At 37.5% G+C, this 144,179-nt stretch overlaps 1 protein-coding gene and 1 pseudogene across 1 annotated transcript; one reads left to right on the top strand and one right to left on the bottom strand.

Annotated features, from left to right (window-relative positions):
* The first annotated feature begins 7,244 nt into the window (after positions 1 to 7,244).
* LOC114369410 (nuclear pore complex protein NUP1-like) lies at positions 7,245 to 15,276 on the top strand. The gene is made up of 9 exons (XM_028326641.1): positions 7,245 to 7,636; positions 8,893 to 8,939; positions 9,542 to 9,660; positions 10,046 to 10,253; positions 10,371 to 10,670; positions 10,746 to 10,832; positions 10,940 to 11,641; positions 11,986 to 12,620; positions 13,221 to 15,276. Exons 1-9 carry the CDS (start codon positions 7,390 to 7,392, stop codon positions 14,761 to 14,763), a joined length of 3,888 nt encoding a protein of 1,295 aa, XP_028182442.1. The 5' UTR covers positions 7,245 to 7,389; the 3' UTR covers positions 14,764 to 15,276.
* A 19,017-nt stretch (positions 15,277 to 34,293) lies between these two features.
* LOC114369842 lies at positions 34,294 to 118,104 on the bottom strand (annotated as a pseudogene).
* Between the last annotated feature and the right edge of the window lie 26,075 nt (positions 118,105 to 144,179).

The following is a 144,179-nucleotide window of genomic DNA, read 5'->3' as shown; positions in this document are numbered from 1 at the left end:
CCTCCGACAAAATAGGAAGAACAACGACTAACAAAACTTCAAATACGGAATACGGGGACCACCAAATCTTCAAATACTTCACGGGACCACCAATGGAAAGCGCAAAAGGGACCACCACCGAAAGCAACAGCAACCAAAACGAAGGAAAGAAAGCAGAGAAGGAAGAAGGCACAGTAAAAAAAGTGAGTAAAAGAAGCGTGAAATCGAAGCGTGCAACGCGTAAATTTAAAGAAAACTACACAGGGACAAAATCGTCATTACATATGCATTAAATATTATTTTATTTTTACGTATTATTATAAAATGAAAATTATTTTTTCTTCACTTTGTTATAAAATAATAATAATTTTTTATTATATATTAACTTTTGTAATAGAAATTAAATGTTATCATAATAAAAATTTTATATTTTTAATAAAATTTACAAATTAATTAATTTTTATGGTTTAAATTATACTAAATTGTCACACAAATTAATATTTTACATGCGCGTAAAAAACAAATTATAAATATTAGTCATAATTACGTTCACTAATTATTTAATTATTTATGTATAATAATATTAATTATTTTATAATTTAGTTTATTCATTAAAAGTAAATTATTACAAAATAAATCATTTTTTTAAAAAAAACTAACTTTCCGGAAGACCCTTCTTCCGGAAGTAAAAAGATATCTTCCAGAAGAAGCTTCTTTCGGAAAAATTCCAGATGACGTTCTTCCGGAAATGATTTTTGAGTACTTCTGGAATCACTGATTCTTCTTTCGGAAAGTTTTCGGAAAAATAGTCTTCCGGAATGTTTCCAGAAAAAGCTTCTTCCGGAAATGGATTTCTGTGAAGGGCATTTTCGCCACTTCACTGTTTGCCGGGTGCCCCAACAATAATGTTGGGTGCACGTAGCAACTCCCATCAATGGATATTCAAGATTAAACACCTTGTTTTTCTTGACTTTCTCCTTGAAGGACACCTTAGGGGGTATATATTTTATTAGTTTTATAATTATATGATCATAAATTACATATTGCACATTTTTATACATATGACACTATTACAAAAAATAGAGTAGTAATAATACAAAGACAATTCGTTAGGTACCATGTTCAAATGATTTTCAATCATTTTTTAAGAGAAATAAGTGTATAATCTCAACATGGTTTGTTTATAGCTATCATCATGGTACCCAACACATGTAACTAAGAATGTGGTGTAAACTTCATTCTTCATTGTGACTTTCTTTATGTTCTTTCTTTTGTTTTTGTTTTTTTCTTAAGGAAAATAAAAGGTATGAGCAACTATGTGTCAGGATCATGCATGAGTGAACATAACATGCGAACGATGAAAATAGAATGTATGCAATTGGCAGAACAAAAACATGTTAAATGAAGATGTATGATAATGCAATGACTTATGTGAATGCAATGCATGAATATGATAAATGATAAATGCATGAATGATCTGTCCATTATGATGCCATGAAAAGATGCATGATGCAATCAAGGAACAAGCCAGAGTGAGTTTGCTATGTGCCCCTTATTCAGGAATCTAATGGAAAGGATCCAAAAGTCCCTTTCTAGTGACAACTCCCAAGGGTGGTTTCATGTAACTTTACTGGCTTCTAGAGATATCATCCTCTTAGGTAATACATTGTGGCGATAAGGACTATCAGTGACAATGCATCACTAAAAGAGGAAAACTCTAGATGAGGCTTCACTGTTATCAAGTGAGTCGGAGACCCAGCATGACCACAGATTGACTTTCACAGTTCCACTCCTTATGGCTCACATAGACCCGGGTATAGGGTCTAATATCTCAACGTGTGTGCAAAGGTGTAGGTGCCATGTGTGCATGGAACAACAAACATTTCTAACTACGAATGTAAATGATAGACAGACACACACCAAACACAATAACATAGCAAAGGTTTATACACAAATATGGACAAAACAAAGATAAAAAAGAAAAGGGAACATGAATGAAGAAGTCACAATAAACATTGCACATTGATCGAACGACTTAACTCTCTAACATCCCTAGTGGAGTCGCCATCTATCGCAACCTACCTCACGATGGGACGATGAAAGCAAAATAAGTAAGCCAAAGCGTTCATCTCCAAGGGAGAAAACGAGTGGAGTCGCCACCAACATTTATTTGAGGAAACATTAGAAAAACCAAACAGAGGTATGTGAATATTGAAAAGAAGGGTTCAGGAGTTGTTTACGCATGAGGAAAGTATTAGCATCCCACGCGCCCATCACAAGGAATAACAATCTTCAATCGAGTGTGCAAAAAACGTGACTTCAATATTATTTATTTTCCCCTTTTTTTATTTTAATTTTTTTGGGGTCGACAAGGGTGTTGCCCTTGCTCTTGCGTATCCTCAGGTGCGATGAGAAATGTAGACCTACATAGTTCTTTAAGTCTGAATGTTTGTGTGTTAAATTGATTTTATATTTTTGAAAGATTTATTTTAATTGCGAACAAAAAGTCGTTTAAGGCGTTGGACCTTGAAACGATCTCAAGTGACATTTGATAAGAAGAAATTAATTATGAGTTGGTTTTATCTTGGTTTTGTTTATTAACTTTCAATCTCTTTTAAGACAACTTTACAACAGTAGTGATCAGTTAAGATTGAACTTTATAAAGAAAAACGAGATCGCCGATGATAGATGGAGAAGATGAATGTGCACATAATAACAAGGGGGACCCCTAATGGTGCATAGATCACATTCAATCCTCAAAAATAAAACTAACCGATGGTCGCATGAAGAACACGAAACAAGAAACGAAGTAAGGAATGATCGCGGTCGCGATTCGGTAGCGCCTCGGCCTCATTTCCTCTTCTTTCTCTCTTCTCTCAATTCCCTCACCTATTGAACCTTGTAACCCATTCTCAACCTCCTAGCACGCCTATTCATAGGCAAAAGACCATTTTGGGGGACTTGTAACTCGCTCAGGCGAGCTAGAGCTTGCCGAGGCAAGCTAAGGCTTAGTCCTGAAGTAACTGATTTGCCCAGGTGCGCTGGTTCCTTCACCCCAAAGTCATTTGGTTTAAAAGACCCTTTTACCCCTTTTTTTTGGTATTCTTTGCATTCTTGATCAAAACACTGAATGATCATCTATTTCGCACTGTAACTGACGTTTAACACTGTAAGTCGACTAGCAAGGATAAAAAAAATCAATGAACGATAGTCTCCGAACAAAATTAAGATATGACAATAATGAGTTATGATTGAATGTCAAGTATTTTATATTATTAGTTAGCACATAATTTTTTTCATAAAATATATTAGGTGTAGAAATTAATTTATGTTCAACAAAAAAATTCTTTTAATATGAAGTAATAAATGTACTTGAGAGTTAAAGAATTAGAGAATCTTAACACCTATTAAACATTTTATCTAAAACTTTAAAATAATATTTACTCATCTTACCATGGTGTTCCTTTTCATATGATTAATTTTTCTTTATTCCACACTTGAGGTAACCTTGTTTTATACATACTTAAATAGCGAATCTTCATTCATATTCAAGAGAACTTCAAATTCCGAACATGTTTTGTTGGAAACAATGAAGTGACTTCACTTGAAGTTGCTTTGAGCATAACTTTTAATTGAATAACAATAGATAATGTACTCTTGACAAAAGTTTTCCTAGCTACTTTTTACTAGTTAGTAATGAAGTTTAACAAATTACTCAATACCTTGGACAAAAACATACCAATCATAATTAACCCCAAATAATAAACCTTTCTCATAAATTTGATTTTTTGTTAAATAAGGAAAAAACATTGGCAAATATCTTCCAATTTCTTGTATTTGATTGTAACATTTCTCACTCTCTCTTCGTGTGTAATAGATTCTAACATTCTCTATATCTCAACAAGAGTGACTCTTTACTTCATTATTAGTTAAAATAAAGGTTTAATTGTATTTAAAACTCCTAATTTTTTTAATTTTTAGCAAATTTTTCTTTCAGTAACTTAATTTGGCGCATTTTACTTTCAACTTTTAAGAAACTTGTGAAAATTTTATCCTCCATCGTTTATCTATTAATAAACACAAAAGTTGGAGGTAAAATTTTTCAAAAACTAAAAAAGATGGATGCAAAATTTACCAAAAAAAGTACAATTATGTTAGGAATAAAATGACAAAGAGTAAAATTGTAAGTTTGTAAAAAATTGAGAATAAAATACATTAAATTAATTGATTAAAGGTAAAAATTTTCAAAAATTAAAAAGTTGGGATAAAAAAATACCATTAAACCTAAAATAAATAGTATTTGTTAAAATCAACCAAAAATTAAAGAATTGTTATTAAATAATATTGACATAAAATAATAACAACCTTGACAAACAATTTTCTTTGTCAATAAATTATATAATAAAAAATTTGTTTCGGATAATTTTCCTAAATAAATTCAGGTCTGGACATGCTATTATAACAAACTAAACAAGTATAATTTACAAATTAAAATATATATTTTTAATAATGTAACATATATGTTGAAGCTCATGAACCTACTTTTTAATTGCGTAGATTCTTTATCTTTTTGTAGCCAGCAAGCATAACTTGCAACATTATCTCGTCAAAATGAAAAAAAATAAAAACACAATAAAGTTGCAACTTTATGAATCACAAATATAAAGCTGACTATTCTTATATTCTTTGAAGTCTTTTATTATTCTTTATTTTTATAAATGATTCTTTGAAGTCTATGAACCTTTTTTTTTATTGTTTGATAGAAAACTCATGTAATACTATTTTTTTTTTAACTCCAAGAGGAGCATGAAATAAATAACAACAAATCTTTGATATCCTGGTATTCATTTGGAGCATATTCGTTACATACAAATATTTTAAGAATTTCATTACCGTTGGGTTTCTTGCATTTTGAAATGCTCTGTTTGCTTTCATTTAGTTTGAAATATTTTTAATCTGTACTACAATGTGAACTTGTTGAATAGTTTCACTATTTTTATATACCACTATATAAATTTTGACACATGAAATGGTAATATAATTTAAATAGACTTTTAAAATTTAATATCAAACACAATAACACCATGTTTGGCTTAATTTTTTTTACTTAAAAATCACTTTAAAATTAAAAATAAAATATTTTAAAAAAGTAAAATTTGTTTGATAATTTTAGCTTAAATTTTTTTTAAATGATTTTTTTGTTTTATTGTTTTGCATCAATTAGCTGAGTTATTTTTAAAAGTTACTTCAATTAATTTTTTAAGTTACTTTTCTTTCTTTTCTTTTATAAAGTTAATCCACTTAATTTTTTAAGAATTTTTCTTTAAGCCTATCCTTTTCTTTTAAAGAAAAGAAAACCAAGAAAAAAAATCTGAACTAAATACTATGTAAGAATCTCTAAGATGTTTTATGTGTAGAAATTTATATTATTTTTTCATACAACATCAATAATTAATTAAATCATATTTACACGAATAAGACATTAAAATAATTAAAATAAATTTATGATACATACTTCTTGATGTCATTATTCTTTCATCAATGTGTTTTCATTTTAATGAAGATAGAATTGTAGTATAACATTTTCCTTTTATTTTTCTTTCTCAAATGGGCGTGTAATAAGGATTAAAGCCTTTTCATATTTATCAAGACATATCTCTATCGAGTAAGTGGAGTAGGAACTTACTTTTTATTTTTTTATTTTTTATGTATAGCTATAATGGCTTATTCATGTCTTTTCATGAAGAGTCGTGTTTTTTCAAACCATATTCTTCCATTGAAAAATAAAAATACAATAATTCAACTTATTATTAATTCATTTAACTATAGATTGCATCATTCAAACCAGACTCATAGTGTTGATGTAAAAAAATAAAAACTAGACTCATAGTGTGATGTCCAATGTTCATTAATCACAATATGAATATTAAAAAAAATCGTTAAAATATTTTTCAAATAATATAATATTTTAATTTTAATAAATCAATGGAAACAAAATTTAGAAAATAAAAATTCTAACAATTTATTTATAATTATAATCATTTTGAATTCAATCAAAAGTATCCCCGTGACACTAAACATTTATAATTCTCATGGTTTTTTTTACAGTATTATTTTCTCTTGCTATTTCTTTGTACACATGTTTAAATATAGGAGAACAATCATATCGATATAGAAGTTTTGAATTACAAAGAGATAACCAAGTGTTTTCTAAAATACATTTCTACTTTTTGATAGTTATATAAAAAGTAAGACAAATAAAAAGGCCTTAATAAAAAAGCCTTAAATTCAGAAAAGAAAGTACACTTAGTAGAACTTTAAAGTTTTAAGGAATCTTGAATTTAATGTTATTAACAAAATATTATTTAACGGCAATTTATGATATTTTAATTGAATAACTAATTAAAGAAAAACAATATTATTTTGATTTGATGCAAAACCTATAAGATACGTACCAAAATAAAAATATATGACAACGAACAAGAATTTGAATTTTTGTTTGATACAGTGAACACCCCTAATTTGAATCTATATTATAAAGCCTTTTATTTTTAAAATTGCAAAGTAGCTCAAATGTGAAATTACCACTACTACTATTGTGTTTTTTTTTTTTATGATCTATATTGTGTTTTCTTTTTAGACAAAAAAAGCTAAAAATCACGACAATTTCAATAAAAAACGTGAAAATAGTTTCCCACTAATCATGAAAAACCACGTTTAAAATGTAAAAATAAACACACTAAAATTAACTAAAAGAATAAGAAATGGAGAGAGAGAAAAAGTAAAAATACTAAAGTAGTCAGTGAGATTCTCTTTCCCTCTCATGGGATATCCGTTACTACCTTGTTTCAATATTATTCCGGAACAACAGTTGTTTATTTATGAGTAAATACCATTTTCATTATTAAAAGAAATGAGATCCTTAAAAATTAATTCTAAAAGATCACAAATTTAAATAATATCTATAAAATCTGCGATAAATTAATTTTACTTATGACATCATTTAATTATTAAATTATAATATTTAAAAATTAATTTAATGATAAATTATATTTTTAAACATTAATTTGATATTAAATTATAACATTTATATCAAATAATTATTAAATTATCCGCAATATTATTAAATTTAAGTACAAAATTTGAGAAAACTAAGTTTCCAACCAATTTGTCACTTCACACTTTTTCAGGGAGAAGAATGAGTTATCCTTTATTTATTTATTTACCCCTTCTATTTCTCTTTATTTTATTTTATTATTTATTTTCATTTTCTATCTCTTCCGCTTTCTCTCTGCGATTAAAACCCTAATTTCGCTCGCTCTCAACTTCCTCTTTCTCTCGAATTCGAAGTTCTTTCTCTGTGTTTCTCTCTCTCTCTCTCTCTGTCCCTCTGTTTCTTTTCTCTCTCTCATGGCACCGGCACGTGAAGAGAACCCTTACGAAGGCGGCGGCGGCGGCGGTTTCGGCAAGTTCCGAAAACGACCGTTCCGCAGAAGCCAAACGACGCCGTACGATCGCCCACCGACAGCGCTGCGAAACCCTAACCAAAGCAACGGTTGGTTCTCGAAGCTCGTCGATCCCGCGCAGAGGCTCATCGCTTCCAGCGCTAACAAACTCTTCGCCTCCGTTTTCCGCAAGCGCCTTCCTCCACCACAAGGTTTCTCTCTCTCTCTCTCTCTCTATTTTTTTTTCGATTCATTTTAATTGGAAGAGGCTACTTTGTAATTTTAGGTTTTAGTTTTTAAATTTTGTGAATATAATTTCTTACGGTGTTGTTGCTGATAATTAATAATGTCAATGTGTTTAATTTTGAAAGCAATTAAGGCGGCATTTGGATAATTATTGTTATTGTGTGTGCGTTTCGGAACTAATTGAATTTTAATTGCTGTGCTGCGGGGTGTGTTATGTTATGCATGTTTCTGAAAGGTTGAGAGTTTTGCTGAGGTATGATACTATTATGTATGTATGTTCTGATAGTAAATAAAGAGACTCGTGTTATGTCTTGTACGTGTTTCGGCTTCGTAATTAGAGGGTACTGTAATTAAATTTAACGTAAATGCAATATTAAATTGAGCTTGGCGTTTTTGATGATGTGGGTGAAAGGATAGATCGGATCTCAGTGAGGATAACATATGGAACAGGGAGATGAATGGGCAAGGGAAAGTGGGAAACACATAAATTTACTTTGGATGTTAGGATGGAGCACTAGGTGAGTTCATTTTTCTGGTTTGTTGGAAATGATTGTTTTCTTGAGAAGAGTGTGTGTACGGTTTTTTAGACTGTTCTACATCAAAGGAAAGTGGGAAACACATAAATTTACTTTGGATGTTAGAATGGAGCACGAGGTGAGTTCATTTTTCTGGTTTGTTGGAAATGATTGTTTTCTTGAGAAGAGTGTGTGCGGTTTTTTAGACTGTTCTACATCAATGAACAGACTTGGCTTGGCTTGACTTCAGGTTGGTGCACAATGAGAAGTAAAAAATGTGGATTGGATGTAAAGTTGTTGATTCAGTCGGTGCCTCAGTGGTTTCCTACCTATTCCTAGGTCTTATGTGACGATATTAGTTTGTAAACAAAATCTATGAGAGCACGATTAGCATGGTATAATTTGTGAACTTAAACGGTATTGTTTATCAGCAATTAAGTTTTTGGCTTGCATATCTATTTTGAAGCTGAGAGTAGGACAGTGTAAATGGGAACCAATAATGGCTGTGGAAATTTTATCTCAACTTGCTGTTTTCCTTATTTTTCTGTGTACAATACAAAATGTGGTAATAGTCTGTGACTGTTGTTAGTTGTAATGTGAATTTTCTGTTTTTTTTTTTTTAATTTCCTTTATATTTGTTTGTTGTTCTGTGATATTTTAAGGCACAATATTCCATGTTTTTACTTTATGGTGTTTTTTTGGCACAGAAGCAGTACAGGAAGTGAGGGACCATCACCAGGAAACAGCTCTGATTGTAAGTATGCATGCTTAACATATCTTATTTGTGTTTGCATCTCCTCAAGAATAGTATTTTTTTATCAGTTCCTTAGGAATAGTATTATGGGTGTGATGACCATGCATATGTTTTATTTTAAAATTAAATTGTGTATCATTTATGCTTTCGTTGCGCTACTTATAATACTTTGGTTCCATTATTAAATTACAACTTAAAATTATGCAGTTATGAAGGTTGAGTATTAATGAAGCTTTACTTTTCTCTCTTGATAGTTGATAACTTGATATACTAAATAAAAAATAGTTTTTATTGACAAATCATCATTGAAAGCTCTGAAACAGTTCAATGATTTTTTTTTTCAAAGGACTAATTTTAAATGTGCCTTTCAAGACAATGGTATTCATTGTAAAGTTCTGACAAAATGGATATTTCCACTGGAGATTCTTAAACTTTATCTGTTGGTTTGGTTGGATAACTTCACTCCTTGTTGATTAAGGTTGTTACTAGTATTTTGATTCTCCTCTGTTATGCCAAGTTTATTGATATTGATTTCTGTTATTATTATTATTATATTGTGATTGTGATTGTCATTTTTTTGTTTGCTATTTGAGGAGGAACAGATTGCAAATGAATCCTCTGGCAAGCAAGTAGTAGGTGAAACTAGTGTCCAAATTAACTGTTCTGGTGGAGATGGATTAACTGAACTTGAGAAACTATTAAAGCAGAAGACTTTCACCAGGTATCCTTTGAATGATGTGCATGACTTTATGTGGCATCACTGATTTTGGTATTGGGTTGGTTGGTCTGTGTTTGGTAGTTTGCCGGCAGCATATAACTTAGTTGTATCTTTATGATGGGGATTGGTGAAAGATGGTAAAATCTTCTGGTTCCTAATAGAGCCAAAGTTGTTGCTTGATCCATATAGCCGGGCCTACTTCATTCATAGTGCTTGATGGTCGTTGTTGTGTAATTTGAACTTCCTGTATAATTTATTTTTGAAACTTGCAATTTGCTTCTTCCATTGTCCATTTTAAATTCATGTCATTCTGTATTCTTAGACAGCATTCCTTTTGGGACAAGTGTTTTGTTGATTCTGCATGTGACAAGTCTTTATTATTCCACAGATCAGAGATAGAGCATTTGACAGAACTTATGCGTTCAAGAACTGTGGGTTCATCTGTTGCAGAAGAAGGGATGAGCACAGAAGTGGTTCCATCAGATCCAGTTTTTCCTTGTGAACAAAAGGGAGAATATCCCAAAACTCCAGGACCAGAAAATGGGATTGAAAACCAGCTTGTTTCAACCCCATATGTTACTAAGACTACCTCCACTGTATGACCATTTTCTTGATACTTATCTTTCATATATATGTTTGCATGTTTGGTTGTATTTGTGAAATTATTAATTACCTTCCATAATCCATTTGACATGTATGCATAATGTCTATAGGTTTCTGTTGACGATGTTGCTTCCCCTGCGGAGCTTGCCAAGGCTTACATGGGTAGCAGGCCTTCAAAGTTATCGCCATCAATGTTAGGCTTGCGAAGTTCTCCCAGGGAGGATCCATTTCTACTAAAAAATCAACACGTTGCTCAGAAATCTCCTATTAAGTCAATTGTGCCAAAGGCTACTACCCTTACTAGGGTTCATGAAAATGGTTTAGTGACCCCAAGGTCTCATGGCAGATCAGCGATATATAGTATGGCTCGAACACCATATGCAAGAGTTTATCCAGGCTCTATGCTCAAGGTTTGCCATTTACTGAATGATATTTTTTATCATGATGTTTCTAGTGTTGAAATTTACATATGGTCTCTCTTACAGGGTGCTGGGGTGGCTGTTGAAGGTGAGCCGTCATCTTCAGCTCGCCATGCGATTGATCATGATATGCTTTCTGGATCCAAGCAAGGGGTACAAATACTTGTGATTACAAGTCCCATAATTTTTAGTTTATATTTTATAGTTCTCTTTGAGAGATATTTTAGTGGGTTTTCCTTTTTCCCTCCCCTTTTTTTCAGGTATTAAAACGTGGAAGTTCTCTATTAGGTAATGATATAGGATCCTTTGGTCCAATACGCCGAATCCGTCACAAGTCTAATCTTCTATCTGCTAAAAGCCTTACCTTACCTCATTTGGGAAATGCTCTAGCTATAGATAGGAGTAGAGTTGGCATTGATGCTGCTCAGCAACCTTCATCTTCCATGCAGAAGCCTAATCTGTTGGGTGAAGCTAAGCATAGGCATACAAATCTGTCTGCAGAAAATGTAGATGATACCATGCCTAGTTCCAACATTCCTCCTTTACCCTCAAAATCCAGTGAGATGGCCTCAAAAATACTTCTGCATCTTGATAAGTTGGTTTCCCCTAAAGAAAAATCTCCAACAAAGATGTCGTCATCCATGTTACGAGGACAGGCTCTTCGAAGTATGGAGACAGTAGATTCATCAAAATTCCTGGATAACATACGGGATAATGGATTGGATGGCTCACATGGAAATTTGTCTGCTGGTGCTCAAAAGTTAAAATCGAAGATAGATGAAACTGAGAGTGGTCCGTCGAAATTTGTTGCTCCTACTGATGTATTAGTTTCTGTCGATGCAAATACTACAGCCCCAAAGAAGCAAGATATATCTATTTTTAAATCTGGAGATTCCTCTGGAACAAAACCTGTTTCTCATCCTCCACAAAAGAAGAGGGCATTCCATATGAGTGCACCCGAGGTTTGTAATTTTACTTTAATTGTTTTCTGTGTGATGGTTTTATTTAGTTATCCTGATTTTAAGTATTTGTAAATTTAATGTGATTTCATATTAATTATTTTCTTATATCTTAGCTGACAGCCTGACAGAGCTGGTACTATTAATCTTGTTGTTCATAGTGACCTGTTTCTTTCATTTAGCTCCCAAATATTGATGATTGAGGCAGTTGTCAGGAATTTTTTACTTAGATACTTTTGATTTTGATTTGACAGACAAAAGTGATTAACTTTTCAAATGAAAAAAAATGATTCATTCTGTGATCATGATTATTCACTGCTGTTTTTGTTACTCTATCTCTTGTAAAGGATTATTTGGAGCTGGATGATGATGCCCATCCTAATGGAGCTGTGTCTCCTTTCTCTACTTCTGGGAAAGAAACAACCGTCTCCACTGCTGTGGCTGATAAAACTACCTCTGCTATTGGAACAGCTGTACTGGAGAAGCCCCCATGTTCATCTGTGCTAATGCCATCCAAAAGTTTTACAATAGATGGTAAACCTCAAGTTAGGACAGCTGATGGGTCCAAAGTTGAAAAGAAGGTTGATGTACCAACCTCTATAACTTCATCTGTCTCTGATCCTATTTTTAAGCCAATTTCAGAAGCTTCTAACACAAGTTTAGGCTTTAACAAATCTACTACACCTAATGGATCAGTTGCTAATCCTCCCCTATTTAACTTTGGGAATAAAGTTGTTCCATCAATGGAGCTGACGGCTGCTGATGCTCCGTCAAAATACTCTACCAAGTCAGGTCCACTATTTGGTTTGGAGAAGGTTCCATTATCAAAAGAGCCAGGTGCTGATGCTCCTTTGGTTAATTCTGGGTTCAACAAAAATGGTGGCAATGTTTTACAAGTACCTGTTACTTTCTCTTCATCTGTTGGTGAATCTGCTGTTTTTAAATTTGGCTCTTCTGACTCAAAGCCGATAAGCTCAATCAGGTTAGTTATGTAATTTTTGCTTTCTTTGAAACTCTCTCAAAAGTAAGTCTTTACTATAGGTTGATTAGGTTCTTTTATCGTTTAGTTAGAATGTGTCTGTTCTCAGTTCTGCCTCTGTTTACTTTTTGTCAGTAATAAAAATAATCTGTCTCAATTTGTAAATCTCATTTGGAGTATATCTTTTTTTTTTTTTTTTTTTTTTTATCACAGATAACTTCTACCATTCACTGTGTTTGCTGTAATAGCTTATATGTTCATTTAATACATTTCATTCTTCCCTTGTTATTGTTCTGGTATCAATTGATTTAAAAGAGGCATTTTTGCATTAGGTCTGAGGGTCGAAGATTCACCAAATTTATCATGCCATGTTTTTCTGATATCTTGAACTTTGGTGGTATACTGTATAGTCTCATTTTTAAAGTGAATTTTGAATTGTTTTTTCCGTGTCTACTTCTTGCAAATTGATTTTGATTTCTGTGCTTTATGTTCTTACTTGATTCAATGTTGAAGCGAAATTGGAAAGAGATATGGGGGCATGTTACATCATGTATGGTGAAGTGCTACAATGATCAATTTACTAAATGCCCTCTTCCTTTGCAGCTCAACTACTGTTCCTGGTGCTGTTGATTCAATGCCAAAAGCTCTTGATTCAGACAATGCTGGTGCTAAGACTAATATAATAGCTGGTTTCTCTGCTCGGTTATCTGAACCAGCTGTTTCTTCTGTGGCATCGATGCCATCGTTGACATCGCCTGCAAATTTATTTACCTTTGGCAACAATTCAAATCAAAATAATGGACCTGCTGCTTCAAGCCCTACATTTTCCTCTCCATTTCCCCCTCTGACAAACAATTTTACAGGTCAGAATATATTCAGTAGCTCATCTCTTGCAGCAAGCAACAGCAGTGTTAGTGCATATGTAGCCTCCACTAGCATGGGCATGACAACTAGCACCCCTGCTGTAGTTGCCGCCAGCAATAGCAGTTCCTCCACCCAAGTCTCATCTTCATCTCCCACAACTTCATTTTTCAAATTTGGATCTACCCCTTCAGCACCAACAAGTTTACCTGTGTCATCTTCTGGCTCAGAACCACTGGAAAACAAGAGTGGCACAGGGATTGGCATGTTTGGAAGCTCTTCTGCTGCAATTGGAAGCACAGGGAGTGGCATTTTTGGGTTTAGTACCCCAGCAATGACAACTGGAAATAGCCAGTCTCTGGGTTCTGTCTTTGGCACTACAAGTGGATCTGGTACTAGTGGTTTTGCCACTTCATCTGAGAGTCAGTCAGTGGCATTTGGTTCATCTGCATCAGCCCCATTGTCTGGGTTGACTGGGAGTGCAGCTTTTTCTTCAGGGAGTTCATTGTTTTCTTCTTCAAGTTCTGCCACAAACATTTTCAATGCGGGTACAACTTCTGGGAAAAGTACCCCTGCTGCTTCCTCAGAAGCCAACCCTGTTAGCTCCAGTGGTGGCACAAGTTCTTCTGTGTTTGGGCTTTCAAGTTGGCAGCCCAGCAAGTCTCCATTGGGTTCTTCCTTTAGTTCATCATCTTCACCTTCCTCTGGGTTTTCTTTTGGTTCTTCTTTTAGTTCATTGTCTTCATCTACTCCTGGGTTTTCCTTTGGAGGAACATCCACATCTTCTGTTACTTCTTCCAGTTCCCCCATGATGTTTGGATCATCTGCTGTTGCATCAACTCCTCAGTTTTCATTCACTTCTGCTACAGCTACTACCAACACACAGCCTGCTTTTGGAAGTTCTAGTCCTAGTCCTGGCTTCACGTTTGGTGGTTCAGCTCCAGCTCCTGTTAATAATGATCAGATGAGCATGGAGGACAGTATGGCCGAGGACACAGTTCAAGCAACTCCACCCGCAACTCCACCCGCAACTCCCATATTTGGTCAACAACCTGCCCCACTTCAATCAAATTTTGCATTTGGAGCATCAGCTTCAACAGGAGCGAGTCCTTTCCAGTTCGCAGGACAACAGAACATTGCTCCTCCACAGAATCCATCTCCATTTCAGGCTTCTGGCAGTCTTGAGTTTAATGCTGGAGGGAGTTTCTCATTGGGCACTGGTGGGGATGACAAGTCTGGTCGAAAATATATTAAAGTTAGGCATAATAGATCGCGGAAGAAGTAAGCCTATTTTGTTTATGAAAATGGTTATTTCTGTTGCTGCTGCAGGCTGCACTTCATTATTGCTACAAATTAATAAACTCTAAAGGTGAGTGATTCCTGAGTTTGTGTCCAGTTAGGAGGGATCTGGACGACGCTATTGAAAGCACACATAATCAGATGCAAGGTTGTCAGTCTCATTTGTCTTGCTTCTTATAGAGTGCAAGGCATAATTTTTCACAATTTTGTAATAATAGTATGATATGGTTGAACATAATCTGCTGTACTTGTAATGGTTTTAGGTCATATAGTAATAGATCAAAGGATTTGGTCAGTTATGTTCACAAAATCCCTGTATTCTCGTTACTTGTATCATAGCCAGAAATAGGCATGAATGGCTTAGCTGGTTGTCAAATAACTTACAATTCTAGTGAGCAATCTGTGATTATTAGCTGGTAGGCCTTTTTCTTCCCCGCTTATTTTAGCGTCAAGTTTTGTTTGGTCACTTACAAAATGAGGTGGATTTTTTGGGCTATTCGATAGATGGTGGCATTCATTTGTCAAATTTTGGTGCCTTGTTTGTTTAAAATTAACTCTAGGTTGCAAACAGCGATAAGTTTAAGGAGTTGCTATGTACACCCAGCAATTATACGATTTTCTTATTTTGTCTTTTTGTAAAACTGATACGGATTGGAATTTTTGTAAAACTGATACAGATTGGAATTATAGGACTGGAATTATAGGACGTTGTTACGTGTATCTAGCAAAATGGTTGGTGCATCCAATATATTATTATATTAAAATTAATTGTCATAAACTTTATTATTTAAATTTATATGCTTATTAAATATATATTATAAATTTTAGTATTATATATAACAACATTAATTATTTTATAACATAATTGACTAATTAACTGAGTTGGTTAAAGTGTCTCCCTATGAGACTTATGGATTATCCAATGCACAATTATTGGGTGTATTAGTAATTTTGCTAGGTGTACGTAGTAATGTCCTAAGTTTACTTAAGAGTCCAACACCCACCTATTATTAGAGTCATACAGGGAGTCTAAAAAATTTAGTTATTGAATTTATTTATTTTTTTATATTAAGTTTACAACATTTTGTTTATTTTGTATTTTATCATCTTTTCTGAGCATTTCTTTTCACATTTTTTTCGCATTTTACCATTTTGTTAGTGACAACATCCTTCCGCAAAAATTGCTCAACTACATCGATTTGTTTTTTCTTCAACTTTTTATAGTAACACGTTAGCATCGATAAAATGTACAAAAATTAAAAATTTGGTAATAATATTCATAAAAAGATATAGCCGGGTAGTAAAATTTACCATTAATTCATAACATTATTGTGTGTCATGTGATCAATGATTAATTTTGTCTCAAATAAATAATACTATTTTAAGATCATTGACATGTAGTAATTAAATTTGTCTCATAATTAATAGTTTTATATTAATCAAACGAAAATTACGTTTATTTAATTTATTTTTAATAAAAATAAAATCAAAAACCACTTTGTGATGAGAGCAACACTGTGTGTGGGTTTCTCACTCCGTGCGCATGTACTAATACTATATATTATCAGAGAGTGCAGTAGTGGATGTGCATGGAGCAGTTAGGTTGACACTTGACAACTATAACTAACGAGAAGAAAATCAGTTATAACAGTTAGAGTGAGATAGTCCTAATATATATACACTTGCATAGAGTTAAACTTGTTAAAGATTTATTGAAGAACAAAGCAAAGTGATATTCGAGAGAGAAAATTAAGAGCGAGCGTGATGAGTGAAGGGAAGAAGAGAATGGAGGAGGAGGCGGGGAAGAGAAGATAAAGTGGACTTGGGCAAACAGCATGGCCTTTCTGGAAGCCCTAGCCACCATTAAGGAAGAAGATGAGAAGCGGTTGGAGAAACTCGCTGCTTTTTAATTTGTTTTTTTTTTTTTTGTTAGTATGTTTAGCTTTGTTTCTAAAAGATAGTTACGTGACAAGAAAGAAAATTTTAATTTGGAATGCACTTAATTTTTTAGGTTAGTTTGTTGTTTAGTTTTGTTTCTAAATGATTGTAAGTGAAAAAAAGAAAAAGGTATAGAATTTTGGCATGCACTTAATTTGTTTTTTTTTTTGTTAGTATGTTGTTTAGTTTTGTTTCTAAATGATTGTAAGTGAAAAGAAAGAAAAGGGTATAGAATTTGGCATGGACTTAGTTTTCTTTTGTTTGTATGTTTACATTGACATGTCCTTAATTTGTTTTTATTGTATTTGATAGGAAAGGGGTCACTCGCGACCAGGACAATTAGCAGAATGCAACGCAAAAGTCACAAGAAATGGTGCAAGATGGCACAAGAAATGCAGAATCAAGTACCAATTAATTGAATAAATAAGTCCCTGTTTGTTTAGCTAGCTACTATTCTTTCGCCGGCGATAATCATAGGGACTAGCTAGTTAATTATTGTAGTTATACTCAGTCGCATGTACACTATGATCAGCTAAAGCTAGCCAATTACATAAGGATCTGTTTATATACACACAATTGGCCCCCAAAAATTTCATTTTTTTTTTATATTTTTAATATTTTTTTATCAATTTAAATTATTAAGTGGTAAATTTTGTTAAGATATGATTTATTATTTGTAATCATTTTTTCATTAATAAGACTACATAATATTAAATTATGAATGTAATGGTCATCGTAAATCATTTATTTAAAATTTTAATTTTATTTTAAATGTTAAAGAAAATTATTTTATATTTATTTTATATTTAATCTCTCCTTTACCTGAAAAAAATCTATTAAAATTAGTACAAAATTTAAATTTAATGTCTATGGTTGATATATAAAAAAAGATATTTTGGCGAAAAATATTGATTATAAGATCACACATTTAGTTAAAATTTTATTTCATATTGATATTTTGTATACATAAATTAATTTAAATATTTAATTGAGTCAATTTGAAATTTGAATAATATTTAAAATAACAACTCACAATTTTTTTTATAAAAATTAACAAAGTGTATTAAATTAAAATTTGAAGTAAATTTTATTTTAGGTCTTATAATATCTATATATGACTCTGACTAGAACATATATAGGCCAATGATCCTTCTGAACTATTTTGAGAATGAATTGAACAATTTTTACAATATGAGACTATTTTTAATTTTTTTACAATATGAGACTATTTTTGATTTTTTATTTGAAAATGAATTGAACATATATACGACTCTGACTAGAGCATATATGGGGGCCAACTGTTACACGATTTGAACAATTTTTACAATATGAGACTATTTTTGATTTTTTATTTGATTCCAAAAAAAATTAAAGTTTTAGATGAGGATGAATTGAAAAAATATTGTATTAATCTTGAAAAGTTTTTAAGGTTTAATGAATACTCTCATATTGATGGTCTTGATTTATTTTTTGAATTAAAAGTACTAAGAGAAGTGTTAAGAGAAGAAATTAACACACCAATAGAAGTATTGAGTTATATTAAAACTTTAGATTCTTTTCCAAATGTTTACATTGCATATAGAATTTTATTGACAAGTAACAATTGCTACTACTGAAAGAAGTTTTTCAAAATTAAAATTGCTTAAATCATATCTAAAATCAACAATGTTACAAGATAGATTGAATCTGTTAGCTATTTTATCTATTGAAAGTGAAGTGTTAGAATTGTTTGATTATAAAACTTTGATAAATGATTTTGCAGCTAAAAAAACTAAAAGATTAATATAAAAATTGATATTTTATATAATATACTAAGTCTCTTTAAAATTCTTGTAAAAAAAAAACCCTTTTAACATTTTTATTTTAAGCCCCAAAATATCTGTACAACGTCCTGAGTATTGGCGACATAATTAACTAGCTAGTCCCTGTTATTAACTTGCTACTGTACATGCGACTTTGTAATTGGCGACTGTGTACCTGATACATAGAGTAAAACAAGTCTGTTTGATAAGTGACAACTGATATTATCATTATAATTATGTTTAATAAAATTAATTGAAAAATTAGTTAAATTTTTTAAATTAATTTTTTAAATTATAAGTATTTAATAAAATTAATTATTAAAATGATTAAAAATATAAAATGACATGAATAACATATTTAAAAAGAATGGATGACATTTTAATTATTTTTTGTACTACTGCCTTTTGTATTTAGAAATAGTACTCCAATTGCCCTCAATATGAACTTCTTTTGTTGCACGAATCAGTTTTGAAGGAGAAAATTTGCATGGGTTAGTGGCATTTTTGTCTTCGTGCTTTTTTTATTCTTGTTTGAGATATATGCGGTCCAAAATAATGGAAAGAATCTCATTTTAAACTACAATACAGTCCAAAATGATTAGCCGCTGACTGTGTATTACATATCCAAGCCTCATTCTGACCGAGCATTGTGCAAAAGAGCTACATAAGAAAATATTTGTATTAGGGCATGTGAATTCTGCATCTCCTTTATTACATCCTGCATCTTCCATTTTTTAAAACATCTCAATCTATCCCTTCTATTTTCTTCATCTGTTTCCCTTCTTTCTCCCATAGCCGAGCAAGTCCAGATTCTCCCCTTTCTCATTCTTCTCTTCTACTTCAACTCAACTTTTCTCGATTCAACTCAACTCTTCTTTCTAGAATAGATGTTCCTATTTTGAGTTCTGGATCAGTTTGTGAAATAGACATTTCGTAAGCTTATTATAAATACTCTCATGTACTAACCTTTCCAGAAGGAAAAGTCTTGTATAACACTTTTTCCGTAAGCAAAAATAATACTTTCAAAATGATCATTCTGAAATATACAAAATGCACTTATGAAAAAGATTATTCTGGATTGTAATTTTTGCTTACTAATGATCCTTTCATAAATAACCTTTCTTGAAGATACAAAATACTTCTAGAAATATTACTCTGAATTGTAGTTGTTGCTTTTAGAATGGTCTTTCCGGAAACGCAATAATGATTTTTGGAATCCCTTTTCAGAATATACAAAATACACTTCTGCAAAGGTTGCTCCAAATTAAAAAAAAACTATTTCTAGAATCTCCTTTTCGTAAGCAAAAATACTTCGAAAATAATCTTTTTTTTGTGGCTTCAAATTGTTTGATATGAGAACATGTTCATACGCAAATTGCCAAATGAGGTCATAAAAATGCTCTTAGGCCACAAATTCATTTGTAAGTATCTATAGCTTATCTTAAACATACTTCATTTTAGCCACGAGAATTTTTATGTACCATTTAATATACATATTTTAAATTTTTTAATAATCAAATAAACTAAAGAGTTCAAATTCATAGCATAATATATAATAGTATTATATTTTTTTATAATAATGATTATATATTTTTACACACATTGAAACATTTAGACTTAATATATTTTGATTTTTTAAGTTTGGATCTATTTTTCTTTTGGTCCCAAAAATTTAAAAGTGCTTATTTTTGTCTCAGTAATTTAAAATAGTCCACTTTTGGTCCTTAAGGTAATTTTTTGGGTACTCATTTTTTAGTCCCTAATAAAGACAAAAGTGGGTTATTTTCAAATTAGAGGGAAAGGCAAAAATATTAACCTTTAAATTTAGGGAACCTAAAGAAAACTTGACTCAAACTTCAGGCACAAAAAATATTAGTCAAACATTTACTATTAAAATAATGACCAATATCAATTATTTTTTATCTAATACTAGTAAAAAAAAATACTTCGTGTTTTGACATGGAAGTTACTTATTTATGCAATTGGATGTAACTTATTTTAAAAGATATAATATAACAATTGTTGGAAGTTAAAATAAAATGTTATAGTAGTTTATTTCCCTTATAATAGTTATTGATAAAGAATATCTAACCAGAATAATGACTAATATAAATTATCTTTGTATTATGGGTTCATGTTGCCTTCGAATGATAACCACACGTTTTCTATTAAAAATTGTGCTTAATTAAGTTTTTCATACCTGTAATATAGACTGCTTGTATATTATTATTTAATATTCATTTTTTTAATTAAGTACCTGAAATTTTTTTGTTTTATTTTATTACGTGCCGTTAGTCGCATTCCGTTAAGTGATGACATGACAAACGGAGTGTCCCGTCATCAAACCTTGTCATGGACACCTCATTGTCACATCATCACCCTCAATGATATCACCCTCAATGATGTGACACTGACATGTCAGTGATTAGGCATGATGACGTGACACTCTGTCTACCACATCATCACTTAACGAAAGACGACTAATGACATGTAGTAAAATGAAATTGAAATTTTTTTCAGATAGATATTTGACAAAAAAAGAATTTTTAGGTAATATTTGAAAACAACTTATTTTTCAGGTATGAAAAACTTATTTAATATATGACATGAAAAACTTATTTCTACCATATATAATTGGTGTTTTGCGGTCTATGATCAATGTATACATGTAACATGTTATGCTTTCCTTCATTATTTTCAAGACCCAAAATATATATTTCACCATTTGATCTTTTTGGGTGTTAACTCCTTGGCAAGTGTACCAATTCGTCCAAGTAGTACTTTAAAATGGTAAGATCGAATATCGAATTCCCATGGACTTTGACTGTACTCAAAGTTTATGTATATATCCAATTTTTAAGCAATTAATGAACTGATCCAAATATTTGCAACATGTGGCATTAAATGTAAGTTTGACTTAAAATTAAACTATAAAGCTAGCATGCGCAAGGGCAAGAAAAACAAACACTTAAAGCAGTAAAGTGATGATCGATGCAGAATTTCAGACATGTTGGGGGCTTAGCCTACCAAAACTACTCTTGATGCAACATTAATGTTTTTTCTCTATTCAATATTATTTCAATTATCACCCACATGTACTTGCATACTCTAGCCATGATTTTTCACATGAAAGAACCTAACTTACTTAATGTCTCCCCTAATCCCTTAAGAGATAAATTAGAAAAATTGCATTATGAACAAAGATGCATAAAATAGGCTAAACAACACCATTCTATCGCTAGAGACAAATTATTTAAATGTTCTTTTCCAGTTCTTAAGAGATAAAAATTTCTCAATGCCTAAACCCTATAACATCACATGAACATGGGTGATCAAACCACAAACAAGATAATAAGCACAAAAAATGGACAATGATATTGAAATAACATTAAATAGATAGTTATAATCATTACATCAAGAGTGTTTGGTCGCTAAGCTCCCAACAATGGGTGGTTTAGCGTCTCATTGTCATGAGAGGCTTATAAATACAAAAAGGGGTGAAGGTAGTGGAAGAGAATGGAGAAGAAAGGGAATAAAAGCTCCAAATGGATGGGTTTCTTGCCAATGGACGTGCCCTAACTTCTTGTGCCTTGTGGAATGCTGAATGAATGTGTTGCCTCATTTTTTCTCTCTCTTAAAACACAACACAGTCATGTTTTTCGACATTGACCGTGCCCTGATCGAGGTTGTGCGTTAAGCAAGGAATAAGTGGCCATGTGCTAAGTGTGCACCATGCACTAAGCGAGGGATAAGTGGCCATGCACTAAGCATGCACCACGCGCTAAACACGCATGCACGTGACGTTTGGCTTCCTATGTGTCTTCTCATGCTAAGTGAGGGTGGCACACTGAGTGAGGGCGACGCGCTGAGCGGGACTCTCCACTTCTTCAACTCCCTTCCATGCCTTCTGCTGTGTCTCTATAAAAAATATACCACCAAAACACTATAAATTTACTAGTTTGAGCACCTATTGGATAAAAACTCAGAGGATGCTACAATCCTAATGTTTAGCACAAAAAAAAGCAATAAAAGAAGGGAAAATCAAATAATATCTGTGTGATTTAATTACACAATTTACATATACATAACAATTATCAAACTCCCCCAAATTTAAAGCTTTGCTTGTCCTCAAGCAAAAGTAAGCTAAACTACACTAATTTAGGTCAATGACGATGTTTAGAATGTAACCAACCATAATAACCGAGATAACTGCATATCTTTCAAGCAACTTCAATTTCCAACTCTCAAGTTCACATTTGTCATAGTTTTCATGATAGAAGCATGCAAGAATGCACTTGGAGATAAAATAGGTTAGCAAGTATGGCATGCATCAAAGAAGATTAACCATGCTTCACTTTCACAAGGATAGTGTTCTCTTAAGCACACAAGTGTTTCAGTTACGTGTATTTCAATCAAAACTACTGAAATTAACATTTCCAACATTGCACATCATCTCATTCAATGCAATCACGCATACACAATATGATCACTAAGGACTTTATTAAGCTTGTAACGTGGCCGGGTTAACAAAGAAATCATGGTTTTTCTCGAATTTAACCACTTAGGTTCTAGGAGAGCATTCACCCATTCCCAATTTACTTGACAACCATAAACCATTTTTTTCACAACCCCAACCTTATTGTATTGCCACACTTAATAGCACACAGTAATTTCTTGGTACATAGTTGCTTCCAACTCTTATTTCTCAAAATTGATTTTATTTTATTTTATTTTTAAGCACAATACCACATAATACAATTCTCATTAGCTGTGTGCTATTATTTATATCCCTGCAACAAAATTACCCAAGACACTCCCCCAAATTTAGGACAAATTTGTCTTGATCCATAAGAGTGCTCTCTTATCACCTAAGATAGGGTAGATAACAGAGGCATTTGCATTCAACTCAAGGTTCAATGACAAATTCATTCACATTTAGGCTCAATAGGGTGCAAGAGATTCATTCATTCACTAACAACAGGGTAACTTTTGGGCTAAGTGGCTGAAATTAAAAATAAACAACAAGGCCTTGATCATCTCCACATCATGTATGCATTCAAGTAGTCCAAGAATCATGCAAAATTGGGAAATTAAAATCAACAGTTCTCTTACAATCATGGTTCACACAACTCACCTAGTAATATGAAGCATTTTGTTTATCATCCATAATTTCCTATCATACAAGCTAACAACTTCACTCACGCACATTTATTTCGCACTTCATTACTCAAAACAATGCATGCTCACTCGAAAATCAGAAATTTCAAAACAATATTCATTAGCACACAATTCATCTCAAACATTCAGTCGATTCAACCAAACATGTCTCCAAAAAGAGTAATTCAAGCAAATCCAAATCGAGTAATTCAACCAAATCATAATGGGTAATCCAAAATGTCTATCATGCACAAAAATAAATTAAAAATACTGAATAAATGAAAATTTAAACTGTCATAAATGCGAAAAAATAAAGGTAAGTCCTAATCAAAAGTGGTCTCAATCCCAAGTGGGCCTAGGGTCCCAAGCTCCCTGGGTAGCTGTGACATCTGCAACTTAGTCATCATCATCACCAACCTCTGCAGAATCAGAATCACCAGCTGGTCCTGCATCAGATCTAGCTCCAAAGGTGTCACCCCCCAATAGAGGAAGGCTGGACTCCAGGCTAAGCTACATGCTCTAGGAAATCCTCTGGCGACATGACTGGTTGATAGAGGGAGAGCTGATGGAGACTTTGCATAAGAAAATACTGGCCATGGTGAAGACTTAACATCATAGGGATGAGCTGCTAGGGAGGAGTAGAAAGAAGGGAAGGCGAGGCGAAGATCAAAGGAGGAACCACTGACGGAGGGATGACAGGGGGAGCATCTGGAGCAGCATGAGCCCTGGCCCTCCGTGGACCTGAAATGACAGTGGAAGGATCTATTGGATTCCAGTAGTTCTTCCTGATATATGGCAGGTTAATCATCGGGCTCAACGACTCAAAGGTCAGGGTATCTAAACTGACCCCCTTGATGTCATAGAAGGCAGTGATCAAAGTAGGGACGCCCAACTTCAAAGAGTTGGAATAGGTGATTTGAGAAGAAATCATGCTACCTAGGTCCATGTCCATCTTCATCATAAGCCCATAAATCAGTTGGGCATGGTCCATGTTCAAATTAGAGGTGTGGGAGGTAGGAGCCAAGTTTAAGTAGGACAAGACACTTCATGTCTATGCGAGGGTGGTCATGTCCTTCAGAAGAATCTTCTACAGAGCCCCTTCAACATTTAGAATAAACTGACCACTCAGCATGCACAACTTCACCGTAATGGTCTGGTGGTCAGGGTAGGTGTGAAGAAACTGGGACAAGGTGGTCAGGCACTCCTCCTCCGGAATGATGACCGGTGTCTCTAGGAAAGCGTTCAACATCTGGGTGTCGAACATGATGAGCTTCCCTAGGACTTTGCACTGCTTCGGGGAGCCGTGCTCTGGATCATAAATATTAGAATAAAACTCCTTCACTAGTCCCACATCAATATGCTTCTTGGGCAATTTGGTGAGGCGTCAGTGCCACTGCCTCTGCTCCAGTTCCTCAAGGAACTCGTCATACTAGGTGTAGGCTAGCTCCATGTTCTTCTCCGGGAGAATTTTCTTGAGGTGACAGAGGGAAGTGATCCTTCCTTGTGGCTCCAGTTCCTCAAGGAACTCGTCATACTAGGTGTAGCCATCCAATAAATAATACAAAGCTTGTCCAGCTAGCCGCTTTAACATCTAATCCATGAATGACAGAGGGAAGTGATCCTTCCTTGTGGCATCATTAAGCTTGCGGTAATCTATACACATTCCTTGTGGCTAGCTCCATTTTTCTCATTGCGGACCATAGTCATACCGCATTTCTTGGGTACCAATTGGATTGGGCTCACCTAAGCACTGCCAGAGATAGGATAGATAAGCCCTGCTTTAAGCTGTTGGATCAAGTGGCCTCAGAATAATTAAGAAGGGGGGTTGAATTAATTATTAATGAACCTTTACTAATTAAAAATCTATCCTTCTTAATGTTACTAGATTCAATTAGGCTTTTACTATAATGTTAAAGTAAAGAACATAAATAGAAATTTAACCAAAAGTAAAAGCGATAATTAAAGTGCATAGCGGAAATTAAAGAGTGTAGGGAAGAAAAAGACAAACACAAGAATTTATACTGGTTCGGCAACAACCCGTGCCTACATCCAGTCCCCAAGAAACCTGCGGTCCTTGAGATTTCTTTTCAACCTTGTAAAAACCTTTACAAGCAAAGATCCACAAGGGATGTACCCTCTCTTGTTCTCAGTTACAACAACCCAAGTAGATGTACCCTCTATTTGTACCGTAAGGGATGTATCCTCCAATGTGTTAAGACAAAGTTCTCAGGCGGTTAGTCCTTTGAATCTTTGTGAAGGGGAAACAAAAGATATCTCAGGCATTTAGTCCTTTGAAATCTTTTGTTTAAGGGAAAGGGAAGAATCAAAAGAATTCTCAGACTGTGTCTTTTTTGAATTCTTTGAAAAGGGAGAAGAGAGACACAAAAGAATTTAGGCGGTTAGTCCTTCGTTCTTTTGGAAAAGGGAGAAGAGAGACACAAAAAGAATTCAAACAATTAGTCCTTGTCGAATTATTTTTGGCAAAGGGAGAAGAGAATGAAAAGATATAGCACACTTTTGTTTTCTGTAGAAGAACAAGGTTTGGAAAAACAGAAAACTCAGAAAACTTTTGGAAAAGGAAGAAGAAGAAAGATGAGAAGCAAAGGTTTCAAGATTTCTCAAAAGTAGTTCAAGAAATTCTAAAAGTTGTAAGAGTTATTGAAATGCAAGTCAAGATCTTGCTTTTATAGACTCTTCACGTCTGGTCAAGAAAACCATTAGAAGAGTTATAACCTTGAGAAAATCTTTGAGAAAACCATTTGAAGAGTTACATCTCTTGACTTTTTATTCAGAACTTGTCACTGGTAATCAATTTCCATAACCATGTAATCGATTACACAAAGCATTTTATGAAAAGATGTGACTCTTCACAATTGAATTTGAATTTCAACGTTTAGATACACTGGTAATCGATTACCAATATATTGTAATCGATTACACCATTTAAAAATCAATTGGAACGTTGCAAATTCAGTTAAAAGCTTTTGAAATCAAACTTTGCCATTGGTAATCGATTACAGGTAATTGGTAATTGATTACCAGAGAGTAAAAACTCTGGTAACTTAGAAAATTTTGAGAAAAACTCTTTTGAAAAACAAAACTGTGCTATGTTTGTTTTTTGAAAAATCTTTTCAATACTTCCCTTGTGAAGTCTTCTTGATTTCTTCTCTTGAATCTTGAATTCATCTTCTCTTGAATCTTGAAATCAAACTTTTCTTGAATCTTGAATCTTCTTGATTTCTTCTCATGAAACTTGAAATTAATCTTGATCTTGAACTTGTTGACTCAATCTTGAAATCATTCTTTTGGACTTTTTGTAATCATCAAAACTATTTGAATCATACTTGATTCATCATCATGAAGCTTGTTTCTACATAAGCAACTTGAGGACTTCCTTTCGCACCTCTTGCTTGATGGATGGATTGATTTTTTATTCGAAACCAATTAAAATTAAAAAAGAAGGGAAAATGTATGAGAAAATTATGTCTCTTTATATATAGATAGATAAATGATAAAAGCCTTGAGGGTCCATCCCATCCCTGAAAATGCTATGAGGTGTTGGGAAATGGTTAAGTAGTTGTCTCCTCTGCGGTTGTCTCACTGTTCTATAGTCAACCTCCATCATGATTTTGTGTATGTAGTAGGAAGGGCTAATCCCCTTGAGATCGAAGATATGCCATCCAATGGCTGCCTTATACTTTTTGAGTACCTATACTAATTGTGCCTCTTCATCTAAAGATAAGTCATTACTAATCATTACTGGCTTGACATCATTTTCCTCTAGAAAAGCATACTTCACGTGAGAAGGCAAGACCTTCAATTCCACTTTAGGCTTTTCTGTTGCATAATCTTTCTTCAATTCTTCAAAGGCATATTTCTCTAGGGGAACTCCTTCAATCTATCTAAGTCCTCCAGACAAGCCCTAAGATCTTTGTCCTCCTCATTGGTAAGGAAATCAATAGCATTCATCAAGGCCTTTTCCAATGGTGAATGAATGGTAAAGCGTTGCACAACAAGGTCGGCTTCTTGCTCAACCGCCTCCACCTTGAAGCAAGTTTTGCTATCACTGGGGTGCTTTATCGCTTCAAACAAGTTGAAGGTCACCTTTTGGTCCTCCACACTCATTTCTAGATTGCCATTCCCCATGTCCACGACACATTTGGTAGTAAGCATAAATGGTCGGCCCAAGATCAAGGGAATGTCTGAGTCCTCCTTTATGTTCATGATCAAAAAGTCCATAGAAAAAGTGAACCTACAGACCTTAACCAGGACGTCTTCAACCACACCATATGACCTTGTAATAGAGCGGTCTGCTAGTTGAAGAGTCATTCAGGTTGGGGTAATCTTTAGGTTCCCAATTCTCTGACACATAGAGAAAGGCATCAAACTGATACTTGCCCCTAGATCAATGAGAGCTTTGCCTACTGACACAATCCCAATAGAGCATAGGATGGTCATGCTTCTGGGATCTTTGAATTTTTGTGGCAGGACTCTCTTAATAATAGCACTACAATTTCACAATGCTCTCATTGTTAATGTATTTCCCTTTCTTCGTGAGGAGGTCCTTAAAAAATTTAGTGTACATTGGCATCTATTGTAGGGCCTCTCCAAAGGGAATGGTGATCTCCAGCTTCTTGAATATGTCAAGAAAATGAGCAAAATATCGCTCATTCTCTTTCTTTGAAGGCACTAAGGGATATGGGACTTACTTCACCGAGACTAGTGGTGCTTCCTTCCTTACCTCCCTAGCTAACTGACTCTTGATCTTAGAGATTAAGACCTCATCACCACTCTCTTTATACTCATTTTTGTTTCTTTTTCATTTTTCTCAATTTTTTCATCTCTCATTTTTTTCTCTTTATTTTCAGCCTCTTCTTTTCTCTTCTTATCCTCTCCTCAACACTCACATCCTCCACTTCCCCTTCAGCTCTCTTTTCTTTTTCAATGCTCTCTTTCTTGCTCCTTGTGAGGATCGCCTTGCACTCCTCTTTGGGGTTCTTCTTGGTATTTGCTACAAAGTTTCTCGTGGATTTTTTAGCCGATTGCTTGGCTAGTTGGCCTACTTTTACCTCTAGATTGTTGATGGCCGACTCGGTGCTCTTATGATTGGACATTGAGACTTGCATAAACTGAGTCATGGTGTCTTCCAACTTGTGGTTCTCTCATACAAATTAGGTCCTTGATTGGGAGGCTGATTAGATGGACCTCCTTGGTCCTTGTTGAAGTTATTCCCAGGATGGGATCTCCAACCTTGACCTTGGTTTTGAGAGAAATTTCCTCCCTGATGGTACCCAAAATTTCCCCCATGGTGAAACCCTTGTCGATTTGGATTGGCCTTGTAGTTGACCTCTTTGGATGCATCTTCTTGAGCCATGCACATACCTGACTCATGGGCTCCACCACACATGTTGCATCCCCCAACTTGCATTATAGAAGATGAAGGAGGCTGCACACATGCAACTATTGAGGAATATTGTTCAAAGTTTTCGCGAGGGTTTCGATTTGCTTGGCTAGGAGCTTGTTCTGAGCTAACAATGCATCTTGAAAAGTGAGCTTAAGAAAACTCTTCTTTGTAGGTGTATAAGCTTTATCACGGAGAATGACATGGTCACTAGCTGCCATATTCTTTATTAGCTCCATAGCTTCTCAGGGGTGTTCAATTTAATCTTCCCACTGGCGGAGGCATCAATAAGCTGCTTGGAATGGGGTCGTAAGCCATCAATGAATATATTTAATTGGATAGGCTCATTGAACCCATGAGTAGGAGTTCTTCTAAGTAGACCCCAGAAACGATGTAGAGCTCCACTCAGTGATTCATTAGGGAATTGGTGAAATGATGAAATTTCTAGCTTCCCATCGACGATTTTGGACTCCAAGAAATACTTCTTCAAGAACTTCTCAACCACCTCTTCCCAAGTCCTCAAACTATTTCCCTTGAACGAATGAAACCATTTCTTTGCTTCACTGACCAAGGAAAAAGAAAACAAATTGAGGCGGATGGCATTTTTCGGAACCCCTACTATCTTCATCGTATTGTATATCTCTATGTATGTGGCTAGATAAGCATATGGGTCTTCATTTGGTAGACCATGGAAGAGATTGCCTTGAATAAACTAAATGAGGGAGTGTGGATATGAAATATTGGCTACTTGAACTTCTAGCCGTGCTATATTGGTGAAATATTATGGTGTTGAGGAGCTAGAGTAGTCCCCTAGAGTCACTCTCGATAGCCGATCGTTTGCCATTATGGGCTCTTCAAAGATGTGTTGCGGATTGGACGTCGTTGGTTCCTTAAAGACCATAGGACGTCGTTGGCTCCTTGATTTGCCTGCCCCTCTTGTTGCTTTCTTTTTCTTCTTGCAGCGTTGTTTCTCCTACAAGTTGCTTCCATCTCCAGATTCAATGGAACAAGGTCATCCTATGAAGTTTTGACTCGCATACAAGAAGGAAACCAACTACAGAACAGGTTAACAAGGTTAAAGAATTAATTATAAACCAAAATTAAAATAAAGAATTAAAGAATAAAGAATATTTGCTTTAAAATTAGAATATGCAAACTACTAAGTACAAAGGACAAAGTCCCCGGCAACGACGCCACAAACTTGTTAGCTCCTTGGAAAGTGTACCAATTCATCTAAGTAGTACTTAAAAATGGTAAGACCGAGTGTCGAATCCACAGGAACTTTGACAGTACTCAAAGTTTATGTATATATCCAATTTTTAAGCAATTACTGAATTGATTCAAATATTTGCAACATGTGACATTAAATGTAAGTTTGACATAAAATTAAACTATAAAGCTAGCTTGTGCAAGGGTGAGAAAAAAACACTCGGAGCAGTGAGGTGATGGTCGATGCAAAATTATGAGCATGTTGGGGGCTTAGCCTACCAAAACTACTCTTAATGCAACATTAATGATTTTTCTCTATTCAATATGATTTTAATTATCGCCCACATCTACTTGCATACTCTAGCCACGATTCCTTACATGAAAGAGCCTAACCTACCGAATTTCTCCCTTAATCCCTTGAGAGATAAATTAGACAAATTGCATTATGAACAGAGATGCATAAAATATGCTAAACGACACCATTCTATCTCTAGAGATGGATTATTTAAATGTTCTTTTCCAGTTCTTAAGAGATAAACATTTTCCAATGCCTAAACCCTATAAAATCACATGAACATGAGTGATCAAGCCATAAACATGATAATAAGCTCATAAAAGAGACAATGGTACTGAAATAACATTAAATAGATAGTTATAATCATTACATCAAGAGTGTTTGGTGGCTAAGCTCCCAACAATGGGTTGTTTAGCCTCTCATTGTCATGAGAGGCTTACAAATACAGAAAAAGATGAAGGTAGTGGAAGAGAATGGAGGAAAATGGAGAAGAAAAGGAATAAAAGCTCCAAATAGATGAGTCTCCCTCCAATGGACGTGCCCTAGCTTCTTGTGCTCTGTGGAATGCTGAATGGATGTGTTCCCTCCTTTTTTTTCTCTCTTAAAACACAGTACAATTGTGTTTTTCAACATTGATTGTGCACTGAGCGAGGCTGTAGGCTAAGCGATGAATAAGTGGCCACGCACGAAGCGCCCGACATGCACTAGCGAGGGATAAGTGGCCACGCGCCAAGCGCCCAACATGCACTAGCGAGGGATAAGTGGCCACGTGCTAAGCGCGCACCATATGATAAGCGCACATGCACGTGACGTCTGACTTCCCATGTGGCTTATCACACTATGCGAGGGTGGCGCACTGAGCGATGGAGGCACACTAAGCGAGGGCAACGCGCTAAGCGAAACTCTCCAGTTCTTCAACTTCCTTCCATGCCTTCTATTGTGTCTCTACAAAAAAAAAAATACCAGCAAAACACTATAAATTTAGCAGTTTGAGCACCTACTGGATAAAACTTAAAGGATGCTATAATCCTAATGTTTAACACAAAAAGAAGCAATAAAAGAGGGGAAAATCAAATAATTTATGTGTGATTGACTTACATAATTTACGTATACATAGCAATTATCATTGGGTTCTCTTTTAGCTTTAGGTATGAAAAACTTATTTAATATATGACATGAAAAACTTATTTGAACCATATATAATTGGTGTTTTGCGATCTATGATCACTGTACACATGCAACATGTTATGCCTTCTCTCACTATTGCTTCACTATTCTCTGGACCCAAAATATATATTTCACCATTTGATCTTGTTTGTTTCTCTTTTAGCTTTGTCCAGATATTAAATGTACACATCTTAAATCTTTAATTTCATCTTTAATACTATCTTATTAATCTAGTTCAGTTTTTTAAACATGATAATTTGATAGGTGAGTTATTGTAAATTTCAAATAGTATTTTTTTATTTGTACCAATAAAAAATATCTTATTAATGTAATGTATTTCTTATTTTAAATGAGGAATTATCTTAAAAAATAAATAGCATAAAATTTCTTGAGTCTATATAAAAGTAAATTACATATATGTTCATCAAGTTATTTTAATTAATGTTTAGTTTTTTGGACAAGTTTACAAATATTTGATCAAATAAAAGTGTTTGAGAAATGATTTTTTCTTATTGACTTATAAGATCTGGTTTTAAACATAACTTAAATTTATGATTACCATTTTTATTTTGAATAAAATAATAAAATTTTCATTTATCATTTTATCTGAAATTGAATTTTTTATTTTGATAAAACTCCTCCTTATCATTTGTTAACTAAAAATTTGTTTTTCAGATTGGCTTAAATAAGTTTTTCACACTTGGAAAAATAGGTCATTTTTAGATTACTACCTAAAAATTCATTTTTTGTCAAATAACTAATTAGAATATTTTTTAGTTTCATTTCACTACTTGCTGTTAGTTGATGCAATCCTACCCTGCAAGGGCTTTGGATAGAAGACTCCAAGAAGATTGGACTAGAGATGCAAGAGAAGACCCTAGGGTTCTCATGAGCCTTAGGGTAGATTTCGGGCCCATGGGCTAAGTATGAGCCCACTTATCTTTGTACATATTAGATTAAAGTTTCATTATTTTTTGGCCTTGTATTTAGGGCTCCGTAATATAGGTAAGGTACCCTAGAAATGTAGGATTTTTCAACCTTTGTATTTTAGGGCACCTAGTCTAGTTTTTGTATTAGGTGTAGTTTTGTAATTTCACATGCATTAAGTGAATATTTGATGTGTGTGTTGGAAAATAAATTTAATTGAATTGGGAGAAGCCCAATCCAATTAAATTTTAGAGGGGGAGGTGAGCATTTGCTTGCCATACCCCATTGCCACATTATATAGTCACACTTTGTGCATGTCCTTCATGCTTTACATGTCTCATGACACCTAAGCACACTTAGTGGAGAATCTTGGACTTGATCTTAGATTAGTGGGCTGAACCATAACTAAAATTCACTAATCATAATTAGTGAAATTTTGGCCAAAAATTCAATTTCAAATCCAAGTGAAATTTGAATAGAAATTCAAATTTCCCTCCAATTTTGTGTGACACTTAGGCTATAAATAGAGGTCACGTGTGTGCACTTTTTTGTACTTTGATCATTTGAAAATTAAACTTCAGATTTCAGAGCTCTTTTAGAGCACAAAATTTCGTGCTCTTCTCTTCCTCTCCCTTCATTCATCTCCTTCTTCCTCCAAGCTCTTATCCATGGCCTCCTATGGTGGTGAGCTTCTTCTAGACTCATCTTCTCCTTGAAGTGGCATCTCCTCTCTCTCTTCCTTCTCCATTCCGCTGCCATTCATCTTCCAAGAAGCAAAGAAATCCATTGATGAAGAAGATCCTAGGCCTACAAGCTCTAATAGAGCTTATACCATTAGTGGTCTTCTGTTAAGTGATGACGTGACAGATAGAGTGCCACATCATCACGCCCAATCATTGACACGTTAGTGTCACATCATTGAAGGTGATGATGTGGCAATGAGGTGTTGGTGACAAGGCAGGATGATGTGACACTCCGTATGTCATGTCATCATTTAACGGAAGACGACTAACGATAGATAGTAAAATAAAACTGATTTTTTTTTTCAGGTACTTGGTTGAAAATAATGAATGTTAGGTAGTAATCTGAAAATGATTTATATTCAAGGTATGAAAAACTTAATTAAGCCTAAAAACTAAACCAAAAACAACTCTTGACAGAGCTATTTCTTCTCTTTCCTATTCGTGATTGCCGCATTTGCACATCTAGGTTTATTTTCCTTGCGAAGTGTTTCGGTTCATATATTGTTTTTGGTAACCATGTTATTGGTACTGAGTATCTATCGGCTTTGCCGATGATTAATCTCTGTCGAAAAATTTGATTGATCACCTTTAGTGGGGTTCTTCCTTCCCAACCACATTTTTTTTATCCACAAGATTCGAATCTGAAACCTTACTTAAGGAGACTGGGTTTAGTACCACTCGGACCAACGACTTGTTGGTTTTCGGTTTATATATAGCTTCTCTCTTCATTAGGTGAAAACTGTCATAACATGAAAAATCCTTAGTTACCATCTATCTTACTGCTTCAAGGCATTTTGAAACATAGTCCTGCAAGATTTGAGTTGATATTGCTATGCCTCATGGCTTAGCTGAATAATGTAATAGAAGTGGTAAGAAACTATAACAACCAAGGCACATCATCTTGTCCTCCTACGTTATCCAATCAAGTCTAATGTAATTGCATCCAGGTATACTCATGTAGTGCATCAACCTACCAAAATCCAAAACCTATTAATAGGTAAACATATATAAGAATATTAAGGTAAAATGAAGAGCTAAATAAAAACTTAAGAGCAAAAGACCGAGTACAAGCGATTACCTAATTCATCAGAACCTTTGTTAAACAACCCTGTGACTCATTACCTGATTTTAGATTACAGAACAGAATCTAATAAGCTAATGAATAGAAAGTTATAGAACAAGGATTCATAAAATCACTTTATAAAAGGACTAAATTTTTTCCAATACTTGGATAAACAACCTTAGATGAGTAGCTTAAAGTACAATGCAAGCAAAAATGGAAAAGGAAAGGAAAATTTGTGTGATAGCATGCTACATTGAGTTATGCAATTTATTAACAGAATCACACATGAAAATCTGACAATCAATTATTTGTATCATAAAATCCAATATAAGTTTCCACAGAGTAAGTATTGCATATTATCCATAGAGCTGGTCATAACTGATACCTTGAAAGTAAATACTAGATAGAGACATGTTTCTCATGTATCAACCATTGATGGACACATACTACTCTATTTAATTTGGTTGCAGTTCTTTCAAATGGTGATTTATCGATAATCATGAAATTATTTTGTGGATTCAGTGATAAAAGAGCTGTAGGCTATTGTTGTTCATTTGTCCATTTTTTGTTGGATATTACCTCGCAAACAAGGATCTTTCAATTTATTTCAGAAATTTCAAATACATAGAGGCTCCTTAAATGGAATTTATTCCCATTTTTCATGGAAGATGGAATAGAGCTTTGCCTCATGAGTTGTTTGTGATTTGTTGCTCCATTTTAGAAACAAACACCCAATTTTTTAATATTTTTTTGTTGGATATTACCTCTCAAACAAGGATCTTTCAATTTATTTCAAAAATTTCAAATACATAGAGGCTCCTTAAATGGAATTTATTCCCATTTTTCATGGAAGATGGAATAGAGCTTTGTCTCATGAGTTGTTTGTGTTTTGTTGCTCCATTTTAGAAACAGACACCCAATTTTTAAATATTTTTTGTTGGATATTACCTCGCAAACAAGGATCTTTCAATTTATTTCAGAAATTTCAAATACATAGAGGCTCCTTAAATGAAATTTATTCCCATTTTTCATGGAAGATGGAATAGAGCTCTGTCTCATGAGTTGTTTGTGATTTGTTGCTCCATTTTAGAAACATACACCAAATTTTTAAATATTTTTTGTTGATTATTACCTCTCAAACAAGGATCTTTCAATTTATTTCAGAAATTTCAAATACATAGAGGCTCCTTAAATGGAATTTATTCCCTTTTTTCATGGAAGATGGAATAGAGCTTTGTCTCATGAGTTGTTTGTGATTTGTTGCTCCATTTTAGAAACAGACACCCAATTTTTTTAATTTTTTTTCTATAAATTCCTCCATTAAGATAAAAGATGACTGATAGATAAACTTATGCTACTAATTATATGATGTTATAATACTATTGTATTTAGTGTGTTTGTTATGGGCAGGGCATATACTAGTTGTGCTACACTTTAAGATCTACATCATTTGTAGAAATAAGGGTATAAGTTCAGTCTTCTAGTTTTTTTTTTTGATTCACAATCAATCAGTCTTAGTGAAATATTCTCTTTTCTATTTTTCATTAACATACTAAGATTCTAATACATGGAAACACATTTTACAATAGTGGATTTAGTATTGGTCTATTAAGAAAGATGAGAGGAGTTCCAATTTATAGATGTAAAAAACATGAATGTCCTGGATTACACATTGATAAGAAAACTATGTGATGGTGCAATAGAAAACATTTTTTGTATGCGACAAAAAACAAAGTGACTTATTGAAGAAGTTTATAGTTGAAACATTCACAGTTTACATGAATATTAAGGCGTTGAGGACTCTATTTTCTATGAAATTGAGGTAGTTGTCAAAGTGGTAATTGAGAATCTCGGTGATGGATAGAAATTGTGTCATTGGGAAAAGAAAAATAAGTTTGGCTTTAAATAGATGCAATCGGAAAATGATAATAATGGAACCTAATGTGTGAAATGGAGATTTTCATTTTAAAGTACTTTGGCTGCTTTTGTAATTCTAAATGCATACAGTAACATATTTCTGTGAGTAACTACCATTGTTACTTCTTATTTACACAATAGGGAATAAAAAATGAATAAGTTGTGATCTATCCAAATGGTGATGAAAAAATGGGGATTAATTACTCCAATGGAACAACATTGAACTTGATGGAAAAATGCTTTAAATGGTCATATGGACAGCTGAACAATTATTTTCATTTGTGGAGGATTTTTCTCTAAAATTTCCATGTTCTATTCTATGAAATTTATCAAATGAATCATATGTCTTCCAATTTCTCATCGTTGCCCCATATCCTCATTGTAAAAGTGGAATAACTAGGAATAAGATAACACATATCAAAGCCACAATAGATTGGTAAACCTCTATGGTCATGAATAATGTGGTCAAATGCATTTCTTTTGTTCACAAACATAGAGGGCTTAACTAAACCCTAAAAACTAGTTTAAGGGGAGAGGAATACCAACTTATGATGGATCTTAACAATGCCAAGATTTTTAATTAAAATAAAAGAAACTATTTAGATAATACTAATGCAAGAGGCAATCTGACCACACAAACATGCACCAAAGTAAGAGAATTGTATTGAACAATGTCATGTCATACTTTCTTACTTCAATATTATAATGTCTCAAAATTGAAAAATCTTAAATCTTAGCATAGGAACACCCAATGTTCTTAAAACATTAGAACTATTCCTACAAGTCCAAATGCTCATATTAAACAGAAAGACATGACACAAACAAAGATGCAAAGATATAAAAGGAAAGATCGTGAAGAATAGAACCAAAGACTAATTAATTAAAATTAGGTTTCAATATGTTTTTGGGTCCTAATATTTCAAAAATTTAGCCTTAGATCCCTGCCATTAATCCATAATCGTTAACTAACTACGTGGCCATTAACTGGACACTTAGGAGTCTGATGTGTAATGCCACGTGTAATGTTTGTTCTTGCTGTTTATACACATTGGATTTGTTTTTTTAAAAAAGAAAACATTGCCATTTTGAAGTAGGCACTGTAGGTTTAAAAAAAACGAAAACGTTTCTTTCATATTGAAAGGGCATAACGGCAATGCTTTAGAAGGCAAACACGTTTCCTTGTTGCTTGCTAGGTTTCTGTTAAAGTTCTCCACAAAAGGTGATTAGGGTTAACGTTTTGGTCCATTGTTGCTATCGTGGAGGGTTTGTTTAGACGACGTGTGGGTGCGACGTTTGGTGTTCATCCTTGTCGTTGTGGTCCACGCATTTTTGGGGTTAGGGTTTGGTGCGATTGGAGGAAGATTTTGGTGTTACAGCTTGTGGTCCCAAAAGTGAAGATCTTGGTCAAGAAAGGTACATCATTAATTGTTGTTTATTGCATTTATATTGTTTATTTTGTGTTGTTTGTTTGTTTTTTATGTCAGTATGTGGTGGGGTGCACATGATGCCTTTTTCATGGTTTTTATTGATTATAATAATGTTTTTATTGAATAGGATAATGTTTTCTTGGGGGGTTAACTTTTTTTCTATGGTTTGACAAAGATGCCTTTTTCTATGAAGGCCAATCATGGGGTAATTTCATTAGCAACCCCATTTTGAAGTATGTTGGTGGAGACAAAACGTTGTTGCTTGACATAGATGAGGACAAGTGGTACTTCTTCGAATTGGTTGGCATTATGAAGGAAGACGTGAATTGCAGAGGTGACTTTAAGTTGTGGTGGACAAGAGTTCATGATGTTGGTCTAAAAGAGTTGGCCCTTGATAGTGATGCTATTGAGTTAGCAAATTTTGCATTGAGTAGCAACATTGAAGTTTTAGTTTCTGTTGACGAAATCAATGATGGAAGGGTTGTTGTTAATAAGGGTGATGTTGTAGCCCTTGATGATGGGGACAAAGGTGTTGGGTATGAAGTTGTTGGGGTTGAAGTTGCAGTTAGTAAGTCTGATTCTAGTGATATTGAGTCTAATGAAGGTGGTTTTGAAAGTCGGTCTGAGAATGATAATGAAGGTGTTGGTTTTGAAGATAGTGAAGAGGAGAGAGTAACTGGGGTTAATGATGGTTTTGATGGTGAGGATGAAGACTTAGTTAACCTCGTTTTGGAAAAAAAGTAGAAAAGCTTTTGGTGTTGGATATAGTGGTGGTCATTAGAATGTTGAAGAAGAAAATAGTGAACTGAGTGAGGGATATGAAACTAAAGAGATTTATAGTGCTGGTTTCGAATATGATGAAGAGGACATACACAAGTTTGTCAAATACAAGAAAGAGGAGTTAAGTAGAGGTTTTGAGTTCATGATTGGCATTGATTTTTGGAGCCTACAAGAGTTCAAAGAAGAAATTGTTGACCATTTTATAATGAATGAGAGAGAGGTTGTGTTTCAACCAAATGACAAAGTCAGGGCAAGGGCCAAGTGCAAAGAGAAATGTGGGTATGGGATTTTTGCAGCAAGGTAGGGAGGAGTTACACATACAGGATTAAGACATGCAGACCAAAACATCACCGTGGGAGGGTTTTCAGTAACAAGAATGCTAACTTTAAATGGGTGTCGAAAATTGCTACAGAGAAGTTAAAGTCCAATGATGATGTAAAATTGACACAGATAATGGATGCTGTGAGGTTGAAATATGGTATTGTTTTAACTTTGGTTGTTTCTTGGAAAGCCAGGATGATTGCTAAAGCAATAGTGGATGGGGATGCTGTTAGACAATACTATTATCTAGAGGCTTATGGTGAAGAGCTAAAACATGTATGTGCAAGGAACAACTACAAACTTATTTTAGAAAGACAACCAGGGTTGTTGCTTCCTAGGTTTGGGAGATTTTATATGTGTCTAGAAGCTAGTAAATTGGCCTTTAATTGTGCTTGTAGACCCATAATAGGACTCGATGGGTGTCACTTGAAGAATAAGTTTGGAGGGAAATTATTGATTGCTGTTGGTAGGGATCCTAATTATCATTATCTCCTTATAGCATTTGTTGTGGTGGAGAATGAAACAAAGGACACATGGAAGTGGTTCTTGGAGTTACTTATAAATGATATTGGAGACATAGAAGCCAACAAATGGATATTCATCAATGATCAACAAAAGGTTAGTAAACTGTTCTATTCATACTAAACACCTCTCCATTAGACTATACTATTTTTGTTTTGGGAGATGGATATTTATGATTCATTTTGTTATTTTTCTATATTTGAGGGATTGGTACAAAATCTACAAGCAATGGAAGCTGGTGAGGAAAACCGATTTTGCTTAAGACAATTGTATCAAAATTTGAAGAATTTTTTTGGAGGAGGCACACTTCTTAGAGATTTAATGATGGGTGTAAGAAAGGCAATATATAAGGAGGCTTGGGAAGACAAGATGACCCACATTAAGGAGGTTAGTGAAGAAGCATATGATTGGTTGATGACTACTATTCCAAAAAATGCATGGTGTAAGCATGCCTTTTCTCATTTTCCTAAATGTGATTTGCTGTTGCATAGTTTGAGTGAGTCTTTCAATAGCACCATTTTGGTGGCCAGAGACAAACCAATAATTACAATTTTTGAGTAGATTAGGTCATACCCAATGGCTAGGTTTGTCACACAAAAGACAAAGTTAGAAAGACATAAAGGTGAAATTATGCCTAAACCTATGAAGAGGCTGAACTGGGAAATTAATCAAAGTCGTAACTGGAGTACAATATATTATAGTCATAAGGTATTAAAGGTTACCTATGTTTTGAATGGTGAGAAGTTTGTTGTCAATTTGGTTGATAAATTTTTTTCTTGTAACTTTTTGAGCATAGTAGGTATTCCATGTTGTCATGTAATGGCAGCATAGCAGTATGCTGGACACAAACCTGAACAATTTGTGCGTGAGTATTATTCTAGAAAATTTTATGAGGTCTGTTATTCGCATGAAGTGTTTGCTATGAATGGTCAAAGATTATGGAAAAATGCTAAGAATCCTATATCTGTCTTTCCACCTGAGTATAAGAGGGGTCTAGGTAGACCTAAAATGCTAAGGAGAAGGGAGGCTGATGAGGATTCGAATCCCACTAAATTGAGGAAAAAATAATTAAGTACCAATGTAGAAGGTGAGGGAAACCTGGCCACAATCAGAGGAAGTGCAATTTTCCTCCTCCAATAGTTGAGGAACTAGAGAATGAAAGATGTAGAAGCAAAGCTTCATGGTGAATCAAAGGTGATTCAAAGGTGTTTTGATGATAACAATGATGATAACAAAAGATAATGACAAAGGTGATGACAAAAAGCTCAAAGATCAATCAAGAACAATTCAAGAGTTCAAGATAAGAATCAAGAAGAATTCAAGACTCAAGAAGAAAGTCTAGAGACAATAATCAAGATTCAAGGTTCAAGATCTCAAGAATCAAGATCAAGATTCAAGGCTCAAGATTCATGAATGAAGAGAAGACTCAATCAAGATAAGTATTAAAAAGTTTTTTCAAAACTTTGAATAGCACATGAGTTTTTGACAAAACCTTTTACCAAAGAGTTTTTACTCTCTGGTAATCGATTACCATATTGTTGTAATCGATTACCAGTAGCAAAATGAGTTTGAAAAAGTTTTCAAACTGAATTTACAACGTTCCAATTATTTTCAAAAGGCTGTAATCGATTACAATGTTTTGGTAATCGATTACCAGTGCCCTTGAACGTTGAAATTCAAATTCAAATGTGAAGAGTCACATCCTTTCACTTAAAAGCCTTGTGTAATCGATTACCAGTGACTGTTCCTGATAAATCAAAAGATGTAACTCTTCAAAAGGTTTTTGACTTTTTCAAATTGGTTTTAAGTTTTTCTAAAAGTTATAACTCTTCTAAATGGTCTTCTTGACCAGACATGAAGAGTCTATAAAAGCAAGGTTTTGTTTTGCATTTTAATTTATTCAATCTTGAATACTTTTCCAATCAATCTCTTACAATCCTTTACAAGCATTGAATCTCTTTGAACTTCTTCTTCTTCTTCTTTGTACCAAAAGCTTTCTAAAGTTTTCTGGTTTGCCAAACCTTGAAAACTTGTGCTATTCATCTTTTCATTCTCTTCTCCCTTTGCCAAAAAGAATTCGCCAAGGACTAACCGCCTGAATTCTTTTTGTGTCTCTTTTCTCCCTTTTCCAAAAGAACAAAGGACTAACCGCCTGAATTCTTTTGTGTCTCCCTTCTCCCTTGTCAAAGAATTCAAAACGACACAGTCTAAGAATTCTTTTGATTCTTCCCATTCCCTAATACAAAAGTGTTCAAAGGACTAACCGCCTGAGAATTCTTTTGTATCCCCATTCACAAAGTATCAAAGGTTTAACCGCCTGAGATCTTTGTCTTAACACATTGGAGGGTACATCCTTTGTGGTACAAGTAAAGGGTACATCTACTTGGGTTTGACTGAGAACAAGAGAGGGTACATCTCTTGTGGATCAGTTCTAGTGGAGGGTACATCCACTAGGTTCAAAGAGAACAAGGGAGGGTACATCCCTTGTGGATCTTTGCTTGTAAAAGGATTTTTACAAGGTTGAAAGAAATCTCAAGGACCGCAGGTCGCTTGGGGACTGGATGTAGGCACGGGTTGTTGCCGAACCAGTATAAAAACTCTTGTGTGTTTGTCTCCTTCTTCCCTACTCTTTTACTTTCCGCTGTGCATTTAATTTCCGCTTTTACTTTCTGTTAAGATTCTCTTCTACTCCTCATTCTCTTAAGAATTTAGTAAAAGCCTTAGAAGAGTAATTTTTGATTAGTAAAGGATTAGGAATAATTAATTCAACCCCCTTTCTTAATTATTCTGAGGCCACTCGATCCAACAAAAACACTATTATTCAACTAGTGAATGAAGCCAATGCAGAAGGTGGCACAGTTGCTATAAATGATAAGACATTAGCTATTATTCATTCATAAGAAGCTGAGAACGAACCTGCTATTGAGGCACAACAAGCTGAGGTAAGTAACTTGTTTACATTAGTTACATCTTTTAAAACCATCTATAAATTACTTAAAATATCAATTATTATTGGATTAGGGAATGACACCAAAAGGTGGTCATCTGAATAAAAGGAAACAAGTACCTCAAAAATAGCTTGGTTCAAAGACTATGAAAAAGGAAAAACTATCATCTTGAAGGTCTATCAAAGGTGCACAGGAAACTTCTGAATCAGCTTCGCAACTAGCTCTTCCATCAACATCTGAATAAAATTCTCAACCAGCTTCTATAAAACAACCATCTGGTATGGTTGCTTCTCAAGAACAACTAGCTTCTCAAGTAACTTCTTAAGCACAAGTAGCTTCTTAAGTACTCAAGTAACTTCTTAAGCACAAACAACTTCTCAAGCAACTTATCAAGTAGTTTTTTGAGCAGCTTCTACAATTGTAACATGGTTGTCTTTTGAGAGTGCAAAGTCCACCAAGTTGGTGAGATTACAGGTGATGTTGAACTTAAATATGTTGTTGGTCACCATAGAGGTCTTAAATTAATGTATTGTACATCATATTTGTAGGGAACTGGAGCACCTACCGAAATGGTCAGGAAGTCTGAAAGATCAACACCTCTTCAAAATGTATTCCTTACTAGAGTTGACAACTTGAAAAAGTTGTTAGAGTTGACAAAAGGACAATCTATAAATGATGTGATAGAAAGGAAAATTTTGTAATCAACAAGATTAACTGAATTGTGTGGTAGGTTGGCTTTTCCCAAACAACCAACATCTGGTGTTGTTACTAGTGTTGATAAGGTTGTATCTAATTTTATTCAACTCTTGTCCTTCATTAACTATATACATTACTGATAAAGTGTTGAATTTCAAGTTTCTCAGCAACAAGGAGTTAGAAGGGTTAGGGCCAAGGCCAAAGTTATTAGCCCATCAACAAGAGTCACAAGAAGCAAAGGCAAAACAAAATCTGAAGGCAATAATCATTCTATGGGACAACAAGGAACATATTGCAAGAAATAATGATCCGAAAATGAAGATTCCATTTTTTGTTTAGCTTTTTGGTTGCCTTTTTGGTCTGTAATGATGCCATTTTGGTTTACTTTTTGGTCTATAATGATTCCATTTTGGATGGCTATTTGTTCTGTAATGAGGTCATTTTGGTTCGATATTTGCTTTGTACCACATGGCTTCGTCAGTAGCCAAACTCTATTTATATTTTAATATTGTAGGATTTGTTGGTTGTCAAACATTATGTGGTTGTCAGACCCTAATTATATCCGGGTATAATACTTTTATCATTCAGATATGATGTTTTGATTATTGCTCATTGAATTTCGGTGTTTGGCACCCGTTGCAGCGTAAGGCCAATGGGTCGCTCAGGGTTTGATGGTTGATTGTCAAATGTAGAAACAAAAAGCCACAAGGAAAGGGGAAAAATGGTCATTTCCTAGAATTTTTTGGACCTAAACATGCCCAGGCTAGCATCTGGCTCGCCTGGGCCATGAAATTTCTTCAGCCCTAAGCAAGCCACTCGCCTGGGCGAGCTGATACCTTCAGCTTTAAGCAACCAGCTCGCCTAGGCGAGTTTCCCCTGCACCAAATGGCCTTTTGCTATAAATAGCCATGCAGCGGAAGGGTTTAAGGGTTCAAAAACTGAAGAAAAAGAGGAAAAACATAGAAAGAAGAAAGAGAAAAAGAAAAGAGAAAAGCTGATGTTGGACAAGTGGCCTTAATAACTTAAGAGGGAGGGTGAATTAAGTTTCAAAATTTTCCCACTAACAATGTTCTTTTAAATGCCCAAGACAAAGTAAACTACAATAAAATAACTAAGATAAGGGGAAAGAGAAATGCAAACTTGATTTATATTGGTTCGGCCACTTCCCGTGCCTACGTCCAGTCCTCAAGTAACCCACTTTAGATTTTCACTAACTTTGTAAAAAATCCTTTTTACAACTTCTAAACATCCAAGGAATCCATTTACCTTGTGTTTAGGAAACTCACAATTCAAGAAAGAACCAGTCTCTTGATTAAAATTGACTTTCTGAAAAGAACAAAAAAATTTCTCTCCTTTAGAGTGGATGATATAATTTGAAGTTCCTAGATAAAATCTCAATAGATTTGCAAGTGTTTGCCCAAGAGTTGTTGAGAGAGAATTTAACAATGAAGTTCAATTGGAATATCTCTTTCTTGCTTTTTGAAGTCAGACACACATATATATAGGCCCTTCGTGTCTTTTCAAAATGGTTTGAAGAGATGTGTCTTTTCAAAAAGTTTTTTTTTGAAATTTTTCATTGGTAATCGATTACAGGTTTCTGGTAATCGATTACAAAGTTATATTTTGAAGGGTCATGACTTTTGAATTTGAATTTCAAGAGTTCTGTTGCTGGTAATTGATACCAAACATCTGGTAATCGAATACAAGTTCAAAATTCAAATTCAAAACCCTTTTTAAAAGCTATTTTTCAAAATTATCTTCTGGTAATCGATTACACATCCTGGTAATCGATTACTAGAGCCTTGGATGTCTTGGAAACACTTTTTTTTGAGGCAAGGCTTTATCTTGAGTTAATCTTAAAGCAAGGCTTTGTTTGTTGAAGTAACCTTGTATTAATCTTGAAGCAATGCTTATCCTTTGGAGCAACCTTGTTTGATTCTTCTTTGGAATCATCAAAATAATGTATTCATACATTCACATTCTCCCCCTTTTAGATGATGACAATCATTCTCAAGTGAATTCTTTTCGACATCATCAAAACATGCATGATTCACATTCTCTCCCTTTTTGATGATAACACTCATTATCAAGACAAATTCTTTTTGACATCATCAAAACCTTCATGATTTATAGCCGAGGCGCTGTCGAATCGAACCGTGGATCGTTTCCTACATCATTTCTCTTGCTAGCCTTGTACCTTGTGATGCAAGCTCCATTGGAGCTTGTAGGCCTAGGATCTTCTTCATCAATGGATTCCTTTGCTTCTTGGAAGATGAATGGCAGCGGAATGGAGAAAGGGAGAGAGAGAGAGGAGACACCACTTCAAGGAGAAGATGAGTCTAGAAGAAGCTCACCACCATAGGAGGCCATGGATAAGAGCTTGGAGGAAGAAGGAGATGAATGAAGGGAGAGGGAGAGAAGAGCACGAAATTTTGTGCTCAAAAAGAGCTCTGAAATCTGAAGTTAATATTCAAATGATCAAAGTTTAAAAAAATACACACACATGACCTCTATTTATAGCCTAAGTGTCACACAAAATTGGAGGGAAATTCAAATTTCACTTGAATTTGAAATTGAATTTGTGGAGCCAAACTTTGGAGCCAAAATTTCACTAATTATGATTAGTGAATTTTAGTTATGGTTCAGCCCACTAATCCAAGATCAATTCCAAGATTCTCCACTAAGTGTGCTTAGGTGTCATGAGGCATGAAAAGCATGAAGGACATGCACAAAGTGTGACTATATGATGTGGCAATGGGGTGTAGTAAGCAAATGCTCACCTCCCCCTCTAAAATTTAATTGGATTGGGCTTCTACCAATTCAATTAAATTTATTTCCAACCACACACATCAAATATCCACTTAGTGCATGTGAAATTACAAAACTACCCCTAATACAAAAACTAGTCTAGGTGCCCAAAAATACAAGGGCTGAAAAATCCTATATTTCTAGGGTACCCTACCTACAATATGGAGCCCTATATACAAGGACCAAATATAATGACATCCTAGTCTAATATGTACAAAGATAATTGGACCCAACCTTGGCCCATGGGCTCAGAAATCTACCCTAAGGTTCATGAGAACCCTAGGGCCTTCTTCAGCAACTCTAGCCCAATCTTCTTGGAGCCTCTTGCTCATGGTTCTAGTGATTGGTCCCTTCCTAGGGAGGATTGCATCACCTTGTGCAACAGTTGGTGAGTTTTTCTTAAGATTTTGATGTAATCTATGTACCCTTATAGGTCCGTTGTGATATTATGTGTGCATTTATCTTCTCCACTTATCGTTGGTAATTTCATTTTATTCGTAAGGATTAGTTCTAATCGGTCACTAGTGTCATGAAATTGGGATTTTTTAGTAAGACTGGAAAGTAATAAACAAAACCAAATGAAAAAAAAAATCAATTCACAACCAAACTTCTTTTCGTCAAATATCACTTGAGATCGTTTCAAGGTCCAACGCCTTAACGACTTTTTGTTTGCATTTAAAATGAATCTTTCAAAAAAAAAAAAACATAAACTTTCTTATTAAAGAACTACGCATGTCTGATTTCCTCATTGCACCTAGGAATAGGTAGGAGCAAGGGAAGCACCCTTGTCGATTTGAAAAAAATAATAATAAAAAAAGGGAAAATAAATAATTTTGAGGTCACGTTTTACACACTCAATTAAAGGCTGTCGTCCCTTGTGACGGGCGCGTGGGGTGCTAATACCTTCCCTATGCGTAAACAACTCCCGAACCCTTCTTTTCAAAATTCGTAGACCTCTTTTAGTTTTTCTAACATTTTTCTTAAATAAACGTTGGTGGTGACTCCCACTCGTTTTCTCATTAGGAGACGAACGTGCTTTCCTGTATTTATTTTCTTTCGCCGTCCCGTCATAAGGTAGGTTGTGATAGATGGCGAATCCACTGGGGAGATTGTTAAAGAGTTAAGCCATTTGATCAGTGTGCAATTTTATTGTGACTTTTTCTTTATTTATGTTCCCTTTTCTCTTTTATCCTTATGTCATGCTCACATTCATGATCGTTTCATTCTGCTATAGTTTTTTTTTGTGGTTTTTGCTTCAACCCCATTTCTTTTGTCCTTTGTTTTGTTCATACTTGTATATAACCTTTGCCATGTTGTTACCTATTGGTGTGTATCTTTATATCTATTACCTTCGTAGTTAGAAATAATTTGTGCCCTTGAATCCTAGGGTAGACGACATGTGATGTACTTGTTGTATCTACCTGGGAATTTTCTGTTTGCTTGGTAGGTAGGGTTGGTTAATTCATAGGTTGCTCCATTCACACATAACACCTACACTTTTTGCACACACTTTGAGATATTAGGCCCTATACCCAGGTCTGTATGAGCCATAGCGAGTGGAGGTCGATCTGTGGTCATGTTGGGTCTCTGACTTGCTTGATAACAGTGAAGCCTCATCTAGAGTTTTCCTTTTTTGGTGATGCATTGTCGCTGGTAGTCCTTACAACCATAGTGTTGTCACCTAAGAGGATGATATCTTTAAAGGCCGGTATGGTTACATGAAACTACCCTTGGGAGTTGTCACTAGATAGTGAACTTTTGGATCATTTCCATTAGGTTCCTCAATTAGGGACATGGAGCAAACTCACCATGTCCTTTTTCCTTGATCGCATCATGCATATCTTCATAGCGTCATAATGGACATATCATTCTTGTATTTACCATTTATCATATTCACGCATTGCATTTGCATAAGTCATTGCTTTGTCATACATATTCATTTAGCATGTTTTTGTTCTACCAATCACATACCTTCTATTGTCATTAGTCACATGTTATGTTCACTCACGCGTACTTCTGCCATATAGTTGCTCATGTCTTGCATTATTTTCTTCGTCGCCAAAGTCACAATGAAGCGTGAGAGTTTACACCTCATTCTTAGTTGCATGTGTTGGGTACCATGGTAATAACTTTAAACAAACCATGTTGGGGTTATACAATTCTTTCTCCCAAGGATGATTGAAAGTCACATGAACATGGTACCCAATGCATTGTTAATAAGAAGGGGTTGTCTTCCGGGCGTCTTGTGTCAATTTGATAAATATGTTTGTCATGCACAGCATAACTATGCGTTGATCATTCATCATATCTCCTCCATGATAGGGTGTTGAAGTATTGACAATTAAATTTCTATTCTTGCAAACATGGGGTCGAACCAAGCGCAATCTTTTAAGAAAAGGTTTTATCACATCAAAGTCAAAAATCAAGAAGTAGCTCGCTTGCGAAAGTTGAGGCAGCGGATGGATCAGGTTCACCGTCAGTCTTTTAGCAAGTTGAAGCCATTGCATCTCTTACCTAATACTATGACCAATCACTCATATGCTTCACTTTTCGGGACTTTCAGTTAGCACCAACCATAGAGGAGTTCGAGGGGATCTTAGGATGCTCGATGCTATACCTCTCTTCTGGGTACTACCCTTCTATGGTGAGAGTAACGGGAGTAGCCAAGATCTCAGAACGAGAGTTAGATCGAGTGAAGCAAAGTAGGAATAAAGTAGCAAGAATACCGAGAAGTGCTTAAAGGAGAAGGCGGAAATCCTGGCAAGCCAAGGAGAGTTAGTATCATTCATGGATGTATTAACACTACTAGTGTTTGGGGCGGTACTATTTCTGAATGTAGACGGACTTGTAGATCTAGCAACATTTGATGCCTTTCTTGCTTATCACCACAACAAGGAAAGCCCGATCATTGCTGTTTTAGCAGATGCATATGATATATTCAACTTAAGATGTGAGAAAAGTGGTGCGGGAATTGTCTGTTGTACACCTGCTCTTTATGTATGGTTGGTATCCCAAGTCTTTAATCATGGAAGTAGATCTGCCTGTCCTCTACAAGGTCATCGCATGTGTTCGAAAAAAGATAAAGCAAATTGGGAAGAGCTCTTGGCAGGCATAACAGGAGCGTCCATTAGTTGGTTCCCACAGTGGAAAGAAAGGGGGACAAGATTGACAGCAGCAAAAATGTATATAAAGATGGTTTAGACATAATCCAAGTAAGTTCTCTTGCATTGTTAATAAGAAACATTGATAATTGATGGTTTAGACAAAATTAAACTAAGTCTAGGCTAAAAATAGTAAAAATGCAAGTAAATAAGATTGACAGCAGTAGGTAAAAGTGTTGGGTCTTTCTAACAAACAAGCTGATGTATATAAAGATGTTTCTCTAATCAATCATGCTTTTGTGTTCTATGCTGTAGCCTAAATTACTAAACCTCGATCCCTAGTTAGGCTGAATCAATCCAAGCTTTATCCTCAGATCCCTCTTGTTGGACTAGGCTTAATTTATACAGCCCTCGTAGGTTTAGACTAACTTAAACTAAGCTTTGTCGTCAGATCCCTCTTGTTGGACTAGGCTCAACTTAAATAGCTTACGAAAGTTTAGACTAATTTAACCTAAGCTTTTTCCTCAGATCCCTCTTGTTGGACTAGGCTTAGACCAAACAACATTGTTGTAACATCATATTTAAAACCAAAACTTAATCCACAAATCCCTCATTTAAGACTAAGTTTCAATCCTGCTTCAATCAAGTTCTAAGGCAACAGTACATTTCCCAATGCTAAAGTCACCTAACAGTACACACAAGTGGGTGATCAGACCAAGAGCATGCAATCTTTAAGCATTGAAAGAAGCATTGAACACAATAAACACAACCAATTAGATATTAAAGTGATTACATCTGCTGTTCTTTAGAAATCCCCAACAAGGGTGTTTAGCCAACCATTACAAAAAAACCCTAACAATAATGAGATTAAGAGTAGAGAATAACTGCTCCTTACACAAGAAGGGGGATCCCTCTTCCTTTTCTCAGCATCTCACAACTACTCTGCAACTCACTAATCTCTCTCTAATTACAAAACCTAGGTCTCTCTGCAAAAGCTGCTCCTCTTGCTGCCTCTAGAGCTCTTTTCCCGAAATAGGCACTGTGGTGTGCTCTGGAATTCTTTATAAAAGCTGTCTCTATGTGTCTGTGTCTCTACCCTAATTCTGCATAAGACAGGCTTTAAATAGGCTTTGAATCCAAGAGTCATGCTGGACGATCATATCCATCTTCTGAATGATTCCATAAATCAATCTGGCCTTGTCTAATGTGATATCAAAGGTGTGGGAGGTATGGATCAGGTTGGAGAATGATAGAATGCCCCATGTCTAAACCAGCGTGGTTAGATTCTTCCGTAAGATCTTCAATGTCAACCCATCAGCATTGAGCTCAAATCCCCTCCCAGGGAGTCATAATCGAGCTGCCAGTTCCTGTGGCTCTGGCTTCGAATGACAGAATCTGGAGTATACTGGAAAGTTCTCCCCCTCCTCAAGTATCACTGGGGTCTTCAGGAATGTGTTCAAGGTGTCTGCATCGAATTTCACCAAATGACCTCTCACCCTCACCTGCTTAGGTGATTTATCCCCGGGGTCATAGAGGTTCGCGTAAAACTCCTTTAAGATGGCTACATCAATACTGCCATCCATAAAGTTCGCCAACTCCTTGTGCCAGTTTCTGTGCTCGATTTCTTTAGTAAATTCATCGAACTCAGTGTAATGGAGAATGACATTCCTTTCAGGCAAAATCTTCCTAGGCACCGCAATGTTTGAGTACCTTTCCCAGGCCTCAGGAGAAGTGAACCTGGATCTGTCATATCTGGCTTGGGAAGGTGTAGCAGGGGATTTTCTTTTCTTGGAAGTGTCGCAACCTACCCTTCGGCGGGAGGGCGACGCGTGACTCGCGGGATGCGTGTTCCACGAAAGGAATACGCGCGGAGTCGCCACCAACGTTTATTTGAGGAAAACGTCGGAAAAACCGGAAAAGACGCGATCTACGAACTTTTTAGTGAAAGGTTCGGGAGTTGTATTTACGCACGGGGAAGGTATTAGCACCCCACACGCCCGTCCCAAGGGACGGCAGCCTTTAATCGAATGTGCAAACATGACTTTGATTTTTATGTTCCCTTTTATGTTCTTATATCCTTTATACCCTTTTTATATTTTTTTCTTTTTTGTGGTCGACAAGGGTGTTTCCCTTTGCTCCTACGTATTCCTCAATTTGGGATGAGAAAATCAGACCTACGTAGTTCTTTTTTATCAAGTGATTCTTTTTTACTTTAAGAGGTGATCATTTTAAGGCGTTGGACCTTAAAAATGATCCATTTTACTTAGTGAGAAAATGAAATGACAAACTTCAAAAGCCTATTTTTATGGACGAGCTTGACTAGGCGAATTGATTTTAGCCTTTAGTTTCACTTTAGTTATTAATCAATTCGATTAAGAATGAGAAATCCCAAAGAGAAAACGTCCGATTGATTTTCCGCTTTATTTTACTAAAAGATGTCTTTTTGATTATTATATTATTTTTTACCTCTTTTTGATTTCCAACGTGGTTACGGCACGACCGAACGGTCGGAATTTATTTTAACCGAAGTTAATGGATAATACAATTCAAACGTTCGGTGGAAATTTATTTTATTTTTAAGTTAAGCGAGAAATGACTTAAGTAAAATGGCTTAAGCACGTCAACAGGGGGTATAAAAAGTAAACAAAACGAGAATAAAAATGCACGAAACACAATGTGGACCACTACGGGTACATAGAATGAATCGAAAAGCTTGGTTCGAGGTACTTACCCGTTGAAGATCGAATAACGATGAAGAACGAATGAAGAACGTCGAAGAACGGTTGAAACCTTTGCGAGATTCCTCACAGAAAACGTTACGGAAACGTTTCGGAAGCGCTTCGGCTTAGATTTTCTTCACGGAAACGATTTTTCCAAGCAAATTCGAAAGAGAGAGAAGTGCCAAAGGGGCTGAACATTTTGAAACAGCTCCCCCCTCCCCTATTTATAGAAAAAAGGGAGGTGCTTGCCGCCCAAAGACTTAATGAAGAAGATTTCTAAGCGCACCCGAATTACTAAGTTCACCCCCCTTTTCGTATTTTACGGAAAAGTTACGGAAGCCTTACGGAACTGTTTTCGAATTTGATTTTCATCCTTTTTCTTTTCCCTTTTACCAATGTTAAGTGGAATATGCTTACCCAAGGTTTTCGGAAATTTTACGGAAGTATTACGGAAGCCGCGGAAGCCCCGAAAACCATTTTTCAAAAACGTGGAGGAGCTTTCCGCCCAGTTGCTTCCTCCTTAAGCAACCCAACTTCCAAAATGTTCTAGAAGGGCCTAGATTTGAATTGCTATTTACACCCCTATCTTGATAAGTTCACCCCCTTACCTTTTTTGGTGATTCTTTTTTCGTAAAGTTACGGAAACTTACGAATCTCGTAATGATACTTGTTTTCTTTCCGTAATGTTACGGAACCTTGCGGATTACATAATCATCCCCCTTTTGACTTACGGAATGTTACGGAACCTCACTTAATTATGCAACGATGCTTCCATTTGATTTCCGGTGTGTCACGGAAACTTACGGATTGTGCATCAATATATTTTTTTTGGTTTTTCGACATGTCCTGGAATTTCACAAATTGCCCAATGATGGATGCCAAGCACCTCACAAGGACCAAAGAAAGGTCGCATGTCATCAAGCAAAGGTCCCCGGACGAAATTAGGGTATGACAGTTGCCCCTCTTTACTTGTCTTTTATTGGAGATAAAAGGAAAGTAAAGATAAGACACTAATTTCGTTCCTCTCGATTTGACGAGAGTCGCGGGTGACCATAAAATCTCCACATGCAAATGACTTGTTGTTCCTGGATTTTCACAAATTGCCTAATGATGGGTGCCAAGCACCTCACAAGGACCAAAGAAAGGTCGCATGTCATCAAGCAAAGGTACCCGGACGAAAATTAGTGTATGACACTAATTTCGCTCCTCTCGGTTGATGAGAGTCGCGGGTGACCATGACTTGTCGTTCCCGGATTTTCACAAATTGCCTAACGATGGGTGCCAAGCACCTCACAAGGACCAAAGAAAGGTCGCATGTCATCAAGCAAAGGTACCCGGACGAAAATTAGTGTATGACACTAATTTCGCTCCTCTCGGTTGACGAGAGTCGCGGGTGACCATGAAATTTCCGCATGTAAATGACTTGTTGTTCCCGGAGGAACAAAAGGTGCAGACGACTATGTCAGCCTCTGCATGCTATCAAGCGTTCTGTCTTACAGATAGCAAAAGAATGTTTATACGGATAACCACTCGGGTATTTCCGCGTATCATCGGGCCCGCCGCCTCTGGATGATACAAGGGTGCAGAATGACCAAATTTGGTCTCTGCTTGTCATCGGGCCCGCCGCCTCTGGATGACAAAAGGGTGCGGATAACCGTAAGGTATCTCCGCGTATCATCGGGCCCGCCGCCTCTGGATGATACAAGGGTGCAGAATGACCAAACTTGGTCTCTGCTTGTCATCGGGCCCGCCGCCTCTGGATGACAAAAGGGTGCGGATAACCGTAAGGTATCTCCGCGTATCATCGGGCCCGCCGCCTCTGGATGATACAAGGGTGCAGAACGACCAAACTTGGTCTCTGCTTGTCATCGGGCCCGCCGCCTCTGGATGACAAAAGGGTGCGGATAACCGTAAGGTATCTCCGCGTATCATCGGGCCCGCCGCCTCTGGATGATACAAGGGTGCAGAATGACCAAACTTGGTCTCTGCTTGTCATCGGGCCCGCCGCCTCTGGATGACAAAAGGGTGCGGATAACCGTAAGGTATCTCCGCGTATCATCGGGCCCGCCGCCTCTGGATGATACAAGGGTGCAGAATGACCAAACTTGGTCTCTGCTTGTCATCGGGCCCGCCGCCTCTGGATGACAAAAGGGTGCGGATAACCGTAAGGTATCTCCGCGTATCATCGGGCCCGCCGCCTCTGGATGATACAAGGGTGCAGAATGACCAAACTTGGTCTCTGCTTGTCATCGGGCCCGCCGCCTCTGGATGACAAAAGGGTGCGGATAACCGTAAGGTATCTCCACGTATCATCGGGCCCGCCGCCTCTGGATGATACAAGGGTGCAGAATGACCAAACTTGGTCTCTGCTTGTCATCGGGCCCGCCGCCTCTGGATGACAAAAGGGTGCGGATAACCGTAAGGTATCTCCGCGTATCATCGGGCCCGCCGCCTCTGGATGATACAAGGGTGCAGAATGACCAAACTTGGTCTCTGCTTGTCATCGGGCCCGCCGCCTCTGGATGACAAAAGGGTGCGGATAACCGTAAGGTATCTCCGCGTATCATCGGGCCCGCCGCCTCTGGATGATACAAGGGTGCAGAATGACCAAACTTGGTCTCTGCTTGTCATCGGGCCCGCCGCCTCTGGATGACAAAAGGGTGCGGATAACCGTAAGGTATCTCCGCGTATCATCGGGCCCGCCGCCTCTGGATGATACAAGGGTGCAGAATGACCAAACTTGGTCTCTGCTTGTCATCGGGCCCGCCGCCTCTGGATGACAAAAGGGTGCGGATAACCGTAAGGTATCTCCGCGTATCATCGGGCCCGCCGCCTCTGGATGATACAAGGGTGCAGAATGACCAAACTTGGTCTCTGCTTGTCATCGGGCCCACCGCCTCTGGATGACAAAAGGGTGCGGATAACCGTAAGGTATCTCCGCATATCATCGGGCCCGCCGCCTCTGGATGATACAAGGGTGCAGAATGACCAAACTTGGTCTCTGCTTGTCATCGGGCCCGCCGCCTCTGGATGACAAAAGGGTGCGGATAACCATAAGGTATCTCCGCGTATCATCGGGCCCGCCGCCTCTGGATGATACAAGGGTGCACGTCACATGACCTCAGGGTCAGTATGACAAAGATTATGGGGCGACCGACAAAAGCAAGGCTCTTGCTCCTACGTATCCTCCAATGAGGAACTCAGACCTACGTAGTTCTGGATAATTTGTGAGACTTGAAAAGTCTCCATCGGAAAATGCTGACATCTCCGGAAAGGGCGCAGATGACCATATTGGCCTCTGCTCGTCAATCACACTTGGGGTGACTGAATGACGAGGTGCGGATAACCGTAAGGTGTCTCCGCGGGCTACCAGCTCTTGAGTCATGGCAACAAAAGGCGGTATGGTCGACAAAAGCGAGGCTCTTGCTCCTACGTATCCTCGAATGAGGAACTCAGACCTACGTAGTTCTGGATAACTTGTGAGACTTGAAAAAGTCTCGGTGTTTTCTCCACTAAAACGCAAACATGCTTTAGCAAAGAGACAAATATTCCAACTGATTTAGAGCAGCATATGCTTTTTTGAGTGAAAAACAATGCGTCTACCAGGGAAGGAGAGTCTGCTGATGAAATCTCCCATAACCATAAATGAGATTTTGGATGTTAGCATTTCGTTTCTAAATGACCATTTAGAGGAAACACTGGGTTCGACAAAAATAGAAGAAATCCACTCAAAGTGTATCAATCTCGCACAGGTAAGTGTTTCATCCTAATTCCGAACCATAGATATGTCATGACTTGACTTTGCAAATTATTTCCTATCAAATCAAAAATTACATGCGTGATCATGGATCAATAGGGCTTCCCTTGGGAATGGGTTCTTTTGGTGGTTTCTTCTTTCGGCTTTTGTGTGTTTTTGGCTTTTGATTTTTCTGGCTTTTTTCTTTTTCTGTTTTTGTTTAGTGCGGGGCGAGAAAAAAAAAGTCGCTAGCGCACGGGATTTTGGTTGGTAATCAAAGGGAGAAGACCATTTTAGGTCGTGGTTTCCTTTCCTTCTTTTTGTTCATTTGGTGACAATTCTGTATTATTGAGATATTGTCCGGTCCAAAGACCTTTCTGCACATTTCTTCTGTTTTCTTTCGATCCCTGATCAGGAGCTTTCTTTCCTTCTTCTTCTTCCTTTTTTACTTTCTCCCATTCTTTGATTGGGAATTTTCTTTCTTTTCTTTTTGCTTTCTCCCACTCTTTGATTGGGAATTTTCCTTCTTTTCTTTTTTTGCTTTCTCTTTGATTGGAAATCTTCCTTCTTTCCTTTTCTTTGATTGGAAATTTCCCTTCTATTCTTTTCGCTTCCGAAGGTAAGGATTGACATTCTCACCCTGGGTCAAGGTTTATGGTGAGTCAGGATTTTGGCTCAAAGCTTGTAGAATGGCTAGACATGATACATGTCAGGGCTTGGTTTGGTTCAAGGATAAAAGGGATGCCCCACATTATTTCCATGACACAAATGCAAAAATGATGATTTGGAAATTTTATGCAAAACTGGTCATGCATGCACCTATGCGAACGCTCAAGTGTCAAATTTTTATGGTCATGTGATGCTAGGGCTCAGGATTCATTTCCTCTATTTTAGTCAACCCAATGTTTCCAAAATATGTTCTTTTATCCATTTGTGCATTCATCCAAGTCCATTTCGGGCGTCCGGGAAAATTTCACAGCATTCACCCTTCAGGTGTACACACATTTTTTTTTTTCCAAAAACTAGCTATGATCAGCGAATTTTTCTTCAAAGAAAAGTTGGAAGTCATCTCTTTTCAAAAGCATGTTGGTTTTTCAGCTAGACAACTTATTTTTCTTTTTTCTCTCTTTTTTTTCTTCTTTTTTTTATTTGTTTATTTCTTTTTCTTGTTTGTTTTTTTTTCTTCTCTTTTTTTTTCATGAGGTATTTTGCTATATACATGCACATCTAAGGTATCTCTCTACCTAAACATACAAATATATATTTTGTAAGGTATTTTTGCTATATACATGCATATCCAAGGTATCTTTCTACCTAAACATACATATATATTTTGTGAAGTATTTTTTGTTTACATACATGCATATCTAAGGTATCTTTCTACCTAAACATACATATATATATTTTGTGAAGTGTTTTTTTGTTTACATACATGCATATCTAAGGTATTTTTCTACCTAAACATACATATATATATTTTGTGAAGTGTTTTTTTGTTTACATACATGCATATCTAAGGTATTTTCACTACCTAAACATACATATATATGTTTTGTAAGGTATGACTACCTTCCGAGCTTGCGCTTGTTTTATTTAAATTCCCAGGATCATGAGCAACTAGGTGCGTCCTACTATAAAAAGTGATCAAATAGCAGGCAGAAATTTAAAAGGTACTAGGTTGCCTCCTAGTAGCGCTTCTTTAACGTCTTAAGCTGGACGCCTTATGACTTGTCGGTCACTGACCTAGTACTTTGCTTACCTTTGGCTTTGGACTTGGTCGCTTATTGGTCGGCCATGGGTCGTAAGCAACGCTCTAACCTTTTTGTGGATGAGCTGAGGTGAACTCTAGAGGTGATGGCGGTGCGTCTGTTGCCCGCTGCCGGCCATCCCCAGGCTGCTGTGGTGTTTCGCCCTGCGCCTGCCTGGAGACGCAGTACTTCTTGATGAAAGCTCGATTAGTAGGGGGCCTGATGCCCTTGCTGGAGGTGACAGGTACTCTGTAGAACTGACAGAGACCCGTAATTAGAGCTTGACAACTCCAAGACCCTGTTGGACTTCTTCGGGTCCACTGGGTGTCTTGCAAGCGCGATCCCTGCAAACAATAGATGAAATCAGAAATCAGTTGGGGGAGGTGCATACTTATCTATGATGATGTGACCTTGCTGGGGGGGTACGGGCACCCTGTAGGATTGATAGAGGCCCGTAACCAGAGCTGGAAACCCCAGGGCCCTGTTTGACTTTTTCGGGTCCACTGGGTGTCTTGTGGGTGCGATCCCTGCAAACAATAGATGGTATCAGAAATCAGTTGAACTATATGCATACTTACCCATGTCGGGACGACACAGACCAACTGATACTTTTGCAGGGGGAGATTGGCATTGCGGTCGCTGGGCAGAATGTTGCTAAGTAGCAACGTCATCTATATCTATGTAAGAGTGGTCATGTTGGTGCGCATGATCCGCACTCGTCTCTTTGCAGCGGCACAGGTGAAATCTTGCCCCGGTATGCATAGTAGCTGTGTGATAGCCTCCCTCTCTGGTTGTGCTCGCACAGTTGGCCCTCCTCCAATATCAGGGGGTGGCCCAGGAACCGTTAAAAGGAAACTACTGGCCCCTTAACCGGGAGTGAAAGTCTCGGTTAAGCATTTAAGGGCAGAGGACCTTAAATCCTCTTAAGGTGTGGATATGGAGCACACTGAAAATGAGGGCACGTAGCCCTCTAAAGGTAAGGGCGTGCAGCCCTCTCAAGGCGAGGATGTGTAATCCTTTGGAGGTGAGGGCGTGCAGCCCTCTGTTGGCGAGGATGTGTAGTCCTCTTCAAGGTGAGGGAATGCAGCCCTTTGTTGGCGAAGACGTGTAGTCCTCTCAAGGTGAGGGCGTGCAGCCCTCTGTTGGCGAGGACGTGTATTCCTCTAAAGGTGAGGGCGTGTAGCCCTACGAAGGTGAGGACATGCAGTCCTCTGATGGCGAGGGCGTGTAGCCCTCTTAAGGTGAGGGTACTAGTACCCAAGGTGAGGACGTGTAGCCCACTCAAGGCGAGGACATGTAGTCCTCTGGAGGTGAGGGCGTGCAGCCCTCCGATGGTGAGGACGTGTAGTCCTCTCAAGGCGAGGACGTGTAGTCCTCTCAACGGTGAGGGTAACTAGTACCCAAGGGTCCACCCTTAAGAGAAAGCAAGAGATCGACTCATCGAGAGAGCCGGTCATCCCAAATTCAAAAGATTTGGACATTTAGATGTAGGGAATCTATGCAATTAACATGATTTTGAGGGATGCAAATGCATGCAACCTTTGTTGTGAAATTTGGGTAAATGCGGACTTTATATGAAACAATGCAATGTAATGGAAAGTTGTACAATGTTCATGGCATTCTTTCCCTATTTTGTGATTTTGATTTTGATTTGATGATTTTTTTTTTTTTTTTTTTTTTGGAAAACACATATTGACTGCCCTTTTGAAAAAGGTGATAATTCATGCAACCTCATCCTATCTTTTTGCAAATCTCTCCGGGAACTCCCTCAGAGTGTATGTTCTTTTTGATTTAGTCACTTGACCATTTTGGAGTGACGACAATGGAGTCGTTTGATGTTTAATCAATCCATTGAAATCCTAGGGTTTGTCCCCTTTTTTTTTGTTAAAAACATCGATGGGTGAGAACTTTTGATCGGCCCCTATGTTCACTTGAGGCTCATGCACGGTGCCCCTCATTGCCCCAGTGTAAGGCTTTGAGGTACCAAGTGTTGTCTTGTTTTCACGACCTCGTAGTGAGGAAGAATGAAAGAAGCAGTTGATTCTTGCAAAAAGAATTTTCCAAGGACGAGAAATAGTTGAAGGATTTTTTTTTTAGTTGATGGATTAAGTCAAATGACTCCTATGTAGAAGCAAGATGTTTTGATGTCTTGATGATGCTAAAGGATCAAGTGCTTCTAAGTTTTATTCAAGACAAGAATCCAAGAAAATCAAGATATATGATCAAGTTTATCTCTAGAATCTTAGGAAGAAGTTTCCAAATTGAAAAAACAAAAGGTTTGACCAAAGAGTTCTATTATTTCAAATGGAGATTTGCTCTCTGGTAATCGATTACCAGCAGTTGAAAATGTTTTAATTCAAATTTTTAAAACCTGTAATCGATTACACAAGTCTTGTAATTGATTACCAGAGGGGATTTTCAGAATATAATTTCCAAGAGTCACATCTGTTCAAATGGTTTATGAATGGCCATCAAAGGTCTATTTATATGTGACTTGGAAACACGAATTTAAAGAGAGCTTTTATTGCCCAAAAAGTTTCATCCTCTCAAAAGATTAAGAGAGTTTTTCTAAACTGAAATGTCTTATCCTCTCAAAAAGATTCCTTGGTCAACCACTTGTATATTTAATAAGGAATTTTGATTGATCTTTATTTTACAATCCATCTCTTTTAAGAGAGATTTCTTCTTCTCTTCTTCTTATTTCTGAAAAAGGATTAAGAGACCGTGGGTCTCTTGTTGTAGGGGATTCTTGAACACAAGGGAAGGGTTGTCCCTGTGTGCATTGTTAATTTGAAAAGAGAGAGGGAAAGTTTAATTGGGGAATAATCTTTGTATCTTAATTCAACCCCCCTTTTTTCTTAAGGTAACTAAGGCCATTTGTCCAACATCCTATTCTTGATAACTCACTTCTCTCTAAAAAGACAAACTTTCCGGAATGAGGTCACATGAACGTCTTGAAAACATAGTCAATCAAATGCCTTTTTTTTTATTTTGAAACTTATTTGTTTTGAACTTTACACGTTGTTTTACGGCAGCCCCACCAACGTGCAAGACGAGTAATCTCTGATTGAATGGTCTTGGAAGTCCAAACTCAGGAGCACAGGTCGCTTGAGCAAATGGACCAATGGCTTGCACTCAATTCTGGTGAAAGTTGAAAATCCTGATGAGTCATTAGAGACATCTAACAATAGCTTTCAAAATTGCCCCATGTGTGGCATCTCTTGTTAATGTCAGGATTTACATGCGATTCTCCTCAAATTTCAGCCAGCCCGCATCAATTAGACTTCACACTTTATGCTTCGGGGTCATACAATGCTCAATGGAATGCCCCAGGGCTCCTCCACGATAAGCACACGTTGCGTTCGAGTCGTATCCTCAGAAAAATGGAGGTTGAGGAACCTTGGTTGGGGTTATGGCTACCATTGAATTATTGAGTGGATATGGGATCAAGTTTAGCATATGACAACGGAATTTGGGGTGAACCCTACAGGCTTTTTGCTGCAAAATTCCTTTTTGTTGGTGTTTTTTTGGTTTGTGCTAAAGGTGGTCTTCGTCATTGGAAGTGCGGTAGACAGGCTTTGTGGTTTATTTAGGGATGGCCTTTGTGGATAAATGGGTGGTGGGGTAAGGATGAGGTTTGTTATTGGCTGAGTAATGACATTGTTGGGTTGGTGGGAAACTTGGCCGTATAGGAATGGCAGTCACAGCATGGGTTTCTCCCTCTTTCTCACCCTCTTCATTTGCCCCAGTTTTCTCAGTCGTCCTAGTAGGATGATCAAATTTGCCTCTTTTCGGATCCACTTCGATCTTTTTGCTGGCGAAGACCAAATCTGTAAAACTTGAAGGTGTGTAACCCACCATTTTTCTCATAGTAGAACACCGGTCACGTGTCTACTATCATTGTGACAATCTCTTTCTCTGTTTTTGGGGGTGCTACTTGAGTTGCCAAGTCTCTCCATCTTTGGGCGTATTCTTTGAAAGATTCGTGCCCCCTTTTTGCACACTTTTTGTAGTTGCATCCTATCCGGAGCCATATCAGAATTGTACTGACACTGCTTAATGAAGGCAACCATTAGGTCCTTCCAAGAATGGACTCGGGAAGATTCCAAGTTAGTGTACCAGGTAACAGCTACCCCAGTAAGACTTTCTTGGAAGGAATGTATTAGCAATTCCTCATCTTTTGCGTATTCCCCCATCTTCTGACAATACATCTTTAGATGGTTCTTGGGACAAGTAGTCCCCTTGTACTTGTCAAGGTCCAGCACCTTGAACTTGGGAGGGGTGATGATATTGGGTTCTAGGAACAACTCTTTTAGGTTAGCAAAGGCATAATCTTCACCTCCTTCAATGGCCCTGAGCCTTTCCTCTAGATGATCCAACTTTCCCATTTCTGCCATAGCATGAGGGTTTTTACTTGTCGTGGAATGCAAGAGGTGTAGTTGTGGGTGATACTGAGGGCCTTCCAAAGGGTTTTGTAGGGGTATACCACCAACTGCTTGCCCTTCCGTGGCATATCCGAGGCAAGGCTCGAAGTCGGCTAGATTGTGGTGGGGAATTTCATGTGTCTCTTCCACGGTTTAAGAGACATGTGCATGATCAGTTTGGGGTTGCTGGCTCTCAATGGGTATAGGAGTGGAGTTATTGACATTCTTATTGGGAGTGTACGCCACATTGGGTGGCGTATAGTTGAGAGGCAAGCCATATGGCGGGAAGGCGTGCTCGTTTTGAATTTGTACATCATGGGGGCTGCCCGTACTTCCCAAATCTTTGCCTACCATATCTGAGGTTGGATGATTCATTTGGTTGATGCCGGATGGGGACATCAGGTTCACCTTAGCAACAACGCTGGTAGCGGCAATTGCAACCGCATTGGCTTCCATTATCTTCTTCACGCTCATCATGGCCTCCATCATTGTGGCCATTTTCTCTTTATGACCTCCATGTCGGCCTTCATCTTCTCTTGTATCTCCTCTACTTCACCCATTACTCTAGCTCTAGCACAAGTTCGGTGAGGGCGCCGTAAAGCGCGTCCTTTTCTTTTTGATAAGTTCATTTTATTTTATTTTATTTTATTTTTCAAGGAAAGAATGCAATGAGCAATGCAACCAATGAAAAGCATGGATGTATGCGAATGATGTACAGTTGAAGTATTGCGAATTTTTACGCAGGATATGGGGTTGAATCAATTTAGATTTTCAACATGGTCCATGACATCTTTGTCAAAGTGAAACTGGAAGTAACAAGGTCATCAACAATCCTAAATATGTTTGGCAGTAGATGAAGCAGTGATGTGACTCGATTCATCTTTTGCCCCAATTTTGCAAGACGGTTACTTCCATATTTCAACTTGACTTGATGAACCTTTTTGTAAAAGCATGAGCTTGGTTCAACCCTATAATCCAAGGAATGGCAATTCTGATCGCCAATACTTCAACAACATCTCATAGGGATGAATGACTCGGGCATACTTTAAGCTATGCATGGAAAATGTAATTATGAAATTGAGATGCCCGAAGAAACACCATTTCCTAGTTAACCATGCATTAGGTACCATGTTCAATTATTTTGTTTTGTTGTTGTGTGCATTTTTTTATAGAAATGGGTTTATGATCCCAACATGGTTGGCTCATGGTGCCTAACACATGCAACTAAGAATGTAGTGTGAAGTTTTCACGCTTCCCCTTTTTTGTTTTTGTTTTGTAGAGGAAAACGCAAGGATGAGCAAACATGAAAACAAATGGTATGCAATTTTGCAGATCAAAAAGTTTGTTGAACGCATATGCATGATGATGCCATGACTCATGCAAAATGTGAGGCTGGAATATGATAACGGACAAATGCAGGAACGATATGTTCATTATGATGTTATGAAGAGATGCTTATGCGATGCATGATATGAATGCATTTTACGGATACGGGAGCCCGAGAAATTGTTTCCTTCTTGGATACAACGTTTAGGCAGCATGGCACCCAACGCATGTTTTTTAAGAAGGCGACACGGACCCTCCGTCGGTTTGCTAAAGTGAGGGGATCAAAGACGAAACCCACGCATGATGCATGTGCGAAAGGCACAACACGGGGATGTACATAGTACGATAATATTCACAAACAAATATAAGCAAAAGGGTATATGATACTTATGCATGGCAGTGTGAAAAATGGCACGCAGCGTGTTTGCTCCGTGCCCCTATTTAAGGGACCTATAAGGGAGAGAGCTAACTAGGCTTTTAGTGATAATCCCCAAGGTAGTCATATCTCTCTTGATGGTTTCTAGAGGTATCATCCTCTTCGAAGAACATAATGCAGCAGTAGGGACTACTAGCAACAAATATGTCTTCAAAGAGAAAAACTCTAGATGAGGGTTCACTGCAATCAAGCAAGTCGGAGACCTAGCATGATCACAGATTCACCTCCACTCCTTATGCTCCCACGAACCCGGGTATAGGGCCCTTTTTCAACTCACCGTGTGTGCAAATAGTGTTAGTGTTTGTGTGCATCAAATGAATAAATATTTACCTCATGCATACATTCTAAAACACACTAAAAGCAACAAAAAGTTTATATACACAAGAACATAAGACAAATAAAGGGAAACCAACAAAGGAGAAAGTCATGATAAAACATTGCACAAGATTAAATGGCCTAACTCTCTAAAAAACAGTCCCCAGTGGAGTCGCCAACTGTCGCAACCTACCCTTCGGCGGGAGGGCGACGCGTGACTCGCGGGATGCGTGTTCCACGAAAGGAATACGCGCGGAGTCGCCACCAACGTTTATTTGAGGAAAACGTCGGAAAAACCGGAAAAGACGCGATCTACGAACTTTTTAGTGAAAGGTTCGGGAGTTGTATTTACGCACGGGGAAGGTATTAGCACCCCACACGCCCGTCCCAAGGGACGGCAGCCTTTAATCGAATGTGCAAACATGACTTTGATTTTTATGTTCCCTTTTATGTTCTTATATCCTTTATACCCTTTTTATATTTTTTTCTTTTTTGTGGTCGACAAGGGTGTTTCCCTTTGCTCCTACGTATTCCTCAATTTGGGATGAGAAAATCAGACCTACGTAGTTCTTTTTTATCAAGTGATTCTTTTTTACTTTAAGAGGTGATCATTTTAAGGCGTTGGACCTTAAAAATGATCCATTTTACTTAGTGAGAAAATGAAATGACAAACTTCAAAAGCCTATTTTTATGGACGAGCTTGACTAGGCGAATTGATTTTAGCCTTTAGTTTCACTTTAGTTATTAATCAATTCGATTAAGAATGAGAAATCCCAAAGAGAAAACGTCTGATTGATTTTCCGCTTTATTTTACTAAAAGATGTCTTTTTGATTATTATATTATTTTTTACCTCTTTTTGATTTCCAACGTGGTTACGGCACGACCGAACGGTCGGAATTTATTTTAACCGAAGTTAATGGATAATACAATTCAAACGTTCGGTGGAAATTTATTTTATTTTTAAGTTAAGCGAGAAATGACTTAAGTAAAATGGCTTAAGCACGTCAACAGGGGGTATAAAAAGTAAACAAAACGAGAATAAAAATGCACGAAACACAATGTGGACCACTACGGGTACATAGAATGAATCGAAAAGCTTGGTTCGAGGTACTTACCCGTTGAAGATCGAATAACGATGAAGAACGAATGAAGAACGTCGAAGAACGGTTGAAACCTTTGCAAGATTCCTCACGGAAAACGTTACGGAAACGTTTCGGAAGCGCTTCGGCTTAGATTTTCTTCACGGAAACGATTTTTCCAAGCAAATTCGAAAGAGAGAGAAGTGCCAAAGGGGCTGAACATTTTGAAACAGCTCCCCCCTCCCCTATTTATAGAAAAAAGGGAGGTGCTTGCCGCCCAAAGACTTAATGAAGAAGATTTCTAAGCGCACCCGAATTACTAAGTTCACCCCCCTTTTCGTATTTTACGGAAAAGTTACGGAAGCCTTACGGAACTGTTTTCGAATTTGATTTTCATCCTTTTTCTTTTCCCTTTTACCAATGTTAAGTGGAATATGCTTACCCAAGGTTTTCGGAAATTTTACGGAAGTATTACGGAAGCCGCGAAAGCCCCGAAAACCATTTTTCAAAAATGTGGAGGAGCTTTCCGCCCAGTTGCTTCCTCCTTAAGCAACCCAACTTCCAAAATGTTCTAGAAGGGCCTAGATTTGAATTGCTATTTACACCCCTATCTTGATAAGTTCACCCCCTTACCTTTTTTGGTGATTCTTTTTTCGTAAAGTTACGGAAACTTACGAATCTCGTAACGATACTTGTTTTCTTTCCGTAATGTTACGGAACCTTGCGGATTACATAATCATCCCCCTTTTGACTTACGGAATGTTACGGAACCTCACTTAATTATGCAACGATGCTTCCATTTGATTTCCGGTGTGTCACGGAAACTTACGGATTGTGCATCAATATATTTTTTTTGGTTTTTCGGCATGTCCTGGAATTTCACAAATTGCCCAATGATGGATGCCAAGCACCTCACAAGGACCAAAGAAAGGTCGCATGTCATCAAGCAAAGGTCCCCGGACGAAATTAGGGTATGACAGGAAGCCATCTGAAAAGAATAGGATTAAACCACATGATTAAAAGAAGATTATTTTCAACAAAATAGAAGAATAAAACTAAAATTTTGACTGGCGCTTAGCGCATAAAGCTGGGCTTAGCGCGCCTTATAAAATTTTACTCATGGGCTAAGCGCAGCAGACTCGCGCTTAACCTAAAGACACATAAAATATTTTTCTACAGATTAGGCTTAGTGCAGCAAGCTGGGCTTAGCCTAAGTCTATAATTTTCAAAACAAAAGAGAGTCTGGGCTAAGCGCAGCATGGCGAGCTTAGCTCAGCCTCACTAGAATGACACTTAGGCTTAGCGCATATAGCGCACTTAGCCTAACTACAAAAACTCAAAAATAGTGAGAGAGTTGAGCTTAGCACAGCAGGGAGCGCTTAGCTCAACCTCCTCCACACACAACAAGGGCTTAGCACAGTAGCTATGCTTAGTCTTATTCAAAGGAATGACTACAAAAGCAAAGTGGCGCTTAGCCTGACAGGTCAGGCTTAGCGTTGAACAAAAATTTCAAAAATCTTAATGTCTAAACACTAGGCCCGCTTAGCATACAAACGCGCTTAGCGAGATCATCATTTTCATTCATCAGCTGGGACGAATGCGCTTAGCGCGACATGGTCCGCTTAGCGCGATCATCTGGAAATCCAAAATTTTAAAAGTTGCGATGAACAGGCTAAGCGTAGCAGGTGTGCTTAGCACATTCATATCGATTTCCAAATAGAAACACAGGGGTCTTCACCCCTTTCAGCCACATTGCCCCTAATGGGCTTCTAAATTACCTATAATCCTAAAATGTCTAACCTTAAAACAACAAACCTTAACTTAACAACATTACTAACTAAGAAAGCAAGAAATCATCTATCCTAAGGTTTGAGAAATAAAAATGCAAAGGAACAATGCAAGAGAACTTACTTGGATTATGTATGTGCAAGGAAATGAGGCACGCAGATGAAATGTATGATTTGGAAGCAAGAAACGCAGTAATAGAGGTAGAGGTAACTTGGGGTATCACCCAAAGTACCTCAGCCTTTGGTTTTGAAAAACTGAAATTCGTATGGCACGCTTAGTGCACAGCTACGCTTAGCGTGCCCACGTGATGCTTAAGTTTAAAACCCAAGTGCTTAGCCTAACCTCGCGGTAAGCCATACTTGAAGTTGCAAATTCCAATAAGCATCTGGGGCTTAGAGCAGCAGGCTGCGCTTAGCACTTTCTGCAACACAAAATCTTCTGCAATATGCGCTGTTGGATCAAGTGGCCTTAGAATAATTAAGAAGGGGGAGGGGGTTGAATTAATTATGAACGTGTCTTGACTAATTAAAAAATCTATCCTTCTTAATGTTACTAGATTCAATTAGGATTTTACTACTAAGTTAAGAAAGTAAAGAAAAAAAATAGAAACTTAACCAAAAGTGAAAGCGATAATTAAAAGTACACAGCGGAAATTAAAGAGTGTAGGGAAGAAGAAGACAAACACAAGATTTATACTGGTTCGGCCACAACCGTGCCTACATCCAGTCCCCAAGAAACCAACCGGTTCTTGAGATTTCTTTCAACCTTGTAAAATCCTTTACAAGCCAAAGATCCACAAGGGATATATCCTCCCTCGTTCTCTTTGAATAACCAAGTGGATGTACCCTCCACTTGAACTAATCCACAAGAGATATACCCTCTCTTGTTCTCAGTATAACAATCCCCAAGTAAATGTACCTTCTACTTGTACCATAAAGGATGTACCCTCCAATGTGTTGGGACAAATAATTCTCAGGCAGTTAGTCCTTTGAATCTTTGTAAGGGGAAACAACAGAGGTTAGTCCTTTGAGATCTTTTGTTTAAAGGGAAGGGAAAAATCAAAAGAATTCTCAGGCGGTTAATCCTTTGAATTCTCTTGGAAGAGAGAAGAGAGACACAAAAAGAATTCAGGCGGTTAGTCCTTCTATTCTTTTGGCAAAGGGAGAAGAGAATGAAAAATAATAGCACAAGTTTTTGAGCAAAGAACTTTTCTTGAAAGAGAAATGATTGAACAAAAACTTTTAGAAAGATGAAGAGAGATGAATCAGAAAGATCTGTAAAGAACTTGTTATGAAACTTGTTGAAAGATTTTGAGAAATGAGTTAGAAAGTTCTGTAGAAAGTGTTGAAAGATTGTTGAAAGATGTTGAAAGAGATTGTTCTGAAATTCATGCCATGGTCACATATTTATAATCTCTTGATGACTCAAGTTAAAGTTTGTGACTCTTGGCAATTTCTTTAAAACTAGTCACCTTTTAAAAATTGTGACTCATTTGAAAACTAGTCACTTAAAAAGTTGTGACTTTTTGAAAAAATCTTCAGAAATAAGTCACTTGAAGAATTGTGACTTTTGGAAATTTATTTTTTGAAATCAGTCACTGGTAATCGATTACCATTAAGGTGTAATCGATTACACATCAACAGATGTGACTCTTCTTGTTTAAATTTTGAAAATGAAAACGTTTAGAACTCTGGTAATCGATTACAAGTATTGTGTAATCGATTACACAAGTTTAAAATGATTTGAAAATGTTTAAACACAAGTTGTGACTCTTGAAATTTGAAATCTAACGTTTTAAAACCCTGGTAATCGATTACATGCTCATGGTAATCGATTACAACTTTGTAAATCAGTTTTGAAAACAATGCTGGCTATTGGTAATCGATTACTACCTTCTGGTAATCGATTATCAGAGAGTAAAACTCTTTGGTAATGATCTTGTGAAAACTTCTTGTGCTACTCAACATTTTGAAAAACTTTTTCAGTACTTATCTTGACTGAGTCTTCTCTTGATTCTTGAATCTTGAGTCTTGAATCTTGATCTTGATTATTCTTGAATCTTGATTCTTGAAACTTGATTCTTGAATCTTTGGAATTTGCTTAACTCTTGATTCTTTGACATCATCAAAATAACATTGGAAGGCATTGCTTCCACATGCGCCTAGCCTGAGATGTGAGGCTTAGCGTGCCGTCAAGCTTCAACTTACAGAGAGTAGTTCAAGCTTAGCGCAACAGGCGCGCTAAGTGCACTTCCAAGAATTCAAAAACATTAAGAGATTGGCGCTTAGCGCATGCTGCCCCACTAAGCCCAGTTGAAAAGCTCAAATTACAGAATGGATTTGGGGCTTAGCTCAGGATAGCGTGCTTAGCACTGCTACAATAAAATTTTTCTAGAGAAGAAGTGGCGCTTAGCACTTCATCCATACTAAGCCCACTAATTAAGGTTCAATTATAGTGAAGATGTTGGGCTTAGCGCAGTGATGTACGCTTAGCTGAACTATTCAGCCAACCAATCAGCGGTCTCTATGCTTAGCGCGAGCAAGCTCGGCTTAGTGCGTGAACACAGAGCCCTTAGTGCAAGGTCTGCGCTTAGCGGATAGATAATTGCAAAAAAATTTCTAAGTCTTTTTTTATCTACTTCTTCACACAAGCTTAAAACCCCTTGTTCATTACTAAACAAGCTAAAATTAATCACAAACACAAGCAAGGTATCCTAACTACATGCAAGAGATAAGAATGAAAAATAGAAAAGGGAAAGAAAAGATGGGTTGCCTCCCTGTAAGCGCTCTTTTAACATCACTAGCTTGACACATCATCCTGTTATCCAGAATCAAATAAAGTTCCTACTTCAAGGACCTTCTTCTCGGTGGATCTTGTCCTCCATCACATGCACTTTCAGACAGACATTTTGGCTAGGTGGATCTTGTCCTCATGGAACAATTCAAAGCTGATCTTCTATGCCTATCTGCAACATCTTCTTTCCCATGTCTACCACGCAACTTGCAGTAGACATGAATGGGCGGCCAAGAATGAGAGGGATGTCAGCATCGCCTTCTGTATCTATGACAACAAAATCAGTTGGAAATATAAGGTTCTTAACCTTCACCAAAACATCTTCAATGACTCCATATGGCCTTGTGATGGAGCGGTCAACTAACTGGAGGGTCATGTGTGTTGGCATTATTTCTAGCTCTCCAAGTCGTCGACACATGGAGAGAGGCATTAAATTGATACTGGCTCCCAAGTCTATGAGAGATTTGCCTACAACAACCTCGTCGATAGAACACGGTATTGTGGCAACTCCAGGATCTTTGTGCTTGGGTGGAAGAATACGTTGAATAACAACACTGCAGTTACCTTCCACAACAATTCTATCACTATGGATGTACCGGTTCTTCTTGGTTAGCATATCCTTCAAAAATTTGGCATAGAGGGGCATTTGCTGAAGTGCTTTTCCAAAAGGCAAATTAATTTCCAGTTTCTTGAAGATATCAAGAAATCTGGCCAAATGTCGCTCTTTATCTTTCCTGGAGGGCACCAATGAATAAGGTACCTCCTTGCATTCAATAGGAGTAGCCTTTTTCTTCTTTTCTATGTTGGCCTCACTCTTGCCCTTCTTCTTCTCAATCTCAACAACCTTTTCTTTTTGTTTCTAATTTTTCAACTTTTTTTCTTTTTCTTTTTCTTCTTTTATTTCTTTTTCTTTTTCCTTTTCTTCCTTCTTCTTTATTCTCTCTTAATAGTCTCTTATTGGTGTCTCTTCTTCTTCATCACCTTCTGCTTCCTCAACAATTTCTTCAATTTCAACTAAATCATCAACCGGTTCCAGTGCTGGTTCATTAGCCAGCTGTTGTTTAAATCCCTCCACCTTCTGATCAGCTTTACTTTCCTCAGCTTGAATCGCCATTCTGCTTCTAGTCATCACAGCTTTGCACTCTTCTTTAGGATTTTTCTCTATGTTTGCTGTAAAGCTGCTGGATGGTCCTTCAGCTAACTGCTTTGCAAGCTGGCCCACCCGAACTTCCTGATTCTTAATCATAGATTCCGTGCTCTTTTGGTTAGACATTGACACTTGCATAAATTGAGCTAGAGTCTCTTCCACCTTTGTGGTTCGGTCATAGAGACTTGGCATCTACTGTTGTGGCCTTGTAGATGAACCACCCTGGTCTCTGTTGAATTGGTTACCAGGGTGATTTTGTCACTGTCTCTGCTGTTGATACGGCTGGTTGTTTTGATATCCTGGAAATCCATTTGTATTGAAATTTCCTCTGGGATGATTCCCCATATAATTAACTTCATGTGCAATTTGCTCTTCATTAGGGATACAACATCCAAATTCATGAGCTCCACCATAAATTATACATCCTGCAACCTGCAAAATAGAAGAATGTGAAGTTTGTGCAGAATGAAGCTGAGTTGGCAACTTACTGAGTGTTTCTGTTAAAGCCTTTAGTTGCTTAGATAGCAACTTGTTTTGTACCAACAGAGCGTCCTATGAGGTTAGCTCCAATAAGCTTTTCTTAGTAGGAATGTGGGCTCGGTCTCTCAAAATAGCAATGTCACTAGCAGCCATGCTTTCAATTAAGTCCATTGCTTCCTTTGGGGTCTTCATTTTGATCTTACCCCTCGCTAAAGCATCCAAGAGCTTTTTAGATTGTGGTCTCAACCCATCTATAAATATGTTGAGCTATATTGGTTCTGAAAAATCATGAGTGGGAGTCTTCCGCAATAAACCTCTGAATCTTTCAAGTGCCTCACTTAACGATTCATCTGGAAATTGGTGGAAGGAAGAGATGGCAGCTTTGCCTTCTGCAGTCTTTGATTTAGGGAAGTACTTCTTCAAGAAATTTTCTACTACTTCATCCCATGACTTCAGACTGTTTCCTTTAAAAGAATGAAGCCATCTCTTAGCTTCTCCAGCTAAAGAAAATGAGAACAGACTCAACCTAATTGCATCCACAGGCACACCCGCCAGCCTGATAGTATTGCATATCTCTATATAGGTGGCCAAGTGAGCATAAGGGTCTTCATTGGGTAGACCATGAAATAGATTATTTTGAATCAGCTGTATCAAAGAGGGAGGATAAGTAATTGTCTGAGCTTGAACTTCAGGTTGTGCAATACTGGTGAAAAATTATGGTACAATAGAACTTGAATAATCTTCCAGGGTTACTCTTCTTGGCTCTTCAGCCATGATTGGATCTTCAGCAGGTTCTATATGAGAATGCCCTGCAATAGGAAAACTAGAAGATGCCTCAGAAGATCAAGGTTCTTCTTCTGGAGTTGCTGCTACTTCTAAATCCTACAAAAAATTTCTGATTCTCTCTGAATTATGCCTTCTACAAGTGGCGTTAATCTCCAAATCAATGGGGATCAAATCACCTGTAGTAGATCTTCTTTGCATACAAGAAAACAGAACAACAATTATCTAGTTCAAAAGAATAATGAATTTATAGTAACTAAAATATGAACAAAAAGAATCAATGAATCAAAGAGAAAAATATAAAGCAATGCCGTAAAACTGAACTAAACTCTTCTTGAATCTGGTTCCCTGGCAACGGCGTCGTAAATACTTTGTTGGAATTCTCCTACAGTTACTTTTTGGTCCAATTTTTCTTTATACAAATATTTTCAAGAGAAATCCGATTCGCTGGAAAGCACACCAGATCGTCAAGTATTTAAAATTAAAACGGATGAATCCGAGTATCTAACTCAGGGAACTAGTATCAGATAAGGTTAAATTCAGAAATAAGGCATTGTTGAAAGAAACATTGATAATTGATGGTTTAGACAAAATTAAACTAAGTCTAGGCTAAAAATAGTTAAAATGCAAGTAAATAAGATTGACAGCAGTAGGTGAAAGTGTTGGGTCTTTCTAACAAACAAGCCGATGTATATAAAGATGTTTCTCTAATCAATCATGCTTTTGTGTTCTATGTTGTAGCCTAAATTACTAAACCTCGATCCCTAGTTAGGCTGAATCAATCCAAGCTTTATCCTCAGATCCCTCTTGTTGGACTAGGCTTAATTTATACAACCCTCGTAGGTTTAGACTAACTTAAACTAAGCTTTGTCGTCAGATCCCTCTTGTTGGACTAGGCTCAACTTAAATAGCTTACGAAAGTTTAGACTAATTTAACCTAAGTTTTTTCCTCAGATCCCTCTTGTTGGACTAGACTTAGACCAAACAACATTGTTGTAACATCATATTTAAAACCAAAACTTAATCCGCAAATCCCTCATTTAAGACTAAGTTTCAATCCTGCTTCTATCAAGTTCTAAGGCAACAATACATTTCCCAATGCTAAAGTCACCTAACAGTACACACAAGTGGGTGATCAGACCAAGAGCATGCAATCTTTAAGCATTGAAAGGAGCATTGAACACAATAAACACAACCAATTAGATATTAAAGTGATTACATCAGCTGTTCTTTAGAAATCCCCAACAAGGGTGTTTAGCCAGCCATTACAGAAAAACCCTAACAATAATGAGATTAAGAGTAGAGAATAACTGCTCCTTACACAAGAAGGGGGATCCCTCCTCCTCTTCTCAGCATCTCACAACTACTCTGCAACTCACTAATCTCTCTCTAATTACAAAACCTATGTCTCTCTGCAAAAGCTGCTCCTCTTGCTGCCTGTAGAGCTCTTTTCCCGAAATAGGCACTGTGGTGTGCTCTGGAATTCTTTGTAAAAGCTATCTTTATGTGTCTGTGTGTCTACCCTAATTCTGCACAAGACAGACTTTAAATAGGCTCTGAATCCATGATGTTGGGCTTAGCGCCACCGTCGCGCTTAACGTGAGTAAGTGGATTTGAGCTTAGCGTCAGTCATGCGCTGAACCTGGCTGAAGACAACTTCTACGCTTAGCACACTGATCTCGCGCTTAGCGCGCGACCTTAATATTGATGCTCTACCAGATTCTTCTGTCGAGCTAAGCATGTTGAAGCTGCACTTAGCGATGAATGCGCGCTTAGCCTAACTGATGAGCTAAGTTCAACTGTCACTTTTAGCACTTCATGACTTAGCCTCTTTTTAACCTGAAATTGCACAGATTTCATCATTAAATCCAATGGAAATATTCTAGAGACAACTTTAACAATAAAACAAAATTTATTTACAAAATTACTACAAAATAATCATAAATTGGGGAACTATACAAGTTTTGGAAAATGTTTTCTTTACAAAAGTTAGTCGTATAAGACGACTAACAGCGGCTATCACTAATGGCTGAAATCTAGAGTGCAAGGGATAGCTTGGCTAAAAAAGCTAGAGGGTCTAAATAGGGAAGAGACAGAAGAGCCTGAGGAAAGTGAAGAGGTGCAAATCTTGAAGGATGAGTTGGAAAAGACAAAAGTAACAAAGGAGAAGTTGAAGGTGGTAGTCACTAGAGTTAGGAAAGAATGTGATAGGCTAAAAGATATCAACATGTTCGCGGCTGAAGTGCTAGAGCAAGAAATGAAGAAAGCTAGAAAGGAAGAGTAGAGTAGAAACAAGTTCCGAGGGGCTTTGATAGGCAGCAGTAATGAGCTCAAACTTAGAAAAGTCGAGAAAGACAAATCAAGGATGGAGAACGTAATGTTAAAAGATGAGTTAAGGAATTGTCAGGAGTCAAAGTGAAGTTTGAAAGAGCAGTTGAGCAAGACGGAAAAGAACATGGTGATAATCATTGATCAATATAAAGAGAAGGTGAACCTAGCTACTGGTTGGGGGCAGGTGCTGAGGGATGAACAGACAAAGGCATCATCTTTGCAAGTTGAAAGGGAGGCAAGGGAAGAGGTGATAGAGTTATTGCATTGGTCTCACTCTAAATGGAAGTCAAGAGCTTCCAAGGCTGCTAGCCGGAGCCAAGACGGTGGCTGATGCATCCTCTGCCTTCGATGAAGTTCATAGTCTTTTCGACTATTGCCAACACATGGTCGAGCTAATGACCCACATAATTAGGAATCGCTGATGCACCTATTATTTCTTTTTAATTATACCTTGACACAATGTATTTGGACCCAGTTTTGTTAAAAAAAAGGGGCTTGGTTTGACCTCGTGTTTCTTTTTGAACGACTTGCATGAAATTTGCGCCAAAAAAAATTGCGTCGACTTATCATTTTCATGCATTCATGCTTATTGGTCGTTTCATTGCTCATTGCATTCTTTCCTTGAAATCAGAATCGTAATCATTGTAATCAAAGAGAAAGAACATGCTTTACGACACCCATACCAGACACATGGCAAAGCTAGAATAATGAGTGAGATAGAAGAGGTACAAGAAAAAATGAAGGCCAACATGGAGGCCATGAAGGACTAGATGACAACAATGATGGATGCAATGATGAGCATAAGGAAGATGATGGAGGTTAACACTGCTACAGTTGCTGTTGTGAGTATTGTTATTGAGATGGACCTGATTCACCCGTCCGATTTCAATTGAGTGAGTCGTCTAATCTCAGATGTAGCAGGTTTAGGAGGCGAGGCAGCGGAAAATGCAGGTGGGCCCCATTATGTTCAGGTTTAGAGCAAGCATTCCCTTCCACCATATGGTTTGCCTCCTAATTATGCACCACCCAATATTGTATACGCTCCTGGTAAGAATATCAACAATTCTGCACCTATACTCATTGAGAATCAATAACCCTAACCTGATCGTGCCCATATCTCTCAACCCATGGGGAAACACACGAAGTTCCCCAAGACCACACTCTGGCCAATTTCGAGCCCCACCCCGGATATACTGATGCAATCCTACCCCCCAAGGGCATTGGATAAAAGACTCCAAAAAGATTGGGCTAGAGATGCAAGAGAAGACCCTAGGATTCTCATGAGTCTTAGGGTAGATTTTGGGTCCATGGGCTAAGTATGAGCCCACTTATCTTGTTACATATTAGATTAAGATTTCGTTATTTTTGGGCCTTGTATTTAGGGCTCCATAATGTAGGTAGGGTACCCTAGAAATGTAGGATTTTTCAGCCCTTGTATTTTAGGACACCTAGACTAGTTTTTGTATTAGGGGTAGTTTTTTAATTTCACATGCATTAAGTGAATATTTGATGTGTGTGTTGGGAAATAAATTTAATTGAATTGGGAGAAGCCCAATCCAATTAAATTTTAGAGGGGGAGGTGAGCATTTGCTTGCTACACCCCATTGCCGCATCATATAGTCATACTTTGTGCATGTCCTTCATGCTTTACATGCCTCATGACACCTAAGCACACTTAGTGGAGAATCTTGGACTTGATCTTGGACTAGTGGGCTGAACCATAGCTAAAATTCACTAATCATAATTAGTGAAATTTTGGCTCCACAAATTCAATTTCAAATTCAAGTGAAATTTGAATAGAAATTCAAATTTCCCTTCAATTTTGTGTGACACTTAGGCTATAAATAGAGGCCATGTGTGTGCATTTTTTAAACTTTGATCATTTGAGAATTACACTTCAAAGTTTAGACCTCTTTTGAGGCACAAAATTTCATGCTCATTCACTCCTTGTCCCTCTACTTATCTTCTCCTACCTTCAATCTCTTATCCATGGCTTCCTATGGTGGTGAGATTCTTCTTGACTCATCTTCTCCTTGAATTGGTGTCTCCAATCATCTTTCTTCCTTCTTCATTCCGCTTCCATTAAACTTCAAGAAGCAAAGGACTCCACTGATGAAGAAGATCCAAGGCCTACAAGCTCCACATAGAGCTACTTTAAGGCTCATGAGAATCCTAGGGCCTTCTCTTGCATCTCTGGCCCAATCTTCTTGGAGTCTTCTATCCAATGCCCTTGGGGGGTAGGATTGCATCATATACCACTGAAGGGTAGACATTTTCTAGTGTCCCCGTGCCAAACGCTCTGGGGGCCCCTCCCTCAGTATCAATCATCACCCCAACCCTACATTTTTCTGGGTGCCAGATTTCATTAAGTACAAGGGAACCACTTGCCCAAAGAATCACTTGAAAATGTATCGTAGGAAGATGGAGGCGTATACGAAAGATGAAAAGTTGTTGATGCATTTATTTCAGGAGAGTCTTGTTGGGGAAGCTATTACCTGGTATACCAATCTGAAACCTTCCCGGGTCCGTTCTTGGATGGACCTAATGGCTGCCTTCATTAGGCAGTATCAGTATAACTCTGATATGGCTCCAGATAGAATGCAACTACAGAATATGTGCAAGAGAGATAACGAATCTTTCAAAGAATACGCTCAAAGGTGGAGAGATTTGGCAGCTCAAGTAGTGCCCCCGATGATGGAGAGAGATGATAACCATGATAATGGACACATTGTCGTTGTTCTACTATGAGAAGATGGTAGGTTACATGCCTTCAAGTTTTGCAAATTTAGTGTTTGATGGCGAGAGGATCGAAGTGGGTCTGAAAAGAGGGAAATTTGATTATGCTTCTACTATGAGTTCTGGTAATAGGAGGCTTGGGGTGAATGGAGCGAAGAAAAAAGAGGGAGAAACCCATGCTATGACTGTAGTGCCCACATGGTCGTGCTCTTCGCAAACCCCTCACAACCCCATGTATCAGTATCCCTCACACCAGTACCACTATTCGACAAATATCGGTCCTCCCCCCTGCCCAACGCCCATCCGACCATGAGCACCTAACCAACCGCAGAGACCTCCCCAACATCACCCACAAAATCCATTCCCTATACAACCCAGACCAAATGCAACTCCCAATCCCAACACAAACACCAACCCACAGAGGAATTTCCCAGAAAGAAAGCCTGTAGAATTCACCCCAATCCCAATGCCGTATGCCAACCTACTACCATACTTACTCAGTAACCAATGGCAGTAGTGAGCTCGAGAAGGGTTTATCAACCTCCATTTCCCTGATGGTACAATCCTAACGCTACATGCGCCTACCATGGTGGCGTCCTGGGGCACTCCATTGAACAATGTGTGGCTTTTAAGCATAAAGCGTAGAGTTTGAATGATGTAGGATGACTTACGTTTCAAGAGGATAGTCCCAATGTAAGATCTAATCTGCTCGTAAATCACGGAAGCTCATCGTTGAACATTGAAAAATGGGAGTCTCAGGAGTTGAAGAAAATAAAGGATGTGTCGACCCCAAAACGATTCATTTTGGAGGCGTTACGTAAGGCTGACATGGTTGAATACAATGGTAATAAAGGGGATCAGTGCCCGCTACATCTAGGGGAGTTGCATGATGTAGAAATGTGCCTAGTATCTAGGGGAGTTGCATGATGTACACATACTCACAATTTCAATCAATCAAGACAAACAAATAAAATTTTGTTAGTCAGCATATAACAAATTAATTGAAAGGAAAGTTTCAACCAAATTAATTTAAAAGAGAATGGTTTTGATGTTACCTTTTTCATGATTTAAGTGCCTCGATCATCAAAGATGGAAGTCATACTTTTTATTTTTGCTTAATCTTCTTGAGAGATGTTCTCATCGCTCTCATAGTCCTTGGTTAGAAGGTTGATCTCCTTCTCTGAACCATCGGATGAGTCATTGTTATCCCATGCAATGTAAGCCTTCTTGGTCCTTCTTTCTTCATACCTTTTCTTATCACTTTTCTCAAGCCATTACTCATTTGAGGGGCAATTTTCTTTGATGTGACCAAGTTGGTTGCATTTGTAGCATCTAAGAATTTGAGAGTCTTCTTGAGATCTTTTTCCATTGTTGAAGTTTTGACGCCTCTCGATTCTTCTCTTCTTGACAAATTTTTGAAACTTCTTCACAAAGAGTGAGAACTCTTCTTCATCTTCTGATTCTTCATCTTCATTTTCCTCTTGCATTGATGAGGAGGCTTTAAGTGCTATGATTCTTTTCTTTTTGTCGGTTTCTTCATTTTGATTAAGTCGTTGAAGTTCCATTTCATGTTCCTGCAATTTGCCAAACAAAGTGGCAAGAGACATAGAAGAAAGATCTTTACTTTCAGAAATGGCAGTTAGCTTGGGCTGCCATTCCCTACTTAAACATCTAAGAACTTTATTAATTAAATCTTCATTTGGAAAGATTTTTCCTAAGGAGGCAAGATGGTTGACTATGTGTGTGAATCTTTTCTGCATACTTTGGATGTTCTCATTAGGGTTCATCCTAAATAATTCATATTCATGTGTAAGGGTATTGACTCTAGATCTTTTCACATCAGTGGTGCCTTCATGAGTAAGTTGTAGTGTATCCCACATCTCCTTGGCATTTGAACAGTTTGACACTCTAAAATATTCATCTATTCCTAGGGCAGAAGTGATAATTTTTTTGGCTTTAAGATTATATTGGATTCTTCTTCTATCCTCATCAGTCCACATATCTCTAGGTTTTTGTGTTGTGGTGCTAGTGCTTACATCTACTATGGTGGGTATGTAAGGTCCTATTTCTATTCCTTCCCAAATGTTTAAATCTATGGCTTCAATAAAGATTTGCATTCAGGTTTTCCAATAGTCGTAACCCTCACCATTAAAGATGGGTGGCCTATGGATGGAATTTCCTTCCGGAAACAGAAAATTTGAGGAGGCTATGAATCTTGAAGTTGTGAAACTTTCTACAAGATACCTGCTCTGATACCACTTGTTGGATCAAGTGGCCTCGAAATAATTAAAAAAGGGGGGGGGTTGAATTAATTATTAATGTACCTTGACTAATTAAAACTTATCCTTCTTAATATTACTAGATTCAATTAGGCTTTACTACTAAGTTATATAACTTAAACAAAAGTAAAGCGTAAAAGTAAAGTGCACAGTGGAAATTAAAAAGTGTAGGGAAAAAGAAGACAAACACAAGAATTTTATACTGGTTCGACAACAACCCGTGCCTACATCTAGTCCCCAAGCAACCACCGGTTCTTGAGATTTCTTTCAACCTTGTAAAATCCTTTACAAGCAAAGATCCACAAGGGATGTACCCTCCCTTGTTCTCTTTGAAATACCAAGTGGATGTACCCTCCACTTGAACTAATCCACAAGAGATGTACCCTCTCTTGTTCTCAGTTACAACAACCCATGTAGATGTACCCTCTACTTGTACCACAAAGGATGTACCCTCCAATGTGTTAAGACAAAAAATTCTCAAGTAGTTAGTCCTTTGAATCTTTGTAAGGGGAAACAAAAGATATCTCAGGCGGTTAGTCCTTTGAAATATTTTGTTTAAGGGAAAGGGAAGAACCAAAAGAATTCTTAGGCAGTTAGTCCTTTGAATTCTCTTGGAAAGGGAGAAGGGAGACACAAAAGAATTCAGGTGGTTAGTCCTTCATTCTTTTGGAAAAGGGAGAAGAGAGACACAAAAAGAATTCAGGCGATTAGTCCTTGTTGAATTCTTTTTGGCAAAGGGAGAAGAAGAAAGATGAGTAGTAAAGAATTGTAAAGGTAATAAAGGTTTTAAAGGTTTCGCAAAAGTTGTTCAAGAAGATGTTCTGAATGCAAGTCAAGGTCTTGCTTTTATAGACTCTTCATGTCTGATCAAGAAAATCATTGGAAGAGTTATAACCTTGAGAAAATCATGTCAAGAGTTACATCTCTTGACCTTTTATTCAAAACTTGTCACTGGTAATCGATTACCATAATCATGTAATCCATTACACAATGCATTTTATGAAAGATGTGACTCTTCACAATTGAATTTGAATTTCAACATTCAGATATACTGGTAATCGATTACTAATATATTGTAATCGATTACACCATTTAAAAATCATTTGGAACGTTCCAAATTTAGTTAAAAACATTTTGAAATCAAATTATATCACTAGTAATCGATTACAGAAAATAGGTAATTGATTACCAGAGTGTAAATACTCTGGTAACTTAGAAAATTTTGAGAAAACTCTTTTGTAAAACAAAACTGTTTGGTTTTTGAAAAATCCTTTTCAATACTTCCCTTGTGAAGTATTCTTGATTTCTTCTCTTGAATCTTGAATTTATCTTCTCTTGAATCTTGAAATAAACTTCTCTTGAATCTTGAATCTTCTTGATTTCTTCTAATGAATCTTGAAATTAATCTTGATCTTGAACTTGTTGACTCAATCTTGAAATCATTCTTTTGGGATTTTTGTCATCATCAAAACTACTTGATTCATACTTGAATCATTTTCATGAAGCTTGCTTCTACGGTTATAAGGATATTCTCTACTTAACAATGCTCATGTGTTCTATGGTGTCTCCTGAAATGCTAAACCCCGATTCCTCGTGATAGTCTAGCCTAATCCTGATCAAGCATCATCCTCACATTCCTCTTGTTGGACTAAACTCGACCAGAACCGCATTAAGACAAACATACAAACAGCTAGGTCACTGTACCTCGATCCCTCGTGATAATACGATAAACTAGCCCTGTCCTATCAAGTTCTAAGAATTAGACCAATTCCTATTGTTAATGATCCTAACAAAGCATGCATCTACGTGATCAAGGCAAAAGCACACTGAAATGACGTATTGATAACACAGAGAACACATAAAACATCATTAAATAGATATATAGGTATTTACATCAAGTACCTACAAGGAAGAACCAACAGAGGATTTAGCTCTCCATATCTGGGAAGCTTCCTTTACAACAAAGAGAAGAGAAAAATGAAGGATTGAAGAAATACATGTAGTGGGGATGTCTCCTCCACCTCTAGAACCTCACAATCACTCACAGACTCATCTCATGCTCTCAGGATGGCTTCCTCTTCAAGCTCCGTTCTCTGCCAGTCTTTGCACAGCAAAAGCTCTCAAAACTCTCTGGAACTTGGACCTTTCTCTCTCTATAAATCTCTAAACATGCACAAGCTTTGAGAACTGCCCAAACTCCCCCTCCATTTCTGATTTCAGGCTTAAAAAGGTGGCCTTGTTGGTGCTTGCGTGCTTAGCGCAACTCCGGCTTGCTTAGCACGCATAAGTGAATTTTGGCTTGGCGCTCGTCTTCTCACTTAGCGGATGCATGCAAGTAGTGCGCTTAGTGGGATGAGCCCTCACTTAGTGCGTGTGTCCAACGCATCCTTCTTTCAAATTCTTCCATACGCTCAGCCGCAAGAGTGGTGTGCTCAGCGGATGACTTGCTAAGCCGACAGATTGGCTTAGTGAGCAGATCAAAATCAGCACTTCACAAACTAGCCTAATTAACTTGAAATTGAAAGGAAATGATTATTAAATATACAAAATGAATAGCGCATCGAAATGGGCTTAGCGGCGATGTCTCGCGCTTAGCCAGTGAATACGATGTGCTTAGCGAGCAGGCCATCGCTTAGCCAGATTAAGATCGAATAGAAATGGGCTTAGCTCAGCCTGGGCCAGTTTAGCGGACGAAATCAGCTTGAGATGCAAGGTTTGAGCACTAAGTGCTAGAGACTCTCCACTTAGCGCATGATAAAAGATGCGCTTAGCGCGAGGCTTGCGCTTAGCGAAAGGACTGATTGTCAGAAAAAAATTTCTAAGTTATTTTTTAGTCCCTTCCTCAAGGAATTTGAAACCCTTATATCTATCCTTCAAAATAAGCTGAAACACCCTCTTTTCAAAAGATCATAAAGCAAATTCCAATCATACAATGCATGAAAAAAAAATAACAGAAATTAAAACTGGGTTGCCTCCCAGGAAGCGCTTCTTTAACGTCATTAGCTTAACGCTTTTACCTCTATGGGTGAAATCCCATTTTGGTCCTTACTTTCAGAACCTCCTTCCCCATTTCCATTACCTGTAAGCAAACATTTTGTTCTGGAGCAAGCTTGTCTTCAACAAATAAATCAAAATCAATTTTCTGATCTTCAAAGCCCAGCTCCAGCTTCTTTCTCCCCATATCAACTATGCAGCTCGCAGTTAACATGAATAGCCTTCCCAATATTACAGGAATGTCATTTTCTTCATAGATATCCATTACCACAAAGTCTCCTGGGAAGATAAAATGTTTTACTCTGACCAACACATCTTCAATTACTCCATATGGTCTGGTAATGGAGCGGTCAACAAGTTGTAGAGTCATCTTAGTGGGCATGATCTCCAACTCTCCCAACCTTCTGCACATGGAGAGTGGCACTAAGTTAATACTGGCTCCCAAATCAATAAGAGCCTTTCCCATAGTGACTTCTCCAATTGAACAAGGAATGGTTACACTCCCAGGGTCTTTATGCTTGGGTGGAAGGATCTTTTGAATCACAACACTACAATTTGCTCCCACAACAATGTTTTCCTGGTGAATATACTTGTGTTTCCTTGTTAACATATCCTTTAAAAACTTGGAGTAGAGTGGCATTTGCTGCAAAGCTTCTCCGAAGGGCATGGTTATTTCCAGTTTCCTGAAAATATCTAAGAATCTCACCAAATGCCGGTCCTTCTCCTTGTTGGAAGGTACCACATGATATGGTACTTCCGCACCTTCATTCACAGCTTTTTCTCTTTTCTTCTCTCTAGCTTGTTCACTTCTACTCCTCTCTTCATTCTTATTTTTTTTCATTTTTTTATTTTTTTCATTTCCTTTTTCTTTTTCTACTTCTTTTTCTTTTTCTTGGTCATTTAATTCTTTTTTCTTGACCATTATTTGTTTTTCTTTTTCCTGATTCCTTTCACCTCTCACATCATCTTTCTTTTCATCAGTACCTTTCTTTTCAGCAGCTTTCTTCTTGGATACAACACTATCCTCATCCTCTGCCTCCACAAACCTCTTACTCCTTGTCATCACAGCTTTGCATTCCTCCTTGGGATTCTTTTCTATATTCGCCACAAAACTGTTGGATGACTTGTCAGCTATCTGCTTGGCCAGTTGTCCCACCTGGACCTCAAGGTTTTTCAGTGTTGACTCAGTGCTTTTATGATTTAACATTGTTACCTGCATAAAATGAGTCAAAGTCTCCTCCAGCTTAGTAGTCCTTTGAAAGATGTTAGGCCTTTGTTGAATTGGCCCGTTGGAAGGTCCACCCTAGTCCTTGTTGAATTGATTGCCAGGGTGTGATCTCTACTGTCCTTGTTGGTTATAAGGACCCTACTAGAAGCCTGAGAATCCTCCTTGAGTATATCCTTGTCTTTGTTGATTTCCCATATAGTGAACTTTTTGAGTGTTTTCTTCAATGGGAATACATTGGCCTGTTTCATGAGCCTCACCACAGATGGTACAACTTGTAACCTGTAAAACAGAAGAATGTGTAGGTTGACCAATACACAGTTTAGTTGGCAACTTACCAAGTCTTTCTGTTAAAATCTCAAGTTTCCTAGAAAACAACTTATTATGTGCCAGTAAAGCATCGTGTGATGATAGCTCTAACAAGCTTTTCTTTGTGGGTTGATGAACTCTGTCATGCAGAATGGCATGATCGCTAGTTGACATATTCTCAATTAGCTTAATTGCCTCTTCAGGGGTCTTCAACTTTATTTTTTTGCCTGCTGAAGCATCTGGTAGTTGCTTGGTTTCTGGTCTCAGCCCATCTATAAACATATTCATTTGAATTGGCTCAGAGAACCCATGGGCGGGAGTCTTTCTCAATAAACCTCTCCAACGCTTCACTCAAGGACTCGTCAGGGAACTGATGAAATGAAGAGATTGCAGCTTTCCTTTCCACAGTCTTTGACTCTGGGAAATATTTCTTCAGAAACTTTTCAATAACTTCTTCCCAGGTTTTTAGACTGTTACCCTTAAATGAGTGGAGCCACCTCTTGGCTTCTCCTGCCAAGGAAAATGAAAACAGGTTGAGTCTAATAGCCTCATCTCGCACTCTTGCAATTTTTACAGTGTTGCATATTTCAATGATTGTTGCCAAATGTGCGTATGGGTCCTCATTAGGTAATCCTTGGAATAGTTTCCCTGCTTGAGTAGTCCTCAAGGGTAACCATTTGCTGGTGTTCATCAGCCATGGTAACGACCTCTGGTAAGTTTGAAGCGGATGCCCTTGATGATGGTGATTCAGATGATGAAGAATCAGAAAAATGAGTTTCTTCCTCAAGAATGGACGCTATTGTCCTGTCTTGCAGTAGTTTTCTTCTCCTTTCGGCTCTGTTCCTTCTTAACGTAGCTTCAATCTCCAAGTCCAAAGGAACTAAATTGCCTGTGGGAGATCTATGCATATAAAACACTAACAGAAATAGCGGTTATCCAGTTCAAGAGGAAAAAAAATTTGAATCGAAAGCAAATATTAACAGTTAATCAAAGAATAAAGAATAGACACCTAGTGTGGCGTCCCTAAATTAATGACTGGTTTAATAGTAATAATTTAAATAACAAAAACCATGGTAATTTTTTTTTCTTTTTCTTCTTTTTCTTTTTCATTTCTTTCTCTTTTCACCATAACTAGGTTTAGAAGGAAAATCCTCACTATAAAGTCCTGAATGGCCAGTTCACAACTCTATTCGGAGTCATTTCTTTCTTACCGCTCATAATTCTCTAAATTATTTTGCTATTTCAAAAGGAAGAATATACTAGCCATTACTTTAGGTCGTCACGTGAAAATAAAAGGATAAAATACAGTCGATAAACTCTTTTACAAATAAAGTTGCTAATGCTTTCTTTTCAAATAACAAGATCGATCATAAATGCATTCATCATTTAAAGCTGTCCAAAATATAGGAGTTTTACAAAATATATAGTGTTATCTAGAGCAAAGGTGTCCATAGTGGTGGCTTCAGCCACATGTATACAATTATCAAATTCCTATACATCAGGTCTACCCATACAAAACAAAAGAGTAAACCTAACAGTCAGTCCTAGATACGCCCACCCTCAAAAATATACAAAACTAATCCAAGGAGTTGTCCACTCCACCGTGCGCTGAAGCGTCCGTACAGGTTCATCTGGATGCACCAAAGAAGTAGCCGTGAATCGAATGGTGCCCCGAAATCGGCACCTCGTGTTGCCTTCGAGGGTCTCCTAAGCTCCCTTTAGGCAGTCCATCTCTACTCGACCACGGATTAGCTGCGCCGCCATCACGATCTACAAGAAAGAAGAGAAAGGGGTAGACTCTTTCACAAGAATCTAACTGTGCTGCACACAATACTTCTACAAACCATTACATGCAAGTAAGAAGGGTATCTTAAGGCTTTTCATCTCTGGTAATCGATTACACAGCCTTAGTAATCGATTACCAGAGGCTAAACTTGAACTACACAGCCTCAGGACATGAAATATGCAATAATACACTGTGTAATCGATTACACATGCCTGGTAATCGATTACCAGTGACCCATTCCTCTGTGTAATCGATTACACAGGCTTGTAATCGATTACTAGAGGCTCCCTTAGCTTCCTGACTTCGTTTTCAAGCCTGGTAATCGATTACATCCCCTGGTAATCGATTACCAGAGACCATCTTAGCCCCCTGTCTTCATTTTTAAGCCTTGTAATCGATTACCCACCCTTGGTAATCGATTACCAGAGACCATATCTCACATATCAATCAAGTTTCACAGCTGGCCAGCCACCACAAGCCTCCTTGCTTTGTGGTCTTGTTTTCCTTTTATCTGTTGACTGCCAGGAGCTCGCCTGCTTAGGTACATCACAGGTTCTCACTGACCGACTATGCCCGGGTTGGGTCGGGATTGGTCAAGCTTGGTTTTGGGCAATAGCACCCCACCTGACGTCCCCAAGGTCTCCTGACCCCCGCGACATATCTCCAGGTACCACTAAGTGGTCAACAATAAAAGCAGGAAGTTTCACCCTTCAACACTTCCTCATCTCAAGCTTGTAGGATTATGGGGTACCCATCACATGTGGTACTAGGTGGCGGTCGGGCGATGGTGCACAACAAGTTTTCCACATCCACAATGCGCGCATAAACCCACCATCCCCTGTTGCCCACCTCCAACTGAGCTCATGTACTCCCACGTAGCCCATATCCTCGTTTCTCTCAATACCGGGTCCCCATCAATCCTCCCAAGCTTCCACAACATCCAAGCAAAACAACATTCAAACAGCACAAGCTATCACAGCCAAGCAAAACAGAGCAAAGGCAGAAAACTCTGCTCAACACATCAACCAAAATCACAGCTTTTCTCACTTAAAGACCCCAGTAACAATTCCTTCGATCCAATTCGTTAACCGTTGGATCGACTCCAAAATTTTACTGGAAGTCTCTAGTGCATAAGCCTACATTTTGACCGTTGGGATCTACTGGCAAACATCCAGAACTCATTCTGCACTAGACTTTCCACAGCCAACCACACACAAGCATTTTCTGCACCAAGCTAAAATCCTGCTGCACCTATTTTGACAGCAAAATTCTGCATAAGTGCAGATTTTGAAAATCACACTTCCCCTCATCCAATCTTGCTCAAATCAAATCCTACAAGTCCCAAATCATGTATCAATCATGGCTAAACCAAAATCAAGCTTTAAAGCACAGCAACACAGAATCTAGGTGTCCAACACCCCTCCATTTAATGGCTTTTCTAGGTTTGAAAGGTGAAATTTAGAATGAGGTAGATTTGAGGCAAACTCTCACCTCACACCAGTCCATAACATCAATCTAAACTTGCCCAAACTGGATTTACACCTAAAATTCCACCGAATCAAAATTTGACTCTTCAACACCCAATTTTGCCCTAGAAATGGCTCTTTGTTCACTTTGGTCATTTGTTTTTCCCTCTAGCACAGCCTAACCTTTCTCACATGTTCTAAATGACATTTCAAGCTAGGATTAACTCATTTTAACCTCCATTTACCACAGAATTCAGACTTAGCCTTCCAACTCTCAAAGCCTCACTCTTTTTCCACTCACAACACCACATTCTCACTTTCTAACCCTAGGTTAACTCTACCCTTCATCTCTAACAGTTTCCATAGGCAATTTCAGCATATAAACATCACCACAAAACCCTAAAACAGAATGGGTATGTCTAACTCATCCAAACATGGCAATTTCAACAAGCTTTCAACAAGTTCCTTCACAAATAATCATTACACAGCAGAAAACTAACAAAACCACCCATCATATCTCCCAAAACCCCATACCCACGAAATTTAAGAGAGAAAGAAGTCCACCCAAACCTGAAATTTTGAAGTCCCACTCGTAGCCATGCACTTCACGACTCCAAAAATGCTCTCCTTTCACGATTTGGGGCAGAAACGGGCACTAAAGGTTGAAGCTTTGTATGGAGCTTTAATGGAGAATGAGGGAGGAAGAAAGGCAACGTGAGGGAGAGAGAAAGTTGTCTGAAAAAAAAAGTGAGGGCTGAGTGAAGAGAGAGAAAAGCTTTTTGGTTTTAAATAAAAGGTTTTCCTCTTGTTCTATTATTTTATTCAAGCTCTGCCACATGTCCCTATTTGATTGGAGCAAAAAGGGCCCACTTTCTCTTTTTGACTGTGACCCTTACTCAGTCACAAAAGTGGGGAAAATCTGACCTCTGAAACGCTAAAATCCTGCCTCGATTTGCGTGCCGTTTCTCTGGTTCCAGTTTCTCGCGTTTCTCTGCGTCCGTCGGGGCCAGTTTTCGAAAGTAAGCAATATATATATCAAAACGCTCAGAATAAAACCCCGAGCGTGGTTCAGAGGTTGGTTTCGTTAAATTCTAAGTCGCACGCAAAACGATGATTTTTAACTAATTAATTAAGAATTAACCCATAACCTCCCAGTTATGGATTTCTCTTCCTTAATTAGTCTAACCCGCGTATCTTGCCCCTACTATTCCTACCCTTACCAAGAACATATATGCATATACACTGAATAATACTTATATATATATATATATAATCATTCAAAATACATCGTTTCCAAAAATTCCGGGTAGAAATTTCCAGGATGTTACACCTAGGACTGAACTAACTTTCCAAAGAGAAAGAAGTTCCCCGACAACGACGCCAAAAACTTGTTCGAACCCGGTAAGTGCACCAGATCGCGCAAGTAGTATAAAACGGTATGACCTGAGTATCGAAATCTCGGGGAACTTGTGTTACTTGGTAAAGCTATATTCATTGAAAAGGTTTCTTGTATGAAGAGATATGTGTGGACTATGAACATGTATGTAAACTAACTATTAAAAAGGAAAATCACGTGAGTGATGATGTGTAAAGACAAGTAGACAACATGTTGGTCTTCCTAGTAGGTGCCTGGTGTTATAAGGATATTCTCTACTTAACAATGCTCATGTGTTCTATGGTGTTTCCTGAAATGCTAAACCCCAGGCATAGTCCTCAGATTCCTCTTGTTGGACTAAACTTGACCAGAACCGTATTAAGACAAACATACAAACAACTAGGTTATCGTACCCTGATCCCTCGTGATAATATGATGAACTAGCCCTGCCCTATCAAGTTCTAAGAATCAGACCAGTTCCCACTGTTGAATGATCCTAACAAAGCATGCATCTACGTGATCAAGGCAAAAGCACACTGAAATGACATACTGATGACACAGAGAACACATAAAACATCATTAAATAGATATACAAGTATTTACATCAAGTACCTACAAGGAAGAACCAACAGAGGATTTAGCTCTCCATATCTGGGAAGCTTCCTTTACAACTAAGTGAAGAGAAAAATGAAGGATTGAAGAAATACAAGTAGTGGGGATGTCTCCTCCACCTCTAGAACCTCACAATCACTCACAGACTCATCTCATGCTCTCAGAATGGCTTCCTCTTCAAGCTCCGTTCTCTGCCAGTCTTTGCACAGCAAAAGCTCTCAAAACTCTCTGGAACTTGGACCTTTCTCTCTCTAGAAATCTCTAAACATGCATAAGCTTCGAGAACTGCCCAAACTCCCCCTCCATTTCTGATTTCAGGCTTAACTAGGTGGCCTTGTTGGTGCTTGCACGCTTAGCGCAACTCCGGCTCACTTAGTGCGCATAAGTGAATTTCGGCTTGGCGCTCGTCTTCTCGCTTAGTGGATGCATACAAGCGGTGCGCTTAGCGGGATGAGCCCTCGCTTAGTGCGTGTGTCCAGCTCCCCTTCTTCCAGATTCTTCCTTGCGCTCAGTCGCAAGAGTGGTGCGCTCAGCGGATGGCTTGCTAAGCCGGCAGATTGGCTTAGCGAGCAGATCAAAATCAGCACTTAACAAACTTGCCTAATTTACCTGAAATTGAAAGGAAATGATTATTAAATACACAAAATAGGAGTACTATGTATTTATTACCTATATCTAACAAAAAGTAATTACAACACTACAAAATAACAATAAATGGGAGGAGTTAGATACAATTTTCACATATTTTTTACACAAAAGTTAGTCGTATTCATCGACTAACAACTACCAAGACATCTTCGCTTGCTATTATCAAGATATGCCTGGTTTGAGCTCAGAAATTGTGTAACACAGGCTACCGTTGAATCCCGACTGCTCCCCGGTGAAACAAAAATTGAGGAGAATGAAGCTTGAGATGTCCCTAAAGATAAAAGAAGAGGTGAAGAAACAGTTTGATGCAAGTTTTTTGGCTGTTGCTCGGTACCTAGAGTGGGTTGCCAACTTCGTGCCGATCCCCAAAAAGTATGGAAAAGTGTGAATGTGTGTGGACTATCAAGATCTAAATCGAGCCAGTCCAAAGGATAATTTTCCTTTGCCACACATTGATGTTCTGGTGGATAATACAGCCCGTTTTGCCCTATTTTCTTTCATGGATGGGTTTTCAGGGTATAATCAGATAATGATGGCACCAGAGGACATGGAGAAGATGACTTTCATTACTCTGTGGGGAACCTTCTGTTATAAGGTGATGTCGTTTGGGCTAAAAAAATGCTGGGGCAACATACCAGCGGGCCATGGTGGCATTGTTCCATGACATAATGCATAAGGAGATCGAAGTCTACGTAGACGACATGATTTCAAAATCAAGAACGGAGGAGGAGCACTTAGTCAACTCGGGAAAGTTGTTCGAGCAACTACGTAAATACTAGTTAAGATTGAATCCCACAAAGTGCACGTTTGGGGTAAAATCTAGAAAGTTGTTCGGTTTTGTTGTGAGCCAGAGAGGAATAGAGGTAGATCCAGACAAGGTGAAAGCAATCCTCGAGATGCCCGAGCCACGTACAAAGAAACAAGTTCAGGGGTTCTTGGGGAGGTTGAATTACATCACTAGATTCATATCACAGTTAACTGCCACTTGTGAGCCTCTTTTCAGGTTGTTGCGTAAGAATCAGTTTGTTAAGTGGGATGATGATTGTCAAGTAGCATTTGAGATAATTAAACGATGTTTTATGAATCCTTCTATGCTCGTACCACCAGTGCCTGGTAGACCTCTTATTCTGTACATGACAGTGTTGGATGAGTCGATGAGGTGTGTGCTGGGGCAACACAATGAATCCAGAAAAAAAGAATGAGCCATTTATTACTTGAGCAAGAAATTCACAACATGCGAGATGAACTACTCGTTACTAGAAAGGACATGTTGTGCCTTGGCATGGGCAACTCACCATTTGAGGCAATATATGTTGAGTTACACTACTTGGTTGGTGTAAAAAATGGATCCAGTCAAGTACGTCTTCGAAAAGCCCGCTCTTACTGGGAGAATAGCTCGATGGCAGGTTTTGTTGTTGGAATTTGATATTATTTATGTCACTCAGAAGGCATTAAAAGGGAGCGCCTTGGCAGATTATCTAGCTCAACAACCCATAAGTGATTATCAGCCTATGCATCCAGAATTCCCTGACGAGAATATTATGGCCCTATTTGAGGAAAAAGGTGAAGATGAAGACAAATAGAAGTGGATTGTATGGTTTGATGGTGCTTCTAATGCATTGGGACATGGAATTGGGGCAGTGTTGGTTTCGCCAGACAAATAATGTTTTCCTTTCACGGCTTGATTGTTTTTCAATTGTACAAATAATATGGCAGAATACGAAGCATGTGCCCTAGGAATCCAAGCAACAATCGACTTTAGGGTTAAGTTGCTCAAAGTGTATGGAGATTTAGTGTTGGTAATTCATCTGTTCAAAGGTGAATGGGAGACCAGAGACCATAAGTTGATACCTTACCAGGCTTACATCAAGGAATTGATGGAACTCCTTGATGATATATCATTTCATCACATTCCTAGAAAGGAAAACCAAATGGCTGATGCTTTTGATACTCTTTTGTCCATGTTCAAAATAGGCCTTCACTGAGATTTTCCGTGCATAGACATTCAATGTCACATTAAGCTTGCATACTATTGTTTGATAAAACAAAAAGAGGATGGTAAGCCTTGGTATTTCGATATCAAACGATACATCAAGGACAAGGAATACCCGCCTGAGGCCTCTAACAATGACAAGAGGACATTACAGAGGTTGGCAGCCAGTTTCCTCCTGAGTAGGGATGTCCTATATAAAAGAAACCATGATATGGTATTGCTTCGGTGTGTGAATGCAAATGAGGCTGGGCAGATACTAACAGAGGTGCATGAAGGGTCATTTGGCACCCATGCCAATGGACATGCCATGGCCCAAAAGATTATGAGAGTTGGATATTACTAGATCACCATAGAGAATGATTGTTGTGTTCACGTAAGGAAATGCCACAAGTGCCAAACCTTTGTGGATAATGTTAATGCTCCACCCGTACCGTTGAATGTGTTGTCAGCACCGTGGCCGTTCTCGATGTGGGGCACAGACATGATTGGGGCTATCGAACCCAAGGCTTCAAATAGGCATTGTTTCATCTTAGTCGCCATTGATTACTTCACCAAATGGGTGGAAGCGGCCTCATATGCTAATGTGACTAGGAATGTGGTGGTTAGATTCATCAAGAAGGAGATAATTTGCAGATATGGGTTGCCCAGAAAGATAATCACTGATAATGCCACCAATTTGAACAACAAAATGATGAAGAAGATGTGTGAGGATTTCAAGATCCAACACAATAATTTGACACCTTATTGGCCCAAGATGAATAGGGTAGTTAAGGATGCCAATAAAAATGTTAAGAAGATCATTCAAAAGATGACAATGTCATACAAAGATTGGCACGAAATGCTACCTTTCGCATTACATGGTTATCGAACTTCTGTACACATGAGTTCAGCGAGGGGATCTTGTTTTGAAGAAAGTATCACATGTTCAAAAAGATCATCGAGGGAAATAGGCCTCAAACTATGAATGACCTTTTGTGGTAAAGAAGGCTTTCTCGGGTGGAGCATTGTTACTCATGAACATGGATGATGAAAAGTTGCCTTCGCTTGTGAATTCTGATTGTCGTCAAGCAATATAATGCACGATACTTGGGGCAGTTTGAAGGTTCAATGTTTGGGCCTCCCTAAGGACTCATTAGGATCTTCATGTTTTAGGCTATCATTGTAAACAATAATCGTAACATTAATAAATATGGATTGATGTTTTGTATCTCTCCCTCTCATGTGTGTCTTTTGCATTTTTTTATTTTTATTTTTTGTTGGGTATGAATGTTCGCTCTCATTTTGCTCGCTCACATGACCCATACTCCAGAGCCAATGGCCGAGTCTGCCTGATCAGAAGTCACACATTCAGCACGTTCGGTGAGGGTGCCGTAAGCATTGAGTAAAATTGAACAAACACTTGGTTAGTTGTTGCACTAAATGAATGTTCAATACAAACATGATTGCGACTACATCTTATCATCTCTAAAAGTTTTGCAAAAAAATGAAGAGTCATTTGGGTTATGATAGGTGCCACGTGTGAGCCTTGAGTAGACCTAGGGGCAGATAGGAAAGGCAGTACAAGAATTTTAAACATTTGCATGTTAACATTTTATTTTTCATGGCAATAAAGCAGATGCCAACAGGTACTAAGACCACGATCAGATTTGCTCATGATCGAAGAAAAAAATTATGGAGGATGAGATGGCAAAGCCTCAGCCACAACCATGCGTTCGGCTAAAGACATTAAATAAGCTCTCCTGGGAGGCAACCTACTATTTCTGAACTTTGTTTTTTAATTTTATTTCTTATACTTCCTATTACAGGTTTGTGCTGCTTAAATTCCTATTTGTTTGAATTATTTTTCTTTGAATTTTTAGGATTATACTTAACTATAAAGCTTATTATGAGAGTATAACTAAAATGTTCACCCAAAAAACTGAAAAAAAAAAGAGGGGGGTGGTTTAACTCACCTGGGCAAGTGCATGCTGAAAAGAAAATGAAAAAGGGGAAGAGGTGAAATCAGATTTCACCCCACCTTCACCTTCATTCCTCATTCTTTATTTTTCACGAGGACCTCACCCCCTTTTCCCTAAATTTTCCCAAGCCACTTTAGTTTCATCAAAATTCTTCATTTTGCACATGCCACTCCATCCCATTCAAGCAAGTATCACACCTCCATCCAAATTTTCATTTTTCTTGTAATATTTGGTGTTTTGGTTGTTGCTTTCTTTGCAATGGTTTATAAGATGATTTGTATATGAACAAATGATCAAAACACTCAGATTGGTGGCTGTGCTGGATGGCTTTAGGCCCATCCTTGTTTTTATTTTACAAATTTTCATGTCATGCTTGCTCTTTATCCCTCATTTTGCATGTGACAACATATGCACACCAAGTGTTTGATGAAATACCACAATGGTTAGACTATGTTCTCTTTTAAGTTTTGAAATGTTAAACATGTTTAACATTTAATTAGGTATGATATCAACTCAAATTGATAATTTACATAGGGCTGTGAATTGAATTGAGAAAATTATTTGAGTTGTTAATGGGCAAGTAAACTTGTTATGTTTGAATCACCACCTTTTTCTTGTTGAAATTAGAGCACTTAGGTGGATTAAATTTGTGCTTAATGCTGTTTTGGATTTGTGTTTTAAGGCTGTTCGGGAGTGAACTTGTTCACATATTAGCTTCTTGATTGCTAAAAAATAAATTAAATATTATTAAAAATAATAATAAAATACATATATATATATATATATATATATATATAAAGAAGAAAAAAGAGAAAGATTTTTTTTTCAATGGCTAGCTATTCTTTGAAAAATAAAATTTTGCTAAGATTCTAGTTCAATTTGTCTTTGTCATAGATGGCCCCGAAGAAACTCTCTTCTAAAAGAGCTAGGAAGACCGCTACAGGAGAAGTATCTAGTACAACTCCACCTGTAGAAATCGATTTTGATGGACACCGGTTTTGAAGTGATGAGCATTAGCGTCGCTAAAGATTGGTCTTTTTTCAAAGAAAGGTGGGTCCAGCTAGTTGAGGTTGAGTATACAAAATTTCAGGTAGAAATGGCTAGGAGGCATTGGACACAACTAGCAGAGCCCATGACTAAATATGATCCTAAAGTAGTCATGGAGGTTTATGCAAATTCTTGGCCTACTAAAGAAGGCGTCAAGGATAAGCGTTCCTGAGTGCGGGGCTAATGGATTCCCTATGACACAGATGTTATCAACCAATTCTTAGAAGAGGGACAACGATGCGAATACATTGAGAGAAAAATCCAATTTGCAGGTTTTGATGAAGAGACCATAGGTAAGCTACTTTGCTCCCCTGGACATGATTTTGTACGAAGCGTAGCAGGGAAGCGGGTGCAAATCATGCACAATAGCATGACTACTTTGACTCAAATCTGGATGACTCTTCTACTTAGTAACATCCTTCCGAATGACCACAACTCTGATCTCGAACTACCAAAATTTCAGTTGGTCTACAACATTATGATGCATATTAGTGTTCATGTGGCACAACTCATCTCGGATGCCATCCATCAGTTTGTAGACATTGCACCTCCTAGGCACCCAGTGGACCCGAAAAGTCCAACAGAGCACTGGGATTTCCTACATTGATTACAGGTCTCTGCCAATTCTATGGAATACCGATCACACCGACAAAGCTCATCTGGCCTCCCATTAATAGGTCGTTTATTGAAAAATATTACATGCCAAGGCAGGTACAACAGCTGGGGCAAGATCAGCAGCAACAATCAGCAACAGACGCACTACCGCTGCCTCCACATCAGCCACCATCCTTGGAGTCCATCTCAGCTCAAATGCAGAGGATGGAACTTCAAATGCACACATACATGCGGCATTTGGCTGATCAGCAGGCAACAAATCATAGGGGCCAGATGCAGTTAAATGACAGCTTCTACCATTATACACTGCACCAACATCGCTAGGATCCTAACCCTTACCCTTGGCCTACTCCTGTGCAAGAGCCACTGTTGCATGGCCTGGAGACAGGCCTAATTTTCAGGAAGAGGTAGGACCTGCAGATGCTCAAGGAGCTACCCAAGGAGATGAAGATGGAGCTAAGAATGATGGAGACATGGCATATCTGCTTGATTACTTCATTAGAGGAGGCTGAGCTTCCCAACCATGATCTTTTAAATTTGTGAACTTGTATTTATCTTATTTATTTGCTTTTAGTACTTTGTTACGTTATTTATTGTGGTAATTGTTTTGCTAAAAAAAAACTTACACGAGGTTATTTTTGATTAATTTGTGCGCTTAGATGTTCTGATGGTGTAGTCATAGATTATAACTCTTTCTAGGACTCAAACCATTTCATTTCTTGAACCTAAAATGCTTTTGAAAAAATCAACAACCAATACCCTTTGAAAATTTTGTAGATCAAAACATGACAAAAAGGTTTTTGAAAAAATATTGAGGATAAGAATAATGAAGGACTTTCCCAAATACCAAATGGACTCAGATGTTTTTGCATGGACTTGGTAAAAGAACAACCGTCGAAAGACTGATTTGATCTGAATGTGGAAACAGGCCCTAAGCTTTAGTGACTGTGTGTGACGACAAATTTTATATTGAGTGTCCTCATGGATATGTTCTACAATTGGTTTTGCATGAATTTCTAATTATCATAACATATGATTCATGGAAGTGATCTGGGCATTCTTTCTTTCTTTACATTTTTTAGCCATGGGCCAAACAGCTATCCCAATGTACATTATTTTTGTCATTTGCAAGCCCCTTTGAGTCAGACACTTGATATTTTATTGAATCACAAACCTAAGATGAAAGTTTCCTACCTTACCTTAAGATAGGAGAGCAGGGATGTTTTCGATGGAGATTTCTATCATTTAGTGGCTAGTTGTTGGTATTGAAGGAAATTAAGTATTTATCAGAAAAGAAAGAAAAAAAAAAGAAAAAGAAAAGAAAAGAAAAAAGAGAAAAAATGATGACTTGGTCAAAACGAGAAAGGATAGGAGGCGATCACTCATTTAAGTTACTAGACAGATCTTTATGTCTGCTCTCCTATTCTCAAGATATGTTTGAGTACCCAAAAAAACCAAAGAATCGAAAGCCAAAATTTCTTATTGGTCCGACCTTAAAAAAGACCTAATGATCCATGATGATTATGTGCATTATCCTTGATTTGATGGGAAATGACTTGCAAAATTAATTTATGACATATCTGTGGTTGGAATTGAGATGAAACACTAGCCTATGTGAAGTTTTATACACCTTTGAGAGGTTTTCCTCTATTTGATTGAATCTAGTGTTTCTTCTGATGTGCTTTAGAAATAAAATGCGAAATGATCTTAATCTCATTCTTGGTTCTGAGAATTCTATCCTTGTGCTTTCATTCATCATTGTTGCTTTTTTGGAAAAATGTTGTGCTGATCGATTTGGGGGTTTGGTTCTTTACCAAGCATGTTCATATTTGTTGAAGCATATTTGTTCTATACTTGTAGGATTGTCATTTATAGTTTTTTCTTCTAAGTGGTGAAACAAAGACTTCAATGTCTTTTGTCTTTAAGCTTTGTAAAGACTTCAATGTCTTCTGCTTTATGATTTACAAGGCTTCAACGTCTTCTGTTTTTATGATTTTCAAATACTTCAACGTCTTCTACTTTTATCTTTCAAGGAATCATACTTCCTCTATGTTTCTTTCATAGGATTCAATGTCCTTGCCTTTATGTTTTCACATGACTCAACGTCCTTAGTCTCTGTTTTTATGCTTTTAAAGACTTCAATGTCTTCTATCTTTTATGCTTTACAAGACTTTAATGTCTTCTATTTTTATGCCTTACAAGACTTCAATGTCTTCTATTTTTATGCCTTACAAGACTTAAATGTCTTCTATTCTTTATGCTTTACAAGACTTCAATGTCTTCTATTTTTATGCCCTACAAGACTTCAATGTCTTTTGTTTTTATGCTTTTCAAGACTTCAATGTCTTATGTTCTTATGCTTTGCAAGACATCAATGTCTTATGTTTTTATGCTTTACAAGACTTCAATGTCTTCCATTTTTATGCTTTGCAAGACTTCAATGTCAACGTCCTCGGCTTTTATGCTCTATAGGACTTCAGTGTCCTCCATTTTATGTTTTATAGGACTTCAAGATCCTCTGTTTGGTGTTACAAGACTTCAACGTCTTTTTGCTTTTTCGGTTTCACTTCTTTTGTTTTCTCTGGCGTCCGGTTTTGAATGGCTTGATTGCTTGAATGAAATTAGTGTCATTATATTTACTTATCTTTTATTTTTAATAAAGATGAGTAAAGAGGGGCAACTGTCAAACCCTAATTTCATCCGGGTATAATACTTTTATCATTCAAATATGATGTTTTGATCATTGTTGATCGAATTTTGGTGTTTGGCACTAGTTGTAGTGTAAGGCCAAAGGGTCGCTCAGGGTTTGATGGTTGATTGTCAGATCCAGAAACAAAAAGCCATAAGGAAAGGGGCAAAATGGTCATTTCCTAGAATTTTCTAGACTTAAACTCACCCAGGCTAGCATCTGGCTCGCTTGAGCCATGAAATTTCTTTAGCCCTAAGCAAGCCACTCGCTTGGGCGAGCTGATACTTCAGCTTTAAGCAACTAGCTCGCCCAGGCAAGCTTCCCCTGCACCAAATGGCCTTTTCCTATAAATAGCCATGCAGGGGAAGGGTTTAAGGATTTGAAAACTGAAGAAAGAGAGGAAAAACGCAGAAAAGAGAAAGAGAAGAAGAAAAGAGAAAAGCCAAGGCGCTGCCGAATCGAACCGTGGATCGTTTCCTTCATTATTTCTCTTGTTAGCCTTGTACCCTGTGCAACAGTCGATTATTTTTCTTAAGATTTTGATGTAATCTATGTACCCTTATAGGTCCTTTGAGATATTATGTTTGCATTTATCTTCTCCACTTATCATTGGTAATTTCATTTTATTCGTAAGGCTTAGTTCTAATGAGTCACTAGTGTCATGAAATTGGGTTTTTTTTTACTAAGATTGGAAAGTAATAAACAAAACCAAATGAAAAAAAAAATCAATTCACAACCAAACTTTTTTCGTCAAATATCACTTGAGATCGTTTCAAGGTCCAACGCCTTAACGGTTCTCTTCACTTTTAAAAAAAAAATTAAATTAAAATGTCGTTTCAAGGTCCAACGCCTTAACGAATTTTTGTTTGCATTTAAATGAATCTTAAAAAAAACATAAATATTCTTATTAAAGAACTACGTATGTCTGATTTCCTCATTACACCTGGGGATACGTAGGAGTAAGGGTAACACCCTTGTCGATTCGAAAAAAATAATAATAAAAAAAAGGGAAAATAAATAATTTTGAAGTCACGTTTTGCACACTCGATTAAACGTTGTTGTCCCTTGTGATGGGCGCGTGGGGTGCTAATACCTTCCCAATGCGTAAACAACTCCCGAACCCTTCTTTTCAAAATTCCTAGACCTCTTTCGGTTTTTCTAACGTTTTCCTTAAATAAACGTTGGTGGCGACTCCCACTCGTTTTCTCCTTAGGAGACGAATGTGCTTTCCTATACTTATTTTCGTTCGTCGTCTCGTCGTAAGGTAGGTTGCGACAGTGGTTCAAAACTCTTTAATGTCAGTGATATTAATGTCATTCTTATTTGACTGAAACTCATGTCATTGTTATTACTCCGAAATTAGTAGTTCTGTGATATTAATGTCATCGTTATTGACTGAGTTTGCAACTCATCAATGTAATTGCACAACACAAGTTTGGAGTAGCACTTGAAACTGAATATTGAAAACAAAAGATTATTGTACGAATTGAGTTTGAAACTCATCAATGTAATTCCACAATACACATACCATAAATGTCGATAATTAGTTCCACAAAAAATTCATTACTAATCATACAAACTTGTCCTTACAAATAACTAAACACCAAACCCAAAACATTAAACTTGATCAAAACTTGATCTACTTAATTGCAAATGCAACTGTGGCAACACACAACAAACCCCAAAGGAAGACCACAATGTACCCTAGGACCTTCACCCTTTTTATTTGAATGTTCGTCTTCATTTGTTGCTTTGCTAATTTTTTCTGTAGCTTTTCAACTCCAGTGGAATATCCTCGACAATGAGCCTCTTCTGTTGCTACCATCTTGGTCAATTCTTGTATTTGCTCATCATACACACGAATGCTATCCTTATGAGAGGCAAATTTCTCTTCAGCTGCTATAAGCTTCTACTTCAGCTCCTCCACTTGTGATATACAACGATTAATCTCCAAAGAACTTGTACAACCTTGGTTTAACTGTATGGCAAAATCGTCACCCCAGACCCAAAATTTACACCTCCTATCTTCCTGAAAATTATACAACAGAGGCAAATCACAAACGACAAACAAGAAGTTGAAACAAAAACCAAAAACCAACATAAATATAAAAACAACACAAACAAAATCACACCAGAAACCAAATTTGCAAAGGTAAACTTTTCTTACCTTCCACTCAACACATCGCCAAAATATCTTGTCAGGGTGCTTCTTGGTTCGAGATGTTAGTTGAATCGTGGGATTATTTCACAAACAATGGACAAAATCAAACCCAAATGACGAACAAGAGCCTACCATGGATGTCATTCTCTTCTTTGGACCGTGCGAAGCTCTAAACGAAACCAGGTGCGATAAGAAGAAACACCAAGTGCGAATCTCAAACCATGATACTCATATTCCCTATCACAATTGAAACCAGGTGCAACAAGAAGAAACACTAAACACAACAAACGACATCGTAGACAAGAAAAAACACCAGACCCAATACTATACGTTGTCGTTTTTTAAACCTACAGTGCCTACTTCAAAATAGTGATGTTTTTTAAAGAAAATTCCAACATGTATAAATAGCAAGAACAAACATTACATGTGACATGACACATCAGACTCCTATGTGTCCAGTTAACAGCCACATAGGCAGTTAACGATTACGAACTAACGACAGAGACCTAAGGCAAAAATTTTGGAATATTAGAGATCCAATCCGAAAGAAAAATTTATCAGGGACCAAATGCAAAAAAAAGTGTATTTATTAGGGATCAAAAACATATTTAACCCTTAAAATTAAAACAAAATCTCACCGGATAATTCCCACTTGTCAAATTTGACCAGCCATGAACCCAAACTAACCTCTACAAGAGATACACAATCAACCCATACTCAAAAGTCTATGCCTTTCTTGTCACCAAAAGCCTTTGCTAAGGTATCTATAATTTGACGCATAGGTTGATCAATTTCTGGGGGATGGACATAATTTATTGTAGAATGATAAAGATAAACAAAAACTTGAGAAAATAAGCATCAAACTTTTTCAGGTTATCAAAATCTACATAAAAGGTCCCTCTACTTTCAAATTGTAATACCATCTTCCCTCATTTAAATTTTCATATGATCAGATGGAAAATAATTGGAGATATAAAAGTCTTCACTTCATAGACCACAAATGAACTAGAACTTTATATGTCATGTTACTACTTTCACTCTTAAACTATGACAAAACAATATGTCTGGTCAAAGCCACCAAGGCTTTTCTCACTCAATTTAAATTTATATATGCTTTCTTTCAATACCCTAACAGTCTAAGTATTCCAATTCCAAAAGTCACATTTATTATTAAAGCATGCAAAACATTCAGCTCTAGTCAGAGTTAGCAATGGATTTCCAACCAATTTTGCAAGTGCAATTAGAATCTTAAAATTGAATCAAACTTACAAAGACTGATTTTAAATTTTGTATATACTACTCAGGTTTCTCAACGTCATCACACCCCCATCTCTCACAAAATATGTAGAACATCACTACTTCATGGCTAGGACAAAGAATTTTCCTATTGAACATTGAATCTCTAATCCCTCTTGGAGATGCATTTGGACCTAGAAAGAAGTTACCAATGGCTTTCATAATGCCAGTTGCGCATCTTTCAGTTGCATGAATTATTTGGGGATTTCCTCTTGCATTTCCTGCATACCATTAAAGCAATTCTTCCTGTTCATTGCTGACCTAAAAATTCAAGAGATGAATGATCTTTTTCATAGTAATATCACAATTTGCAGACAAGACAAACAAGTAACAAAATAACTATAAGGTGAAGTTAGTGATTCTTATTATGCTATAAACCAGACCCAATTAACTTCAGGTACAGTGAATAGTTCAACATCATTTCCCGAATCACCACAAACAAGAGTGTTAAGTGGTCCTTGTCCATCAACCTTCAATTTTTCAAGTAAAAAAGCAAGGGCACGTCCTTTTCCGGCAGCTTGGGGTAATATATCCAAAGCAATATCATTACTATATATTATTTTCACATCTAATTGGAAAAGAGAAGAGTAATTTCACAAGTCACAATAATGTAAATATAATGAAATTGTATCATGTCAATAAAATATTAGATCAAGACTGCCTGATCAACTATCTATGTATACTTTTTTGTCTTTGCAGATGAGAAAGGGTGGAGAGTCTTAAACATCAATCCAAAAATAAATAAATTAGGTAAAGCTTTCAAATGAAGTAGACAAATCATTGTCATTATGTATGTTTATGAACTATAATCTCACCCTACAGTTTTTTAAACATTTTGAGAGAGCTTGCATGACATTTGGGGCCTTCCCTTTTTCCAAGTAAAAGCTAATTTTGTGAGGCTGTTGTTTTGTTTTTGACTGTAGTTAGCTCTAGAAATTTCAAATAAAACAAGCTGATAAATAAATACCAGTGCTTCTGATGAATAAGCTAATAGCAAAATTCATTTAAGGTCATTCTCTAAGGTATGATTCAACATATAAAAATGCATATAAGTATCTTAATTTTTATAAATCAATAGATTCTAAGATAAATACATACTTGCATAGTTAGTTTGGGAAACTTAGTTGTTTCCTCCATAACTATTGTGAATAGAATTGATAGGCAAATTATTTGGCATTATTTGTGCAGATTTGTTGGCCCTTTAAACTAGCATATCTTGCATGACTGTATAGCTGTAATTGTGTAATTATATCCTTAATTAGTTAGCCCAACTGTAGGTTACCATTTATAACTTTTTAGAAAACTTCAAGGTTAGAAATCAGATTGTATCTTACTATTTAAATGAGAATTCTCCAAAGGAGAACACAATTTTTACCCCAATTTCTTTGAGTTTGACATGATATCAGTCTAGGTTTCAATCCTAACCTTTTTTTTTCTCACTGTGCTCCCAGTCTCTGAGTTCCTAGTTCTAGTCTCTTGCGTGGTACTATTCACTCCACGGAACTGTTCACACCGTGATAGTGTTCATGTTGTGGAACTATTCACATCGTGGTTACTGTTCAAGTCGATCTTGGTTCTATTATCGATTTCTCCAGTTTCTTGTTTTTTCTTCTCCTGTGATTTTTTCTTAACATCATGTCTACTAAAAATTATGATGTCCTCTTTGTTTGTCTTAATGGAAAGAACTACTCCACCTGGACATTCCAGTTCCAGATCTTTGTCAAAGGCAAGAGCTTTGGGGTTATGTTGACGAAATTGATTTTTCTCCTGACAAAACTATGCACAAGGAGGCACATGCCAAATGGGAGGTTAAAGACACACAGGTCATGACTTAGATCATAGGCTTTGTTGAGCCTAATATCATCCTCAATTTCAGACCCTTCACCATGACAATAAAGATGTGGGACTATCTAAAGAAAATTTATAACCAGAACAACACTGCTCATAGGTTCCAGCTTGAACATGAAATTGCCATTTTTCAACAGGATAGTCTCTCAATTTCTAAATTCTATTCTCCTTTCATGAATCTTTGGGCTGAATATACTAACATTTTCTATAAAGATTTGTCAACTGAAGGACAAACTGTAGTCCAAAATGTTCATGACACCACAAAACGAGATCAATTTCTTATGAAATTGAGATTTGATTTTGAGGGCATCCAGACCAACCTATTGAACAGGGCTACTGTCCCCTCCTTGGATGAATGCATAAATGAACTACTTCGTGAAGAACAACATCTCCTCACTTAGACAAACATGGAACAACAAAAATCTGCCTCCCTTTTGTGGAAGCAAAGCTTCCAAGCTTATTTTGATGATGCCAAAGACTCAAGTCAAAAATCAAGATTCAAGCAAGTTTCAAAAATCAAAGAGCCATTCAATCAAGAATCAAGATTCAAGTGAAGATTCAAGAGAAGACTCAAGATATGAAATAACTTCAAGAAAAGCATCAAGATAAGTATAAAAAGATTTTTTCAAAAGAAAATATTGAATAGCACAATTTTGTTCAAGAGAATTTTTCAAAGAAAAATCTTTTACCAAGAGTTTTACTCTCTGGTAATCGATTACTAGAATGCAGTAATCGATTACCAGTAGCCAACATTCTTTTCAAACTGATTTACAAAGCGGTAATCGATTACCATAATCATGTAATTGATTACCAATGTTTTAAAACGTTAAATTTCAAATTTCAAGAGTCACAACTTGTGATAAAACATTTTCAAATCATTTCAAACTTGTGTAATCAATTACACAATACTTGTAATCGATTACCAGTGTTTCTAAAAGTTTTGATTTTCAAATTTAAACATGAAGAGTCACAGCTGTTGATGTGTGATCGATTACCAATGACTTGTTTTGAAAAATAAATAACCAAAAGTCACAATTCTTAAAGTGACATTTTTTCTGAAGATTTTCAAAAGTCACAACCTTTAAGTGACTAGTTTTCAAAAGAGTCACAACTTTTAAAGTGACTAGTTTTAAAGAAATTGTCAAGAGTCACAAACTTTAACTTGAGTCATCAAATGATTATAAATATGTGACCATGGCATGAATTTCTATAAATGTTTTTTACAGAACTTTCAGATTCATTTCTCAACATCTTTCTAAGAGTTTTTATTCAAAACTTTCTTTATTCAAGAAAAGCTTATTGGCCAAAAACTTGTGTTATTCTTCTTCTTTATCCCTTCTCTCTCTTGTCAAAAGATTCAAAGGACTAATCACATGAGAATTCTTTTGCTTTTTCCTTCTCCCTCTTGACAAAAGATTTCAAAGGACTAACCACCTGAGATATCTTTTGTTTCTTACAAAAGATTTCAAATGACTAACCGCCTAAGATATCTTTTTCCCCTTCCCTTTATACAAAAGATTTCAAAGGACTAACCGCCTGAGATATGTTTTGTATCCCTATCACAGAGAATTCAAGGGACTAACCGCCTAAGAATTCTTTGTCTTAACACATTGGAGGGTACATCCTTTGTGGTACAAGTAGAGGGTACATCTACTTGGGTTGTAATACTGAGAACAAGAGAGGGTACATCTCTTGTGGATCAGTTCAAGTGGAGGATACATCCACTTGGTTGTTCAAAGAGAACAAGGGAGGGTACATCCCTTGTGGATCTTTTCTTGTAAAGGATTTTACAAGGTTATTGGAAATCTCAAGAACCGGTGGTTGCTTGGGGACCGGATGTAGGCACGGGTTGTTGCCAAACCAGTATAAAAACTTGTGTTTGTTTTCTTCTTCCCTACATTCTTTAATTTCCCCTGTGTACTTTTTATTTCCACTTTACTTTTGTCTAAGTTATTGTTTCTATTCTTTACTTTCTCATAACTTAGTAGTAAAGCCTAATTGAATCTAGTAACATTAAGAAGGGTAAATTTTAATTAGTCAAGGCACATTAATAATTAATTCAACCCCCCCTTCTTAATTATTCCGAGGCCACTTGATCCAACACCTTCCTGTGGTATATGTAGTACAAGGTGGAACCTTGAGGACGAGACATGAGTACTGTCCAATGTTTATGCTACAAAGGCCATGGACATTTTGCTTCCCACTATCCTAAAAAGTTATGCAAATACTACAAAAAAGAAGGTCACATCATAAAAGAATATCAAATTATACCACCCCGGAGAAATGCAACAACCTTCACTGCCACTGTTGGCTCTTTTATTATTCCTATTTTTGTGGATCAGAATCCACTTGCTTTTGTGCCAACTTTAACCCCTAAAATGGTTCAGCAAATGATCATTTCAGCATTTTCCACTTTGGGTCTTTTAGGGAAAGCTTCTTTACCCAACTCTCCTTGGTATTTTGACTCTAGTGCATCCAATCATATGAACAACAATGTTGTTACCCTTACCAATGTTACAAATTACTCTCATAATTTGCAAATACACACTACAGATGGAAACAATTTACCTATCACAGCTATTGGTGGTATTTCGTTTTCTCTTACCAATGTTTATGTTTTCCCTGATCTCACCAATAACCTTATTTCAGTTGGTCAATTAGTTGACAATTATTGTAGAGTTGAATTTCAAAATCTGGTTATCTTATGCAGGATCAACACTCAGGGAAGATGATCACCAAAGGGCCTAAAGTTGGGCGTCTTTTTCCTCTTTATTCATTGTTGTCACCATATTCTTTTCTGCCTTTTATATCTTGTAATTCCACAACTGTTAATTTCCAATTATGGCATAAGCATCTTGGTCACCCAAATTCCAATGTACTTCATGACTTGATGAAATCCAGAGCTCTTGGCAATAAACATTCCCCATCTTTTAGTGTTGTTCAATTTTATTACAATTCTTGTAAACTTGGTAAAAGTAAAATTCTACCATTTTCAGTTCATTAATCAAATGTAAATAAGCTTTTTGACATAATTCACAGTGATTTATGGGGAATTGCACCAATAATATCTCATGCACATTACAAGTATTTTATCACTTTTATTGATGACTATAGTCATTTCACATGGGTCTATTTTTTGTGCTCTAAAGCTGAAGCATTCTCAGCATTCAAATTCTCTCATGCTTATGTTCAAACTCAGTTTCCATCAAAAATTAAAACTGCATTTTGACAATTGGGGGATGGGGAATACACATCTCATTTGATTCAAGAGTTCTTGCAAGAAAATGGTATATCATCTCAAAGGTTGTGTCCTTCCACACCCCAACAAAATGAGGTAGTTGAAAGAAAAAGCCGCCATCTTCTTGATGTTGTTTGTACCTTAATGTTGGGCTCCTTTGTGCATTCCCATTTTTGTTGCGAATTTCTCTCAACTGTTGTCCACCTTATTGATTGGCTGCCTTCTCAAGCATTAAACAATGATTCCCCTTTCTTAAGGATATCTGGTAAGCCAACCAATTATTCCACTCTTCGCATCTTTGGTTGTGTTTGTTATGTTCATCTTCAGCCACCAGAACACACCAAACTCACAGCTCAATCTGTTAAATGTGCTTTTCTTGGTTACTCAGTCCATCAAAAAGGTTTTATATGCTATGATACTCATTTACATAGGATTCGGGTTTCTAGAAATGTCATCTTTTAAGAAGATACATATTTTTTGCTACTAACAAGGACACTGACTCTTCTACATCCAAATCTATTTAGCCATTATTTCCTAACAATTTTGCAGAAGAACAAGCTTGTCCTCCTTTCATGGTCTACTAAAGATGTTCGACTGTTCCACCAATTCATCCTTCAATCTCTCCAAGTCCCCCTCCCGATCATTCTTTGGCTACTAATCCAGCGCTTCAACTAGAATCGACCCCATTATGATGCAATACTTGCATTTGTAAACTACCAGAAAATTATGGTCTTTTCGAACCTTTATCTTTGACAACAACTTTAGCATTTGTTCCTATTCCTTCTTTATATAAATAGGAAATGGAGCATAAATATTGGTAGGATGCTATAGAAACTGAACTTCTTGCACTAGAGGAAAATCAGACATGGGACATTGTTCCATGTCCTCCATCGGTTAAACCTCTTGGTAGTAAATTTGTATCCACTATAAAGCTACATTCAGATGGATCAATAGATCGATACAAGGCTAGATTGGTTGTTCTTGGAAATAAGCAAGAATTTGGCCAAGACTATGAAGAGACCTTTGCACTGGTGGCCAAGATGACTACTGTGAGGACTATTATTGCCATTGCTACATCTGAATCTTGACAAATTCACCAGCTAGATGTCAAAAATGGCTTCTTTCATGGTGACCTCAAAGAAGAAGTTTACATCAAACTTCCTACTGGTATGCCCTCACCATTACTATTACTGTTTGCAAGATAAAACGTTCTTTGTATGGATTAAAATAGGTACCGAGAGTGTGGTTTGAAAAGTTTAGAACAACACTACTTGGCTTTTCCTTCATCCAAAGTAGCTATGATCTGTCTTTCTTTCTACAAAGGACCTCAAAAAGAATTGTGATCCTCCTTGTTTATGTGGATGACATTATCGTCACTGACTTAGATCAAGAGGCTATCACTACAATCAAAGAGTTGTTGCATACAACTTTCAACATGAAAGATCTTGGATAACTCACTTATTTCTTGGGATTAAAAGTACAATTCCAATAAAAGGCCATCTTTGTCACTAAACACAAATATACTTAGGATCTAATTTAACTAGTTGGTCTCACCACTGCAACTACGATTGACACTCCCGTGGAAGTTAATGCCAAGTTAGGACGGGATGAAGGTAAACTCCTACAAGACCCAACTTTATATAGAAAGTTGGTTAGAAGTCTCATCTACCTAACCATCACAAGATATGCTATCCCTTTTTCTGTCCACAAAGTCAACTGTAGATGCAATTGCCTTTGGTGTTTTGATGATGATCATAATGATATGATGCAATTGATGCAAATGGGCTTTTCAAGATTAAATTCAAGACAATACTTCAAGATTACAAGTCACAACATCAAGATGATCACTAGTATATTAGGAAGGAAATTCCTAATTGAATTAGCAAAGGTTTGGCCAAGTAATTTAAATTAAAAAGTATTTTTCAAAGAATTTACTCTCTGGTAATCGATTACCAGAGGATGTAATCGGTTACCAGTGGCCAAATATGTTTTATAACAGCTACTAAAATTTGAATTCGAAATTTTAGACTGTGTAATCGATTACACAATTTTGGTAATCGATTACCAGCAGTTAATAAACGTTTTAATTAAAATTTTAAAAGTTGTAATTGATTACACAATTCCTGTAATCGATTACCAGAAAGGATTTTCAGAAAAATATTTCTAAGAGTCACAACTTTTCAAAGGCTTTATTCATGACTACCAATGGTCTATATATATGTGACTTATAACACGAATTTACTCAGAGTTTTTCAGAACAACAAGTGTTTATCCTCTCAAAGAGCAAAATCATTTTATCCTCTTAAGAATTCCTTGGCCAATTCAATTGCAATTCATTAAGGAATTATTTGAGTACTCAATCTGTAAAATCTATCTCTTTCTAGAGAGATTCATCCTTTTTCTTCTCCTCATTCTCTAAGGGATTAAGAGACCGTGGGTCTCTTGTTGTAAAGGAATTCTAAACACAAAGGAAGGATTGTCCTTGTGTGTTTAGAACTTGTAAAAGGAATTTACAAGATAGTGGAACTCTTAAGCGGATTGCTTGGGGACTGGACGTAGGCACAAGGGTGTGGCCGAACCAGTATAAATCTGAGTTTGCACTTTCTCTTCCCTTAATCTCCTTTGTTTATTATTGCTTTATATTCATATTCAAATTGTTTTATTTGAATCAATATTTAAGAAGTTCATTATTAAGGGAATTTATAACTTGAATAAAAAGTGAAATAGATTTTTAATTGGGGAAGTAGTTTGGAATATCTTAATTCAACCCCCCTTCTTAAGATATCTGAGGCCACTTGTCTAACAAGTGGTATCAGAGCTTCATTCTTGTATAAAGTTTAGAAGCTTCAAGAAAAAGATGGCCTCAGCAAATTCCTTATTTCCAGAAGGGAATTCTATCAATAGACCTCCAATCTTTAATGGAGAGGGTTACCACTACTGGAAAACCCGAATGCAAATTTTTATTGAGGCAATAGATCTAAATATCTGGGAAGCCATAGAAATAGGGCCTTATATACCCACCACAGTAGAAAGAATTACAATAGATGGTAGTTCATCAAGTGAAAGCATAACTATAGAAAAACCTTGAGACAGATGGTCTGAAGAGGATAGAAAACGAGTACAATACAACTTAAAAGCCAAAAACATAATAACATCTGCCCTGGGAATGGATGAATATTTTAGGGTTTCAAATTGTAAGAGTGCTAAGGAAATGTGGGACACTCTTCGATTAACACATGAAGGAACTACAGATGTTATAAGATCTAGGATAAATGCACTAACTCATGAGTATGAATTATTTAGAATGAATGCAAATGAAAATATTCAAAGCATGCAAAAGAGATTTACACATATAGTAAATCATCTAGCAGCCTTAGGTAAAGAATTTCAAAATGAGGATTTCATAAACAAGGTGTTAAGATGTTTAAGTAGAGAATGGCAACCCAAAGTAACGGCCATTACTGAATCAAGAGATTTGTCTAACATGTCCCTTGCTACTTTATTTGGAAAGTTGCATGAACACGAGATGGAACTATTGAGATTACACCAACATGAAGAAAATGAAGAGATAAATCTCTGCCTTATGGCTAAAAGTTATGAAAGCGATGAAGAGGTAACGTCTTCAAATAACTTATCTATTTCTTTTGATGAATTGCAAGAAGCATTTGCTGATCTGCATAAAGAGTCAATTAAACTTGCAAAATTAGTTTCATCTTCAAAGAAAACAATTTCAAATTTAGAAAATGAAATTTCAAAGTTAAACAAAGAATTAGATCTTCTTAGAAATGAAGTCTCAATTTCTAAAATAAATAAAAAAATTAATACCTCCACTATTTCTGACAAGAAAATATCAGATTCTTGTAGTTGCTGTGATAAATATGTAAAAGAAATTAAAGAGTTGAAAAATTCACTTGCAAAATTTTCTTATAGTAAAAATAATTTAGATGTTTTATTAAGTAAACAAAGATATGTGTCCAATAAAAATGGACTAGGGTATAAATATGAAAAACAACAAAAGTTTCATAAAAACTTTTCCACTTCCACACAAAAATGTAATTCTAATTCTATCACTTGTTTTTACTGTGGAAGAAGAGGACATGGCATATCAACTTGCTACTTCAAGAAAAATTACAGTAACATTAAAATGATATGGGTCCCAAAAGGATCCTCAGTTTATACTAACATGCAAGGACCCAATAAAATTTGGGTACCTAAGTCAAAAACTTGATTATGCATGTATCTTTGAGAAAGAAGTGGTACATAGATAGCGGATGCTCAAAACATATGACTGGAGATGCATCAAATTTTACACATATCTCTCCAAAGAAAAGTGGGCATGTAACATATGGTGACAACAACAAAGGTAGAATCCTTGGAGTGGGTAAAATAGGTACAAATTCTTCAAACTCCATTGAAAATGTTCTACTTGTTGAAGGACTTAAGCACAACCTGCTTAGCATTAGTCAATTATGCGACAAAGGCTATCTAGTATCATTTGATTCTCAGAAATGTCTTATAGAACATAAGCATGACATTAATATAAAGCATGTAGGACATAGAGTCAATAATGTTTACATGATAGACTTAAGCATAAAACAAGAAAACAATCATTGCTTTCTTAGTAAAGATGATGATCCATGGTTATGGCATAAAAGAATTGCTCACATAAACATGGATCACTTAAATAAATTAATTTCAAAAGATTTAGTAGTTGGTTTGCCTAAATTGAAATTTGAAAAAGATAAACTATGCAATGCATGTCAAAAGGGCAAACAAACAAGAGTCTCATTCAAACCTAAAAATGTTGTTTCAACCACTCAACCCTTACAATTATTGCATATGGATTTATTTGGTCCATCTAGAACCATGAGTTTTGGAGGAAATTACTATGCTCTAGTTATAGTTGATGATTTCTCTAGATATACTTGGACATTATTTATTACACATAAAAGTGATTCATTCCAAGCATTTAGAAAACTTGCTAAAGTCATACAAAACAAGAAAAATCTTAAGATTGCATCCATTAGAAGTGATCATGGGGGTGAATTTGAAAATAAAGATTTTGAATTATTCTGTGATGAACATGGTATTGAACACAATTTTTCTGCTCCTAGAACCCCTCAACAAAATGGAGTTGTTGAGAGGAAAAATAGTTCATTGGAAGAAATTGCAAGAACTTTATTAAATGATACTTCTCTTCCAAAGTATTTTTGGGCTGAAGCTGTCAATACTGCATGTTACGTCATGAATAGGGCCTTAATAAGACCCATTTTAAAGAAAACCCCATATGAGTTATATAATGGTAGAAAACCTAATATTTCTCATCTACATGTTTTTGGTTGCAAATGCTTTGTGCTTAATAATGGTAAAAATAATCTAGGAAAATTCGATGCAAAATCTGATGAAGGTATTTTTCTTGGATATTCATTACAAAGCAAAGCATATAGGATATATAATAAAAGAACTATGAATATCGAGGAATCCATTCATGTTACCTTTGATGAATCTAATGTTATCTTGTCAAGAAAAAATATGCTAGATGATATTGCAGATTCTTTAGAACATATGAATATTCATGAACAAGATTCCAAAGGAAATGATAAAGGAAACAATGAAGATCCTCCAGAAGAAGTCAAATCCAATGATGAACTTCCAAGAGAATGGAAAGCTTCAAGAGATCATCCCCTGGACAACATTATTGGTGATATCTCTAAAGGGGTAACAACTAGACATTCTCTTAAAGATTTATGCTATAATATGGCTTTTGTATCTATGATTGAACCTAAAAATATAAAAGAAGCCATAGTAGATGATAACTGGATCATTGCCATGCAAGAAGAACTGAACCAATTTGAAAGAAACAATGTGTGGAAATTAGTAGAAAAACCTGAAAATTATCCTGTCATAGGGACAAAATGGGTTTTTAGAAATAAATTAGATGAACATGGTATAATTATTAGAAATAAAGCCAGGTTAGTAGCAAAAGGGTATAATCAAGAAGAAGGAAGAGATTATGAAGAAACATATGCTCCTGTTGCAAGATTAGAAGCCATTAGAATGCTTTTGGCATATGCATCCATAATGGATTTTAAACTTTATCAAATGGATGTCAAGAGTGCCTTTCTAAATGGTTTAATTCAAGAAGAGGTATATGTTGAACAACCCCCTGGTTTTGAAATTCCTGATAAACCAAACCATGTTTATAAATTACAAAAGGCTCTTTATGGTTTGAAACAAGCCCCTAGGGCGTGGTATGAACGATTAAGCAATTTTCTTCTAGAAAAAGAATTCTCTAGAGGTAAAGTGGATACCACATTGTTCATAAAGAGAAAGCATAATGATATTTTGTTGGTTCAAATATATGTTGATGATATAATTTTTGGATCCACTAATGATTCATTATGCAAGGAGTTTTCCCTTGATATGCAAAGTGAATTTGAAATGTCAATGATGGGAGAACTAAAGTACTTTCTGGGATTACAAATCAAGCAAACTCAAGAAGGTATATTCATCAATCAATCCAAGTATTGCAAGGAATTGATCAAAAGATTTGGGATGGATAGTGCAAAACACATGTCCACACCTATGAGCACTAGTTGTTACTTAGATAAAGATGAATCTGGTCAGTCTATAGACATAAAACAATATCAAGGTATGATCGGATCTCTTCTTTATTTACCTGCTAATAGACCTGATATTATGTTTAGTGTATGCATGTGTGCTAGGTTTCAATCCAACCCCAAACAATCACATTTAAGTGCAGTAAAGAGAATCATGAGATATCTATTAGGAACAATCAATTTAGGATTATGGTATCCTAAGAATTCAACATATAACTTAATAGGATATTCTGATTCTGATTTTGCCGGATCTAAAACTGATAGAAAAAGTACAAGTGGAACTTGTCAATTCATTGGATCAGCACTTGTCTCATGGCATAGTAAGAAACAAAACAGTGTTGCTTTATCTACTGCTGAAGCGGAGTATATCTCTGCCGGTAGTTGTTGTGCACAGATTTTATGGATGAAGCAACAATTATCTGACTATGGCATCATTCTTGATCGCATACCTATTAAGTGTGATAATACTAGTGCCATAAATCTATCCAAAAACCCAGTTCAACACTCTAGAACTAAACATATAGAGATTAGACACCACTTTCTTAGAGATCATGTCCTAAAGGGAGATTGTGTATTAGAGTTTGTTGATACTAAGAATCAACTTGCTGATATTTTCACAAAACCTCTCCCCAAGGAAGTGTTCTTCTCTATTAGAAGAGAATTAGGCCTCTTAGATGTAAGAGATTTAGAAAAATAGGGATTGATTGATTGATTGATTTACTCTTATTTATTGTTTGTAGATTATTTTGTTTGATCTTGTTTGAATTCTTGTTATTATGATAGAATTTATGATTTCTTGTGTATATAATAATTGAATGATTGAATTAAGTGCATTAGTAGTGATAATTAATCATATTGGATGTGTTTTAGCATAAACATAGATATTCTCTTAAGAAACTAGCCTAGGATAGGCTCTGGTAATCGATTACCATCCAGTGTAATCGATTACACATGAACAGGCAGCCTGTAATCGATTACAACATCCTGTAATCGATTACCAGTAGGCCTATTGGTCCTGTAATCGATTACCAATACCTGTAATCGATTACAATACGTCATCTTCTATAAATACTCACGAAATCAGAGCTGCTGCGCAGCCAAAGCCTCCTCCACGTTTCCTCCATACCTAAAACTTCAAATCTTCGAATCTCACTCAATTCTTCACCAAATCACGTCCCGTAAAGCCCAATCTTCCTCTTTTTCACTCCTCTTTCACTTCCACCGATCAAAATCCACAAAAACTTCATCAAATGGCAGAGCCATCAAAGAAGAGAAAGGGATCATCCTCCACCGCTGCTGCTGCTGCCCATCGTCGCCACGGCCCATCCGGAGCACCCACATCGCCTATTCATCCTTCTTTGCCATCTCCAAGATCATCAACATTGTTTTCATCCGATGATCAGCGTCTACGGTACCTTTCTCAGTTTTCTTCTAGAATAATCTTAGACCCTAAGTACCTAGACGTAGAATTCTTTAATGATGAAACTTTTGATTGCTATCAAGTGTTTCAAAATTCTGGTCTTGTTGATTTCATGTCATTAAAATTGCCATATTATCCTGAACTTGTAAAGGTCTTCTACTGCAATTTAAAAATTCAGGATGGCATTATTATTTCTGAGGTGCATGGTATTTCTATGGTCATTGATCAATCACTGTTCTTTTCTTTGACTCATTTACCCAGTCAAGGTGCACCTTTTGAGGGCACCATTGTTGATGACTGGAAATTTGATTATTCGAGTCATGATGCTTGTCGCATGGTCTGCAATGATCAAGCTGAAATGACCGGTAGATTGCTGGTCGGGTCATTAACATTTGATAATCGCATCATGCACTATATAATTGTTAGGATTTTGCTTCCTCGGTCTTCAAATTTAGCACAAGCCTCTGAGGAGGATTTGATTCTTATGTGGGCTTTTCTTACCGGTTGTCAGATCGACTGGGCCCATTTGGTTCGGTACCGAATGCATAAGGCATTACGAGCCAATGCACCTCTCCCTTATCCACATTTGATTACTCTGTTTTTGCGTCATTTTCAAATTTCGCTTGATGATGAACCCTTTGTTCAACTCAAGCGTTCCTTTGCAATTGGTGCTGGTGCAGTGACCTCCTTTGGGTACCGTAAAGATCAGAATGGTCAATGGCTGAAGAAGGATGCACTTCCTCCTCAAGATGAACGTACTCCTTCACCTCCTCCTCCGCACGAAGATTCCGCACTCATGAATGAAGTCCTTTCCGAATTACGAGGTCTTCGTTCTTATGTTGGTGACCGCTTCGACTCGTTAGATACACGCTTTGCCGGTATGGACATTCGCCTCACACAGCTTGAAGAGGATGTCAGATACATTTGTCAGAGTTTCGATCTTCCACCACCACCTCCGTCTTCTTAGACTTTAGTTTCTGATTATATGTCTTTTATAAGCTGTGTATTTTGGCTATTTAGTTTCTTAGAATTTAAATTATTATGTTAAGTACTTTATTTATTTATCTTGTGGTATTTGGATTTCAGCCTTTTCTGCTTTGACATTATGTGGTTGTTGACGTTTTACATTATTTGGATTATGGTTTGGTTATTTCTTGTTTGTGAGTTTGGATGGTTATGCCTTATACTCCATTGTTATATCTCTCTACTCCATTATTATATCTGTGTTGATTCCCGAGTTCTTTGGCTTTTTGATGTTGCCAAAGGGGGAGAAAAGGTTGTAGAAAAAGCTTAACAACCTTAGAAATCACGTGATCATAAATTCCGAAATATAGGGGGAGTAAACGCACATTTTATCTATATACAATTGTTTGTTGCTTGCTTGAATCTTGATTTCAGGTATTGTATTGTCATCATAAAAAAGGGGGAGATTGTAGATGCAATTGCCTTTGGTGTTTTGATGATTATCATAATGATATGATGCAATTGATGCAAATGGGCTTTTCAAGATTAAATTCAAGACAATACTTCAAGATTACAAGTCACAACATCAAGATGATCACTAGTATATTAGGAAGGGAATTCCTAATTGAATTAGCAAAGGTTTGGCCAAGTAATTTAAATTAAAAAGTGTTTTTCAAAGAATTTACTCTCTGGTAATCGATTACCAGAGGATGTAATCGATTACCAGTGGCCAAATATGTTTTATAACAGCTACTAAAATTTGAATTCGAAATTTTAGACTGTGTAATCGATTACACAATTTTGGTAATCGATTACCAGCAGTTAATAAACGTTTTAATTCAAATTTTAAAAGCTGTAATCGATTACACAATTCCTGTAATCGATTACCAGAAAGGATTTTCAGAAAAATATTTCTAAGAGTCACAACTTTTCAAAGGCTTTATTCATGACTACCAATGGTCTATATATATGTGACTTATAACACGAATTTGCTCAGAGTTTTTCAGAACAACAAGTGTTTATCCTCTCAAAGAGCAAAATCATTTTATCCTCTTAAGAATTCCTTGGCCAATTCAATTGCAATTCATTAAGGAATTATTTGAGTGCTCAATCTGTAAAATCTATCTCTTTCTAGAGAGATTCATTCTTCTTCTTCTCCTCATTCTCTAAGGGATTAAGAGACCGTGGGTCTCTTATTGTAAAGGAATTCTAAACACAAAGGAAGGATTTTCCTTGTGTGTTTAGAACTTGTAAAAGGAATTTACAAGATAGTGGAACTCTCAAGCGGGTTGCTTGGGGACTGGACGTAGGCACAAGGGTGTGGCCGAACCAGTATAAATCTGAGTTTGCACTTTCTCTTCCCTTAATCTCCTTTGTTTATTATTGCTTTATATTCATATTCAAATTGTTTTATTTGAATCAATATTTAAGAAGTTCATTATTAAGGGAATTTATAACTTGAATAAAAAGTGAAATAGATTTTTAATTGGGGAAGTAGTTTGGAATATCTTAATTCAACTCCCCCTTCTTAAGATATCTGAGGCCACTTGTCTAACATCGACAAATTCATGCAAAACCCTAGACACTTGCATCTTATAACAGTACAACAAATCATTAAATATTTTTTGGCCACTCCCAGTCGTGGTCTCTTCTTTCCTACATGTGCAATAATACAACTTTAAGCATACAACGATGTTGATTGGGCTGGATGTCCCGACACAAGGAAGTCTACTACAGGCTGTTGTATATTTTTAGGAGATGCCTCTATCTCTTGGAAATGTAAGAAACGTGAATCGGTCTCTAAATCCTCCACTGAAGCGTAATATCGGTCCATGTTTGCAACATGCATTGAGATTATTTGGTTATAGGGCCTTCTTTCAAAACTTGGTTATTTACAAGCATTACCAACTTCGTTGCATACTGATAATTCAAGTGCCACACAGATTGCAGCAAATCCTATATACCATGAAAGATCAAAGCACATAAAGGTCGATTGCCATCCAATCAGGGAAGCCAATGATCGAAGAATTATCACTCTGCCTCATGTCTCAACATCTGTTCAACTAGTCAATGTCCTTACCAAATCTTTGACACATCAACGACATAATTTCCTAGTCATCAAATTGGTGCCTTTAGATTCACCAGTATCAATTTGAGGGGGGATGTCAATAGAATTGATAGGCACATTATTTGGCATTATTTGTGCAGATTTGTTGGCCCTTTAAACCAGCATATCTTGCATGATTGTATAACTATAATTGTGTAATTATATCCTTATTAGTTAGCCCAGTTGTAGGTTACCATTTATAGCTTTTTAGCAAACTTCAATGCTAGAAATCAAATTGTGTCATACTATCTAAATGAGAATTCTCCAAAGGAGAACGCATAGTTTTTACCCCAATTTCTCTGAGTTTGACAACTATATCTCTATTCCACTTTTTATCTAGATGTTGTTTCCAACCATCTCCAGTAGGCGATCTCCCACTGGAGAAAACTAGCAGAGAATTATGACAATAAGAAGTTTCCCATAGCGCATTGAACCTGAGAAGAGCAAGATTTTCTGGATTATCATGGTCCACCTGCAATGAGATTACACACACTTCACCATATTTCACCTAAGCATTATTCCAAAAACATATTATCAAAATTATGATGTCTACCATTGTGAAATCAAGATCTGATACTATCATTAGGTTAGTAGAACCATTGAGTCGGTCCATAAGTTTTTCTTTTCTTTTCTACCACTGGAAATCCCCAAAAAGTAACCTTGTAAGAATCTTCATGAGTATGCACATGCAAATTCTCCACTAGATTAGGTTCAACATATTGTAGTTCAGGCTTCAGAGTCTAAGCCTTTTTGTTTGAGAATCCAAGTATAAGAACAAAGACTCACAAAAAACTGTCAAAAAACAATACAGTAACATTGCCCAGATCGTTGCACAAAACACAGGCTTCATCACACCCTTAATTCTTTCACTTTTAATCTAGGTCAAGTACAAGTGTTCTATAACTAGTATAAGTGAAGTTCAATAACATTAATCCTATTTACTACGGAATACCCTAATACTTTAACACATAAACAACAAAACTAATCTGAGTAGGGTATCAAGGCGAAAATATAAATTTTACAACAGCTCCATCAATTGGGATTGAAACCAGTAACAAAACAAAAGAATCATAAACTCAAGTTTCAACCCTAAAATAGAATATCCCTAGGAGCTCATCTTCCAACTTGTCATTAATTGACCATATACCCAATGTGGAATTGAAAATGCAGAAACTCAACCCCTCCAAAAAGAACAGGGATCTTAAGTCAAGCATCAATAAAACTAAAAATCATCCGAAGAAAAAATGAAATACTATAAATATACAAGAAGAAGAGCAAGAAGCTACATGCTTTAAACAATTTAAAACATTCGCACAAATAGATTTATGCATACACTGAATCTGCAATAAAGTTCCAGTGTGGGCAATCAAAGGTGATCTGTGAAAATTTACAAAGGATACATTATTCAAACTTGAAAGGATACCGAATTGAAGATATGATATGACAACAATTTTAAACAAAAATCAATTACCATAATAGCATGTTCCAAACTGCTCAATCTAAATTTTTAACAATCTAACCTATACAAATCCTTAACTAGTAACTCTCGATCTAAATTGTTAAAGTGTCAATAGAAATTGCTACCAAACAGATGCACATATGAAATTAACATAGTTTGCATATTATACACTTGAATTTTTTTTTTTAGATACTCATTTTTTTTTTCAAAAAAATGAAATGAGAGAAAGCCACACCAGAATTAACCGTCTCATTCGCGATACTTCATTTTTATCTTTTCCTTTTTCTTTTTCTTTTTTTTTTACTATGTCTAATTTCGTATTTGAATATCGAAGAAAGTGAAAGAATAAGGGTAAGGGAAAATGGAGCTAATCTCTGACGCGAATAAGAGGAAGCTTAAGGAGATATTCGTAATTGCCTAAATCTATGATAATTGAGACAGAGTAAGTAAACTCCAGATTTCATTCCCCGTACATACACATCCCTCGTTCTTTTATTCCATTTTAAGAGGACTATATAAATTATAAGAGTTTATAATATATCACTAAAATATACTTATGATTTTTCATTTTTTTTTCAAATAAAATTCATTTTTTTAAAATTTCGTTTTGGTCTTTTTAGTTTTAAATTTGGATTAATTTTTTCCTTCTATTAGCTTGAAACTAACATAACTTACATTTTAAAATAATTAATTTCAATGTAATTAATTTTTTTAATTATCTTAAGACCTACTTATCAATTTGACTCCAAGTTATTTTAAAAGATTCAATTTGGTCTCCAAATTTTTAAAAGATGTAACTTTGTCCTCAAGTTTTTTTAAAAATATATCAATTTAGTTATTTCCGTTCAATTAAGTTGACTTGTTAGAATTATAAATAATAACTATTTTTATCTACAAATAATGATAATTTTTTACTGTTACTATGTTTATTATTATTTAAAATACTAAAAATAAACATCAACTCCGTCATCTCCCCGCAATGCTTTTTTTTTTTTATCTCCCAATCCCTCTGTGGCGAAAAATCAGGCAATATACTCACATTGTTGTTGTTTTGAGTGATCTTATTTATAGATGTTTAAACATGAATTTTTGTATTATTTTCTCTTAATTATTGTCATCACTTTTCATATACAACCAAATATTTTGTTTTTTCTTCTTCCTTTATGACCATATATTCTCCTAAACTATCATCGAAAATATTCCAAAGAGAAAAGAATAAAATAAATTTAAGGCAATATATTGATAATTCTTTGTGAAAATAAAATTGAAATTTTAATCCAAAACCTCCTATTAATTTATCCACATTGGTGGATTTTTTTTTTTAGCTAAACAAGAAAGAAAAAACCAAAAACTACAACGCATTAAGGCCGCACCACTAGCATTATCCGCAATTGCAATAGCGAGAACATGGGAAGGTTCTTTGAAAACAGATAGGGAATAACTTCCTTGATGACAGAGGTTAGTTGCCCAACCCAAAATAGCTGTCAAACTAACTTCTAAATGAATCATTAACTAACTCCTAACTAACTAACTAACTAACTGAATTACAACATACATCAACATCCCTCCTTAATTCAAATTTGTCAAAGATGTCACTCCTAACTTGTCTCTCAATTCCTTGAACTTGATAGACTTCAATGGCTTAGTTAGTATGTCTGCAACTTGATCTTCAGACCTACAAAACTCCAATTCAAGCTTCTCCTTACTCACTTGATCATGCAGAAAATGAAACTTGGTTTTAATATGTTTACTCTTGCCATGTGCCACAGGATGCTTAGCTAAATCAATTGCTGATTTGTTATCAATCAACAGCCTCATAGGACTGCAATCTCTCAAGTTCAGTTCTTCCATTAAGGCTTTCAGCCATAGAGCTTGGCAGGCCGCCATAGCAGCAATATTATATTCTGCTTCACATGTTGACAAAGCAACTACACTCTGCTTCTTTAAGCACCAAGTGATTGGTGGTGTTCCAAATTTGAAAACATACCCAGTAGTGCTTTTCATATCATCTTTATCACCACACCAATCTAAATCACTATAACTAAACACTTCTCCTTCTATATTCTTCTGACTGTAAGGATATAAAATGCCAAGATTCAATCTTCCTTTCACATACCTCAGAATTCTCTTTGCTGCCAAGAAGTGAGGTGTCTCTGGTTTCTCCATAAACCTGCTTATCAACCTAACACAATAGGCAATGTCAAGTCTAGTGTTACATAGGTACCTCAATGAGCCTACAATTTACTAGTACAAGGTAGGATCAACTTCTTTCTCATCCCCATCTATTTGCAGCTTGATTCCAGTTTCAGTTGGTGTGATCACAGAATTGCACTCCATCATATTGAACCTCTTCATAATATCTTCTGCATACTTCTTTTGATGCATGAAAATCCCTTTACTAATAGAAACAAATTCAATACCCAGGAAGTATGATAGTTCACCAAGACCAGACATCTCAAATTCTTCCATTATTCTTCTTTTGAACACTCTCATATCTTCTTTACTACTGCCAGTCACTAGCAAATCATCTACATAAAGACATATTATCAAAAACTCACCAGAATCTGTGTTTCTAACATAAACTCCATGCTCAGTAGTGCACTTGGTGAAATTCTGTTGGACTAGGAAGCTATCAATTCTCATATTCCAGGCTCTAGGAGCCTGCTTAAGGCCATATAGTGTCTTATTCAACTTGTAAACTTTATCCTCTTGACCTGCCACTACATAACCAGGTGGTTGAGTTATGCAGACTTCTTCTTCAAGTGGCCCATTCAAAAATGCTGACTTCACATCAAGTTGATAAAGAGACCAGTTTTTGTTGCTTGCAGCTGCCACAATGAGCCTAACAGTTTCAAGTCTTGCAACTGGAGCAAAAACCTCATTGTAGTCCAAGCCATGTTTCTGCAGAAATCTCCTTGCTACTAATCTTGCCTTATACTTGGATACATCTCCATTAGGCTTTACTTTAGTCTTATAGACCCACTTCACATCAATTGGTCTTTTTCCTTGAGGTAAGTGGACTAACTCCCAAGTCTGGTTCTTCTTAATTGATCTCAATTCTTCTTCCATAGCTGCTCTCCAATGTGAACTTTGTGAGGCTTCATCATGACTCATTGGTTCTCATTCAGTAAGTAGAGCAAAGTGCACAAAATCCCCTTCTGCAGTGATTGTTGTATCAGGATACAATTCATACTCTCTGAGTGTTTGTGGTACTTGTCTCTCTCTTTGTGACCTTCTGAGTTGCTCTCCACATGATGGTACATCATCTTCACTTTGTTTGTCTTCGAGGTTCACAATCACCTTGTTTTCACCACTGTTAGCAGCATTTATTTCCCAATTCCAGCCCTTTGTTTCATCAATCAAGACATCTCTACTAATCACAACCTTCCTCATTCTAGGATCATACAACTTGTAGGCTGTTAGTCGGTTAATACGACTAACTTTTGTGTAAGAAACTGTTGTAAATTGTATACAACTCCTCCCATTTATGGTTCTTTTTGTAATATTGTAATTACTTCTTGTTAATATAGGTAATCAGTACTCAGTATCCCAATTTTGTGCATTTAATGATCCTTCCATCTCAATTTCAGGTGAAATAGGCAAGATTGGAGAAGTGTAGAAATTGTCAACTCGCTAAGCCAATTCCTCCGCTGAGTGAGCAATCCGCTAAGCGCAACCACAGTTGGTTGAGCCCAGAGAAGAATTTGGAAGAAGGATGAGCTGTACAAACGCGTTGAGCGAGTGGTAATTCGCTAAGCGCACTGTCGGCTATCCTCCGCGCTGAGCAAGAAGACAGGTGCTAAGCCAAAAGCCACTTATGAGCGCTAAGCGAGCCATCTTGCGCTAAGCGTGCGACCACCAGTAAGATTGCCTATTTAAAGCTGAAATCTTGAAATTGGAAAAGGATGTGAGCTTTTTAAAGAGTTAGCTTTTGGTTTTGGCTGTGGAGAGACTGAGAGATAGTTGAGCTTGAGGAGGAAGCCATCTTGCGAAGCTTTGGATGAGATCTTGAGTGATTATGAGATTTCTAGAGGTGAGGAGACATCCCCATTACTTGTACTTCTTTAGTCTTTATTTTTCTCTTTTCATTGTTGTAAAAGAAGCTTCCCTGCTATGGAGAGCTAAATTCTCAGTTGGTTCTTCCTATGAGGTACTTGATGATGTAACTGCATGCTTAGTTAGGGTCATTCAACATTGGGAAATGGTTTGATCCTTAGAACCTGATAGGATGAGGCTAGCTTATCGTATTTTCAGGAGACATCAGGGTAGGATAACTTAGTTTTTGGTATGTTATGTCTTAATGCAATTTTGGATAAGTTTAGTCCAACAAGAGACATCTGAGGAAAACACTTTATTAGGATTAGGCTAAACATGTGCGAGACATCGGGGTTTAGTAGACCAGGAGACAACATAGAACACAGGAACATTGTTAGGTAGAGAACATCCTTTATAATATCAGTCTACTTACCTCTACTTGCTTTTGAATAGTTTAGTTTACATACTTGTTCATACCACACACCAACCTTTTATCACAAGACACCTATTTACTGAACCACAACTTTACCAAGTAAAACAAGTTCCCCGAGAGTTCGATACTCGGTATTCACTTACCGTTTTATACTACTTGAGCGATCCGATGCACTTGCTGACCATCGGCCAAGTTTATGGCACCGTTGCTGGGGAACTTCTTTCTATTTGGAAAGTTTAGTTCAGTTCTTTAAGTGTCTAATTGTTATTCTTTTATTACTTGTGAATATTTTTTGTTTATATTTGTTTTCTTCTTGAATTGGATAACCGTTGTTTCTGTCAATATTTTGTATGCATAGATCTCCTATAGGTAATTTAGTTCCTCTGGACTTGGAAATTGAAGCCACTTTAAGAAGGAATAGAGCCGAAAGGAGAAGGAAATTGTTGCAAGACAAGACAGTAGCTTCTATTCCAGAAGAAGAAGCTCAATCTTTTGATTCTACATCATGAAGATTGTTATCTCTATCCCAGGAAAAAATTGTGATTTTTGTTGAGGAGAGCATTACAAGGACAATTGTTATCTCTATTCCATGAATAATTCTGGTTGGAGACAAGAGTTAAATCCTTACAATCAATATGAAGAAAAAAGAGCTCCTGATCTTGAAAGTGTGTTTGAAGGATTCATGGCATATCATGCTAGCTCTAAAGCTAATCAAAATTCAATGCAAAATCATGAGATTCATTTTGGCAAGAGCTATTCTTTAGAAGATTATCAAAGGGAACCAGAGTTACAACCCTACTATCAAAATGAAGCATTAAGAGGTTTCAATCTGGATAATTTGTTGATGCAACTCAAGGATACAATTGAATCAATTCAACGAGCATTTAAGAGTGTAGAAATTTAGGTTGGTAAGCTGGTAGAAGATGTGACTCAAGTTGTGGTCAGAAGAGAAGAAGTATTTGTAGAGATCGAAGCTCAAGAGGAAAGCCCTATAAATGAGCATGATTTAAGAGAAAAAGATGAGGAGAAAAGTGAGGAGAAAGTACAATAATGGGAGAAATGCTCACAAGTACACACTCAACAAGAAAATATTCTCCATGTTAACTCATTTCCTCATCAACTGATTGTCATGGAAGAAAGGCATGAAGACCATGAGGTGCCTATCATTTTGGGACGTCCTTTTATGTAAACTGCTAGATGTGATTTAGACATGGGTAAAGGTAAATTGGAACTAAGTGTAAAGGATCAAAATATCTCCTTTGACTTATTTGAAGCAATGAAACACCTAGATGATAGTGAGGCCTGTTTTGAAGAAGAAAAAGTGGACCAGGAGATAGAATTAACAGCTTCAGCCATGGTATTACAGTCTCCTTTGGAGAAAGAATTTGACAATGTGACAGAATGCCTAGTCAGTGAAAATGAAGGAGAAGTGCTAGCTTGCATTGAAGAGCTGGATGGTCCAGAAGATAAGTTTGCTGGTCATGTGATGTTTGAAGAATTGGAAAACAGTAGACCAATAGAAAGGCCCAAAGTAGAACTGAAGACCCTTCCAACACATTTAAAGTATGTATTTTTGGGGGATAATGAGGCTAAACCTGTAATAATTAACAGCTCCTTGCAGAAGAAAGAAGAGGGTTAACTGGTGCGGATTCTGAAAAGGCGTAAAGCCGTTATTGGTTGGCACATCTCTGATTTAAAAGGGATCAGACCATCATATTGTATGCATAAGATTAATATGGAAACTGATTATAAGCCCATGAAACAACCTCAAAGAAGACTGAATCCAGTAATGAAAGAAGAAGTAAGGAAGGAAGTGCTCAAGTTGCTAGAGGCAGGGCTTATCTACCCAATCTCAGACAGTTCATGGGTTATTCCTATTCAAGTGGTTCCGAAAAAGGGAGGTATGATAGTGATAAAGAATGATAAAGATGAGCTAATTCCTACAAGAACAGTCACTGGGTGGAGAATGTGTATTGATTATAGAAAGCTAAATGAAGCCACCAAGAAAGACCATTACCCACTCCCTTTCATGGACCAAATGCTCGAGAGACTTGCAAGGCAATCTTTCTATTGTTTCTTAGATGGATATTCAGGCTACAATCAAATTGCAGTGGATCCTCAGGACCAAGTATGATGGCAATCTTTCTATTGTTTCTATTTATGTAATGCTCCTGCTACTTTCCAGAGATGTATGATGGCAATCTTTGTCGACATGATAGAGAAATGTATTGAAGTCTTCATTGATGATTTCTCTGTCTTTGGCGCATCTTTTGAAAATTGCCTATCAAATCTAGAGAAAGTATTACAACGGTGTGAGGAATCTAATTTAGTGCTCAATTGGGAGAAATGCCACTTCATGGTTCAAGAAGGCATTATGCTGGGACACAAGATTTCTAGAAGAGGAATTGAGGTGGATAAAGCAAAGATTGATGTTATTGATAGACTTCCTCCTCCAGTTAATGTTAAAGGCATACAAAGTTTTTTGGGTCATGCTGGATTTTATCAGCGATTCATAAAAGACTTTTCCAAAATTGCCAAACCACTGAGTAATCTGCTAAACAAGGATGTTGTGTTTGTGTTTAATGAAGAATGTTTAGAAGCCTTTAATACCCTCAAAGCCAAGTTGGTCTCTGCTCCTGTGATTACAGCACTAGACTGGGGACAAGAGTTTGAATTAATGTGTGACACAAGTGATTATGCAGTAAGTGCTGTGTCGGGACAGCGAAAGGGCAACATTTTTCATACTATTTACTATGCTAGTAATGTGTTGAACGATGCTCAGATCAATTATGCCACTACTGAAAAAGAATTGTTGGAAATTGTTTATGCACTTGAGAAATTCCGATCTTACTTGGTGGGGTCAAAGATTGTAATTTACACTGATCATGCAGTAATTAAATATTTGCTACGCAAAGCTGATTCCAAACCACGGTTGATCAGATGGATATTGTTACTCCAAGGATTTGACTTAGTTATCAAGGATAAGAAAGGATCTGAAAATGTGGTAGCAGACCACCTATCCAGACTAGTCAATGAAGAAGTCACTTTAAAGGAAGCTGAAATAAAAGATGAATTTCCTGATGAATCTTTGTTTTTGGTTGCAGAGAGACCCTAGTTTGCTAATATGGCCAATTTCAAGGCAGTTGGTATCATTCCCAAAGACCTCACTTGGTAGCAGAGGAAGAAAATTTTCCATGATGCTCGATTTTATATATGGGATGATCCACACTTGTTCAAGGTAGGTGCTGATAATCTCCTTAGACGATGTGTGACAAGTGAGGAGGCCAAGGGCATATTGTGACACTGTCATAATTCACCATGTGGGGGGCACTATGGTGGAGACAAAACAGCTGCTAAGGTCTTACAGTTAGGATTTTTCTGGCCAACACTCTTCAAAGATGTCCATCACCATGTCTTTAAATGTGATCAATGCTAAAGAATGGGGGGAATTTCCCAAAGGAATGAGATGCCTCTTCAAAAAATTATGGAAGTTGAAGTTTTTGATTGCTGGGGTATTGACTTCATGGGTCCTTTCCCTTTATCTGCAGGTAATGAATACATTTTGGTGGCTATTGATTATGTGTCTAAATGGGTGGAAGCTGTGGCCACTCCAAGAAATGATGCTAAGACTATGATGAAGTTTATAAAGAAGAATATTTTTGCTCGATTTAGGGTACCTAGGATTTTGATTAGTGATGGTGGTTCACATTTTTGCAATGCTCAGCTTCAAAAAGTGTTGAGTCAATATCATGTGAATCATAAGGTGGCATCCCCCTATCACCCTCAAACTAATGGGTAAGCTGAAGTATCCAACATGCAATTAAAGAAAATATTAGAGAAATAGTGGCGTCAACCAGAAAAGATTGGTCAACCAGATTAGAAGATGCACTGTGGGCTTATAGAAATGCATACAAGACCCCAATTGGCTTATCTCCTTTTCAACTAGTGTGTGGAAAATCATGTCATTTACCAGTTGAAATGGAACACAAAGCATATTGGGCCCTGAAATTCCTAAATTTTGATGAAAAGGAATCCAGGGAGCAAAGAAAGATTCAGCTTTTGGAGTTAGAAGAAATGAGATTGACAACTTATGAATCTTCAAGACTCTACAAAGAAAGAGTCAAGGCCTATCACGATAAAAAGTTGTTGAAGAGAGACTTCAAACCAGGACAACAGGTACTACTTTTTAATTCAAGATTGAAATTATTTACTGGTAAGCTGAAATCAAAATGGTCTGGACCCTTCGTCATCAAGAAAGTTGGACCTTATGGTGCAATAGAGTTGTATGACCCACAATCTCAAGACCTTGACAAAACATAAGTGGTGAATGGTCAAAGGTCGAAACTGTACCATGGTGGAGAGTTTGAAAAGGCAAACACCATCTTGCACTTGGTCACCCATTGAGGTATATGCGTCAAGCTAATGACGTTAAAAGAGTGCTTCCTGGGAGGCAACCCAGTTTTGATTTCTTTCATTTTGTTTTTCTTGAATTGCATAAGTTGGAACTTGCTTATAAATGATTAAGAAGGGGAAATATCAGCTTATACTGAATTGTAGATATTGGGGTTTGTTTTTAACTTTATAAGAAAGTGGATGGAAAATAACTTAGAAAAATTTTCTTGAAAACAGTCCACTCACTCAGCGCATAACTCGCGCTGAGCGCATCACTTCCATGCGCTAAGCGAGTATTACTTGTGTTGAGCGCTCAAACCCCTATTTCTCTAGCTGATTGGCACGCTAAGCGGGCCATGAGTGAGCTAAGCCCAATTCGGTTCGGTCTGCATTGGGCAAAGCACAGTATACCTGCACTAAGCCCTGCTTCGATTTGGCCAATTCATGGGTTTAATTGAGCTAAGCACGGTCCATTTGCGCTGAGCCCAATTCGTTGCGGCTTGAATTGCGCTAAGCGAGAAGCTACTCGCTAAGCGCATGCACCCCTCTGAATACAGAATGCATTATATTCGCTGAGCCAGCCCTGACCCCGGCTTAGCGAGAATTGCAGGAATTGATGTCTGCATATCTCGCTAAGCACACATTCCTGTGTACTAAGCCCAGCTAAAAAAACCTGAATTTCAATTTGGGCCCAGCGCGTTGGCCCGCTAAGCGAGTATTTTGAGAAACCAAACGTCTCACTCGCTTAGCACACTGACCCGCTAAGCGAGTTTGTCAAGAATGGCATAAGTTAAGTGTAACGACCGTTACACTTACACTTAGCCAATTTTATGAAGCACCTGCAACCTTTCTCCCCGAAAAAAAATTTTCACATTGCATCTTGAGCTTTCATCTTGCATTCTTCTACAAACATACTGTGAGCATCTTCAATTCAAGTAAGTTCCTGACTTTCCTTATGCTTTTTCTAGTGTTAATACTTTAGGATAGAAAACCTTAGGTTAAACAATTTAATTTTTAGGGTTAGATTGTCAGTAGAATAGTTAAAAATTAGGACTTTGTTAGGAATTTAATGTGTAGAAAGTTTAGACAATGTTGCATGTCTAATAGGGGCCTATTAGAGGCCTAAAAGAAGAAGTTGAAAAACTTCTTCTTCTGCGTTTTTTCTGGAAAACACGATGATCTCGCTAAGCGCGTCTGATGCGCTAAGCGAGTTCATCAAATCTGTTTGAATTAATGCATTTCCAGATGAACTCACTAAGCCAACATGTCTGCACTAAGCGAGTTCATCTTTTTGTTGAATGTTCATCTTATATATGAACATTGTGGCTCAGCAACACCTGTGTGCGTTAAGCCAATGAAAACTTCAGTGATGACAAACTTGTGGCTAAGTGAGTGCAGTCTCACTAAGCCCAAGTACCTTAGACAAATTTTTGTTGGCTGCCTCGCGCTAAGCCCAGCTTATCTCAGCTAAGCGCAATTCGTTGTGACAGTGAGTGGGCTAAGCGAGTCTGATTCGCTAAGCCCACATAACTTAGTTAAAATTCTGAAATTTTGCTCGCGCTAAGCGCTGCCATGTTGGGCTAAGTGCTATTCAATGCGGTTTGAATAAGGCTAAGTGAGACGTGCTTGCTAAGCACATGTGTGAAGAAAATCTGCTCTGGGCTAAGCGAGTGTCTATCTCGCTAAGCCGATTATGCAGAACAAAAATTTTCTGTCATAACTCACTAAGCACGCCCTTGTTGCGCTAAGCTAGTGAGTTATTTTTTTGAAGGCGCACTAAGCGAGTTGCATCTCGCTAAGCGCCTACTGTCAATTTTAGTTTTATTTTCTGTTTTCAAATTTTAATAAACTCTAGTCTAATAAATTTATGTTCTTCTCATTATAGATGGCATCTAGGAAGAGAAAGAGCTCAGCTTCCAGACCTCAAGCTTAGCATGACACTAGGTGATTCCATTCTTTGGACGCTTGGAATAGATACACCGATAACATTATCGACCAGAATATCCTTCCGGAGAGAAATGTGCAGATTTATCATACTGAGTTTGACGAGTTTAAAGTGGAGTTGGAGAAGCGTAATCTACACAAACGCTTCACCAACCTCCAAGAGGGAAGCATTGATGTGGCACTTGTCAAAGAATTCTATGCTAACTTGTACAGCTTGGAGGATCAATCACCTAAGCAAGCCAGAGTAAGAGGGCATCTCATAAAAATTGATGCATACAGCCTCAATGATTTTCTTGAGACACTAGTAGTCCTAGATGAGAGGGAGTCTCTACCCACTTATTCCAGATTTTGCAGGTTGAGGACTAGCCATCAAGAGATAAAGGCTAGATTATGTATTCCCCGCAAGGGTTTTGTGCTGAATACTAAAGGTCAACCATGGAAGCTCCTCAGAAAGGACTTGACCACATTATTTGAGACGTGGAGTGTCCTATCTTACTCCAACCTAGCTCCCACATCCCACACCTCAGATTTAAACATGGATAGAGCTAGGTTGATTTATGGCTTGGTAACCCACATGGATATGAACATTGGCGCCCTGATCTCAGGTCAAATCTCTTCTACTACTCAGAGTAACTCCTCTAGGCTCGAATTTCCAGCCTTGATTACTGCTCTCTGCAAAGCTAAGGGGGTTACTTCTGATAGCTTGACCTATGAGAGCCTGAGCCCGGCCATTAATTTGGCCTACATTAAAAAGAATTGTTGGAATTTGGGTGATCTGACAGTTAACTTCAAAGGGACAAGGAAGGCAAGGACTCAACCAGCTGATGTTCCCTCTTCTTCTACTCCACCAGCTCCTTCTACTTTTGCTACTCTTACACCAGCTCCTCAAGGCCCATCTACTCATAGTTCTCAGCACTTTGAGTTTATGCTTCAAAGTTTATTTCTGGGACAGACCATGCAGGATGTGGTTTTACAAAGACCCATTATGTCAGTAGAGCAGTTTTTAGAGAAGGTATCCTGGCCAGGAACCTGGAACCCTGCCTTCTTTTGTGAGGAAAGGTGGAGGTCCCAGTGCTTAGGTACCTCAGCAGGTACAGGATGCATCTTCAGAGGCCACCATCCCTGAGCCATTTGTTGAGGAGGCAGGTAAGTCACAAATGAGACAGGAGGCTGCTACTCCTAAGAGGTCACCACAGGTTACACCAGATCCACCCTCACCAGTGGTGGATCAATCTTTTTCCTCAACAGCTAGCAGACCCTCCTACACCAGTGAATGAGATGCCAGCAGACCCTCCTACCCCAATACTTGAGATACCAGAGGACCCTGCCACACCAGTCCTGGGACTGACTACCACTCCTCCAGTCACTCCTGTGTTACACTTTACAGATGAAAAGGATACTCAGGATCAGGACATCCAGCAGCAGGACCAGTCACAGGAGTTTTAAATTCCTATTCTTGTTTTGATAAATATTATAATTATAATGCTTTTAGTACACTTTTTTTTTGGGATATAGGTTTATATTTATGTTTACATACTTTTGTTGTGGATGATTAGTATGCATGTCCTGAAGCATACTGAACAGTTTGACTTCATTCTCTAAGTATGCAGTGAGAATATAATCTTTTTTTAAAAAAAATTAGTATTGTGAATTGATTACTTGAATGGATGAAGCATGTGTTGAAATCATGAGTTTTGAATGAGCATGTATGTTAGATGAGAAAGAACAAGAAAGTAGGCTCACAATTAGAAATGTTAGTCAGTGGATAGATTGATTGTGAAAAAAAAGCTTGAACCATAGAGCAATGATTTTTGTATCAATCTCTGAATTTTAGAATGAAATGCATGAATTTGGATATGATGAAGGCCATTGTTGTATATACAATCCACTTGACCAAAAAGCTTACATGTTTATCAATGATGATATCAGTTGCACCCATCTTTGAGCTGAATTGTAATTGTCAAATTGAACCTTGAGTTTTGAAATGTCATCTCCATTTACCTCGCTTTGGTTTTAGGAGAGCACATTGGTTCAATACAATTTTGCCCCAAATTTGGGGGAGTTTGTTTGATGAATAATTTTAAAGGTAAGAAACAACAGCACACACAACAAATTAATAAAATGTTTTATGTGTTAAAAAAAAAGAGGAATTCAAATAAGTGTGTGTGTTGTTAAAACAAAGTCAAGTGAAAGGCTAGTGAATGGGCTAAGTGGATTAAAAAGATAAAGTGGGTAAGTCTAGGGTTTGTGCTCTCTTAGAATTCAAGCTTTTGCATCCTAGAAAAACCAATAATTTTTGTAGCCCAGCCTCATTACAAGCCAATAAAAGTCCTTCTGATTCAATTTGTGCATTTCTAACTTTATGGTAATAGATGAAGTACAAATATTGGACCTCTTGTTAGTTTTTATTGCTAAATAGCTTAAACACATGTGATTGAGTGAAACAGTGGCCGTGAGACTTTGGTTAAGCATCTTTCCATGAAATTTGTCTCCTGCCTAGCTTCATTTAGTTGTGTTGCTTACTAACATGTTCTCTTCTCTAAAAAATTGCATGCCTTATGAAAAGTAATTGATAAGGACATTATGTTTCATTTGTTATCATGTGATTAATATTTTGTGAACCACACACCTTTGTACATAGTCACTGCATGTTTTAATCACTTGGGGACTAGTGAGTTGTTCTTTATTTGCTTGAGGACAAGCAAAACTGTAAATTTGGGGGAGTTTGTTAGTCGGTTAATACGACTAACTTTTGTGTAAGAAACTGTTGTAAATTGTATACAACTCCTCCCATTTATGGTTCTTTTTGTAATATTGTAATCACTTCTTGTTAATATAGGTAATCAGTACTCAGTATCCCAATTTTGTGCATTTAATGATCCTTCCATCTCAATTTCAGGTGAAATAGGCAAGATTGGTGAAGTGTAGAAATTTTCAACTCGCTAAGCCAATTCCTCCGCTGATCGAGCAATCCCCGCTAAGCGCGACCATTGTTGGCTGAGCCCAGAAAAGAATCTGGAAGAAGGATGAGTTGTACAGATGTGCTGAGCGAGTGGTAATTTGCTAAGTGCACCGCCTGCTATCCTCCGCACTGAGCAAGAAGACTGGCGCTAAGCCAAAAGCCACTTATGCGTGTTAAGCGCGCAGCCACTAGCAACATTGCCTATTTAAAGCTAAAATCTCACAATTGGAAGAGGAGGTGAGCTTTTTAGAAAGTTAGCTTTTGGTTTTGGCTGTGGAGATACTGAGAGATGGCTGAGCTTGATGAGGAAGCCATCTTGCGGAGCTTTGGATGAGATCTTGAGTGATTGTGAGATTTCTAGAGGTGGAGAAGACATCCCCACTACTTGTACTTCTTCAGTCTTTATTTTTCTCTTTTCATTGTTGTAAAAGAAGCTTCCCTGCTATGGAGAGTTAAATCCTCAGTTGGTCTTCCTATGGGGTACTTGATGTAAATACTTTCATATTTATCTAATAATGTTTTATGTGGTCACTGTGCTATTAGTACTCAATTCTAGTGTGCCTTTGCCTTGATCACGTAACTGCATGCTTAGTTAGGGTCACTCAACTTTGGGAAATGGTTTGATCCTTATAATCTAATAGGACGGGGCTAGCTTATTGTATTTTCAGGAGACATCGGGGTACGATAACTTAGTTTTTGGTATGTTATATCTTAATGAAGTTTTGGTTAAGTTTAGTCCACCAAGAGACATCTGAGGACGACGCTTGATTAGGATTAGGCTAAACATGTGCGAGACATCGGGGTTTAGTAGTCCAGGAGACAACATAGAACACTGGAACATTGTTAGGTAGAGAACATCCTTAATAACATCAATCCACCCTGTAGGAAGACCAACAAGTTGTCTATTTATCGTTACACACCGCTACTTACCTCTACTTGCTTTTGAATAGTTTAGTTTACATACTTGTTCATACCACACACCAACCTTTTATCACAAGAAACCTATTTACTGAACCACAACTTTACCAAGTAAAACAAGTTCCCCGAGAGTTCGATACTCGGTATACACTTACCGTTTAATACTACTTGAGCGATTCGGTGCACTTTCCGACCGTCAACCATAGGCACTGGTTGGATGATATCCAATGAGTATCATTGGTTCAGCTTTGTCGTCGAGTTTCTTTCTGATATGCTCAGGCACATGCTTAAAACACAGTTGTCGCAACCAGCCCTTCGGCGGGAGGGCGACGCGTGACTCGCGGGATGCGTGTTCCATGAAAGGAATACGCGCGGAGTCGCCACCAACGTTTATTTGAGGAAAACGTCAGAAAAACCGGAAAAGATGCAATCTACGAACTTTTAAGTGAAAGGCTCGGGAGTTGTATTTATGCATGGGGAAGGTATTAGCACCGCACACGTCTGTCATAAGAGACGGCATCCTTTAATCAAATGTGCAAACATGACTTAGATTTTTATGTTCCCTTTTATGTTCTTATATCTTTTATACCCTTTTTATATTTTTCCTCTTTTTGTGGTCGACAAGGGTGTTTCCCTTTGCTCCTACGTATTCCTCAATTGGGATGAGGAAATCAGACCTACGTAGTTCTTTCTTATGCGTGAATCAAGCGATTCTTTTTACTTGAGGGGTGATCATTTTAAGGCGTTGGACCTTAAAAATGATCCTTTTTACTTAGTAAGAAACTAAAATGGTAAACTTTCAAAAACCTATTTTTGTGGACGAGCTTGACTAGGCGAGTTTGATTTTAGCCTTAGTTTCACTTTAGTTATTAGTTAATTCAATTAAGAATGAGAAATCCCAAAGAGAAAACGTCCAATTGATCTTTCGCTTTTATTTTACTGAAAGGTATTTTTGATTATTATATTATTATTTTACCTCTTTTTTGATTTCCAACGTGGTTACGGCACGACCGAACGGTCGGAATTCATTTTAACCAAAATTAACGGATGATACAATTCAAACGATCGGTGGAAATTTATTTTATTTTTAGATCGAGCGAGAAATGACTTAAAGAAATGGCTTAAGCACGTCAAAAGAGGGTATAAAAAGTAAATGAAAACGAGAATAAAAATACATGAAACAAAAATGTGGACCACCACGGGTACATAGAATGAATTGAAAAGCTTGGTTTGAGGTACTTACCCATTGAAGACTGAAGAAAACGAAGAACGAACGATGAATCTTGAAGAACGGTCAAGAATCTTCGCGTAATTATTCACGGAAACGTTACAAAAGCGCCTCGGCTTGGATTTTCTTCACGGAACTAATTTTCCTCAGCTATTTCGAGAGAGAGAGAAGTGCCTAAAGGGCTGAACCCTTTTCTACTCCACTTCTCCCCCTATTTATAGAAAATTGGGGGAGAAGCTTGCCACCCAGCTCGCCCAGGCGAGCAAGGTTGCTTCCTCCAGAAGCAACAGCCTTCTGGAGGAATCTTCTGCAGGGCCCAATTGGGCTTGGTTGCTATTTGCACCCCCATTTTTACTAAATACACCCCCTGCCTTTTTTTGGTGATTCTTTTTTCGTAAAGTTACGGAAACTTACGAATTTCGTAACGATACTTGTTTTCTTTCCGTAATGTTACGGTACCTTGCGGATTACATAATCATCCCTTTTTTTGACTTACGGAATGTTACGGAACCTCACTATTTGTGCAACGATGCTTCCTTTTGATTTCCGGTGTGTCACGGAACCTTACGGATTGTGCATCAATATTTTCTTTTGATTTCCGGCACGTCACGGAATTTCACAAATTGCCTAATGATGGGTGCCAAGCACCTCAAAATGACCAAACACAAGTTGCATGCCACCAAGCAAAGGTCCCCGGACGAAATTAGGGTATGACAGTTGCCCCTCTTTACTTGTCTTTTATTGGAGATAAAAGGGAAGTAAAGATAAGACACTAATTTCGTTCCTCTCGGTTGACGAGAGTTGTGGGTGACCATAAAATCTCCGCATGCAAATGACTTGTTGTTTCCGGGGGAACAAAGGGTGCAGAAGACGATGTCAGTCTCCGCATGCTATCAGGCATTTCGTCTTACAGATAGCAAGAAGAATGTTTATACGGATAACCACTCGGGTATTTCCGCCCGTCAGCGTGACTCAAATGTCAGTATGACAGATCTTGTGAGCGCGGAAGATGACGTAAATCTCCGCGTGTCAACGGGCTTGTCGGCCGCGATTGACGAAGGGCGCAGAAGACGACGTTAGTCTCTGCGTGCTATCAAGCTTTTCGTCTTACAGACAGCAAAAAAGAATGTTTATACGGATAACCACTCAGGTATTTCCGCCCGTCAGCGTGACTCAAATGTCAGTATGACAGATCTTGTGAGCGAGGAAGATGACGTAAATCTCCGCGTGTCAACGGGCTTGTCGGCCGCGATTGACGAAGGGCGCAGAAGACGACGTTAGTCTCTGTGTGCTATCAGGCTTTTCGTCTTACAGACAGCAAAAAAGAATGTTTATACGGATAACCACTCGGGTATCTCCGCCCGTCAGCGTGACTCAAATGTCAGTATGACAGATCTTGTGAGCGCAGAAGATGATGTAAATCTCCGCGTGTCAACGGGCTTGTCGGCCGCGATTGACGTAGGGCGCAGAAGACGATGTTAGTCTCTGCGTGCTATCAGGATTTTCGTCTTACAGACAGCAAAAAAGAATGTTTATACAGATAACCACTCGGGTATTTCCGCCCGTCAGCGTGACTCAAATGTCAGTATGACAGATCTTGTGAGCGCGGAAGATGACGTAAATCTCCGCGTGTCAACGGGCTTGTCGGCCACGATTGATGAAGGGCGCAGAAGACGAAGTTAGTCTCTGCGTGCTATCAGGCTTTTCGTCTTACAGACAGCAAAAAAGAATGTTTATACGGATAACCACTCGGTTATTTCCGCCCGTCAGCGTGACTCAAATGTCAGTATGACAGATCTTGTGAACGCGGAAGATGACGTAAATCTTCGCGTGTCAACGGGCTTGTCGGCGGCGACTGACGAAGGGTGCAGAAGACGACGTTAGTCTCTGTGTGCTATCAGGCTTTTCGTCTTACAGACAGCAAAAAAGAATGTTTATACGGATAACCACTAGGGTATTTCCGCCCGTCAGCGTGACTCAAATGTCAGTATGACAGATCTTGTGAGCGCGGAAGACGATGTAAATCTCCGTGTGTCAACGGGCTCGTCGGCCGCGATTGACGAAGGGCGCAGAAGACGACGTTAGTCTCTGCGTGCTATCAGGCTTTTCATCTTACAGACAGCAAAAAAGTTTTGAAAGTGCGGACAACCACTTGGGTATCTCCGCATGTCACGTGACTCCAGTGTCAGCATGATAGAACTTGTGAAGGTGGCCGACAAAAGCGAGGCTCTTGCTCCTATGTATCCTCCAATGAGGAACTCAGACCTACGTAGTTCTTGATAACTTGTGAGACTTGAAAAAGTCTCCACCGGAAGATGCTGATACCTCGGGAAAGGGCGCAGATGAGCACATTGGCCTCTGCTCGTCAATCACACTTGGGGTCACTGAATGACGAGGTGCGGATAACCGTAAGGTGTCTCCGCGGGCTACCAGCTCTTGGGTCATGGCAACAAAAGGTGGTGTGGTCGACAAAAGCGAGGCTCTTGCTCCTACGTATCCTCCAATGAGGAACTCAGACCTACGTAGTTCTGGATAACTTGTGAGACTTGAAAAAGTCTCGGTGTTTTCTCCACTAAAATGCAAACATGCTTTAGTAAAGAGACAAATATTCCAACTGATTAGAGCAGCATACGCCTTTTATGAGTGAAAAACAATGCGTCTACCGGGGAAGGAGAGTATGCTGATGAAATTTTCTCATAACCACAAATGAGATTTTGGATGTTTAGCATTTCGTTTCTAAATGACCATTTAGAGGAAACACTGGGTTCGACAAAAATAGAAGAAATCCACTCAAAGTGTATCAATCTCGCACAGGTAAGTGTTTTATCCTAATTCCGAACCATAGATATGTCATGACTTGATTTTACAAATCATTTCCTATCAAATCAAAGATTACATGCGTGATCATGGATCAATAGGACTTCCCTTGGAAACGGGTTCTTTTGGTGGGTTTTTCGGCTTTTTATTTTTTTTTTCTTTTCTGTTTTTGTTTGACGCGAGGCGAACAAGTCACCAACGCACAGGATTTTGGTTGGTAATCAAAGGGAGAAGACCACTTTAGGTCGCGGTTTCCTTTCCTTCTTTTTGTTCATTTGGTGACAATTCTGTATTGTTCAGATATTGTCTGGTCCAAAGACCTTTCTGCACATTTCTTCTGTTTTCTTTCGATCCTTGATCAGGAGCTTTCTTTCCTTCTTCTTCTTCTTTTTTTTTTTTTAATTTCTCCCATTCTTTGATTGGGAATTTTCTTTCTTTTCTTTTTGCTTTCTCCCACTCTTTGATTGGGAATTTCCTTTCTTTTCTTTTTGCTTTCTCTTTGATTGGAAATTTTCCTTCTTTTCTTTTTTTGCTTCCGAGGGTAAGGATTGACATTCTCACCCTGGGTCAAGGTTTATGGTGAGTCAGGATTTTGGCTCAAGGCTTGTAGAATGGCTAGACATGATACATGTCAGGGTTTGGTTTGGTTCAAGGATAAAAGGGATGCCCCACATTATTTCCATGACACAAATGCAAAAATGATGATTTGGAAATTTTATGCAAAACTGGTCATGCATGCACCTATGCGGACACTCAAGTGTCAAATTTTTATGGTCATGTGATGTTAGGGCTCAGGATTCATTTCCTCTATTTTAAATCAACCCAATGTTTCCAAAATATGTTCTTTTATCAATTTGTGCATTCATCCGAGTCCATTTTGGGTACTCGGGAAAATTTCACAACATTCACCCTTCAGGTGTACACACATTTTTTTTCCAAAAACTAGCTATGATCAGCGAATTTTTCTTTAAAGAAAAGTTGGAAGTCATCTCTTTTCAAAAGCATGTTGGTTTTTCAGCTAGACAACTTATTTTTCTTTTTTTTCTCTCTTTTTTTTTCTTTTTTTTATTTGTTTATTTCTTTTTCTTGTTTGTTTTTGTTTTTTTTTGTTTTTTTTCATGAGGTAGTTTGCTACCTAAACATGTGTATATTTTTTTTGAGGTATTTTTGCTATATACATGCATATCCAAGGTATCTTGCTATCTAAACATACATATATATATATTTTGTGAGGTATCTTTTTGCTACATACATGCATATCTAAGGTATCTTGCTACCTAAATTACATACATGCATATCTAAGGTATTTTTCACTACCTAAACACGCATACATATATTTGTGAGGTATGACTACCTTCCGAGCTTGTGCTCGTTTTATTTAAATTCTTAGGATCATGAGCAACTAGGTGTGTCCCAATATGACTTGAGAAACAAAAGGTGATCAAATAGCAAGCAGAAATTTAAAAGTTACTAGGTTGCCTCCTAGTAGCGCTTCTTTAACGTCTTGAGCTGGACGCCTAATGATTTGTCGGTCATGGACCTAGTACTTTGCTTACCTTTGGCTTTGGACTTGGTCGCCTATTGGTCGGCCATGTGTCGTAGGCAACGCTCTAACCTTTTTATGGATGAGCTGAGGTGAACTCTAAAGGTGGTGGCGGTGTGTCTATTGCCCGCTACCGGCCATCCCAATGCTGATGTGGTGTTTCGCACTGCGTCTGCCTGGGGGCGCAGTACTTCTTGATGAAAGCTCGATTGGTAGGGGGGCCTGATGACCTTGCTGGGGGCGACAGGCACTCCCTAGAACTGACAGAGACCCGTATTTAGAGCTGGCAACTCCAAGACCCTGTCTTGCGGGCACAATCCCTGCAAACAATAGATGACATCAGAAATCAGTTGAGGGAGGTGCATACTTACCTATGCCACGACGACATGAACTTGCTGGGGGGAACGGGCGCCCTGTAGGGCTGACAGAGGCCCATAACCAGAGCTGGAAACCCCAGGGCCCTGTTGGACTTCTTCAGGTCCACTGGGTGTCTTTGTGGGTGCGATCCCTGCAAACAATAGATGGTATCAGAAATCAGTTGAACCATATGCATACTTACCCATGTCGGGACGACACATACCAACTGATACTTTTGCAGGGGGAGATTGGCATTGCGGTCGCTGGGCAGAATGTTGCTAAGTAGCAATGTCATCTATATTTGTGTAAGAGTGGTCATGTTGGTGCGCATGATCCGCACTCGTCTCTTTGCAGCGGCACGGGTGAAATCTTGCCCCGGTATGCATAGTAGCTGTGTGACAGCCTCCCTCCCTGGTTGTGCTCGCACAGTTGGCCCTCCTCCAATATCAGGGGGTGGCCTAGGAACCGTTAAAAGGAAACTACTGGCCCCTTAACCGGGAGTGAAAGTCTCGGTTAAGCATTTAAGGATAGAGGACCTTAAATTCTCTTAAGGTGTAGATGAGGAGCACACTGAAAATAAGGACACATAGCCCTCTAAAGGTGAGGGCGTGCAGCCCTCTCAAGGCGAGGATGTGTAGTCCTCTGGAGGTGAGGGCGTGCAGCCCTCTGATGGCGAGGACGTGTAGTCCTCTCAAGGTGAGGGCATGCAGCCCTCTGTTGGCGAGGACGTGTAGTCCTCTCAAGGTGATGGTGAGGTTCTCTAAAGGTGAGCGCGTGTAGCCCTACGAAGGTGAGGACATGCAGTCCTCTGATGGCGAGGGCGTGTAGCCCTCTGAAAGTGAGGACATGTAGTCCTCTGAAGGTGAGGGTAACTAGTACCCAAGGCGAGGGCGGGTAGCCCTCTCAAGGCGAGGACGTGTAGTCCTCTGGAGGTGAGGGCGTGCAGCCCTCTGATGGTGAGGACGTGTAGTCCTCTCAAGGCGAGGACGTGTAGTCCTCTCAAGGCGAGGACGTGTAGTCCTCTCAAGGTGAGGACGTGCAGTCCTCTGAAGGCGAGGATGTGTATTCCTCTAAAGGCGATAGGTACAAGTACCCAAGGGTCCACCCTTATGAGAAAGCAAGAGATCGACTCATCGAGAGGGTCGGTCATCCCAAATCCACAAGATTTGGACATTAGATGTAGGAAATCTATGCAGTTAACATGATTTTTAGGGATGCAGATGCATGCAACCTTTGTCGTGAAATTTGGTAAATGCGGACTTCATATGAAATAATGCAATGTAATGGAAAGTTGTACAATGTTCATGACATTCTTTCCCTATTTTGTGATTTTGATTTTGATTTGATTTTTTTTGGAAAACACAAATTGACTGTCCTTTTGAAAGAGGTGATAGTCCATGCAACCTTATCTTATCTTTTGCAAATCTCTCCGAGAACTCCCTCAGAGTGTGTGTTCTGTTTGATTTAGTCATTTGACCATTTTGGAGTGACGGCAATGGATTCGTTTGATGTTTAATCAATCCATTGAAATCCTAGGGTTTGTCCCTTTTTTTTTTGTTAAAAACATCGATGGGTGAGAACTTTTGATCAGCCCCTATGTTCACTTGAGGCTCATGCACGGTGCCCCTCATTGCCCTAGTGTAAGGCTTTGAGGTACCAATTGTTGTCTTTCGTCATGACCTTGTAGGAGGGAACCTATTGGGTGAGAAATTCTAATCTGCCCCTAGGTTCACTTGAGGCTCATGCACGATGCCCCTCATTGCCCCAGTGTAGGGCTATGAGGTAACCATCGTTGTCTTGTTTTCATAGCCTCGTAGTGAGGAAGAATGAAAGAAGCAATTGATTCTTGCAAAAAGAATTTTTCCAAGGACGAGAAATAGTTGCAGGATTTTTTGATGGATTAAGTCAAATGACTCCTATGTAGAAGCAAGATGTTTTGATGTTTTGATGATGCCAAAGGATCAAGTGCTTCCAAGTTTTATTCAAGACAAGAATCCAAGAATCCAAGAAAATCAAGATATATGATCAAGTTGATCTCTAGAATCTTAGGAAGAAGTTTCCAAATTGAAAAAGCAAAAGGTTTGGCCAAAGAATTCTATCTAAATCATTTTAAATTGAGATTTACTTTCTGGTATTCAATTACCAGCAGCTGAAAATGTTTATAACAGTCACTAGAAATTTGAATTCAAAATTTATAATGTGTAATCGATTACACATGGATGGTAATTGATTACCAGCAATTTATTCAAATTTTAAAGCCTGTGATCGATTACACAAGTCTTGTAATCGATTACCAGAGGAGATTTTCAGAAAATAATTTTCAAGAGTCACATCTATTCAAATGGTTTATGAATGGCCATCAAAGGTGACTTGGAAACACGAATTTAAAGAGAGTTTTCATTGCCCAAAAAGTTTTATCCTCTCAAAAAGATTCCTTGGTCAACCACTTGCATATTCAATAAGGAATTTTGATTGATCTTCATTGTACAATCTATCTCTTTTAAGAGAGATTTCTTCTTCTTATTTCTGAAAAGGGATTAAGAGATCGTGGGTCTCTTGTTGTAGAGGATTCCTGAACACAAGGGAAGGGTTGTCCCTGTGTGGTTCAGACTTTGTAAAAGGAGTTTTACAAAGAGAGTGGAAAATCTCAAGTGGGTTGCTTGAGGACTGGACGTAGGCGCTGGAAGTGGCCGAAACAATATAAATCAAGTTTGCATTCCTCTCTTCCTTTAAACTTCTCTTATTTATTGCTATTTATCTTTTGCTTTAAAGAAGTTTATTTTGAATTGTCTTTTGAGTAATTAATGTTTAAGGGTGCATTGTTAATCCGAAAAGAGAGAGCGAAAGTTTAATTGGGGAATAGTCTTCGTATCTTAATTCAATCCCTTCTTTTTCTTAAGGTAACTGAGGCCATTTGTCCAACATCCTATTCTTGACAACTCGCTTCTCTAAGAAGACAAACTTTCCGGAATGATAAAATGAGGTCACATGAACGTCTATATTTTTACTTGAAAACACAGTCAATCAAATGCCCCCTCTTCCTTTTTTTTTTTACTTTACTCGTCGTTTTACGACACCCCCACCAACGTGCAAGATGAGTAATCTCTGATTGAACGGTCTTGGAAGTCAACACTCAGGAGCGCAGGTTGCTTGAGCAAACAGACCAATGGCTTACACTCACATTCCGGTGGAAGTTGAATAAGCAAAGATGTGTTCGTGAGAGGATGAGAGAGACAAGGATGTCCATTTTATCCATATCATTTAGCATTGTAACTGTGGTTTATAATAATGGCATAAACTTGAAAGTCCTGATGAGTCATAACAACAGCTTCCAGAATTGCCCCATGTATGGTGTTGCTTGTCAATGTTAGGATTCAACAAGCGATTCTCCTCAAATTTCAGCCAGCCCGTATCAATTAGACTTCACACTTTATGCTTCGGGGTCATACAATGCTCAATGGAATGCCCCGGGGCTCCTCCATGATAAGCACACGTTGCGTTCGAGTCGTATCCTCAGAAAAATGGAGGTTGAGGAACCTTGGTTGGGGTTATGGCTACCATTGAATTATCGAGTGGATATGGGATCAAGTTTAGCATATGACAACGGAATTTGGGGTGAACCCTACAGGCTTTTTGCTGCAAAATTCCTTTTTGTTGGTGTTTTTGGTTTGTGCTAAAGGTGGTCTTCGTCATTGGAAGTGTGGTAGACAGGCTTTGTGGTTGATTTAGGGATGGCCTTTGTGGATAACTGGGTGGTGGGTAAGGAGGAGGTTTGTTATTGGCTGAGTAATGACATTGTTGGGTTGGTGGGAAACTTGGCCGTATAGGAATGGCAGTCACAGCATGGGTTTCTCCCTCTTTCTTACCCTCTTCATTTGCCCCAGTTTTCTCAGTCGTCCTAGTAGGATGATCAAATTTGCCTCTTTTCGAACCCACATCGATCCTTTCACTGGCGAAGACCAAATCCGCAAAGCTTTGAGGGTGCGTAGCCCACCATCTTTTCATAGTAGAGTATCGATAATGTGTCTACCATCACGATTATCGTCTCCCTTTCCATCATTGGGGGTACCACCTGGGCTGCCAGATCCCTCCACCTTTTGGGCGTGTTCTTTGAAAGATCTGTCCCCCTTTTTGCACATGTTCTGTAGTTGCATCCTATCCGGAACCATATCAAAATTGTACTGATACTGCCTAACAAAGGCAACCATTAGGTCCTTCCAAGAATGGACTCGGGAAGGTTCCAAGTTAGTGTACCAGGTAACAGCTACCCCAGTAAGACTTTCTTGGAAGGAATGTATCAGCAATTCCTCATCTTTTGCGTATTCCCCCATCTTCTGACAATAGATCTTTAGATGGTTCTTGGGACAAGTAGTCCCCTTGTACTTGTCAAAGTCCAGCACCTTGAACTTGGGAGGGGGTGATGATATTGGGTACTAGGAACAACTCTTCTAGGTTAGCAAAGGCATAATCTTCACCTCCTTCAATGGCCCTGAGCCTTTCCTCTAGATGATCAAACTTTCTCATTCCTGCCATAGTCATGAGGGTTTTTAACCGTTGTGGAACGTGAGGGTTGTGGTTGTGGATGATACTGAGGGCCCTC

This window comes from Glycine soja, chromosome 10, assembly GCF_004193775.1.
Source record: "Glycine soja cultivar W05 chromosome 10, ASM419377v2, whole genome shotgun sequence".
NCBI classification, from domain to species: domain Eukaryota; kingdom Viridiplantae; phylum Streptophyta; class Magnoliopsida; order Fabales; family Fabaceae; genus Glycine; species Glycine soja.
Note: the sequence above shows the minus strand (reverse complement) of the source record. Positions and strands in the feature narration are given on the sequence as shown.

What these genes read in the sequence shown, in the direction of transcription:
- LOC114369410 (XM_028326641.1), top strand. Translation starts at nt 7,390, where the DNA reads ATGGCACCGGCACGTGAAGAGAACCCTTACGAAGGCGGCGGCGGCGGC. An exon ending in GCGCCTTCCTCCACCACAAG is followed by an intron (nt 7,637 to 8,892) that starts GTTTCTCTCTCT and finishes TTTTTGGCACAG; the next exon opens with AAGCAGTACAGGAAGTGAGG. An exon ending in AAGCAGAAGACTTTCACCAG is followed by an intron (nt 9,661 to 10,045) that starts GTATCCTTTGAA and finishes ATTATTCCACAG; the next exon opens with ATCAGAGATAGAGCATTTGA.